Source organism: Neolamprologus brichardi, chromosome 14 (assembly GCF_056152115.1).
Source record: "Neolamprologus brichardi isolate AB-2024 chromosome 14, ASM5615211v1, whole genome shotgun sequence".
In the NCBI taxonomy this organism is placed as follows: domain Eukaryota; kingdom Metazoa; phylum Chordata; class Actinopteri; order Cichliformes; family Cichlidae; genus Neolamprologus; species Neolamprologus brichardi.
This window is the reverse complement of record NC_142117.1, coordinates 16415031-16559209: the sequence shown is the minus strand read 5'-3', so window position 1 is coordinate 16559209 and position 144179 is coordinate 16415031. Positions and strand designations below refer to the sequence as shown.

The following is a 144179-nucleotide window of genomic DNA, read 5'->3' as shown; positions in this document are numbered from 1 at the left end:
TCTCACAAAGCATACCCCTAGGTAGAGCTGGTGGCAGACAAGAGTTAGTAACCGTCTGGACACTCACCCCAAAGAGCACCCACTAAGGGAAATCCACCCAATATGAGGCCGTGCACCTATCATATTATATTTCGTGTAAAACGATGATGGGTGGCACCTTTGTTGACAAGTCTACATTCTGTGTGTCCCAAATCCCCATCCTGACTAAATCCTGAAGATCATGGACACATTGTCTCAAACACTCATTCAGCCATCCCTCAGAGGCTGGCTGTGGGACAGATGGAGAGAGGTGAGGATCCAATGATGGAACTGTTTTCCCACAAAGGACTCTTAGCAGCTCCTTGTCTGTGCATTTTGATACACATGAGACTGGCAAAGAGTGAATAACAGGGAGCTTTGTGAGAAGAGATCAGCTGGAAAAAATCTCGAGGGCCACAGTGCTGAGATAAAATAAAGTTATATCTGGCCTCTGTCAGTCATCCAAGTGAGGGTTAATGGTGTGAACCAGTTCACTTTTGTGCTGCTTTTTCCTTTTGTTGATTACAGAAAAAGTTAGACAACAAATGGACATTTAATAAATGATTATCTGTAATGGTAGTGGTTCACAAGGCCACTTAACCTGTGAGCTATCCTGACATTTCCACACTTATGTGGGTATTAAAAGGCTGGAGTCCCCACTTTCCCTAAATAGTAGTGTAGATAGGTTGCAAAGAAGCAGGGTACCATTGTGTGACCCGTGAGTTAAAGCTGAAGTGAGACTGTAAAGGGAAACCACTGATGTTCTCCTTATCTTCAATGATGCCTCTCACTAAATGTAAAAGGGCAGGAATCCAATCAGAAAAAGGACTCTGGAGTAACAAGGCGTGATCTGTGGGCCTAGGCCTATGTGAGTGTCTAACCCAATTACTATGATGCTGGCGGTAAATTGCTGTCCAGAGTGTTTTGCTGTTTTGCAAGGCTCATGTTTTTGTTTGTTTGGTGCCATGACCTAACTGACCTAATTGCAGCCTTGACTGGAAAAGAGGAGTTCAGATGTAAACACAAATACTTCAGAGAAACAGAGTGGAAAAAACGAACACGCTTAGAATTAAGGTTTGTTAAGCAATATAAAAACACTATAACTAATATAGTAACCCTATAGTAATTGCCAGAAATTCTTTTCTTTTTCCCTTTTTTTATTGAACCTTCTGACTATGACACAGACTAACAGAGTATTTTTTTCCCCACAATTTAGAAAAATAAAGAATACTGTCTGGACCTGGTCAGGTAGCAAAGCTGAACCAGCTGTGTGATGCCCATGCAGCCCCTTCTGTGGACACCTACATTTGCATTAATTTATGCTGGAGCTAAGTCAAACAACGGGCTGCGTGATGTCCTGCCAGCATCAGCAATCTCATCTGCTGCCTCACAACCTCACCAGCCGCGTGCTACTGAACCACATCTGACGTGCAGGAGGTGACGTCGAATTGTCCTAAAATATATTCAGTGGAAGCGGCACAAAGTCACAAAGCTACCTCACATGTGTCAACAAAACAAATGAAGGGCTTCTCATTTTAGTATCACATCAAGGTCATGTTGCTTATTATTATCATCAAGTTAATGAAATAGAATAGCCTCCTCTTATTCATGTAGTTGTTTATATTCATTTCAATACAGATTACAGAAAGGTGCACAACAACCTAGAAGTAAGACCTGGAATGGTTTGACCTATTTTAGTAATAATTACAATATTTTCACATTTTATGAATCCAGTCATCACAACAACCATAGCAGCTGCTTTATATTAACAAATAGAGATGGAAAACTTTTTGCTACAAAAATATTTAAGAAGCCAAATTGCTGAAGTTCAGTGGTCATGTCACAAAGTGGAATATGTCTTGCTCCAAGACCTCCGGTTGCCTTTAAGGAGACGTTAGTGAACCATCAGTCAACTTGGAAGGGAGTGCTGCTGATCTCGACTGCGGATAAAGTTAGACAGTTAAAGGAATAATCAGAGGATCTCCTATGGACACACCTTCCATAGAAAATGCATAGTCTGGAAAAAATCTCGAGGGTCACCATGCTGAAATAAATAAAGTTATATCTGGCCTAACAAAGTTAAATAAAATAATTATTTTGTCATGAGGGTGGATCAGATTTCGCCCAAGTTCCTCATGGATGTGTGGGGATAGACAGCTTATTTCCCACTGACTTCCCAGTTGTTCCACCGGAAGAGAGCCAAACACACACAAACACTTACAATACACTGTTTCACAAGATTCACTGAAATAATTGCATTTTAACAACTAACTACATTATTAAGACAACATACTAATATACACTGTACCATATTTTGACTATATAAATATAGTACACCAATAACTAAAAGCATCTCTCATATCATGTGATTTATCACAATTTCGGAATTTTCAAATTGCACGTCATCCTGTTTATATCTGCTCCCTGTAAATGAAGAGGTTACTCACATTAATGTAGCGTAGAGTATAGCTATACTTATACTAAGTGTAAACAGATGATTTCCTGCCTGGTGATCTGGATTTTAAGTGTTGGTTTCTGTCACAGTACTTACCATGTAAACAAAGTCCAGTGTCACAGTGTGGAAACGAACAACGACAGTGATGTGTACAAAAAGCACAGGTCTCTTGCTTCTCTGTTGTTGCTGTGGTTATTTAATGTGTGTTTGTGTGTGCAAAAAAGAAAAAAGATGGAGAGAAATGACAAAAATGCAACATTTATCTGCCTTTGAAAAAAAATCTCCTTTCTTTAATCCACATTTCTAAACAGAAAGGTTTGGTGTAAAACAGAGTCAAGGCAGTATCCATGTCTGAAAGATCTCCTTGTGCTCTGTAACTGCTTTTGCTGCCATTAGTCCAACCAGCTCCTACTGTTCTGCGCAGGATATTGCCCATCATCATCACAAGCAAGGCAAAGGCCAAAAACACAGACCATACTTTCTTCTCCACAGGCCCATCTCTGCGGATGCCTCACCAACAGATGTCCAGGGATTACCCAGTCCCTTTGGAAAGGCACTGGCTACGGTTTTGTTTGTTAGTTTGCTTTACTCATTTTTCAAGTATTTTTAGACAAGGCTGTGCTGAAATGCAGAATCAGTGGGTGGAACAGAACATCTAAAAACCACAGGTCTTCCGCTTTGACAGCAGGTGATGCGTCACAACCACTGCACGTCTGGAATATGGCACTGTTTTATCTTCCATTAAATCCTGTATACTGTATGACGAACAAAATCATTTATAGTTAATAGGACTGAGTATGACATTACTCAGGGAATAGCAATCAAGCTGTTTGTCCTATAATCATGATCTTAGTGTTTAGTATGTATTTTGTTCAGTGACTAAAGCTATTTATATACCATTTAACATGCAACAGTGAGTCATAACGTTGTGATGACTCATTGAAGTCTCAGTCAGAGCATCTCTATAATGGCAAGACTTGTTGGGTTCTCCCAGTCAGCAGTGGTAAGTACAAAAGGATATTAGTCCAAACTATTAACCAGGCTGAGAAATCCTGAAATAATTCTGGTATAAGGCAACACCAACATGGATGGATTAATCCCTTCGTAGGAGATGCTAAAAAGCATCTTTGTATAAATGTAGCGGTGCTAACAAAGATATTATAATTATTATTATTATTTTCTGTAGTCATTTATATTTGGTGATATGGCTTCATTGTGGGGACTCCCTGCCCTTCACTGTAAAACCATGAAAAGCCTAATGCAGGAAAAGCATGCTTTCCTGCTCTTCCATGTACATACATAGAAAGCCTAAGGCAGGACCAGAGGGAGCACCCCACCTCAACTACCACTTCTCAGCTACAGAGTAGAGCAGACTTTAATACTAACAAATATGAAATTAATTTAGAGACAGCCCTAAATGTGGGAGCTTTGGTAGAGACACGTTACAAAGCAGCTTGCCAAGGAAACAAGTGTAAAAAGCAGCTTATTCTGTGTAGCCAGCTGGATGTGTGTACGATGTGAACGTCTCAGGTGGCTCTATGAGACATAATATGTATAATAACCTGTAGGGTTGTCCCAAATAGATTTTTGTGGGGTACTGTGTGATCAAACCAAAAAACTGGAGGAGATGGTGCTCAAAATTCATCATTGTCTTGAGTTAAAGACCAAAAAATATTGTTACAATTAAAAATGACAGTTTAAGACAGCAGAACAGTTTCATGTTAAATCTAATTTTCTCTCAGGTCTTTCACTGCTGACCTGCAGGGCTTAGTAGCCCTTTGACCTTGTCAAAAGTAGAATGCAGATGCCTAAAATAAACAGCCAACTTCTGGTCAAAATATCATAGCAAGGTGCAATATTCATACTTGTTCCTGAGAAAAAGGCACATTAATACATTTAAATACAAATGTATTACTAAATTTAAAACATTTAGTAATACAAAGAACCCAGAACCAAGTGTCAGGGCCAAATTGCATCGCTCATTTGACTAACAATGGCACCCTTTTGTGTTTCAATATTGTCAGCCCAAATGACTTTGTAATTTTGTTCTTTTTCATATGCAAACTAAAGCCTGACATGATATAAATCACCATTTTTAAATATATAAATCATGTTACACATTGTATATGATACAAAGTGACATAACTATAACACAGTTGGTTATCAGTTGTTGGTTTTTTTTGCTTTATATTTGTCTGCAAAGTATTAATTATATGGCCAAGCATATATATACTCAAAAAACAACAACAAAACAGCTGTTAAAACAAATAAAAATGCTTTAGACCACCTTTTACATCATACACAATGATTTGAATATATAAGGTCTATTATATAAGGTCTATGCCCCGCTAAAGTAGTCAATATGCTAGCTAATTAAACAATTTAGTTACAGCAAGTACAGCTCATATCTGAAAATTAAATTGTTAAATCCGAAAACTGTCAGATGAAATATTGCCAGAATGGACAGGTATGGAAAGTTGGTGCTCAAGTGCTGTCGATGCTGAGGTCACGGTGTCTCGCAGAATTTCATTGTGTGCTGCCTCTTCTTCTGTCCCCCCTCTCTGTCTGTCTTTAAAGCTTTTCTGCCTGTCAATTATCTATTCCCACAATGAGTCTCTGCCATCTGGCTATCTGATGTACTGATGTAGATTAATGCCACAGAGACCCATATTAAGTCATAAGAAAAAATGTAGTTAACCCTTGCTCGCAGGAGAATCCATTTCTGTCACATTCATTTGCATACTGTTTATGTTCTCTGCCTCTTACACATCAATTAGCCTTTCGTTTCACTCAGCTGATTCTTGCAAATTATTCTTTTGCAATGCCAAACACAAAACTAAATTCTCCACTGGACTAAAGTAAATATCGATCAATAAAACTATAGAGCAGTTTGAAGTGAGATTTTAAAAGCAGTGGCAGGAAGGTGTTTATAAATGCTACGCACACTTTCTCACACATATAATCACTCATACTCTAACTGCTGCTTCAGGTAAAAGGAAGACAACCAGGCCAGCAGCAAGGTGGCAGCCTCCAAGCCAAGGTGACCCTTTTAAATCTATCAGCTGCTCATAAGTATGCGCACATCTCAAGAGGCAACAGCATGCTCACTTATTGTAAAGTCTCTCTGGCATAAAGACCAGTAGTGTAGAAAGCATTTGCAGCCTTTACTTACATAAATCTATAAATATATATCTGTGCGGGTATTGTTATGCAATCAAGCCTACTCTTAAAAATGGGAACTTAAATAATAATAAATAAAAAGTAAAATGTAGAGGCAATGCAGAAAAATGTACATATTGTACAGTAATGTCATTAGTTTTCTTAGGTTAGTATTGGTCTTGCATTATTGTAAACTTTGTGCTCATTTTTAATTAGTTTGTATTCAGCTACAAGTTGTGGCTTCAAAAATGTTTGTATGTATGAACAGATTTTTAAAAAAGCAAGTGGATGAATGGATTTTCTATTTCCTTCTTATACTTTGAATTTTCTAAAAGTATTGAGAAGGCTGTTGTAAGTGGTAAAGGATTATCAAGGGCCAATTTTCTGTTTGTTGACTGTACTTGTATAAAGTTTAGTCAAATGTTAAGTGAGTTCTACATAAAAATAAAAACAAATTCTTTGCAGGTTTGTCTCCAAAAATCTTGTTTTCTTTTTTAAATAATGAATAAATAAAGTACCTTGAGTAGATGTACACACTTCCATTACAACATTACAGAGAAGACAAGCATGCACAGCTCAGCTGGATGTAACCTGTATATCGGTGACAGATAAGTGCTTAAGCAAAATGTATCAAAAGAAATATGAATCACCTCAAAGGGCTGCTAAAAGCCACTGACTGTATCTTTTTTGTAGTTAAAGGTGGGAGCAAAGCATATTCAAGTGTTAATGTGCAGTAAGGACTTTCCAGCCAAGGTCCTCTCTCAACACAGCTATAAAAGAAAATATATATATATATATATATATATATATATTACATCATCTTTCGTAGATGTAATTAAAGAGATCATCCACTTGGACTGAGAGGCTAGCCCATGCTCCCTAATATGGCGCTAATTGAGGCAAACCCTCTCGTACTTCAGAGGTCACAAGGTTCTCCTCCCCTCTCGCCATAAATGTGCAGCCACAGCTGGCAAGAATCATCCTTCACGAATTGGTAGAAGCATGTTGACAGAGGGATGAGAATATATTCAATGAACCATAATACCTCTGGGTCAGTTTCACTGACGTGCTTGTCCTTGGTTTCTTGTACTTCTATAAATGGTGGCACTTCTTCATTGTCTTTGCCTCCACTTTTTTCACACTTTGAAGCCAACTCCAATCTATTCTCCTCTCGCTCACTCTTACCTCCCGCTGGCAAGATCGCTGGCTCTTTCCTCCAGTTGCTTTGAGCAAACTAATTACAATAACTACACCTGCGGGAACCATTTTTTGGTTTGACACGTTGGCTAATAAAGAGCGGCGATTAACTGCTGTGATTTATTGTTCACCTTACTGCAGTCATGTGTCATTTAAGGGGTGTCTGCTCACAGATTCTGTAGATACAGGATATATTGTAGTTTTATTTTATTTTGTTGTTATTTTTTGGTTTTAGTAATATGCCATAAATAATCCAATAAATTGCATTTTTCTTTTGCTGTAAAAAATACTGTTTTAATATACATGTGATTTAGTATCATTAATAGACACAGACTTTCCAGTTCTAAGATGTTATATAACACACGACCCTAATGACATTGGCCAGTGGGCACACTAATATGTTCAGTAATTGTATGCACTAAGTAAACAGTGCTCCAGCTGAGAAATTAGCCTGAGGAGCACATAAACAAATTGTGTCCCTAAGCTTGTTAGCCCACCCCCTTTCACAGACTAATTACGACAAAGTTTGACTTTTCCATAAAATGGTCAGTGTTTCCCTGAGAACACGAGCACAAAAGCTCCCCTTTGAGTGACACCTGCCAGCAGACAAGGCATCTATCTGCATTCCCATTAAGGCAGATTCTTCAGGGCAATAGACTCTCCTTCCGTTGTCCTTTAAAATCAAGGTGGAGAAAAAAAATCAATGCTGCTCTACTGTGGTTCTGCATCCGCACATAGGATGCTGAGTGTATGGAGGTGGCAGGCATCACCAGGGGACAGGCTACTGAGGCTATCTGGAGGAAATCAATAAAAAAAAAGCCCATAATAATAGCAGTAACAGTGTCACAATGTTGCTGAGAGTATTTTCTTTTAGTGTATTGATTTATAAAGACGGAAGCCTTATCTTCACGTGTCAATTACAGCTTTGGAATATAAAGAAAGAAAATGTGAGAACTGCAGGCACTGTTTCAGTCATGTTTCCTTTACTGCTCCAGTAATGGCAAAGGGATTTGATTTGGCTGTCCTATAGTCGCTCAGAGGTCCCAATATATCTGCCAAGCCAGAAATGGAAAAAATCTCTTGGAAAGACCTGGAAAGGAAAAGGTTCCTTTGTAGAAAAGGAAAATGATGAAGGCAATCACCTCATGAGTGAAGAAAGATAAGGAGCTCTGAACCAAGGCGCTTTGCTCTTACGGTTTAGCACACTTGACCTCGTGGCCTCGTGAGATCTTGCAGCCACAGTCAAAGCTTATTGTTAACTTTTTGGGTCTCACCAGTGATGACGACTTCCACACATGATAGTTTCATTTGTTACATAACAATGTGTGCTTTTGTTTGTAGAGTCCAAACTCACCGACATATATATGTTCACGTGAAATTAAATGATCATTTTACTATATATAATATTGTGGGGCATTATAATATCACATAAAATTAAATAGCCCTAGTTGTCCTGATCATGATCTGACAATGATCTCGGATGTTGTTCCTGGGATCTGTTGGAGCCACTCGCCTAGCTTGGAAGTCACTGCACCGAGTGCTCCAATTACCACTGTTACCACTGTTACCTTCACCCTCCACATCTTCTCGAGCTCTTCTCTGAGCCCTTGGTACTTCTCCAGATTCTCGTGTTCCTTCTTCCTGATGTTGCTGTCATTCGGTATCGCTACATCGATTACTACGGCCGTCTTCTTCTGCTTGTCCACCATTATTATGTCCAGTTGGTTAGCCACCACCAATTTGCCCGTCTATATCTGGAAGTCCCACAGGATCTTAGCTCGGTCATTCTCAACCACCCCAGGGGGCGTCTCCCATTTTGACCTCAGGACTTCCAGGTTATACCCGGCACAGATGTTTCTGTACACTATGCCGGCCACTTGGTAATGACATTTCATGTATTCCCTGCCAGCTAGCATCTTGCACCCTGCTGTTATGTGCTGGATTGTCTCAGGGGCATCTTTACACAGCCAGCACCTGGGGTCTTGCCTGGTGTGATAGACCCCAGCCTCTATGGATCTTGTGCTGCCATGATTAATGCCTCTGCACTGCCTTTCAGTCCAGGTTTCTGGATTTGAGACACTTATTCTTTCTGCCTTATATATATATACTGTATATATATATATATATATATATATATATATATATAAAATTAGGTTAATTTGAGAGCTTGTGAGTGATTTTTACATTGGTATTATAGATACATGAATTTTACTGCATTATAGGCACTAAATCTTCACATAGAAGAATGCTAATTTGTGCTGCATCAATTCACATCTAAACACTGCATTTATTATTTATTCATTTTATTTATTTAAAAGGAGCTACTCTTCTATATGCCAGTGTTAGCCAGCTGGCTTATTTTCAGCTGCAGTTCTTTGGTGTGATGTTCCAACACCATGCAAAGCTGACCATCTGGCAGCATGCAAAGGACGTGAGGCAAGTTAACAATAATTTACTAAAAAACTGTTTTAATTCTAATAATAATAAAAAACACATATCTGCTTTTCCATAAGGGAACACTTTTTTGTTACATGCATTTTTTTTAAATAAGGCTGTCACATGTGCCTAGCAAGTTGCACTGATGGTGCCAATGGCTTTCAGCTTTAACACTTTCGTTTGAAAATATAGACACTGACTAATCCTTGTGGAATGAAATCATTGGTTGGGTATGTCGCAAGTTTTCATTCGGCTAATGTTGGGCAGTTACCTACAAGATTTAAATTCTTTAGTGCCCAAGGACATTTGCTGCCCTGTTAAAATCTCCATCTGTCCTGTCCCATCTGTGTAGAAACAGAGATTTGCTCTCTGCTTGCTCACAGGTGAACGTGTCCGGTATTCAAGGTGAGCAGCGACTGGCACACAACGACTGCTACTCTTGAAAGAGACTTTCAAATGCATTGTTTTAATAAGGAAATGGCTGCTGTACACTGCTGGTAGTGCTAACCCATGTCATTCTCACCCATTACCTACTGAAAAACAGGCTCGCCACACATTACTGACATAAATCAATAGTCTGTTGATTTTTTCCTCTTTGAGGCTTCCTTTCTGAAGAAACCTTGCCACAGATAGGAAAATCGGCTTCCTGAAGACACATACTAATGCTTATTATTTTTAATATTCATACTCAGATTAATTCTATTGGATCACCTTATAAAACAGGAAAACAACTGGGCATTACATGGGCTATCTGTATAGGGAACATGCTGAAAAAGTGCTGCTGGGCTTTTTTTCTCTAATATCAGCAGCATGTCAACAGCGGGACAGTTACTGAAATATTCCTTCTAAAGTCATAATTCCACTGACTAAGCATTGTGACCTTTTTTCTAAAATTCAACTGACTAACTCAGCTGCTGTATCATTCCTCATTTTGTTCTATTCAGAAAGACACAGCAAAAAGAGAAAGCCATCTGGCCGTCAGCAGTGCATCGATATTATTATTAAAAACATCTCAAACACAGCATTTCTCTCATAAGTTCCTGCCTCATGTCCTATTAAACAATCAACACAGACCCATTCACATTTGTCTTGATTTTTTTTTCATCTTTAATGTTTGAGGCAATCTAGACATCTCTTCTTAAAAAAAATTAGTGGCTAAAGTGCTTCGGATCCTGACATCAAAGAACAAGATGCACTCGTGTCCATGTGAATTACTTTATAAATTCCAAGGAAATATATTCCTATTTGGGCTTTTTACTGTTTTTAGCTTTTAAGCCTTCAAGTGTGGACAGATCCTATGCTCCTTTGTTGTCAGTTCTATTCCACTCAGCACACTTTGAGCTGTAATTGTGCCTGTTAGACAGAGGAAGTCTTAAGAAGTTCTACAAAGTTGCTGCCACAGTGTAAAAATGTGTGACTCATTTACAGTGCGTGCACTTTGGGTTAAAGAGGACGCTGAAGCACGGTCTGCAGAGTTTTCACTCACAGCAACTATCCTATGTATTTTATGAACTAGTTTCCATGAGACCTAAGAGAAACAGTCCCTAAGGGGCAGTTTCTCTTAGGTCTTGAAACACGTTATCCTAGATTTTTACATGAAAGCTTTGGCTAGATCTGCATAGAAAGAGGATACGGGCTGCAGTGGCCCTATTGTCTCTGGACTGAGTCCACTGAACACAAAGTGCAATTTCAGCATGGTTTTTCAGCGCTTTTAAATATGATTTTTTTTCTTTTTACTTTTGTTTTTCAAAACTAATCTCAACATCGTTGAGACAACTGGGTAATTTAATTTTTCTTATTTTTCTAACATGGTATTTTTGTTCATTGGAAATTGGGACGGGACTTCAGCTCAGCATCTTTAACGCTGGATTTGCCTGCTGTTAAGAAACATTTGAGTTGTTTTATGCCAGTCACTTTTATGCTGGCCACATATTAAGGCATAGACTTATGTACAGACTGAAGAAGCCCATGCACTTGATTTGATTTCACTCTTGGTAAATGTGTTGGTTCTCAGAGGCATCAGTAGAAAAATCATTATTTTGATTCAGTGCAAAAATCAGGTTGATGAGTGATTTTTTTCATTTTACAAATTAGCAGAGTATATCTGATACAATATACATACTATTCTTTGATTTTAAGAATTGTTTTTGTTCCTTTGATAAGACACCATCTTGATCTAATTCTCCAGCTATATGCGGCACCCAGGTTTGCCTGTGAGTCTTGAAAGTGGAGTCACTGTGTCAGGAAGTGAAGTTTTAAGCCCTGTGGAGGACCAGACTGGAGCCTCATGGCAGCTTCGCAAAAGGAAGCTTTATTTTTAGCAGTTGAACAACAGGAAGGAGAAAAGGAGGCCAGTTCTACCTGGCAAGATATGTAGGAATGATGACATCGGCTCAGTGGAGTGTAAACTGAGCATGTAGAGGTTGGTACAGTTTGATAGGTTGAACACTGTTGGGGCATGAAATGCGAGTTGAAGAGAGAAAAGAAATAGACAGTGGAGCAGTGACAGAGATCCCAGAGCACAGAACTCAGGTCAGGAAGTTCCTGTGATGAGCAGTCACAGGATTAGCTTATAGGATTTCAAGAACCATCCCATAAAGTACAAAAATAAGAAGTGCAGCATACACCATATTAACACTGGCTCATAACCCCAGACAAAGTCATGACAGTCAAGCTATTTGGACATATTTTAATATCAAAAACTATTGTTTGTATCACTAAAAAACAGTAACACCTACAACAAAAACAGCAAGATTTAGCTTCCTAAATAATTCCTAAATAACCCGAGTAAGATTCCTCTCATACTTATATTTAACTTATAGTCATAATATTATCTTTTGCACTTTTGAAGCTTCTGACACGTTGTTGACTGGTGACCTGGTTATCTTCTCAGATTTCCTGATTACTCTGGGTGTTCAAATAAGCTTACCTACTGTTGGGAAAAGGTAAAGGATGACTAATGGTGCTCAGATCACCACTTGTGAGTGGCCCACAGAACAAACCAGAGTGCTGAAGGTTTGCCTCTCACCTTGACGCTTTAGATGACCACAACTCTTTAGTGGTCAGAGATCACAGACTTTCATGGCTGCTTATTCCTATAGATTTAAAATGCTTGGCTTTAAGTAAAGTATTTAATTGTTGAAATAACCCCTGGTTTTTTGCTGTTGTTGCTGTTTTTAATAACTGGAGTTCTCAAAAGGTTGATTCTGTTCATCTGGACGTAGCGTTCTCAGTGGGACAAACGTTTCGTCACTCATCCAAGTGACTTCTTGAGTCTCAGCTGACTGCAGGTTGTTCATTCAGTGGACTGGTTTCAGTTATTGTGCAAATGTACTGTTTATAAGGTTTATAAAGTTGGGGAAAGCTTTTGGGATTTACTTACATGGATGATTGAGCATGCATCAAGATAAATAACTGGAGTTGTTTAAACTCTGAAACTCTGAAACTCACTCTGGAGTCCTCCTTTGTTTCTCTGTATATGTCCTCCTTTGGCCAAATTCCAACATTTTGACTTTATGCACTCAAATGTCACTTTCACTTGTCATGTATCGGTGCTAAAGCCTGCTGCTTTAGAACCAACATCAGCTTATTTATGCTTTATCTTCCAGGTGGATCACTGTAATCATCTCTTGCTTGGACTTTGTGGGAGGAAAAAAGCTCACATTATGTCTGAGAGGAAATCGAAGATTATCCGAAAGCTTGTTCTAGTTGAATTCAGTGGAATGGCTAAATAGCTAAATGGTGCATTTCTGATTTGGACACTGGCCTCTACTAGCTTCTGCCCTCTACTATGATCCGTTGCTGAACTGTTGCTCTGCATGTTTTAACCATTTTATACTGGTTTTCAGTGAGTTACAAATATATTTTAATGTACAGCTATTATTAAATGAATGAAATTTTGACAAGTCATGATACACCTCAGAAAATTGAAGGTTTTGGATCTTAAATCCATGCATGGACTCAGCTAGTAGAGGCAAGAGTCCAAATCAGAAATGCACCATTTAGCTATTTCGCCATTCCACTGAATTCAACTGGAACAAGCTTTCAAATGATCTTAGATTTCCCCCCAAATGAGTCTATTTTCCTTTCAGATTAAAACTCTCTTTTACAGTATGTGCCAATGAGATACATACATATACATATATACATTTATTGTCAGTGTTTATCTTCACTTATATGTTGTATGTATTTTTGCTGATGTAGATTTGTTTTTATTGCATATGTACCAAGATATATATATATATATATATATATATATATATATATATATATATATATATATGTATATATATATATATAATTCCTTGATAAAATAGATATATTTTGTTAGGTAATAATAATATATATATTTTAATAAGAGTCTCAAATAGTTACCTTTGACCTCTCTGTTTCCCAAAGCTTTTGTACGCACTCAAGTATGCTTTGCTGACAGTGCTCAGAAACCGTGCGTGACTTGTATGCTGAAATCTCAGACTTGGCTCAGTGTGTGACTGGTGGTACTGCACACTGGAGATAGCGCTCATCTCAGTGATAGCCTCTTTTCAGCGATTTGTTCAGGTACCAGAAACCAGTGAATTCATTGCTCGTCTTATGACAGGCTGCAGATATTGTGCCTGCAGAGTTTGGCAAGGCGGGCTTTTCCTTTGCTTTATTGTTAGTTATGTTGTTTTGAGCATTGGTGTAATAGTGTGTGAAAAGACATCCACTCCGAGCCACAATGTAAGCGTTCAGCTACAAAGTGGAAAATACAATATGTGCTCAAACTGTTTGTACGGCATCTATTTGTCATCCAAGATAGCACAGCACTGCTTTTTTCACAAAAAGAATGAGTTGCATCCTGAAAATGTTTAACGTTTATTAAACTGAGAATTTAACAACAACAAAAAACAATTTGATGTTCAGTAGCCTACAATGAGAAGTTTAAACATCCTCTGTGTAGGTTCTCATTTCTAATCATCTAACAATACAAAAAACAAATACAAATGTCAAAGTCTTAACCCACATTTAAGCTTTTTGTTTTGCTTGTGAACCACCTGTATGCTGCACAAACCTTTGTCTGACCCACCTTCAACCACCTGCCTCTTGAAGTACTGCCAGCACTTTAGATGCAAATAACATATCAGACCAAACAATACGGGAGCCTGTTCAGGGGGCAGTTGTGTAGATAGAAAGCAGTGAATAATTTAACAGCAAATCCAATCTGTAAGTCACAGGGGTGGCGTGTGTGTGTGTGAGTGTTAACCTGGCTTACAAGGAGGTGCTTCAGGGGAAGGCCTCCTCTTCTTTTCATTACAGAAGGCAGATTGGGAAATGGATCAAGCCCTGCATTCATTAGTGTGCACAAGGAGGAGTGATTATGGCACATAGACTTCCAATTCCTCACCTGTCAGGATTCTCTTGCAGGGAAGTTTTTATCAAGTGGAAAATTAATGTTCTCTACCATAAACACCTTTGAATTTTGAGCTCTCTCCAAGTATGACAACCATTAGCAGTTTAAGTGGCATTAGAAGCAATTAAAAGAAATGACAGGGAGGTAATCGCTTGGTACCCAGAGCTATCGCCTCCACTGATGTGTCTGAAATATTCATAGGGAGAAAAAGGCTCTGGACCGGGTTCAGGCTCTAATTAAATGAAAATGCTCCAAGTAACTCAGATGTCATGGAAACAGCTTGATGATAAAGCCCGAGGGGAGGAAAGGTCAAGTTCCAAACCTAACACTGGACAACATGTGTACAAGTTATCTAAGACTATCAATCCTAAGGCAAGTTTTCCATTTAGAAATCATTGCAAAAAAAAAAAAAAAATCTTTGATTGTGCTTTAAAAATATAAGAAAGGTTTTCATCTCATCTGATCTCTTTAATAACAGTGTTATAAATTAGAGTGCGCAATGAGCCAATTACCAAACATCTGATATCTCAATTCTTCCCAACTCGTGCATTTTTCTTGTTTCAAAACGTTATCAATAAATAATGCTGGCAGCATCCGGGCGGTGAGTGAAATGCAAATGAGATTTGGTTTCTGTCTCCCATGTTCCACCGTTCACTTCTGGTCTTCCAGGGAGTTATTTTTGAGGCAAATTTGGGTCACGACTCACAAGGTGTTATTTTTAAACATCAGCCCCTTTAGCCAGTGTCTGAGCTACAATAAATTCAGCCAGGCTTGATTTGCATTTTTTAAAAGGACAGCTTGGAGAACTGGTGTACTTTGTTAGTCCTGTTGCTGTCTTTTCTCTTTTCCTCCTCCTTAGATGCAAGCTATTTCAAGAACGTGGACAGAAGCGTGATGTCTTGCTTTTGGTGGGGTCTGTTGTGATGTGGAATGAGACATGTTTGAAGATGCTGCGTCTCGACGCCGTCATTCTCAGAATACTGAAGAGCATTCGGCTGACTTGTATGCTTGCATAGCACTGTGCGTCACACAGACTGGCTTTAATTAGTTCCTTAGTTCTGTGTTACAATCTTCAGTGTCTATATTTGGATGTTGAAAGGCTCGCTTCTCATATTTGTTCCGCAGTTTAACTTTTAGCCATTAGAGTTCGGCTCTGGTGACTGACCGCATTTTGGCATTGGGTTAAATTACTTCAAGGCTGCAATGGGCGTGGGTGTCGCTGATGGCTTTTCCACTTGACCCCTTTTCCATTACAGAATTTGACAGAGCTAGTATTTAATATTCTGGCACTATTCTGGGCCTTTCAAAAATCCAATTAGACTCCCGAATTTACTGGATTATGACATAACCATTTGGGATTTAAAAAGCCTCTATTTAGTCTTTGTAAAGGAATCATCGTAGATGTTTGAGACGGGGAAAATTTAATTGCAGCTCTGTTTATGCGCAAAAGGGTACCAATAAAAAAATCTTTGTTGGGATGACAGATCTTGCACATATTATGTTTTTATGCAAATTTTACATTTATTAAATAAGCAACTTTGGCCTATTACAGTGGGAGAAAATAAGTATTTGACGTCGTGCTGAACTTGTACGTTTGCTCACTTACAAAGAAAAGAACAGTCTCAAATTTTTAAGGTAGTTTCTGGATCAACCAAAGATCCAGAAAAAGAACACGTTACATAAAAGTTATAAATTTATTTGAATGTCATTGAGTGAAATAAGTATTTCATTCCCTAAAGTCCAGCCACAATTCCCTGATGTTGCACACAGATTACAATCAATTGATCGATTACAGTCTGGAGCTCCATGCAAAATCTGATCTCGTAGAATTAGGATGATTACTACAAAGTGGCGGATGAGCCCAAAACTACAAGAGAGCAGCTTGTTAGAAAATCTGAAGGCAGCTGGGACCGCAGTCACCATAAACACCACTGGTATGATTACTAAGCTGTAATGGACTGGCCAAAGGAGGAGACAGAAGCCACTGACATGAAGACGAGGAAGCTCCTGACCATGCATGGAGGGTTTCACCCCAAATCCAGCATCCTGAGAGTGTAGGCTAAGCAAAGGGATGGAGGCCAAGGACTGGTGTGTGTCAGAACCACTATCCAGAGACAACAAATATCCACAAGTACAGGGAAGATGGTTACAACCTTCAATGTGCTTAGAGCAGCAAGGAAAAGAGCAATCATGGAAGGACAAGCCCCTGCATGGTATTTAGCACCGGTAGAAAGAAGAAGTGGCTCAAATCCAGAAATCCTTCCAGTTGGTGGACAAAGCTGGACTAAAAGGCAGTGCAGAGACACTAGTCATGACAGCACAGAAACAAGCCCTAAGTACCAGATCCATGAAAGGAGGGGTCTACCACATCTTTTTGCAGTCTGCAAATAGGCCAAAGCACATAACAGCAGGGTACAAGATGCTAGCTGGCAGGGCATACATGGAACCATAACCAAGTGTTCAGCATAGTGTACAGAAACATCTGTGCCAAGTATGGCCTGAAAGTCCAGATGTCAAAATGGGAGACGCACCCTAGGCTGGTGGAGAATGACCGAGCTAAGATCCTGTGGGACTTCCAGATACAGACGAACAAACTAGTGATGGGTAACCTACCGGACATAGTAGTGGTGGACAAGCAGAGGAAGGCGGCTGTAGTGGTAGATGTAGCTATAGCGAATAAAGGCAACTTCAGGAAGAAAGAACACAAGGAGCTGGAGAAGTACCAAGGGCTCAGAGAAGAGCTCAAGAAGATGTGGAGGGTGAAGGTAACAGTGGTCCCAGTGGTAATCAGAGCGTTAGGTGCAGTGACTCCCAAGCTAGGCAAGTGGTTCTAGCAGATCCCGGGAACAACATCTCTGTCCAAAAGAGCGCAGTCCTAGGAACAGCTAAGATACTGCGGAGGACCCTCAAGCTCCCAGGCCTCTGGTAGAGGACCTGAGCTTAAATGACTGAAGGATAAAGAGGATATCATCAAAAATCACTCTAATAACATAAGTAGCCTGGCTTTTACAATACTCTTAAAACTCCACAATAGATTCCTATTTATTTTTATTAGTCTAGTGATCTGCCCTTAAAACACAAAAGTTCACTGAGAAAATTCTTTACGTGGAACATTTAATTATGTAATTGGGCTCACAGCAGCTCGTTGTAACATAAACACATTGTCAATCTGTTAAATGTACCATCTTGCTTTCAGAGGGAAAAGTGTGACCCACATGTTGTTAACGACAGGATCCATGTTGCACTGCGCATACAATTTGTGCCTGCAAATGTTTCACTCTGAAACAGTATTGCTTTTACATTGCCAAGGCAAAGAGCAAATTAGAAATCATATTGCAGAAGACTGTTTTCAATTTCCTTCTGAATTTCCTCTGAATGATGCCCCCACCCTTTGTGCGGTGAGGAAGCCTGAGCTCCTCCATACTTTATGACACAGGAGGTCTCGTTGGGTTTTTTTTTTCTGTCACATTTTGAGTAATCTGTTTGCTGAATCACACCAAAAGCCTCTCTCACTTCAACGAGCACACGTCAGGATCAGCCAGAGTAAAAACATAATGAGAATAATATATTTTTTAAAAAGAGTTTCTTTAAGTAACGCTCCACGTCCGTGTAATATTCTATTATTTTCCCCACTTGCGTGACTCGTGAGTGGAAAGGACAGATTGTGTACTCACCGATCACAAACAGCAAGCGACAGAGGATATTCCACCACAGTGGCCAAATATGTAAAATGTCTGGAAATGGATTATATTGAGCGCAGTGCAAGAGTGATCTGCAAGTTAATTGGTTCTGGTTTGCATGGGATTATCTAAAGTAAGGGAAGTATTTAATGAATTTCAAAGTCCTATTTAGTATTATGCTATTGTGGAGGGAAGCATCAATCATTTGTTGGACTATTCCCACATGGCCTTGTGTACTTGACCATGATGTTTCTGGAGTGGTGCTTTGAAAAGAATGTAATTAGAATCGCTGTATGACAACTGAATAACCTGGGGATCTGGGACTTTCTTCTAAAGGCTTCACGGTGTTTCCCAGGCCTTCATATTCCAGTCAAGACTGAAAATTATTCCTTTTAGCTTAAAAAAAACCCAGCAACAACAACAAAATACCATCTTTGTCTTTCAATCTCCATCCATGAGCTCATTAAACAAAGCTAAGGGACTGGGTGAAGTAAGCGGTGAGTTCTCAGGATTACTTTAACATAACGCATCACGCCTCCGGGCATGCTGGTCTGCCTCTCCCATCTCTGTCTGCAGTTGCCCAGAGCTATGTGTGTGTATTTGCTATTATTAGGAGCTGAACCGCTGCAAGGTATAGAAAAATGTCATGGAGGGCAGCTATTTTTAACAGCCTGTGCTTAGTGTTGATCCTTCTTTTCTCTCCCTCTTCTTTGTGTGCTGGCTGGACATCAGTGTATTGCTCCCTCCTTCACCTCCATAGCAAATAAATCACAAAGTGTCACACCCTTCCCTAAAAACGAGCAAATTCACTCAGAAGCAAAAAAGAGAGGGAAAGGAAGAGAAAGGGTATCAGAGACTTATGCGTGCTATTTTTAGAAAATGTCTTGGAATTACTACTCTGCCCGAAGCAAATTAATGAACTCCATAAATTTTTGCATGCGTTTTTTGCTCAAGCTTTGCAAAAACCCATTCATACGTTCACTGATAGCCACTAGTCCTCGCTGACATTGCAGTGCTAATGCAGGTAGGAGAACTCCTCCTCTTCTACTATGCAAGCACCACAAGCTGAGAGCAACAACAGAAGCAGCTCTCCTCTCTGTCCTTCTCTCATACATGTGCTTGCTCTCTTTCTCTGACACCCTGCTCAAACACTTGTCTCCCCAGTTTTGTTTGACTATCATTTCCTTCCCTCCACCCTAAAGCTACAAAACGTTTTCTTTTAGCTTCAGCTTTTTCTTTGACCTCTAACTATCCCTTTGTCTCCTGCCAAATGAGAACGCAGATGATGGGGTGAAAAAAGAAAAAAAAAATCATCCCCTTCCGCCTCTCAAATGCTTTTCCTGGGAGACACGGAGCACAATGTTATCAACCACTTTAAATATCATCAGGGAAGATAATCTCCTGATTGCTTTGATCATACTGTTTCGGGGGCACTTTTTAAAAGAGACAAAGAAATGAAAGTGATATGACACTGTGATTATATCATCCTCCAAAAAATATCCAATTTGTGAGCTGTCACTCTAGACTAGGAGATAATCATTCTACCCATTCATCTATGGGGGAAAAAACATGATTTAACTGTTCAGGGAGTTATTTTTGGTGCTGAATGTGACAGGTAGAATTACAGAAGCCATATGGTCTTTTCTTATTTGTATTCCCATGGCATGTCTGAGTTTTATGTTGAATTTAACAGTGTTGTCAAGGCTACCACATGCAGCATATGAGCCCATGCAGAACACGCTATTTTCTTGTTCTGTTTTTGAAACCTTGACCACAAGCTGGACTGTGCACACGGCCCCATTTGCTGTGTTCCGAACTTAATGTGACTCGTTATGAAGAGGAACTTGTAGCTGGTGTCAGATTTAAGAATCAGACAGAAGTCTGAAGTCAAAATACATATCATGATGCCTGTGTCTGCAAACAAAGAGCTGTAAAGCCATCCTCGGGTATTACAATAGCAGTGAAAGCCCTCACCAAGGGAGACGGAGCAGAGAAAGGGAAAATTATGATTATGAAACTCTGTAGATGGAAAATGAGACAGGAAGCAACCGAATGAGAAGACAGAGAGGCTGCGCAGCTGGCATCAGCCCAGCAAACTCATTTTCTGAGGCCACAAATCAGTCAGTGTTATGTGAGTCAAGATTCACAACTTGTGTTTGCAGTGGAAAAACAGCAACTGCTGGCAGTATTGGAGCACGATCAAAGTGGATTGCAGTGCAAGCTAACGCATCCACTGAAGTGGACCTGGAAAGCATTTCGCCTTTAATTTACTTAAGTTCCTTCTTTAGCTTATTTAATGAACACTTTTGTTAGAAGCATTAAATACAGCTGTACTCTCCACCTACAGTGCAGCAGCTGACCCTGCATGGTGCAGACCAGTTCAGTCATGCATAAATGGCAACTATCCCTGCAGGGCATGTTGTGTACAAAAAATACCTAGTTTAACCTTACCTTGTTAGTGTATATGCAGTAACACTGACTTTCCCTATTTTAAAGAGAAATCCTTGACTTGCTCCTGAAATCTTTAATAGTTTGTTAATTGCAAATCAGCATATTTGGGCTGTTAGTACCCACATCAGAGTGCAACCAGAGTGAACATATGCCAGAATGTTTCCTTTTTGTACATTGCAGGGTGTCCTTATTAGAGAAATCTCTATATAGATTGCCTTTTTCAGCAGCTGTAAAGCTTGGTACAGTAATGAGCTAGGTGATATTTAGTGGGTGGCCCTTCTGACTAAAGCAAAGTGACAGCCGCATGCTAGGTTGTAATTTGTTTCTTATAAAACCCCAGTTCAGTGTCTGAGCTCATTACATGTGAGAACATGTTGCAAGGAGTATTTCAGTGGTAAGTAACACAGTTTCAAGCACACTGCATCTTCAGTCTCAAGGGCTGATGCAAGACAACATCATCCCGTATCTTAGCTACACTGTAGTATAGGGTTGTTGTTTTTTAATCTATGATTTGAGTTTCTGTTTCTCTTTATTATTTTTTCCACTATATTCTAGTTGCTTCCGTACGTTTTTTGGCACTTAACTACTTCCTCAGTTTTGGTGCTATTTTCACCGTTCAAATTTTATAATATTCTACTATTTCTGCTCTTTCCTGCTATGACTTTTGGTGCTCATAACTTTTGAGATATTACATTTTTTTATGCAATTTCTTTGTCCCATTGAAATGAATGGACCACATTATCAGTGTGGTCACTGATTTTGCTTGCTGGGGTGAGCTGTGTTTTAGCTCAGTGAGATGAGCAGCCGTCCTCAGAGCAGGAAGTTCGGGTTTGAATCCAGCTTATGGCAACATGTTTTTCAATTAACATTTCAACTTTTTTAACTCGTTTCAACACAAATTTCAGCTTCTTCTTCCTTTTCAGCAGAATTTTCATTTTTTTCACTCCTTTTAAGCAAAAATTCCAGATTCGTCAGTTGTTTTTTTAGCAGAAACTTCAGCTTCGTTACCTCTTTTCAGCAGAAATTCTGCTGATTCACCTTTTTTCAGCGTAACGTTCTGCTTCTTTACCTCTTTTTAGCAGAAAATATACTGATTCAGCAGAAATTTCAGTTTCTTCACCTCCTTTCAGCACATAGTTTTACTTCTTCAGCTGTTTTCAGAAGATTCCGCAACAAGGCATTCACACAGCATTTTTGCGGGAAATGCAACTTCTTCTAGTTTTTTTGTTGTCGTTGTTGCTCACAAAGGGTGGTACATTGTAAGTATATATTTCCATACATTTATATATTTACACACTCACTGATAATTTGTTTAATACATCTTGCTAACACTGAGTTGGACTTCACATCCATCACCAGTGTTGGGGAGTAACGGAACACATGTACCGCCATTACGTATTTAAAATACAAAATATGAGTAACTGTATTCCGTTACAGTTACCGTTTAAAAAGGTGGTATTTAGAATACAGTTACTTTGTTGAAATAAATGGATTACACGGCGGTACTTCCCTGTTTCATATTGTGGCGGGTCAGGCCTGTTTGGGTTTTGTTTGACAGCTACGTTCTGTTGTTCCAGGTGGCAGCGTTACGGTTGCCATGGTTACAGGGTGACGCTCTCTCTCTGCGTGTATCCTGGGTGAGAGAGGCCTTTTTGTTGTTGTTGTGCTAAGCTAATAAGCAGAATGCTACCGGTATAACGGGTGGCATGGGGTGGGCATGTGCCACCCTATGATGCTACATAAGAATGTAGCATCATAGGCAGTGTAGTCCGTGCTGCAGGGAGAATGGACTGCCATACACGTTATGTGTCTGTGAGCGAGGGAGGGAGAAAAAGGAAAAGTACGAGCTGTCATCGAGCAAAAACGGGAGCTGGAAGCATGTAAATATAATAATAACCACTGCAGGCAAGAAGAGTGCCTGACGAGCCCAGTTGTAAGTAAGCTATTAAGACTCGACTGTACGCTGTGTTCGTGTTTTCCTCCGAAACAATAAGTTCTGTTGGAGCAGCCTTTCAACGCCTCTCTCTGTCTCTCGCTAGCAAGGTTGACCCAGACAACAAAGTATAGCTAGTTTTCGGCTATGAGCCTGACACAGAACCCACCGTATTAGCCAGAGGTCCCTTTACTACGGTTCGGAGCCGCGGACCTTCAGTAACAGTAATAAATCACAGCAATAGTACATTCATGTAGTTGTAAACAGCATGATAATATATTAAGTAATCCAAAGTATTCAGAATACATTACTCTCATTGAGTAACGTAACGGAATACGTTACAGGATACATTTTGGGGCATGTATTCTGTATTCTGTAATGGAATACATTTTAAAAGTAACTTTCCCAACACTGTCCATCACCTATGTATGTGTTTCACCACATACCAAAGATGCTCTATTGGATTGAGATCTGGTAATTGTGGAGGCCATCTGAGTTACCTCATTGGCATGTTCAAAAAAACACTTTAAGATGACGTTCTGTTATTTTGCTGGAAGGAACCATCTGAATATGTATTATCTGAATGTGGCAGCAGAAATTAAGACTCATTCAATCAGGCAACGTTACTCCAGTGTTTTACTGGCCACCTTTGGTGAGCCTGTGCAAATTGTAGCCTCAGTTTCCTGACTGACATGGGTGGCACCCAGTGTGCTCCTGTAGCCCATCTGCTTTGAGGTTTAACATGTTGTGCATTCAGAGCTCTTCTGCATAACTTGGTTGTAACGACTGGTTATTAGAGTTACTGCTTCCTGTCTGCTAAAAGCACACAGACCATACTACTTTTTCCTCAGACATCAACAGCATTTTCACTCTGAGAACTGCTGCTCAATGGATATTTGTCTTTTTTGGACAATTCTCTGTAAACCCTAGAGATGGTTATGTGGGAAAATCACAATAGCTCAGCAGTTTCTGAAATACTCAGACCAGCTCATCTTGCACCAACTATATATATATATATATATATATATATATATATATATATAGTGTGTGTTATTTTGATGCATTTGATTATATGAAACGAAAACATACTGTTGTTGCAAGAGGCTGAAGCAATTTCTCTATTTCTATACAGAGTTAGCCACAGGGCCTCCCAGAGGACTCTCATACTTGGAACTGCATTTGATTGTGTTTCTTCTGTCTGCGTCTCTCAAGCATTATAGTTTCCACAGTGTGTCCCACTTTACCTGATTCAAACACGACTGACATATGAGGCCAGGCGAGCCTCTATTACCATATTCATTACTTGTGTTATTGGAACCTGCACATGCAGCTCTGAACTTTCCCCCTCATATGCAAGCAGCCCTTCCCAGGAGAGTGGTGGCTGCACCTGCCTCTTTCTCCAGCTATTGTTAGTCTTATATGGAATGACTCCCATCATGATTTGTCCTATTGAAGCTGCGACTAGGTGTGCGCATGGGAATGAGTCCATCAGGACAAATTAGGAAGGTCACAAATAAACTTCTCAGAGGAAGAAGGTGGAAAATCGAAATGGGCATTAGCGTGGCACCTGTGAAGCCTTAAACTGCTGTTATTTGATTTTTTCCAAATAGTTGCCCAGGATAAAATACGGAATCTAACAGCTATGCTTTCATCACAGAGAAGATGTGCTGATCTATATCTCTTCTTTCTTCAAACTTTGATGGCAAATGAAAACTGTGCCCAGCTGAAAAGGTCAAGACAGAGATGGAGACTTGTGCGCTCAGCCAGAAAATAGATCAGTCATAACAGTGATAACTGGAAATTAACTTTTTTATCCTCATGGTGTCTGCTCCATTTTTGAAAATGCGCTGTTGTGACAAACACGTTTGATGTGAGTTGTCGGATAATGTTAATCATTCAAACTGTTTGCAGACACCATCATAAAAAGTAAGAACTGAAAATTAGGCTTTTCTGTAACATGTATTTTAGCTTCCATTTTCATTCCTTATTTTTTGTGTTGCTATAATTCTCCTCGACAGACAACAGCACATATTTAACATAAGTACACTTGTGTGCTAAAGGGTAAACTTGCTCAAGCGCTGCTTGTGAGAGCTGGAGTCAAAAAATCAACCAGAATCAAACACCAGTTTGGACAGCAAGTGAATGGATAGATCAATTGATTGATTAGTGTGTAAATCCTCTCTTGCAAATGCTCCTAAATCCCCTCTTCATGATTACCGCTTCGTACTGTGAATGCTAAGTAGCCAATACAGCACACACATCCACAGTGGTCGATAAGGATATTATTGCTTTGTGTTGAATTTTTCATTTCTTGTCTTCTTTTCTTAGCGGTACTTGTCAAAGAAATGATCTCGCTTCACTGGTCACTGCATCAGTCACGCCTCAGTCTGTAGTTGCTCTGGAAAATTGCCTGGACTTTAGAATAGTTATCAGCTTGGGGCATGGGATTGTTTGCAACCTTTTTTTTCTTCTTCAGAAAATGATTTTTTTTCTCTGTTAAATTCAGGGGTTATTCAGGCAGCCCCCAAAGCACACACTCACCACATAATCCTACATCATCTTTTTATGTCTAGTTCAAAAAAAGAAAAATCACACACAGCTCATTTTATCCTTCGGCTCTATGTGTCCCTTTTTTATTTATTTGTTTGACTGGCTCTGGAACAACAGTTTCCTTATCTTCATGTTGTAAAAATAAGTCGCTTCAAGCACAAAACACCACAAAAAAGTTATCACGTTGCTCTGGTACAAAAGTCAGAATCCATCCTTGATTACTGGCCAATGTCTGATTTGATTAAAATAAAAGTAAATATAGTAGAATATTTCATGGAATTCAGATTTTTACCTTTACTGACCCAAAACATGCAAACTATTTAATCTCTTGCTTGCAAGTAATTTCAGTTTACACTTGTTGTTTGCATGAACTGCTAATTCCTTCTGCCCTCTTTGGACATCTGAAACAATGAATTTTAATTGTAGTTATATATGTATTTTACTCTCCTTTGCTCTTGAGGAAAAGAATTTGTTGTTTAGCAAATAAATATTTAACTATGTTTATTAGGCACCAAAGTTCAATCAAAGCAAAATATATATGTGATGTAAAACAAACTACAGGGTGGGCCATTTATATGGATACACCGTAATAAAATGGGAATGGTTGGTGATATTAAAGTCCTGTTTGTGGCACATTAGTATATGTGAGGGGGCAAACTCCTCAAGATTGGTGGTGACCATGGTGGCCATTTAGAAGTCGGCCATCTTGGATACAACTGTTTTTTCAATAGGAAGAGGGCCATGTGACACATCAAACTTATTGGTAATGTCACAAGAAAAACAATGGTGTGCTTGGTTTCAACATAACATTATTCTTTCATGAGTTATTTACAAGTTTCTCTTTGTTCACAGCCATTGACATGTCGAAGAGGTTAACATGTGAGGAGCGGATCGAAATCGTGTTGATATCTGGTGAACGCAGTAACCGGGTCATTGCAGCAGATTTCAATGCAAGACACCCTACGAGACCACCCATCTCCCATGCTACAGTGAGCAAACTACTTGCTAAGTTTTGTGAAACTGGTTCAGTGTTGGATTTGCCAAAATGTGGACGCAAGAAAACTGTCACTAATGAAGAAACATCAGTGGCTGTCCTAGCTTCATTCAGCAAGAGCCCACAGTGTAGCACTCGCCGCATGTCACTGGAGAGTGGCATTAGTCGAACATCCCTTCGGCGGATATTAGCTACTCACAAATGGCACCGTTACAAACTCCAGCTACTGCAGCATCTCAACGAGGATGACCCAGATCGGCGCACAGAATTTGCAGAATGGGCAAAACAAAAATTGGAACAGGACCCTCAGTTCACGCAGAAGATTTTGTTCAGTGATGAGGCAAACATTTATGTGAATGGTAAAGTTAACAAACAAAACCACCACTATTGGTTTGACACTAACCCACATTGGATGGCTCCCTCCAAGACTGTTGGAACAACAAAAGTGATGGTTTGGTGTGGTATATGGGGTACAACGATAGTGGTTCCATTCTTCATCAATGGAAACCTCAAGGCCACTGGATATTTGAAATTGCTACATGATGATGTGTTTCCCTCTTTATGCACTGAAGCTGGCACGTTCCCTGAGTTTTTCCAGCAAGATGGTGCACCACCACATTATGGGTGCCAGGTCCGAGCATTCCTAGATGAACAGTTTCCTGGAAAGTGGATTGGTTGTCGTGGGCCAGTTTATTGGCCCCCAAGGTCTCCCGATCTGACCCCCTTAGACTTTTATCTTTGGGGTCATCTGAAGGCAATTGTCTATAGTGCAAAGATACGAGATGTGCAGTACCTGAAATTACGGATACTGGATGCCTGTGCTGGCATTTCTCCTGCGGTGTTGCTATCAGTGTGTGAAGAGTGGGAGAAGAGGGTTGCATTGACAATCCAACACAATGGGCAGCACATTGAACACATTTTAGAAGTGGTCAGAAACTTGTAAATAACTCATGAAAGAATAAAGTTACGTTGAAACCAAGCACACCCCTGAGCTAATACAATACTGTGGTGGAGGTGTGGTCCCTGGCTCAGCTGGGGTGGCGCAGTGAGCTCAAGGGAGTGGTGCCAGGGAGGCTGGTGGGACAGGTGGTGATGATTTTCCTAACAAAGAGTCTCCTTTTTATAGTGAAGCTGGAGACCAGCTGGAAAGTTGGTGAACCGGGTGCCGAACCAAACAAAACTGTATGTGTAAAACGTCAATAAACACTCCTAAAAGTGATCAAGATAACACTGTGTCGGGTTGGTCTTTACAAACACTTTGTCAAATCCCTTGAATCAAAGTCTGCACTTCAGCCACATCTTTTTTCAACCAGTTTTTACGTGTTGTTACGTGTTTTGGAGTTTGTACGTGCTTCAGGGTTTGTACGTGATTTGAAGTTTGTATGTGCTTTGTCTGTAGGGGCCACCGTAAATATACTTTTATTTATTCACTCCACATAAAATGTAATAAATAAATCATATACTACAAAAATCAACTATTCACATTTCAACTTTTAACTATTTAAATTTTCAGCTTTTTCCTTTTACAAATTTAAAGTGAAACAACACAAAACACTGCAAACCACAACACAATTAAATATAAATTATAATATGAAAACAAAAAGAACATGCATATTCTCTGTCATATGGGCCTGCATGAAAAAAACTTTCTGAATCCTTTATCATCCGCAACTGAAAATAGTTGTGGATGATTACTATACCTTTCTAATGTGACATTGTTGTCCCTGGCTCTCTTTCTCTCTTTCTCCCTCCTGCTCTGTTCCTGTGCTACTGAGTGTAACTACCACCCCTCCCCCCTCTTCCCAGCGTAAAGCACAAGGCTCGCATGCAGAGTGAAGCTGAAAAAAAGTGCGAGAGAGAGAGAGGGTGAGAGAAAGAAAAAAAACCCCACAGCTCGCGATAAGGAGCCGGCTCGCGTCGTTCACGTCAAAGAGCCGGCTCTAAGAGCCATTTCGTTCGCGACCGACCCATCACTAGCACTTTGGTACTAGAAGATAAGACAATATCTAGATAAGGTTGTTTTTTTTTTGTCTGTTTGTTTTTTGCAAAGAAAAATGTTTTAATTTCTTTTGATTGTAGATTTGAATCCTAGTGCATAAATAATTAACCTACAGTGGTGTGGACATACTAAGACCAAAGGTAATTCAAAAGTGTACCCTGTGGTGTTACTTTTAAAGTGATTATCTACACTTTGGTCATTTTCTATACTGGTAAATGGAGACATGTTGAAGATGGATTCCTCAGCTCACACCTGACACACAGTATGATGCAAAGCATCTGCTGATTTATGCTGGCTCTTCCCGACCATACGGCTCACATCACTCACTCCCCAGTGACCGGGCTGAAGACTTCTTCATCAAAGAGAGGGCAGAGAGGGTAATAGTTGTGTTGGGTATTTAACAAGGGTGGGAAAGGACAGAGGAACTTCTAAATCAGACAAATCAAACCAACAGCACTTCACTCGCTTCCCTCCGCCTTTGCTTATACCTCAATCAAGCCTTGTTTATTTGCTAAACGAAGATGGGATTGTGAGCACTCTGTCTTGTGTCAATAAAGCTGAAGAGGCAAAGCGATCAATGACAAAGAAGGCATTCAATTTATGCTTAAACCTGAGGCTAATCAGCTAATTTGCTAGCTTGTGACAAGGGCTCCTTGAATGTTCTGGTAATGAGCATTAAGACTGTTGTATCATTTCACAGAAGTAAAACTGTAAATAGAAAAGTTTGACTACACATTTTCATTTGTATGAGATTAGCCACAAAAAAAAGCTAATCTCATGCAAAACACAGAGAAGCCCATTTTAGCGAGCAAGTGAGACACAGAAGAGCTAATATACCCTGTAGAGGAATTTTTGCAGATGAGCAGATCATGGCAATTATGTCGAAATCAGTTTATAAGTGATTGTTTTGCTAAAATTAAGTTTACTTGTCAGCCGTATTTGACTAAAAATATGCATTTTTTTCCAGCATGGACTGTATATTTGAGTGATTAAGGTGCAAGGCTCTCGGGTAGCACATGGCACCTTGGTGGTGGTAGTGTGGTGTTCATTCAAAGCCCTACTTTGTTTAAAATCCATGTCTAAATAGCTTATACAGCCTTCTCTAATTAAACATTTATTTGATTTTCTCCTTTTGGGTGATTTCTAGAGACAAGCAGAAGAAAGCATTTTCCTGTAGCTGCTGGCATGGAAACTGTTAGTGTTGGGGGAAATAAATTCTAAAGCAGCTTCCAATGCTGTGAAAATTATATCCAAATATGATTGATCTGTTTATTCTGGACTGGAGCGGGCAACCATTTTTTAATTTATTTATTTTCTTTATCTCAGTCATGCATTTTCAATAAAACAATCATGGCTCTTTCATTCTTCCAAATGACCCCATCATGTGTGCTCGGTTTATTTAGTCATTTTCTCTCGTTTTGCTTGATGATTTCATCCACATCGTTCATTTGCCCATTCCCATTCAGTTCATTCATTTACCTGCTCACTGCAGACTGAAAGATGTGCCATAGTATAATAAAGCTGGGCACGCTGTTAGCTTCTTTGATGCCATTCTGTTCGGCCTCGCCTTTAATTAGAGCATGATAACATGTTTTTAAACTCCATCCTTCCCTGCCTCGTGTTTCCCGAGAAAGGCTCATAAATAAATTGAGGCGGACCACCACTTCTGAACTCACTGGGCTTTACAGTACACGGAGACAGGCATTGCACTCGCAGGAATGTGGAACGGGAAGTGGTCTAAAACTGGAAATAGCTGCTTCTTCTTTATCACACTGTATAAGCGATCTGCAGTAATGACACCAAAGAGTCCAGCTAACTGAATGATATCCTTTAAAATATCCCCACAAAAACACTGCATAATCAGATAATCATGATCCTGTAAATCGATGAACTTTCTGCCATATATGCTACAAAAGATGCAAAATAAAATAATCTCAGGTTGCTCCATATTTGTGGTTGTTGTGTATACACCATCCACTGCTCCTTAACACATCACCGCTGGATGTCATGCTTATGTGCTTAAGGAGACGACTACAATAACAGATGAAGACTATATTCATTTTATTGGCTAAAGAAGACAATTTGCTTCTGTGGCGTGGTTGCAAAGTGCAGGAGGGAAAGAGCTTTACCGAACCATAAACAAACATCCAATTTGGATCAATAAGCTGCGTGGCCAATGTCGCCTTGAGATGTTCGCTGTGAATCTCAGAGGGCCGCCCTCTCCCTCATTAAATTATAAAGGATCCATGAGCCGTGAAACACTAACGGCAAAGCATCACATTGGTTGCTAAAAATAGGAAGGCCTAGACAAAAGAGTTTCTTTTCTTTTTTTTTTTTATCCTCATTCACATTGTTACTCAAGAATCCTTTTAACCATCCACTTCTATCCTTGCCTTAAGTCAAGCAGAGAGACATGGCCAAAGCCCGACATCCCTGCAGTGCCTCGCGTGTGTTTGCTCGGTATCGTCCTTGCGTCAACAAAACAGTAACACGTCCCTGTGATGTCATGATGAGGGAGATACAGCTGTTCTGGCGGATGGGAACACAGTTGGTGAAGTGCTCCGTCTCTGACAGGAGGTCCGAGGTGCATCTTGTTGCTCCAATTTAAATTTCAAATCCACTTAAAGTACATAAGTCAGGAGTGCTCCCAGCTAAAATGCAAGCCGTGTTGGGCCTGGAAGATATTTAAAAAATCATGGACATTGCACTTGGGAGGATTACATCTTCTTGTGCTGAAAGGAAAAGAACGAGGGAGAGTCCCAACGCAGCATCATCATCACCTGAAAAAGGGGGCACCCCTCACAGCAAATGATGTTTATTTTAAAACAATGCTTATCATGCCCTTAGCTAAAGCCTCGTAATGAATCTCGCAACCAGTCATATGCTTTCCGTGCGGTGAGATATTGTCGTGCTCTTGGTGATGTGAAACTAATCAGGGAGAAAGAGTGGTTTCCACACTGGTGACTTTTCAAGGCCCTGTGGTATAAATATCAACCATCTGTGAGGCCATCTGCATTGGGGTGCTATATCATGCACCAAGGCCAAACTACCAAACACAGACAGGTTGCCTTCCGTGGCGCAATTTACACTGCATGCAAGACAAAGTAACCTATTGCACAATCGCTACAGTCAACAAAGGATATGCCCTCATACCTCATGTTGCGCTGTCATCAGCTTATACATAACAAAGCTCCTCATTTGAAATGATAGTGTCACTGTTGTTTAATGTATTCTACAGCCACATACTCTCCTCTGCTTCCAGATCTCATTTTTGTGCAGAAAGACTCATTTTAAAAGGGGAAAAATGATATATGTTGGCTGTCAGATGCATTTTCATTCAAGTGTGTTTATCTGGACCAGGGATACAGGAGGACTGTTGTCACTGCAGGTGAAACGTGTCTTTTGAACCTGGCGATCCATCATAGTTACACTGCTAATATTGCATCAGTTCCGAGGATTCCTTGCTTTTGTATTTCACTACAGTGCATGCTGCTCACTTTCTGTAAATACTGACCTCTGCAGAAAAGAGCTGTGATGAAACTGGGATGTTTTTTTCTTTTTATGGAAAAGCAGAAGAAAGAGAATGCAAACAGGGAAGAGAAACAAAAGGGACACGTGACACTAAAGACCTCAGTTTTACCACTACCGCTATTTCTCACAACATCTGGAATTATGTTGTTGAGTCTCATCCTCTGCTTTCTGTGCACAAATCTTCTTTTCTGTTCTTCTTTTTAAAAGCGTATATGTGCGTGTGTGTGTGTGTGTGTGTGTGTGTGTGTGTGTGTGTGTGTGTGTGTGTGTGTGTCTACTTGTGCGTGTGAAACATTGTTTCAAGCTATCTAGTTATTGGAACGGAAAGGAATGGCGGAAGGCTGGTGCTGAAGAGCAGGCCTCTTGAGGGGGGAAGAGAGAGAAGAGAGGGGCCACAGGCGAGTGAAAATCCTTTTTTGTTGTTTCGGCTGATTGTTGAGACACAGAAGAGGGGGATTAATTTGTCTCAAAGTCTGACAACAACCTTCAACAGACAGCAGCTTTTCCCCTTTTTTTTCCTTTTTGTTTGTTTATATAACTGGTGCCAGTACGGGGTGTGGGATGACAGTTTTGTAAAGATGCACAGAATAATCAGCTCATGGTCAAAATATAACATGGTAAACGAGAACAAATATGCCCTATGATTCCAGACAAATCTTTAAATTTAATTCCTTTAATCATAACTATACATCATCATAGCCTGAATAATATAGTTACAAAATGCATACCTTTTGGGGGCTTTAACATGTGGACTTCTGGATTTCCCTGTTCCTATTGTAAAGTCACACCAAATCCTCAAAAAACAGTTTAAGACAGCATTATTTGAAATACTGATGTAGTATAGTAGCTGTAGTATCACCAAAAGACAAAGAATGTTCCCACAAATATATGAACATTTGTAAAAAAAGTAAAATATGTATAGCAGATTTAAAAAAACAACAACGTTGTGTGGTTTTTTGAAACACTGTAGTTATGAGGAATACAACGAAAAATAAGCTTTAGGGAAAATGTGACAAATATTATAGCCTGCATATTATAGTCTCTTAAAATATATGTTGGCTTCACTGATTTAAAAAAAATAAAAATAAAAAATAATTACTGTGTTGAGAAGCCCATTCATTTTACACGCGAGCCTTATTATTTCTCATAAAGACACATGCATGACTTTTTCTGCAGCAGCTCATAGCAAGAAGGGACACAAATATAAAGGTGCAGCTTTTCAAGACATTCGGTGTTATCTAAAGTGGAAAAATATTAACATCACAGAGAAATATAATAACAAAGATGAGGGTGGATCAGAGATGGTCTTTTTTTTTTATGCAAAACCTCTAGCTGCTATTTAACTTCTGGTAACTACACAGTAAGACATGTTATACCAGTTCTAAAATATTTTGGTCTCTAATAACTGGTTGTAAACCTTTAAATGTTTGGTCACAGAGTCATGAACCCTAATCACGCCCCTTTTTCCTGTTGGTCCCTTTTTTTGTCTTCAGTGGAATAAACACCAGCGCCAACCAGTCAGTGTTTTATTGGTACAGAGCAGAATGCTGTAATTTTAAGTGTTAATGGCTTATGTTAAAAAAAATAAGAAGGAAAAAATGCAATGATAAAGTTTTGTTATCAAAACTCTGGTTCTCAGCTGGTGAATTCTGCCTTACAAAGAGCATTGTTCATTTACTGTATATTGCATTAATATACAGATCAAAGATACAAAAATATAATTCCAGTGTCTCAACTTCACATGCAGTTTTGTTTAATGGGACTGTGTGTAGCTATTTATCAGCTTGCATGATTTTCATTCAGTGATACGTAAACAGATTCACTCCTGTCTGCTGCACCTAACTATCGACTCCCAGCCACCCAACAAGCAGAGCGTGTGTTGCCGGATGCTCAAGCATGTGTAAGAGAACTTCAGACTCTAGAGGTCTCCATCCTTCAGCATCCCCTCATCATCATCCACCTATTCTCCCTCCTCCTCCTCCTTCTCCTCTCTGGCATTTTGTGCAGCGGAGGAGGATAGGAGGAGTGACTGCTGAGGAGGAGACAGAGGGGACTCTGAGACAACACGTCCCACGCCAGAGCCAGACAGCCAGGGAACTTTGATTTGACGCCAAGTAGCCTGCGATCAAAATTACAATGAGAAGAAAGAGCCTCGTTTCTTCCTCCTCCTCTTCTCCTTTTTCTTCTCGGGAGGCTTAGATATGTCGGGCGTGTGCAACATATGATGTCGTTGGACTCATAAGCTCAATGAAGATTTATTTATCTCTGATTTCGGTCCTTAATTCGCTGATGGTGCCGCTTCGTTGTGCTTGCGCTTAGGTCAGCCGAATGAATTTGAAGGCAGTCTGAGCGCATTGTTTCCAGCTCCGTTACATATGGGATTTCGAGCCGTGATGTCTGCAATCTCTCGCTCTTTGTTTCTGGGTAAGTCACTTTCCATTTCTTTAAAAGACCGGATTTATTTATGTAAAAGCAGCGCAGGCGTGTTGCTCTGAAAAATGAGGATGTGAACACCGAGGTTCATTTTTCGTATATATTTGAATATAATTCTCTTTCGTTGTTTCACGTGTCGTTAACACCACATCTGACAGCTTCGGTTCAGAATGATGTCAGAATATATCTGTTGTCTATTTTCTCTTCCCCCTTATGACACTTTAAGATTTGGGTGAGAAATGACTACATTTACATTTAGATTCATCTTCAAAAACGCAAACGCGCTGTAGCCAACCGTGCGCTTTCTCTCAAGCTGGGAGCTCTCGAAAATGGGACAAATTAAAGCAACGTGAAGGGGATAAAAGTTCACCTGACCCCTCCCTTCAAATCTGCTTTCAAGATTTATTGACCCTGCGCGTTCTTGTATTGGCATTTTCTTCAAAGGCAGGCCCGCAGCAGATGCACAAAAACCTCCTTTGTCATATTTAAACAAAGGGAAATAATTCATTAATTTCAGTAACCACCGAGAAAACACTAGGCTAGAAAAAGATCTCTATTCTAGCTCTTCTGGAAGTCAGTGATTAGATTTGTTAGGATAATTGTTAGGATAGGATATCTTGAAAGGATCTCTAAAAAGTCTTTTTTTTCTAATTGTTACTCTTATTTTATTATATCATAAACCATAGATGGACCTCTTTTTATTTTATAGAAACAGAAGCTTCATTTGTCTCCAAGGCTTGATTTTATCACTACTGCTATTTGCTGTGTTAACAGTAATCCTGCTTCTATTATTACTGTTACTAATATTATGGGATTGTAATGTAGAGGGGGCCTGGAACTGTTTCCAGGTCCGAAGCTCAATGAGGAATGTTTAATTCCACTGTGACCTCTCTGACTGGAAGTTACAGTTAGCACTGCGGGACGGTGTGTTAAAAATGACAGCCAGTACGAGGTGTTATTCACCCCACTGTGGTGTAACTGAGGGGAAAACTAGTTTTGAAAGCCACAGATTTGAAAAGACAAACTAACAAAAGATTTTAAAGTTTGAAAATTGTCTTTGACTGGGTGCTAGAAAAACTTTGAACCCCCACCCTGGTTGAGAGTTAGATTGGTTGAATGTAGCCATATGAGGAGAAATCCACACGGCTCGTGCGCTCTGGTCTGAGTCCCGAGGTCGTGCTCTGGTAGTTTCTGTGTGGTTTGCTGCTTGTTGCGTATTGCAGTCTGGAGACAAATCAAAAGACCTCGGCATTTGTTTTTAATTTTCTATTCCATTAGTTTAGACATACAACTGATGTTATTTGCTTATGCTTGATGTGGTTTGTGCTGCAGGCTTGTAAATGCTTTGAGAGTTTGTTATCTTCGTCTCCCATTATTCAGTCACTGACATATTGTGGTGATATGTCTGTGGAATACCCTGTCCAATGCCTAATGCGTTCAGTGGAGAGATCCTCGTCCCTCTGGACCTGGTATAAAATAAATAGATAGTTGAAGGATGGAGATATGTATGGATAAGCTAACCTGTCATGGCTTACATTGGTAGACCAGCAAGTCCAAAGAGTGTGGTACGCTGTAATGCATACTGATCCTCTGTTAAACTAAAGGAGCTGACTCTGCAGAGAACACTGCATACAAGTAAATCTTAGGTTTAGGTCAAAAAGCACTCTGTAACACTGGGCAATGATGTAGGCTATTTTAAGCTAAGCATGCAGATTATCATAACACCAGCAGTGCTTTTCCGGTAATGACGATCTTAAATAACGCAACGGGCTCATTCAGGAGAAGGTGAAAACATTACACATTATCCCTAAATAATAGCAGTTGTTTGCTTTTCTTAAAATAACCATATGACTGCGCCTTGGGTATTAAATGACTTGTTGCCATGGTGAGGTATTTTTTCCCTCCTTTGTCATGTTTAAGACAACGGAAAGAAAACTATATTAAACAGTTTGTGCAGCGATGTGACTGGATGGCATGTTCAATACAGTTGGAACCGGGGTCACACGTCTCTCGTCCAAGAACAAAACATCCATCAGTCATCCAAAAGAGTGTTCACCCACCCCCCAACCGAGGGGATATGCAGCTTTTCAAGCTTGGCTGCTTGGCTGTACCATACCGAAGGACTTTTTTCCTCTGAATTTATAGCCTGCATTAATTCAAGATCAACTAAAAGGCCAAGCAGAGGGAGGAGGTGGCTGTTTTATTCTAAAAGAGGATCAATAGCCATTAATAGGGGCTCCTTTTCTTTTAATTTGGATTTGGCTTCGCAAGTCCTGAGACATCCTTAAATTAATATCTGTTGGAAATGTAATATCCACTGGTCACATTACAGATAAGTAGCACAATTAATTGCCACAGAGAGTTCAATAGCTCCCTTCGGTAACTCTGCTGATGTGAAGTAAGAATCAGAACAAGGTCATACAAAACTGAACAAATCAAGTAACTCAGTAAGAGCGCAGGGCACGTGGCAATTTGGCCAGGTAATGGAGACCAGTGATTGATTGCGTGTCTGTCCCAGTGCCAGGATTAAATGATTCTGAATGGGGGGAATTTGAAAGTGAAATGACTGTCCAAAAAGTAATAACACAATCTAAGTCACTTGACGGAAATCTAATTTAAAAGTATGATTAGCTTTTATATGAGAGCCAAACCTTAGCACCTTTGCTTCTTTTTCTTTTTCCTGCATGGCCTTTTGGGCCTCAGTGTCTAAGAAAACTGCAATGTGATCACTGCAGTACAGCAGGATCTTAGCATTAAGATGTGTGCTGATGTCCACATTCATACATTCGTACAGTATAATACTGAGAAGATGGCAGTGCATATGCAAGTATGCTAGTGTGTGATGTAGATAAAGAGAGCAGTAGCTCCAAACAGAAATTCTGTCCCCATTCTATATTTAGCATGTCTGCCGGGTTAGGCAGAGGATCTCTGAAATGTGAAGATGACAGGAGCCTCCTGAGCCAGAGGTTATGAAGTGACATCTTGATGTGTTTGTGCCTGAATCACACTCCCACACACACACACACACCCTGCCAAAGACTTCTGACATTCCTGCACACCCAAAGACGTTCCGATATTTGACGTCTAGTTACCATACATTAAGGCTTAGTTTTGATCTTCTTTTGACTCATGTCGTGCGTCAGTGTTATCATTTGGCATCCCCGTTCTATATTCTCAGCTTTGAAGGTATTTTGTTTTGGGGGGGGGAAATATGTGGTGACTCTGGAAGCTCTGCTTTGCAGGACTTGAACTTGTGTGATGTTTGACTTCTTACTTGCATGAAGAGTAATCTTGTGTTTTTAAAGCATAAACCATTTAGTTATTTTCAATTTTACTTGAATTACCAAGTTCAGTTAATTTTGTTAGTCATTTCACACATTGGGACTAGTGTGTGTAAAAATCCCTATCATTTAGCGCAAATGCAGGACTTACAGTAAAGTGTAGCTGCAGCTGTTGAAGGAAATTTTGTACCAATGCTTTTTGTTGAATGACTTCCCTTGCACCTACAATGTCAGTTATTTTACATGCAGAACGAAGTGTAAAAACACTTCCATCCAGAGAGGATTGTATTACTCAAAACAAAAATGCAGAATCTGACTGGCTCATCAAGGGCAGAGCCCTCTGGAATACAAAACCTGCAACAATGGTGACTGAAGAGGCCTACAGATGAGTGCAGAGGTCCTGCTGTCCTCAAAACAATTGAACCATATCATTAGCAAACACTGATTTGCCTTCCAAGCACTTTCCTTCTGATGTGTATGGCCTTTAAATGACAGCATGGTTCCCTGAATAACAAGCCATCCTCTTTTTGTACCTGGGGGGATTCTTCATGTTTCATTGATTGTGGTGCTTTTAGTTGGAAGGTCTTTCTATTCTGTCGCAGCAAACCGAATGCCACGCTTTGAATGAGAGCGTTTGTAGGTGAAAGTCTAACTGCTTTGTACAGTAAGTGCTTTTATTCCTGGAGGATCGAGGCAGGTTTGTGTTTTCACTGAAACCGAAGACATCCGAAGGAAAAATATACAAAGATTGTACCACTGGAATCGTCTGCAGTTTTCCACAATATTTCTTTGTTTGGCAGTTCCTTCATCTTCGTTTCACCGCACCCGCAATTTCCGAGCCACCCGGTCGTTATTCTGCACGAGCCGTTTGTCGCTCGCGTCCTGAGAAATGAAATACATATGCGTAGACAGAGGGGGGTTTGTGTAGTGTTTCTGACCTACACAAACCCGGCCCCTTTCAACCGTCACTGGGAAAATTACTCCCAGATTATTTTGGAACGTATGAACAGGAACTGCCTATTTCACTTTACTGCTAATCTTTGACAGATGTTCTGGAGAAGCTCACGTTCACGTTAACCAGAGACACATGTGCAATCTATGCTGGGCTGAACAGCAGTATTAATGAACGTCAAGACTCCACTGATAGTCAGGATGATCAGATTGAGCTTGAGATTGACACATTTTAAAGGAAAGTGAATCTGGTTACTGAGTGGAGGAAATATTTTCTTCTATTAAGTCGCTAATATTTTGCAAATGGGCTTTTAGTGCTTAAACATTTTTTTGATCAGTTGATTAACAAATTGGAAGAAAATGAACCATCGCAATTAGGGGGGGAAAAAAGGAGACTAACTGTAAAATAAAACAGCAAAAGCACATACACTTTACGGGAAACATAACCGTTCCACCTGCATGTGCTTTTATTTTTAATGTTTGCATCTGGCAAGAAAATGTGCTCTAGCCATGTTCTTTACTTGTTTACTGCAACCATTTGATCTTCTTTTACAATATCCATTCATGACAACTAAACCAGCTTAAATCTTATTTATGGTTATGTTAAAGGAACTCCCACCACATAGGGATAGGGGAAGATTGTGGTCTTTGTTATTTACTGAAAAAGTCAACAGTGGCTATAAGAATGAGACACAACTTGATTGCAGTATTTAGCACAGCATTGTTTAGAGTAGAGTTTAAACTAAAACTTCGGGATTCAGAACTTGCCCTGTGAATAGCTAATATTCACCCCGACCATTTACCAGTGAACTCCATGAGGCAAACAAATCTCAAGAACATGTTGGAATCAAGCACGCAGCAAGAATATGTTTGCCTAAAGTGTGTTGTGCAATCCAGATTAGTTCTGTATACTCATCATTTGTTGAAAGTAGTACTGAAACCAGGAACGCCTCCACTGATTTTTTGTTTTGGCTGTTTCACAACAGGCTGGACCAGATGTCACCTTGGGGAAGGGGTGCATCTGAATTGATAAATCAAAAAATCAATAGCTCATTTTGTCATTTTGATCAAGTGTCTTATTAGATGAGCTCAAGGCAGCGTTCGCCTTACAAAATAACCCTTCACCTCATCACTTGACCCCACTTCACATAGCTCTCTCACCAGCTGACCTAAGTATATAGATTTAGTTAACCATGCTTTTTACTTAACCTGCAGCCATCGTGAACAATGCAATATTTCAGTGCTAAGCATGCATATTTCATAATATCATGTTAGCAGTGAATTAAAGTAGCTACAGCCTAGCTTGCTCTCACAACCGATTAGCATGACCCTTTTTTGTTTCCTCTGCACCACACCATATTCTGCTGACTTATCTGCTGATAAACTGATTTGCTCTTTTGAACATCCTTTTAGAATACTGTGCAAAAGTCTTGAGCCACCCCTCATTTCTTTATATTTGGCTTCCACGGAGCCAGATGTTTCTCCAGGCTTTCTAAAGGTTTGCTTTTTCACTCCATTCCTTGTTCTTGACCATTTTTAGACTCAGTTTTTATTTGTCTGTTTGCTTGTTAAACTGCTTAACACTGACTCATGAATCAGCATACAGTAAATACTGTGTCCTCACATAACAGACAAGTTAGAGCAAAAACATTTCAAATAATGAATTGTTTCTTTAGGTGTATGGTTACTAGCAGACTTGTGCAAAAACATTAGCTGAATTAGCTGAATCTATGAAAACACAGCAAAAATAATGCTTGTCACAGTGTGTTGAGGTTTGTTGAGGTATGTCAAATGATACAAGAACTGGACTGCTAATCAGCTGCAACAGTTCTGAATCACAATTTAAAATTTCTGGTTCAAACTGTCATCAGTACAAAGGTAGTCAGGAGAGAGTAGCTACAGTCATCTGTAAAACACAGTGGAGGCTCTTTCATCATCTGGAACTGCATGATATTATAGATATTTGTTAAAATCCATGGAATTATGACCACAGAAAAATACAGTCCGATTTTAATTCACCATGCAATTCTATCTGGAAAGCATCTGATTGGCAAAGGCTTCATTTTTCAGCACGACAGTGATCCCAAACACTCTGCCAGTGCAGTAAATGCATACCTGGACAGAAAAACACACATTGGATCACTATCAGTCATGGATTTGCTTCCACAGAGCCCAGATCTCAATATCACCGAAGCAGTGTGGGATCATCTTGACAGAGAACAGAAAGGCAGCCAACATCCAAAGGAGAGCTTTGAATGTCCTTCAAGAAGCCTGGAGAGCTATTCCTGCTTAAAGGTGTTCATACCAAAGGCTCCTTAGAATTCTAAATATATTGTTTTGCCTCATATACTGTATTTGCATTTATGTTTGCACGTCTCAGTAAATTATTACACCTACTTCCCAATTATTTACCAAAAAATAACAGCACTTTTAGTAAATACTGCCACTTTGTTAGAAAACATGTTCTCATCCTTTTAATCTGCTTAACAAGCAATAGTGATGGATGGCCTCCATCCATGATCTCGAGCACATCCTTGGTTACCAAAGTTACACACCCAATGGCAGTGACCATTTCTGTCAAACTAACTTGTAGAAAATTATGGTGAAGATTTATCAAAAGCATTACAGGTTCTGACCAAGTGTCAGTATGAAATGTCTTTAAAGTGAGAACAGGTTGTAAAAACAGGTTGCAGATTTGCCACATTAGGATCAGATTGTACAAAAATAAAGCAAGCTGTTTAAAATTTGAATAAACTATAATTCTGATAGGGAGAAAATGTGTAGGAACGTGAATGAGTGGTTGGAAACATTGTGTTGTTCTCAGCAATCTGTGATCTATTCTACCGTGGCCATTTGCTCCAAAGGGAGGATTCTTGCCTCATTTGCAGAAGTGATACACTGTGAAAGTAAATGAAGCTAACTCGGTTACTAGCTTTATAATTTCTTGGAAAATCTGAAGTGATTTGCTTCTTGTGAGCATAAATGTTTTAATCAAGGTCTATGATTGTGTTATGTAAGCAGCGGGCAGATCAAAGAGTGAACAAAGCTGAGATAAACACTGATGCGATTGGTGAGGTGGAGCAAAGAAGTGTCTCCCATTGATTCACCACACTGAAGGTCTGTCTTGATATTAATTTCTTTGCGGCTATTGACAGTACTAGAAGCGGGATGCGGCCTATCGCCAATCAAGCGTTCTTCAGCTGCAATCAAAATCCACACACCTTGCAAAAACACCATTTAAAATGATTTGTTTATCAGTGGTGGGGGTTGAGATGCTATCATCTCTGAGCTCCCAGCACTGTTGTGGTGCTTTCAAGTGCTTTCTGCCTTAGTGAAAACTGGCAGCGCGGAATAAAGCTGGCATACTTGTCTTCTCTAAGCAGAACATGCTTTTGATCTATGTTCTCTGTCTCTGAAACCAGGTATATCTCTTGTTTTCTATGCAGCTGTGCAATCCAACTGTGCAGAAAAATAAACTGCTAAAAAAGCCTATTGCTCAGCTGCCTTTCATTTTCAAGCAGGTTGGGACAGGGCTTACACCCATTACTCAAAGAAAATAAAGTTACACTACTGATGAAACATTTATAAGCAATTATTAGCACACAGTCAAGCATCCATGCCTCACCAAAGTCACCTGGAAGCTTGTTAGGATGATTGAAAATAACAACATGTGAATTTACTGGTTTCATATAACTTGTTTACTCAAAAGACTGGACCTCGACCGAACGCTCCGAAGTTTTCATTTTTGGACAAGTCTCTCGCGTGGTTCCATTTCCAGTGTACTGTCTGCCAATAATTGATCATTTCCTACCAGTCGTACTTTAATTGGTCATGGGGTGCACCTGTCAGAACCCAGTGTGTGTGGTGCCTCATGTCACACTGTGATTATTGATTATTGTGTCCAGATTCCAACTTGTAAGTTTAAATGGCATCATGCTGCTTAGATGGGAATCAGCAAGAGAGCACAGCCGGACTATGACCACAGGGAATCATCTCCATAAATCAGAGAGGTTTTTTTTTCAATTCTGAAATGTATATGAATTAATTCCAGCATGTCACCAATGCACAAAATATTGATTTGCCTTTCTGTCTGCGTGGAGTTCGGCTGTAATTCAATTCCACAAATTGACTGCAAATGAATGAAAGCAACTTGCACTAAGCCAAACAATGAGATCCTAAGTGAGTTTTTCTTTCCACCCTCTTCTCACACTTTTCTGACTGACTGAACAGGAGGAAATGTTCCACGTCGCTCTAGTTAGACGCCTGCCGTTCCTTTCAATTTGAAGCAGTCGAGTAGCCCAGCAAGCAGGACACTCCATTAGGTGTTTTGAATGCGCACGCTCCTTTGTCTCACTCCATTTCCTCTTTTGCCTGCCAGTCTTCCCTAAAGCCTTCATTGCTTTAATCAGCAGAGGCCCTTCTGCCCTTCAGACATTTATCTTCACCTGCGCTTGGTCATCACAGCGCAACCAGGAAAGACCCAAAGATGGATGCTGTTGGAGACAGCGAGAATTCGATGGTCATTGATTAGAGAGGCATAAGAAAAAAGTGGTTACCTGCACGAGACCTGAGCACCATCTGGAGGATCCCTTTCTCCCTTAGTGGATGATAGCATGAAGTCAGATCTCTGCCCACTGTCCAGCTGAGAACTAGGACAGTTTTATATCAGCAGGGAGGCAAGAAAGTTGTAACTTTAATAAGTTTAAACAGTGGCCTTAATCTCTTTATGGACTGTAACAAAAGTTTGGAAATGACCTTTTAAAGCTCTTTATAATATGCAATTCTGCTGATTAATTCTTCATAGGAATAAAATCCCTTGTCATCAGAACCTCAACTTGTGTAAATGTGCTTTAGTAGAAACTGTAAAATTCCATAATTTAGGTACAGGCTTGGGTTGGCAGTCCTGTTCTTCTGCAGTGGATGTTGCGTGATGGATGATTTCATTATCCAACCACAATGCCGGCCACTTGGTCTTTCATACCACAGCGAAAACATTGTAAACCGAATATCATTGATCAGTTGCTCCATTGTCCACAAATTAAGTATATAATACCGCTGATTGCATTGCAGTCAGTATTTTCCGATTTAAGCACCCAGAGCGTTTTACCGGGTGAAAAGGTTGAGAAGTTTTGTTGTTTTCACTTTTGATAAAGTAACTTATGCAGGCACTCAGGCTGTGGTCAGGGTACAGCATGATGTCAGTGCTGAAAAAGCTTTTTTCCCCTCTTGCCCTCCCGTCTCTTTTCCCCCCTTCCCGGCAAAGTGGTTCAGAACAGATGGCACCACCACCTTTTTTTCCAACTCGTTAGACTTGACTTGTTGATGAAATGGAGCCTTTACGCTATACTGCCCATGCAGATGTTTAGCTGTACATATTTCTGTGTGTGCATGTATGTGTGTGTGTGTGTGTGTATACTCTCCTATAAACTGCCCTGCAGCAAAGGAGGGAGAGTCCACAGCCTAAAGGTATCTAAAGTATAAATGTTACATTTACATCTTAACAGCCTCTATATTTTTTCCAGGACCAGGAAAGCAACTATATGGCTTTGTATAGATATAAAGAGAACAGTGTGGAATGTTTTTATGTTTGCTACTGCTGCATAGCCACATATATACCCAAGTGCTCTGCAGCACAACAACCCTCCAATTAGCCAATGCAGAGCTCATTCAACAAAAATTACGTTTTTGCCATTCTGTTTGTGACATTTTCTACAGTTTCCCCGAGTGCGGCCCTCTTTAGCCTGGTCTGTCATGGAGTTTGTCAGGCTCAACTTACAGAGTACCACATCTCTTGCTAAGAAACAGACAGGGGCTTAGGACTGCATTCAAGATGCCTGTTATGGTTTGGCAATGTTGTCCAAACTGTCACATTTTGTATGAAACTTGTCTTATTGTAGTTGCTGGATGAGTAAGAGGAAGTGTTTAAGTGTCTAAAACTGTTGTAGTAGCAAGCGAAAACTGCACTTTACTTCGAGTTTGATGTCTCTCTTAAAATTCTTAAGCATGTAGCTTTTTTCTATTTTGGACTTTCCGTTTTTCTCCCAGCATCAACCCTATTTTTTTTTAATGCTATGTCTTTCTTCAATAGGGAAATCAAGAGTGCTATAGCATTTGGCTTGATTTGCTGTCTGGGATCCAAAGAAGCTGAGGAGGAGGAAATAGCAGAGTTTGCAAATTCAAGCTCTTAAAATAATTAAAGTTGGCGTGATGACTCTGCTTTCTAGACGGGACCAAGCTTTAAAAAAAGGCAGCACTGGGAGTTACCACACAGCTACAGTGAGCTGTGTTGTACTCAGAAATTAGGAATAATGAAGGTTGCTATATGCAATATGCAGATAAGATTACATTAAAAATCTGTCAGTGTGGAATGAAATAAAGCTTTTGGCCACTGACCCATCATAGTAGAAAAATAAACATTTTTTTCTATTTAGAAGAGGGAGATGTTGTTTACTCTATTAACCTTTCCTCTCGGTTGCACTCTTGACATTGAACAATGTGGAAGCGGCCGACTCGTCGCTGGCCCTTTTGCTAATGAGGCAATTAAGTCTATCCTGTGTTGGTTGAGCAAGGGGCCGAGAGAGCAAGCCAAGTCATCTGCTGTCTCAGCAAACACCAAGCATCTTAGCCATGCCGCAGTCAGAATATATAACAAGCTCTCCTTTGTTGTAATGGTCTTCCATTCCTTGTGGTTCTCCCTTGTCAGTGTGACCCACAGCACAGCTGGAGATCACAAGCACCATCAGGCTCTGTTTATCTAAATGCACTGAATGGTGGCAAATGGAAATTGAAGAAAAACACTAGGTTAAAATAATGTTTGAGCTATACTCGGAAGCTGTTGTGAAGCTGTGGTGGAAATTGGGTAGGATAAATTTGGTCATTTGTTAAAATAATGTAGAAAACACAGTGGGCACTATTTAGGAATCAAGTTCCAACCGTCCATCTATCCTCTTCCGCTTATCTTTATCAGGGTCGCGGGGGGGGGGGCTGGAGCCTATCCCAGCTATCATAGAGCGAGAGGTAGGGTACACCCTGGACAGGTCGCTGGTCTGTCTCAGGGCTAACACATAGAGAGACACAAACATTCGCACTCACATTTACACCTATGGGCAATTTAGAGTTTTCAGTTAACCTAACCGCACTAGTTGCTTATCTTTGGACTGTGGGAGGACACCAGAGTACCCGGAGAGAACCCATGCAAACATATGAAGTGAATAGAAAGACTCTGACCTGATGGTGGAATTGAACTCAGGACCCTCTTGCTGTGGGGCAAGTTGCCTGTTTTGGAAACACAGTGATCAAACCCTGATACAAGGTTGGTCAACATATTAAAATGTTCTAACCTGCCAAATTAATAAAATAATTTACATATCTATACAATTATTCTAATAATACTCTCCGTAGGCGCCTTTGCACTACTCTCAAACCTAAGCAAACAAAGCGAAATGGAAGGACTACCTTGTAGTTGGTATGCTACTACATTAGCAAAACTAAGCTAACGTACAACTTACTTGCCTAGGAAAAGACCGATAAAAATCCAATGACTCAACAAATGATATGTAGCTGGTATATTTGTTCAAATACCTAACTCTATTTGCCATGTTTCTTTTATAGTATGGCTTATTTGTGGAGAAAAAAGAAAGACTGAATGACTCTAACACCTCTAATAGACTGCATCCTGTTGTCAGGGGTGGTGTATGTCGTTTTCGGAGTTTTATTTTAGTACATAATGGAGTAGAGTGAGGAACTGATCATAGACTCAAAGGTTCTCTCTGTCTTTTGAACCTGTATGCTGATAATCAGAGCAATCCAGATGCATGTATGACACAAAGACATATTATACAACCACGTGCATACATCATTGATAGAGAAGCTGTCAGTGTGTGAGGCTCATACCTGATTCCCGTTCTTGACACATTTGAGTGGCAGTGTGGAATTGTGGCTTCTTTGAGCACTGTCTAGGATAATGTTGATTGCTGTGAAATGTGCTGCATGCATTAAAAACATCCTTGCTACCCATTTAAATGTGTTTGACAGCAATTAGCATGTTTCCGCCCTCTTAGCCTACTGACTGTCTGCTATGAGCAGCTGCTGTGTCATACAAAAGGGGCCAGCGTTAGGGCCTAAGTTAATGTGTTTAAGGGATGCACAATTCTAACGAGCGATAACCGAAGGCTTACGGCTGCTCAGAGGGGATTAAGGGACGTCGTTGTCTGTCTTAAAGCTCAGGCTTAACCATCATATTCCTTTTTTTCCCTCCTCCATCTCTCCTCCCTGGTAATGAATCGCCAGTATTCCCTGACACAAGGCATGAAAAAAAGAACATCTTACTCGGTAGGGAATAAAGATGGCTGCTCATTAGCAGCGGAAAGGTGTACCGAACCAGAAAGAGGAGATGTCTGAGTAGATTTGTTTGAAATCAATGCTTGTCTTCTGAAGCTTCATCTACAGTATGGGGCTGCCACAAGATATCAGGCAAGATTTCCAAAGAACTTATGTCGGCATGCAAAAGTGTGTGCATAAGCCACACAGGCATTTGTACATTTTTCCATGTTATAGCAGAAGGACCACTAAGGCTCTTTTTAGCATCAGATTTCAGCCTTCTTGTGCAGGTTTTGCTCTTGGCTATAACATACTGCCTGTCATCACGTGACCCGATCAATACGGAGAAATTAGCCATGCATGGCGTGAGACACGGGTGCCCCCGAAGTTGCAGGACCGTCACAGAGGTGACGGTTTTCAATTACAGGACACTAAAGATGCATAGTGGCAAGGGCACCACAAAAAGAGCACAGTAAGCAACAATCTGCATTGGCAGCTGGCCACATGTGTTCGCTGCATGCTGAAAGCACCAAGCATGACAGGTTACATGCCTTTTCAGCAAAATATACTAATTTACCCCGAAAGCACATGAAGCTTTCTTTTTTGTCTCGCTGGAGAAATACATGCTTGTGTTGTAGGCTTACTGCAGATGAGGTTACAGCACAAGCCATTGAAAGTTTACTTTATGCTTTGGTGGTATTTAGTATGTAGAGCAACGGGTTAGAGGGACAATGCGGGCGGTCCTGTGCTAAGATAGATAGACCAGGGCACAGTTTTTCTGAGGTAACATCAATAGCTCTGTCACTCGCCCCTGTGGCGCCCGATCGGGAGACCTTTTCCATTGACATGCAAGTTAGCGCTTGATTGTCATCTGGTAACTGTACTACACCGAGTCTTTGGGGAAATCCCAATGCAACTGCATCGGCTTATTTTTGATTATTACCAAAATTTATTGCATTGAACATTCCTCGCGACATGGTTAGAGCACCACCCACTCTAACATCGCCTTCATTTCCATATTTCACTCCTGTTTCAGCACATATAATCGAAATTCAGATTCAGTGGAAGGGAGAATAGAGGCTATTCTGTAGGGGTTAGAGAAGGGTATTTAATCCGCCCTGTCTTGTGGGTGGACATTTCGATGTATTACTGCACACATTATTATCTGAATTAATTAGCATGAGCAGCAAAATGTAGGTTTTGCAAGCCTTCATTATTTTATGTATTGATTTTTGTTCAACACACCTGTAGTTGAGCTCAAGTAATCCTACTTATTGTTTATTTATCACTCCTGCCACAGCTAAAGCATATTTGAGTGAAGAGCAGAAAAACAAATAGATGCCTTTCTTTCTTTCTTTTTTTGGTAGACTCCAAATGTTCTCCTACATTGCCAGTGTTTGCCTGCATGGCATTGGAACGCAATAGAAGCATGACTGATATTTCACTAGACTTACCAGCATGGTCATTAATCCTAATATTTGGACTGTAGCCACCATCCACTCCCAGCCGTGGCTTGACTACGTGTAATCATAGGCGTACACCCTTGTGTATTGGGCTGCAGGAAAAACACTACACGCTCAGAAGCTTAGTCCATCAATCTAAGAGGCCAGACATTTTTCCTCCAACCCCGATGTCAGAGGATTTCACATGGCACCCTCCCCCTTCCAGGCGGAATATGTTTATGAGCCCTTTCTCTTACTGTCCTGTCTCTTCCTAGTCCCCACTTCCTCTTATGAGACGAGGGGGTCTGAGCAAACAGCGCCTGCATAGCTCCCCGCTGCAGGGCCGTGATGGATGGCCACTCAGCTATACCTGCCTTACTCACCAGAGGCCGACCATATTTCTCCTTCACTGCCCGCGTAGGCCTGCATCTGCATGAAGACTGTCAAAGATGCTGTTTTCTGTGAGCTCAGCAGGGCTGAGGCAGAGTATTTGATTAGATGTAATGGAATTAAAGTAATCTGATTCCAAAAAGATGACATCTGTAATCTGTTGCAGTTACTGTAAATATGCAGTAATAAGATCACAGAGTTATTGCATTGCTCAGTACAACTGTGGCATCTAAATTGTTGTATTTCCTTGTGTATTGTGAAATAGTAGATTTAAATTATCCTTATTTAACTTTAAACTCAGGAGTCTGACATAAATTAACTACCCTTGCCATATTAGCGGCTACAATTTTCTGCAGGTAATCAGCTCTTTTGGTAATTGCCTTTAAATGTAATACTCCTAGCCCTCATAAGTGGTAATCCATTGAATAGTGGGCTGTGTGTGTTTGGTGCGATGTGTCGGAGAGGTAATAGCTATGGGATGACCTGAGGGCCTTATTGGAGGCCACTGCTCGGTCACAGAAGGAACACATGCTGCAGGATTCTCTGCATGGCAGCGCACTGCTGCTTTTGGGTCAGAGACATAAAAGAGGTGGGAGGAAAGAGAAGAAAGGGAGAGAGAATATCTATCATTGATCCTATGGTATTAGCCGAGGCTGCAGTCCTAATGAAGCTAGTGCTGTGGGCTCTAGGAAAGCATGTGTGTGTTTGTGTTACTGATAACTCCTGTAAATATCCACATCTGGAGTGTTTACATCCTGGTGATTAATTATTAGTCATGTGGACACAAATAAATCACTCAGAGTGTGTGCTTGTGTGTGTGTCTGTATGTGTGTGTGAGTGTGTGTATCACCAGATGGCCTGGCGTGAGCATATTGGTGTGTGTGTGTGTGTGTGTATTGTACCTGTGCAGGTGTGCATGAAACCGTGTATATCTGCAGAAGCCTTTTTGTGAACATCTTGCACGGTACGCATTGTCTTCGTGTGAGTATACTGTCAGTGCATTTCCCTGACTTTGAATGCATGTTTGAGTTTATGTGCGAGGGTGTGTGTGTGTGTGTACACAGTGGTGAGGCAGGAGAGGCTGCTTGGCGACTCATCCATCATTTTCCCCCCTGGCCTGCGATGCCCTCGGAGGAGCGCTGCACTGTTACGGTGACACTGGGCTCATTTTGGAATAGAAAAATGGTGCATCCGCCCCCAGCGTCATTGCCGCACGTCGTTACCCCCCTCCAGCCAAACAGCCAGCTTAAGATGGTGCAGTAACAATCCCTCTAACGGTCTCAGACACGCTCCCTCGCTGTCAGGTTTACACGCCATATCCACAGGGACAGATTACTAATCAGAGGAAGTGCTCTGTTGAAGGGCCTTGCGATGTCCACGGCTGCTTAGTGAAGCTGCTTTAGGTGGCCTGTCATCTTTTCTTCCTCTCCCTACCCCGACCACTGCTACCTTTTCCACTCTCACCTCCCGCTGGATAACCTTGGCAAGGGTGGAGGAGGGGTAGCAAATGGGGTAGAGAAAGGGAAAGATGAGACCACTTTATGAGTGTCCTGGGTTCCCTGTGCCCAGCGTTTCTCTCTTGCTGGTAATGCACAGGGTGAGTCAGCATGAGCAACTGCAGTATAGCGGCCCAATCAATTTGTTTACGCTTGCCTCTAAAGAGACAATGCCATTGCCAGTGCTGCTGTGTGCGAGTGGTCTCACCACTTCACTTCACAGATTTCCTCATGTCGGACAGCAGTAGCACACACTAGCCAAACTTTCTGGCATTGCTCAGAGTGACACCTGCCACTCTGAGCAATGCTGGGAAATAAACGCAGAGTCAAGCAAGAGGTTGGAAAATGGGGAACAGAAAGAAAGCATGGTAGATAAAGAGAAAATTATGTGCTGGCAATCTTTCTCAGCCCTAAATTGGTGCATGTTGCTGCAATAGATGGACGATGGAGTCCTGCTTTTTCATCTAGATTTAGGAAGGCAGAGTGTGTGTTTATGTCTTCAGTTTACAGTGCATGCTTTCTATTTCAGGATAGAGTCTTTCCAAGGGCATTAGGATAACCTGTGAACAAATTGCACACGGGTGATAAAAACAAATAGCAACAATTCCCACTCAGACACACACTCTCACACAGAGAGATGTCACTACTCGACAAATAGCACAGTCTGTTAGCGCAGACAGTGATAAGCAGATAAATGCATGCAGACGTAGCTCACCTACCAGCTCCCATTATGTAACCGTGTTCGCCACATTTTAATGTCATTCCTTGTTGCTGGAGGAGGAGGGGGATGTGAGACGCACAGAGATAAAATTAATAAATAAAGCGAGAGAGGCGAGAAGGGAAAGAACAGAGGAAGACTGGAAGAAGAGAGGAAAAAAAGTGTTTGCGCCCCACCTCCCCCGCCATCCTCCTTCGTCCTGACACTTCACACGCACAAGCGCATTCACCGTAGTTTCGCAGATTTACTGATACATCAAAAGAGATGCACACAAACACTCACACACACGCAGCTTTTCCTCAATAAGCCTCCTTTCATAGATAACCCCTCTCCGGCTGACAATAGCAACAATAGCATAAATCCTGATCCCAACAACAACAACAGCAGCGGAGGACAGCCTCGTCCTTCACTGAACTCACGTCAGCACATTGTCCCCTCTCTGTCTGTCCTCCAAACCTGTTTTTTTTTTTAAACTTTTAAAAGGATCAGTTTCCAGAGCTGAAGTATTCTGGTAGGACATGCTGTGATGGTGATGATTGATCACCCTGTTCTGTTGCTGGAGATCAATTGCCATCCGTCCTCCTCCACTGAAGATCTTGTTTCCTCTAGTTGCCTGTAGCAGCTTTCCTGGGGACTTTTTATTCCCGAATGACCCCACCTTTCCTAAAAGTCAGGCCACAGGTCAACACCTATTATGAAGTTGTATGACCTCGTCGACTATAATGCCCTGTGCCTGTATTGTCTTTCATACAGTCCTGAGAATAACTTCCTTCCTGGGCGGGAATCAATAATGTAGCTTGGTTTATGAGAAATATTATGCCATTTCCCGCCCAATAATGTCCGGAGTCATGGAGAATGTATGCTAGCCTGCATGAAATCAATAGCCTAAATGTAAACGTAAACCTTTCTATTGTCTTGCGTCAATGTGTTTATGTACATTTCAATACACTAAAAGCTGATTTCTGTGTGAGAAAGCCACACCGAACGCATTTCACAGTGCTGGGTTGCAAATATCACTCGCAGTTTTCTTTTGAATATCACATATCCCAGTCTTATGATGCACGGCTCCATGGCCTCTTATCACGGTCTCTCACCATGAAGGAATAGCACGTTTCAATCATCCTGTCATGGGAGAACTATAATCTTTTTCTTTTGCATGGCATATGTCCTTCCACTTCTAACTAATCCTTATTATGCCAGAGAAGCGAAGGTCATTGTCAAAGCCGAGGGGTGATTAAGTTAATCCACTTGTTTTCTGAATCCGATTTACCTCATTTTCCAAACTAGGGAACAATGTTCCAGCACAAAGACATCAAGATGATAGTGTGGCACGCATTAAGGAGGAGGGCCCCTACACTGGAGAGGATTCTTTTATCTGTCTTCATCATCTGCATCCCATTCTGATTCCCAGTTCTATCAGCCGATTTCTAATCACAGCATTCAAAGCTATCTCTGCCATATGGAGAGCCAGAGCAAAGGCGAGAGGAGAGCAGACAAGTTAAAAGCAGCATGATCGCTCATATTCCTGAATCAATCTATGTCGCTGCGGTATGAGACACTAGTGAAGCAAAGCACAGTGCCCTGGTGTGTGGGAGTCCCGCCATGCAGCCAGCAAGCCTCTGAGTTACGCAGTGCAGTGGCATACAGTTGACTTCATTAGCAGGTCCCTCCCTTCAAGGGGATGGGTTATTTACTACTGCACCGTGCAGGGCCAGATGCTCCACAGATATTATACTATAGAGATTTGCGCAAGAACAAATAGGTTTGCATTATTGAGTAAAAGTGTGTGTGTTTTAGGGCCAAAGCTCTTTGTATCCCTTGCAGTCAGCAGTGAACCTGTAATAAATCCTCAGCAAAAGTATATTTGACTTCAGAGAATGCAAATAAGGTGATTAAAATGCATCCCCGTGTCAGTGAGGGAATACGTGTGGATTATTGTTTTAAACGGCAACTCTGCCTTTGAGCTCACATACAGTACAGACCAGCAAACGTCCCTGATTTTAGCATCTGCACCTCACTGTGAACGTGTTATGTATTATGTGCTTTTCTCTGTATATCATGCAAGTCTGCATCTATGAATATTTAATATAGATTCAGTTCAATTCAATTTTATCTATATTATTGTTATGCCAAATCATAACAATAGCCACCTCAGAGAACTTTGACACTATGACAATACAGAGAAAACATATGACCCCCTGAGACAGTGGGAAGGAAAAACACCCGTTTAACAGGAAGAAAACTCAAACAGAACTGGGCTTAGGGAGGGGAAGCCATCTGGTGTGACCAGTTGGAGGGGAGGGCAGATTTCTTACTAGCGTGTGTGGCTTTTAGTACGTTAATATCACCATTAGTTTCTTTCTATCCAGTTTTATCAATGTCACTTCTCTTTATTTTGTAAAGACCATACTGTATCAGAGAAAATACCATAATAGTCAAGTGCTTGACCTTCAAGGTCATGTGCTTGTGTAGTAAAGCACCACTTTTACCATTCCTAGAAATATAATTGTAATTGCGCCTATATGTCAAAACACCAGCCCATCATTTTGGAGAAGAGGATGAAATTTAAGGGTCTAAATATAGTGAACTGGGGGGGGGGGGGGGGGGGGGGGGGGGGGGAGAAGACTCCTGCCTTTTGCTTCTTCAGGCTTTGACATCATGGGTTTTTCTACTGAACATTGTCTGGCCTCTGGAGATCAGTCCTAGTCACCAGTAATGGCTTTGGCATAGAGGTTGGGTCAGTTTGACACAGGAACCAGAACATGAAGAGAGCAGTGTCTGGCCCCCCAGGAGATGACATTAAATGAGATACAATTTACAATACTGTGTAAAAGTCAGGCATTTCTTTATATTTTGCTAGGTGTATTTTTTTTAATGTGGAAATAGTATATAAAATATAGTAAATAAGGCAAATGTATAGTTTCTAGAAGTGTAATGAGCTTGAAAGTCAGTATTAGGTATAACTAACAAAATTTTTCAACACAGCCTGAAATCTTTTGGGCGAGCTTTCTTTAAATTTATTGTAGTTTTCAGGAATAGTTCTCCAGTCTTCTTGAAACTCTTCTTTAGAACACACACACACACACACACACACACACACAAACCCTTTTCTGCACAATATTTTTCTAGATGGTATTGCATTGTGGTTTAAAATCTGGTGGCACTTTCTGGATTCATAATTTTCTTCCACACCACTGGCTAAAATACCTCAAACCATGACATAGTCTCCATCGACTTTTACACGAGGCTGTAGATACTCGCTTTTATCTCTCCCTCGGTACATCCTGGCCATGATTTGAACCAAAGATAATTATATATTCATACTTAACCCTAGAACAATATCGCTATAAATAGTAGCACAATCACTAATGCCGGGTGATTTTTACCCGATATAATATGATCAACAAAAAGTACTTGTCATCAAAATATATCAAAATATGACAACACATGACATATCAGAGTGGTCTGCTTTTACTTTCAACTGTGCCACATCTAACAAAATGAAAAAAGTGTCATGCGGGGACCCTAAAATAATGCTCCAAAATTACAGAAAAATCTGGAATTCAAGAACAAAAAAATTCCTAAAAAAATAAAATAATAATGACACGGGAAAGCTGGTCTTTGATCCACCCATTCCTGGGACATTTGAGACTTCCCTGGTGAAGGCACAGTCTCCTCAACATGCTAACAGCTGCAGCAGAGAGAAATCATGTAAATATATTGGCTTGGGTGAAAATCACTCAGCGATTCTAGGGTTAATATAATTATGAAACTGGTGCAAAGACTGGAATGAAAATGAGTGAAAAAGCATCCAGTATCCAAAGCAAAAGCTTGAATAACTCTTGTTCAAGACCGCTTTAAAAAGAAATATATGTTTGGTTCCATGGAAGGCAAATGTAGATTTGAGGGATGGCTCAGGCATTTTGCAATTCTGTGTGCAAAAAAAACCATCAAACTTGCAGTAAATCTGATTCCTTCTGCAATAAAATGGGTAACTTGTGTGTGATGAGTTGAATGACGCAGTTTTAAAGACGCATTGCTAACAGTGACTCTAACATTTAATGTCCAAACCCAACCTGAACTGCAGTATTCACAATAAAATAAGCTGAAAGTCTGACTGTTAAGCCTGCTGGGAGTTTGAGATGGGTTTCAGATTTCTGTTGCACAGTCTGCACAAGCATGAGGGGCGAGAAAAAGACAAGGAAAGGAGAAAGAAAAACAGACGGAAAGGAAGAATGAAAGGAAAAAAAGAGACTGAATGTGAAGAAGAACAATAGACAGCAAGTTAAAAAAAACAAGGTGTTTAAGAGTATTTAGCTCATCCTATTGTGAAGCTCTCAGTCAGTCCTAATAAGCAGACCTAATGCACAATTAAAACCACCTGGAGCCCGCCCGTCACTTCCAGAGTCAACCTTACAATCATTTCTTTGTGTGCGTGTGTTCTTCGTCAACCCTTCAGTCTATCACCCCCACAGCTTTGCAAATTAAGGTGTGACCGAGCCAAAATGAGATCTCTCCGTAGCCAGAACAAACACCATAATAGACATTTCAAACACAGACCCTATTATTTTTGTGTGACGGGTGTGCTGCATTTGAAGTAACACTGGTGCTTTGATAGGCTGTGGATCCTAAGAACCTTCCATTCAAAAACACCCACATTTCCCCCTCCAAAGATCTGAATCACAACGTCCTAGTCCTTTCACATAAATGTCTCACTTCTACACTGAACAATTATGTTTACATAACAAAAACGCTTTATTGCTTTTACGTGAAGAACTGGGTAAGACAGATTTCCTTGAGGATAAATTGGTGCATATCAGGGTCACCCAAGTAGTAGTAGTCTTTTTGCTGCTTTGATTGTTGATTTGATCGCACAAATAGTGTTACTCTCTTTTAAATTCATAAAACAATGAAAAAAAACCTAGCTTTTAATAGAAGGACTTTGGTGGAACAAGCAGATACTGTAGTTGTTCCCATATATTTAAATTTCTCTCCTTTGGCGTCAGACTGTGAGTGTGAGCAGCAGGATGCATGAGGTGTGTTTAACTTGGACTCATTGTGGGGGAAGGCCAGAAGCTCAGAGTGAAATCTGTAAAAGCTCACATACGAAAGACACTTTTATCTTCTTTGTTTTTCTCCAGTTCATATAATGTGGATGTTTGTTCTTGCTATGCGGCCCCTGATTGTTAATGTAGTGTAGCTTTTCTCTAGAGGTAGACCAAAATAAAAACAGCTCCAACATATTCCACTTCTATTTTCCCTTCTCTGCAGCTCGCCACCCAGGGTTGTTGTGTATCTGCTACATTTCGCAAAGCAATCTTGCTTAAACAAACCCTTTGAACTCTGTCTGATTTGGTCTCATTTAGACCGGGGAGCAGAGGGAATAATCAACTCTAAAACGTCAAAGTTGCACCAATCTAAATATTTAATCACCTTTGACTCTGGATGATAGCTGAGCGTGAGGCAGGAAAGATGGAAGATTACCTCAGTGACTTCACAAAAATAAAATCTCATGACTGTATTGACTATGATTAACACTTAAATTAATAATTACAGAGCATTTCATTAGAGATAAAAAACATACTGGAGGCAGTTGGATCTCAGCCCACTTACCTACTTTATTGTTTGTAACGATGGAGCAGTGTCGGTAGTGGCCAGTGTGGGAGCCGATTCTTATCACTCTTGTTCTCATAGCTCTTGCCAGATGCAGCTCTTGGTGTCGATTTTGAAGTCCGACACACTAATGATAGAAGGCCTTAATGGTTAAAGCGTTAAACCTTGTCTTACCACACATCCTTATGAGCTGTTAAGAGTTTATGTTAATTAGCTTGTTTAACAGCCCGGCTGACATCTCTTGGTCTAATATGTACTTTCTTGAATCCTGCTGCCTGTTAATGATCGCAGGTACTTTAATCAGTGATGAGTAAGAGTTTGGCTTTTTAAGGAGTGCCATTAGCTGATACAGTAGACCCTTCAAATTTCTTTCCATTTGGTGAGGTTATGACCGATTTTATTAACTCTTTCCCATCGCGCGAGTTAAAGTGCATCTGTCCAGGTCAGTGACTAAACAACTATATCACTGTCTACTTTGAAGCTCTGCCTGTCCCTGTAAATTCTCCCTTGCCTCACCCTGTGAGGTGGAGTGCAATGATCCATTTGAGCAAGAGAGACACCTCCCCCATTACTCTGAAATTCAGCTTGGGACCCCTAACACTGCCACGCTGGTCATTGACACAGCTGACTAGAATTTGTTTGTGTTTGAGGTAAAGGTGTTTATGTCTATTAAGTGTCCTTGAATGGATGAATCTGGTGCATTCGAGTGGTTGCACGTGCAGCCTTGTCAGAGAAGATTCCATTTAAAAAAAGCACAGATTCCAAAAGCCATTGCATAACTGGCATGTCTCGCATCTTATCAAGTGGAAGAAAATCCCCAGAAAAGACTCAGACGTGACTTATTTACACTGATCCCCCACAACTTTAAACCAGCGTCACAATTTGTAGGTTCAAAACAGTAGCAAATCTTTTGGTTCCTGATGGTTGTGGACTAGGACGCTGTCTTCTGGGTTCTGTGCAGTTTTGAGGATAGATCAACACGTTGGCTATTCGTCATGTTTCAGGAGAAGTAGGGTTTTTTTTATGCTGCACAAAATGGAGTTTTTTCCAATTCATGGAGGCTGCTGGCGGTGCAGAGGAAACCTTGCAGCAGAGTGCTTGGTGCGTGGTCTGCAACACTGTATGCTGAACAATGTAAGGTAAGTGTCAATGGTTTTATTGTTGTGGTTGGTCAATGTATGAAGATTTATTGAGAGAAAGGTTGTTTTGTCTTGCAGAGAGCTACTAATCGGAAACATTAGAGGTTGAAGGTTAGTGTGGTCTTTTTGGATCTGTATGTTCATCAAAAACTAAACTTTTTTATTTTTGAGTTATGACCAGTGTCTTTCGCCTCAGCTTGGAGCAGAAACGGCGCTACAAGGTTCTGGAGATGAACCAGTTCAGGCTTTGCATTCTTGGCTCGGCTTCTTCTGCATAGTTGCTAACTTGCAAATCACAATAAAGCTGCTAATAGTCAAATATGAAATGGGAATCTTTTCACGATAGTGTAAATCCACAGGCATGCAACCAGCCAGCATGTCTTCTTGAGTATCATTTTCCCAGAGCTATTAATTACTCATTCTTGCTTTGATTTATTCTGCTTTACAAAGGTAATCTGTTCAGTCAAAAGTTGAAATGGTAAGCCCCAACATAGTACTTGAAAGTTCAGGCTAAAACAATTCTGGAATAGGTTATGATACTTTAGGCAGTTCATTTCGTGAGAAAATATATTTCAAGTTATGTGACGCTACAAGGTTTACTCACTCAGCTGGTATGTTAAAATGGACCAAAGAGGAAAAAGCCAGTCAGTGTGTAACCACAGAGAAACAAGCAAAAGCTTCTTAGATTTATCAAATGAGAGGCTAGTGGTCTGGAAAAATTCAGCGAGTCAGTCGCTGATGGGCCAGGATCGATTGGTTGGGTTGAGTTCCAGATGTTTGTGGACATACAAATAATATGGCGCAGCTGGTCCTTGCAGCATCCAGAAAAATATGAAAAAACTTGGCACAGTAAAAGACCTTTCTCCTTGGCACAGTATGTTTATGTGCAAACTGCTTAGTCCCAACCCTTTTTCTGCCCTGCGTCATCGCCACTCTCAATCAAAAGACTCGAGGCTTTCACATGATGTCATGTGCTAAACTGTTCCGCTTCTTTTTCCTTTTCCATTTCTTAGCACTCTAAACTTTGTTGTGTTTTTTCTGATTCAAAATGATGTGAAGTATTTGTTGTAACAGCTTTGGCGCCATAAAGAAACAATACAGAAACATACTGATGATATTGCCTTTATAAAATAATAAAGCCTATTTATATTCAAGGTGTGTAAAGAGAAGCTAATCAAGGCAATCAGCAGCCGGTGTCTTGACAGCAGCTCTTCTCGTTCTGACATCCGGCAATCACCTCAGCTGAGGTTCCTACCTAATAATGATTGTTTCTTTCATCTTTGTGTGCAGAATCAACTGCTTAACAGGTGTAAGATTTAGCCAAAAGTGCTTTGACTGTCTTTATAACATCTCAAGGCTCTTAGTCTTCCTGGCCCAGGATTCAGTCTGAGTTTATGGTGCAGCATTTTACTAACTTGTCACCATGTCTAAGGGGTCAACCAGAGTGCTTGCTCACTGACCTTACAGGTCAGCAGACATGCTTCACCTCACCACTACATTGATGGAGCACCCATGCGTCCCTGAAGCTGATTAAAACACAGGGTGATTGGGATTATTTACAGCATGGCCCATGTGTGTGTGTTGTGTTTTCTTTTTACGTGTGCATATGTCTCAAGGACTCTAGTCCCAGGAGGATCCTAGCCTCATAACCTCCCCCATTCCCAGCCATGCCATGGATCATGTAAGGAAATAAGAAATGGGAGGAGCTGCCATTTCCTTCTGCTGGATGTGTCACCTCTTTAGCCTTGGTGAACAGCTAGCTGAAGGCTGAAGCCTGCTGAGAGACACTCAGACCATGACACACCAGAATGTGCTCGATGAGTGTACTTTATCTGGGTACTCAAGATTTGTGTGTTTTGTGCAGCCTGTTAGGACATAGCACATGTGTTGGTACGTGCATGCACGTGCATGTGAGTGTACACCTTAGAAGGCATTGCAGCTGATGGGTTGTCACTGATAGTGGCCCCAATGTGAAACAAAGGTCACAGTACTCTCAGGGTTTCATCTAGCCCTCTCACTGGAGTACCGCTGTAGCTGTCAGCTAATGAGACAGTAGAAGAGTGCAGGGGAAATAGGAGATAGATCAAAAAAAAAGTTGAAAGAGAGAAAAAGAGAGCAGGAGATAGGGATTTAATAATGAAACTGAAAGAGAAGGAAAAAAGAGATTTTCTGTTTTGTTTCAGTGGCCAAAACGTAAGAAAACATGAGAATAAGCACAGAAGGTGGGGGGGGGGAGACAAAAGAGCAAACAGTGCACTACAACAGCAAAAAAGGAGACATCACAGCAAGTCGTGAGTTTAGCTCTTTTAGAAAAAAAAGCACAAAATGGGGACAAGGAGGGACTAAAGAAAGGAAAAGCTTGAAGAAAATTAAAGGAAAAGTCTGCTTCAGTTCCATCTCAGGGAAACCATAAAATGCAGTTTCACAGCAGCTGCTGCAAAGAGAAGCAGTTAGGGAACGGCCTCCTGCAGTCTGCCATACACCACACCCTTAGTGAAACTATCTGGCTCTGTCTCTTTTTAATTTCTATCTGTGCTCTTGTCTTTCTGTCTGTAACTCACTGTCTTTCTATATTGCTCCCTTTCTGACTTTTCCCCGTTTGTTTCCCCCCGTTCCTTTAGAGAGGCATCCTAGACAGTGCCTTGAGGCCACCTAAGTCAGGAATGATGGATTGGGTCGAGGGTGCATGGAAACGCAGGGGGTTGTGGTGCACTGCAGTGTAGCATGACTGATGGGAACATGCATTATTTTCCTTGAAGGCTGGTTCAGCATGCACCAAAATACCAGCACGTGTTAAAATGGCCCGAAGCATAAAGAAAAGAGTGCCTTTTAAATGGTCATCCTGTTGCTCTGAATCATGACCTGTTATGCCAACCCGAATGTATTAGCTAATGGCACTGACAGAAGAGGATATTGGCAGATGTTCAGGTTACACTGCAGAACTTACGTATGATTAACTGTCTTTAAAAGCCTGTTTGTGTGAGACTTGGTTGCTGACTCACCGCCACCATGGGATGTCATCCCAAAACCAGTTGCCACCCTGTAGTACACTGTATACGTGCATCACTTTGGCCACCATCTTCCCTGTTTTGCTTTTCCTCCCTCAGGGTGAGCACATAAAGTGGAGTCTTTCCAAAGCGGCATAAATATCCACCCAGCTGTTCGTGTAGTGCTTTTAATCACATCCCTGTGGTTTAACCCAAAATCAATATTCTTGACTGTGAAGTTCCTGTAACTTCACAAAAAAATGCTTCCATGTACTGTTGCCTTGGCCTGTCTCATTCATTTATAAGGAGTCAGTTATGACTCCCAAGAGTTGTGCTGGAGACGAAAGTCTTATGGTTCAGTCAGCCCAAACCTGCTGTTGGAGCAGGAAGGTAGGGACGTGGAACCATACAGTGTTTGTAACAGAACAGCAAAGAAGTGCTGCTGCGATATTTGCATCTAGTGCATAAATGGAAACAGAATTATAGTTCTTTTTAAGACTATAATTGTAGATGTATCATTACAGAGCAGAAAAGCAGGAAAGGCAAAGCTCTAGCTTTCTTTTTTTTTTTACAGAAACCTCATAAAAACCATTAACATACCATTTGCATGAACATATATGACAGAACTCAATATATGAAACCATTTTCTTAACCTATTCAATTATAAAAAACTTACTATTGCGTATTTGTGTGAAATAACTCCTTTTTCATGAATAGGCCTGTTAAGGATAGAATAAAGGGAAATTAGCAACTGTGCTTCCACAGGAAATGAAAAGAGTAAGGTTGTCAAAAAAATTGATACTCGGATCCAAATCCAAGTACTATTATCTACAATGCTGGATACTCATTTACAACAGTATCTATACTGGTAGGCAGGTACACAACCCCTCCCATTACTAGCAGCCCTAATATAAAACTGTTACATCACCCACTGTTTTCTGAAGTCCTGTTTTGAAGCCTTGAGATGAGCCTTTCCACTGGTGAGGCAGGATGGATCTGACTCTAAAACTGGACGGTCACTGGCTAATGACTTGATTAGCCAATGAGCAGAGATGGGCAGTAACGCGTTGTAATCCGATTACTTTTTGTAGTAACGAGTAAAGTAAGGGATTACTATTGCAAAAACGGTAGTTAGATTACCGTTACTTTCCCGTAAGCACGCTGCGTTACTGCATTACTAAAACCGTGATTTTTATGCGAGAGTGTCTCATGACAGTGACGTAAGCGAGTGCGACATTCGTGACAACAGCTGTGTGCAGATCAACAATGGATCATATATCGAGTGCGGGAGAGAGTATGAGCGTGCAGCGTTTAAAGCGTGGAAGTACTGACCTTACTTTGAGTGTGATTCCATAAAAAGTGACAAAAATATTAGTGTCCATTGTGCGTGGGAAGAAAACTTCTTTTTACAGTGAAAAAAACCCCTAAACTTCCAAGCAAGCACCGAGTGCGCTACCACGTAATGGGAAATTCACTGAGAAACTCACGGATTCTTCCACTGAACACTGCGGCACACCTGCACCAGGGCAAACCTCTGCCTGCCCTGCTCCTGCTTTACAGGTGAAAATAGAGCAGGGGTAAGCAACGCCAGGCCTCGAGTGCCGGTGTCCTGCAGGTTTTAGATGTGTCCTTGATCCAACACAGCTGATTCAAATGGCTAAATTACCTCCTCAACATGTCTTGAAGTTCTCCAGGGGGCTGGTAATGAACTAATCATTTGATTCAGGTGTGTTGACCCAGGGTGAGATCTAAAACCTGCAGGACACCGGCACTCGAGGCCTGGCGTTGCCTACCCCTGAAATAGAGCAACAAGACCGCTCACTCTTTGATGTTATTTATTTTCTGCTGTGTTTTACTTGCATCTATTTGAAAGACTGAGTGTAAACACAAAAAAAGATTTCATTTTATGTGCTGGAATGTGCAGAAAATAGGTTTAAATATTAAACAAATTTCTTCCAGTCAGAGAATGTTGCATATAATTACATTTTTGCTTACATTTTTAAAAAGAGACTTTTCCATTTGATTACATTTTGTATGATAGATTATGCAGAAAAAGTAAAATTAGGCTGAAAGATCTATCACTTTATTACCTATTCAGATTGTAAATCATGTTTTTAAAAAGTAACTAAGTAACTAAGTAACTAAGTAACTAATTACTTTTGAAAATAAGTAATCAGTAAAGTAGCGGGATTACTTTTTGGGGGAAGTAATCAGTAATTAGTTACTAATTACTTTTTTCAAGTAACTTGACCAACACTGCCAATGAGCGTCCAGTTTCATACGACAAATAATCTTCTATTTAGTTTTTTGTTCAGTCTGACCCTACTCCTTCTATAGCAGTGGAAGTCTTTTTTCAACTGCAACTATCACCATCAGTAGTCTTAAGATAGAATGTAGGTTTACTTCTTTTTCTGTATCTGAAGGTCTGTGCTTTATACCATCTATGCTAGCAGCTTAACATATCAGCTGGGGTTAATGCTTACAATACTGAACAACACTTTATGAGCTAATTCTAGCGTTCAATAAGGCTCCTGTTTCAACAACAGTTACATTTTCAGTAATAAACAGTTGTCATGAATTCTTCCCTGACTGATACGTACGTTTATGTTAGCTGACTATTAGCAATTAAAAAATAGCCAAAATTATTGTTTTTATTAATGTTTTTAGTGACCACGGTGGCTGTGGGTAGTTCTGCCTGTTTGTAATGTGTTAACATGATCATCATTTATGTTGAAAGAAGTGTTTTTTTAACAGATTGAAGCTTGATTAAAGTCTACCAGTAACAAAATCAAAACAGTAGCAGCTTACCTTACCAATTTTATTTTATCAGCAAAAACAACACATCACCAGAAGCACAGTAGTACCTCTGACAAGCAAATTTATTTTTTTTTTTTTAGCTACCCAAGAGAATCTTTAAAGCCCTTACCATTATGCATTTTTTGTTTGTTTTTTGTTTTTGTTGTAGTAAATCAAAAAGCTTAAAAATAGTGTTGCCATTGAAATTATTGTTTGTATTATTGTAATCCTTTTTTGTTATGCTTCTTTTTTGATATCTTTTGTAACAAAACTGGTATTATGTATTTTCCTGGGTATTGGTCCTGAGTTTGAATTTCTATTGTTGTGTCAACCCCAGAGGAAAGTTATTGTCATGATATATCTGAAAATCTACTGTCAAGTTGTGCAGGAAATCATGGAAAAACAAAAATTACCAAGAAAGTAGCCATTGATTGACAAAAATGTGCTTTTGGACTATAGGATCTACATTTGGAGGAAAGTTAAAAATGAGTCATTATTGGGAAAATTTTGTTTAAAAGTCAATAAATTTGAAAGCTTCTGTCACCTTCTTTTAATTGAAACTTCCAAGAAAAAAACAATACAAACAAAAACAGGTCATTGTAATTTTAAGATCTGTGGTATCAGGCGACAGGATTTAAGCAGTAAATCCTTTAAGTTCTTAAGTAGCAAAATGGAGATTAGATTTGTTTCAACATCTTAACACTGGTTCATGGTTCGTCCCTACTTTACCTACAACAGTGGGTAGGTTCCTACAAATGCCAGCACAGTGATCAACATTGCTTGTTTGATCTGTGAGTTGCCATCATATTTTGGCCTCATACTGATATGAGAAAGGAAAAAAACAATGGTACACCTAGGCAGGCCAAAGACACTGCTAACACGTGAAGGGAAACTATAATATAATAGCCATAATGATGTCAGCGATAAAGCTAGGTATGGTCTGTCAGTGTTGAAACAAAGTCCTCTGCATGGTCCAGACACTGAAAAGGTCATCAGTCCTGAACCATTAGTATCAGGTTAAACAACATTTGAGGCCAGTTCCTACAAAAAGATTTCATTGCTTCTTTGATTTATACATAATTGTTTTCAATTAATTCTTTATCTATTTTTAGCTATTTAGCCTAGCATGCATTAGCCTTACCGCATATGAGTTGCATAAACTGGTGCCCCATTACACATTATTTGGTTGCAGCTTTATTATTTTCCAGCAGACTTATCAGGAAGAATAGTCATAATCTTCCTCATAGGCTTCTTATAATTTAATGTTTTGGCCACGCTGACCTTGTGATTCATACACTGCATAGGTGAGAAAGTAGTTTTTTTCTGGTTTATTAATAGTTCAAACGTTTTAATAACCAGCAACAGCATTATTCGCCATCTGTTTAAATACCATTATCATTCGTTACAATTAGTTTAAGCCAGCATATTTTTGCCATTTTCCTCCTCAGGTAAGCTCCGTCATGTTCTGTGTCACCACTACTCTAAGCAGTCTTGACATTTTGCTCCATTGCATCACTACTTTTCATCCTTTCCCCGCAACGAACATGTGTAAAATTCAATTTTCTTACATTGCATTAGCTTGGTATGCAAAAAGTGCCAAGATATCTTATGTTATATGTCAGCCGGTGGTACTCTTCTGTGCAAGGATGACTCCATTTATAATGAAGACAGGACTTAGTGTGAAATTAACTTTAGCTGCTGAGAAGCTGATGACACAAAGAGAACTCTTCTACTGACTGCGCTGACAGACCAACCGCCTCGACTCAGCTTGGATCTCGCTGGAGTCTCTCAGGTGTTTTGGAGTCTGGGAACAGAGGCTTTGCGAGGAGAATAGACTGCTGCCAAACGCCTATAACCTAAACACTGTGAGAGCACACTTCACCCTCTGTCTCCTGTTGTGTGTTCTTTGTTTAAAATGTGTTTTCCCCTGCTTCTGTCTATGACACATTCCTACTCTCACTGCTTTCCATGTACCTTTCTTTCTTTTGCCTCCATCTCATCCATTTTCAGCCTACCCTGCTACTCATCTGCATTTTTCTTCCTCCATCTTTCTCTCTGTTTTCTCTCATCCCTCCATCACACCCCTCCTCTCCTGCTGCGAACTAGTCGGGCTGCAGAGAACACAGAGCCTGAGGACAGGATGTCAGGAAGTCAGTTCCCATGAAAGGCAATGGGTCGCCACGATGCCTGTATAAGGCCAGATGACTGGCCATTGTCGTGTGCATCAGTGTGAGCGTGTGCAAGTGTGTGTCTATATCTGCGTGTTTTTTAGTTAAATTTGCTTATCGCTGTCAGCTAATGCGCATGCGGAGGTGTTTCTAGATTTGAAGATACATGTGAACATGTGCATGCAGCTACTTGAGTACATGGTTGTCATGTGTATGTGTGTATTTTGGTGTGAGTGCAAACCCAGCAGCAGGCTGACGTGTGCCGTGCAGCCACAGAGACCAGAAGGGTTCTGCTCCCTCTCAGCTAATCCAAACAAAGCGTAGGCTGAGCCAGAATGAGGAATGTCTGCACTGTTGGTCGTAGACGCAAAGGGTCAACCAGCATGAGTGTGCGTTTGCATGTGAGAGAAGAAGGGAAACAGATTTGTATTTTTTCCTAGGTTTTTGCTATATTGGTTCATCTGTGCACACTATGTGAGTGTGTGTCTGTGGCTCAGTAATTCTTAATGTGCACTGTGTTATGGAGGGGCAGCTATTCTTATCCCCAGACTTACCTGATTACCATGTAAAGTCACAGAAAAAGGATACAGTAAAATAACCTCTGCTGGCAGGAATTCAGTGTCTGCTAGAATTAAAGGCAGCACTTCCACAGAAACGCACACCGAGTTACAAAAACAGGCACCATAGCAACAGCTTTTATTTCTTTCAGTATTTTGTAGTTTTCTTTATATGTTTATCAATCTTCTTCACGTGTTTATCTGATCCTAAGTGCTTCCTGTGAGGCACTTTGTTCTGTATACAGAAACGACTCATTTTGTTTCCTGAAAGCGGAAACCTCAAGGTTTTGGGTTCTTTTTTCTTTTCTTTTTTTCCACTTTTGCACGAGTCATTCGCATTTGGCTCTTTCCTTAGATTCCTGTTGCATTTCAAAACTCTAACCACTGACAGTGGAACTGTGTTTTCCTTGGGGTGACTGGTGAAATACAGATGGGATTTGGAAACTTGACTGTTTGCCTGAGCCAGAAGGATCATTAGGTACTTGTCAGTGACGGGCCTTATTGCATGTCATGGGTTTTCCAGACAGCTAAGGGGGGGCACAGCGAGTTCACAGAGGTTTACATTCACAGCCAGCCTTTTGCAGAGATAAAAGAAACGGAAAGAGCACACTGTGCCCCAGTCTCAAACACATTAAAATCGTGTCGGTGCAATCATAAAAATTGACTTTTTGTTTAGAAAAGCCTGACCCGTTCCCTCAAAACACACAAGACAGATCTCTTCCTGCTGCTTACCTTGAATAATGATACTCTGGGAGCTCATTTACGTGCTGTGTGCTTCAAGTTTTACTGTGCTCAAGGGGCTATTGTGAAGCCATCAGCGTGGCACAAGTGACACCTATCACATACGACTGTCACAATTGTCAAATAGAAGAAAAGACATGGCAGAGCTTTTAAGCCCCTTTTCCGTTAGTATGTACTTGGATCGACTTGCCACGGTTTGCCACAACTTGACTCAGATCGACCGTTTTTTCATTACAATTTAGTACCTCTTAATGTGTGTGGTCGTTGTCATAGCAGTGTAATTAATATGCGGCACGGGCGCAACAACAAATGTGGACATCAAGGCAAGAAAATGCATGCTGCTTGGTCTGAGGCTTTTAGTCAGACTCAGGTATGACGGCGTTGTTTTTTGTAGCCATTACTCTCGTTGCAGGGTTTCAAAAATGGCAGTTTTGATTTCCGTGAATGTGATGCTCTCATGAAGTCTGACAACATCACATTTTAGTACCTGCTCGGATCGCTTGAAATCCAGGTTCTATGACCTAATGGAAAAAACTAAAACCGTGGCGGACCGTGCCAAGTCGATCCGAGTATGTACTAATGGAAAAGTGGCTTTAGGTTGTGTTGTGATACTCAATACTGTTTGTTTCATGAAATAATTCTGCAGTGTAAAGTCACTGATGCCTGTGTGTGTGTGTGTGTGTGTGTGTAGGTGTGTGTGTGTGTGTGTGTGTGCGTGTGTGTGTGTGTATTTGTGCAAGAGAGCAGTAGACAGCCAGAGAGTGAATATGTGTAACTGATTAGTCTCCATGTGTCCCAGGAGCCCATCGGCATAGGACTTTAGAGCAGCTGTGACTGGTTTGACCTCTGACCTTTGAATATTTTACTCTCGGGGTAAATCCCAGGGTACTGCATTTGCTCCTACAGACTGATATTTTTTTCTGCATTAAAATGAAGTGCATTATGTCTACTGCTTAATTTATAATCTATTTTCCCCAGTATATTGTCATTTGTATTGCACCACTTAAGTTGAGTAGGAATGTTAGGAAACAACTTCAGCGTTCATTGAAAATGGTCCTCAGCTTTTTTTGCAATGGTACATGTTCAGGCAACCATGTGGCACAGGGTATGCTGAATTTGTCAGAATGCAATGAAACCATAGTCACTTATGATCCATCAGTGGCTTCTGGACATAAATAACACTACCATTTCACAAGCAGGCCAATTAAAAATCGGTGACATTCAGGTGTGGGAAACAGAGTGGCATTAAAGTTAATTCCTGCTAAAACCCAGTGACATTAGGAAACAGACAACTAGAGAGCAGGCATTCACTCTCATTTTTAATCTATTGCGTTCTTTAGCAAAAAATGTAGCAGTATGCAGGGAAATTGCCAGTGGGAACTCAATAGCAATGGGCAGCCTTTCAAATGTCATTGGGCATCTTTTTCTCTGCATTTAGCAGTTAAAATGGCCAATGTACACTGTACAGGGTAGCTTGAGGATTGGAAGGAAGGGACATGGCCTCCTTCTAGTCATGATCAGCATTTAAACTGCCTTTTCAATGAGCGCTTTATCATTTTATGTGCATTTGTGCAGCATGTGTTTCTACACGTTAGTGTATTTACATGTATTTACATGTATTTACATGTACGAGCAGCGTACTGTTACTGTATTGACAAGAATACATTAGCTATTTAGATTGGACCGACTAAAGAAAGGGAGTTCCTGGCCATGTTCCTCTGATGGCTTATGCAGATGTTATTCCCACTCCTCCTTACTTGCATTAGTGAGGAGGAAAGCATCCAGGGATGAAGGACACTACGGCTTGAAGGTCAAACCATAGAATCAGTAGCAGATTGCTGTGGGCAGCATTGCTCTCTCACATTAGAGTGCTAGCTACTAATGTGACTATGAACTGCCAGGTCTGAACAATCTGAGTAGTATGTACATGAGTGTCATAACATGCTTTTGTGTTTGCTTTCTCAAATGCATAATCAAATTTGCATTGTCCAGAAGAGGACATTGTGTTTGTACCTGAACACCTAACCCCAGGCTACACTGTTGTGTTCATTAAACCTTCCAGGAGTCTTCTTGTCATCCCATCACTCACAGTGAGGCTAAATCGGTATACTGCTCTGCGCGGATCTTAAATGAACACCAAATGAATGTCTGCACTAATAATTTCAGCATATCTCATTCAAATGCACTCATAGTACATGCACCTTACAAATGCTTTTAAGGAAGACATTATGCATAGATGTACAGCGTGCACGCAAACTAACAGTGGTGCCACATCTCAGGTGGAATAAAATCATCTCTTTCTCTTGCTGTCTCTGTCCCCCATTAGCCTTGCTTCTCATGCAGAGCCACAAGTGTCACATCACATCATTGCGAGGCACCCCTAATAGAAATATTAATAGAGGGAAGGATGATAGAGAAAAGCCATTTTCACTGCCTCTCGTTCTTTTTTTTTTCCCTTCAGCAAACAGATTAGTACGTAATCCACCAAGGATAAGGCGAGATAAAATGTCCCTGATTGGCTACATTGCGATAAATAAACACATGCCTGCTCCAAATGGATCTTCGCTGCAGAAGGCATTTTTTTTCCCTGATATTTATCCTTAAAATTGCACTTTCTTTTGGATAATTGAATTCACAATTGCTTTCCAATGCAGTACAGGAGCTTTCCTGAAACAAATGTTTTAGTTCAGGTTGCTAATTAAGTTTCCTTTTCTCATAATACAACAAATTCTACTCATTGCGTCTCTTTCTTTAAGCTAGAGTCTGTTAGGAGCTCGGTGTTGGAGCTCGGGCTCTTATTTGGTTCTTCATCTGTTACTTAGTGATTTATTTTGGAAACAGGCATTATGTTGGTCTAAGCTGTGGTGAGTTTACACAGGCCCTGCTAACTCCTCTGATGGAATTAGTAGTTAGGGATGTACCTTGCCAGCATGTGGCATAAGAGAAAAGCTAAGATGTCTGGACAGTTTCTTGTTGTGGACTCAGGGAAGAACATTTTCATCATCCTGGCATTGGCATCCATGCATGGCTCAGGCATTATGTACTCTCCACTGAGCAGGCGTCACGCAGGGCAAAAAGTGTGCTTCTTTGGCAATAACTGACTGTGTGCATGTGTTCATCATGAGATCTGATATATATGCTGAGAGATAGGACGGATGATGGGGATGGGGCGGTGGTGTTGGTGCTATCCATAACCATTTCCCATGTGAAGGCAGATGCACAGAGATGGTTTTTTGAGATGTCTCTGCAATGTAACCTATAGCAAGTTAAACATTTCATCTGGTGAAGTGAAAATCACATACTGTACAGTGATTTATTTTTATTTTTTTAACCTGGCTATCCTCTTCCTTTTTTAAAATTGAATCATGCATAAAGTTTCTATGCTAATCGCAACAATAAAAGTATACTTTGATCGTTTAATCATAAATTCCAATTTAAACTCAGGAATATGACGTTGGAGCAGTTCCACCACAATAATAAGGATACGATTTTATCTCAACAGTTCCTCCAACAATTTTGATGTCATGGAGCCATCCAGACTCTTCCGGGATGGTCAAAAGTTAAAACCTGTGGCTTTAAGTTTCAGGGAGGAGAGGATGCACCGCAAGTCACCTGACCAGACAGACAGACGGGCGCTGTAATTTCCACCAGAGTGTGAATAGATAATAATAGTTCTCCCAGCTCACCCACACAAAACTGAGGTGCCGTTAGTGGACGTACTGTAGGTTAAACAGTTTGTTCTCAGCTTACTGTAATATGCAACACAGGGACACATACTTGCACGCACTTGGTAGATAAAATGCATAATTTGTCAGTACAAGAGAGATGCGGGCGTAATGTAGTTTGTTTGAAATACAGCTGAGCTTCACTTTATTTTCTTTTTTTTTGTGTTGGTGAAAATGGGAGAAAAAATATAGAATGAAAAAAAATTGCTTCCCTGAGTGAGGAGAGCATCCTCGGTGGCGCATAAACCTTTCGCTGGTCAGAGGCTGTTTTTAACCTTTGTGTGGGATCCAAAATGTCAAAGAGCCAAACGTCTTTCATTAATCACGAGACAAAAGCCCCTTACATCAGCAAAACCCGCAGAGTGCCAGCAAAGTGAGAATCATATCCCAAACTTTAAGAGAAGAAAAATACGCGAGCAGACCGGGGCTGCTCCCTCCCAATTCTGTTCAAGCACGCTGCCTACATCGTTTTCCTCCTGCACCTTGTTCTTTTTTTAATTAGGCAGGAAATACTGCCCAAGGGCTGATGCATGAGGGACAAAGCACTTAGCATGTCTGGCCCGATCTAAGATTCTACATTCTGGCTCCTAAAATAAATCCATTTATTGCTTCCTCCTGGGTATGCTTTCTCATGCCTAAAAGGAGCATGATGTTGATTATAGCTTTAGCTGCCACACTCTGTAGACTACCCAAGCTTAAGCTGTGTGGCCAGATGAGAGACTGTGGGACATGAATTTGCATAATACAAACATACAAAAAAAAAGGGAGAGGGGATCGAAGGTAAAGCCTGAGATGACTTCTATAGCTTCTATAAAGCACAAATTAAAGAGTGTCCTTTCCCCCTCACCACCACTTACATCACCTCCAGATCCTGATTCTATCATCTGTTAAACTACCACCTCGATTCGATGACATATCCTCAGATACACCTCATACACATTCATCCTAATGTTTAATTCACTCGAAATTTGTGCACGCGGCGTGTTTTCCTTTCCCTACGCTCCCTATTTTTCCATTTCCCTGTGGCGATGTCACAGGGGATTAAGTCACGGAGGCCAAGGGACTTGTTTATGATTCATCTGGAGGAAGGCTGGAGCCGGTAGTAGTACCCGCAGGGCAGGCAAGTAGCAGGCTATATCCCAAGCTCCCTAAGTTATGCTAACAGGACAGGAGCACTGAAAAGCGTCTAATGGAAATCACAGAGATGATGCGGAAGGAACATTATTAAAGTAAGATTAGACATTTCGTATGATGTAAATGTCCATGATGTAAATCCTGTGTCGTGGTCGGTGTTGTATTTATAGACTTATGTAAATTAATTGTTTATGATCCCATTAGATGGGATTAATAATGTCACACCACAATATGATAAACAAGACAGAAGAAAAAGTGAAAGTTTATTTATATGACTTTAGGGGAAAATATACCCTATTTTTACTTTTTTTTGTCTCATGATCTAATGATCATCTCAACTTTTCTTTACCTGCTCTTATTTTTGTTTTTATCTTTTATTTTGAAAGCACCTCAAGCAGATTGCAGTAGGGTGCTCCTGGAGTGCATTATCCCAATAAATTACAGGCATTTAAACCTTCTGCAATTCAGCCCAACTAATTGCATGTCAAGTTTTTAGGAACCTGTTGGAGTTGATTAACATTTTTAATAGGTGTGTGGGTGCTGCGGTGAGGCTTACATTTAATAAACCCACTCACCGTGAGTAAACCACAGCCAGCACTAAAAGTTAGTTTGAAGCACATGTTCAACCTTTCCTTTTTTATATATATTTTTGCAGTATTACTAGTCTCATTTGTTAGTAACAAAGTGATTTGTTATTGGTGACAGACAACATTAGAATAGTCTCTTTTTTTTTAATGTCAGTGCACCGGTGTCACAGAAACTAACATATTGGGACTCACTGTCTTCTTTTAATTACTCTTTTAATTAACTTGTGTCTAACCTTCGTTTTGTCTGAGGATGCCCGAGCATGCCATTTAGCACAAGGTAATGAGATTAACCTCTCATTGACCAAGCAAATGTAGATTAAACGTTATGGCTAAATGAAATGAGCTGGGCTTTATTTACTCATGTGTGCAGGCAGGCGGCAGGCAGGCGAGCCACAACTCTCTCAGCGGTAACATAGCTGAAATGTCAGGGGGATAGAGGGGAGTGTGTTTGGCATTGAGTCGTGAGTGTGGCCGACCAGCTGCATGGGAAGGAAAGAGAACGCAGCCTGCGCTGAAAAGAGTACAAAAGTCTCCCGCCTCTAATTCACTGCCTAAGGAGAGATGACTACAGACGGCCGACAAAAACGGGTCGGTAATCGGTCGGTTCTGTGCGTGGAACTTACATGTGAGTGCATCTACAGAACCCAGGCTTCTTTGCTGTCACATTCTCCCGCTGTCTCGCTCTTCACATTCACCCAGAAAGAATGCAAAGGACACCCTCTTTCTCCAGCCACACACATGTGTGCAAAAACATGACCTCCACGACTGTCAAGGCGCGCTCACTGGGTGTGCAGGCTAACTGGTAAAGGCAGTAGGAAACAACATGTGGCATGTTTGGCTGTTTTTCCTCTTTCCAAGTGAATTCTCGTCCAGAGAATGCAACATTGCACAACACTGACTCTAATGTCTGTGGACACAAACATGAACATTATGCCTCAGAGATCTTGGAAATGCAGTCATATCTTGTAAGTGTTCAGGAGTTTTTGTTAACAGGCACACTGCACTCTTTAAGGTTTATTGTTCCTTTATGCTTCAAATGATACTTCAGAGGAACAAAGTTAAATTCTCAGGGGAGAATCTTTAAATCTAGGCCCTACTATTAGTACATTAATACGAGGTATGTTGTTGTTGTTGTTTCTAAAATTCTAATAAGAATTCATATTTTGGAATCATATCACAAAACCCTAGTTTATTAAGTCTGATGGCTTTATTTGCTTTTCCCCGTATCAGATTCTTCATCTACAGCAACGTTTGTATGTTAATGACCCTTGCTCTACAATACAGGCTCTCATTTCCTTTGGCACATCTGTTATTACACATAAGTGGCCTAGTTTGAATATCAAATTTAAAAGCCAACAATGCATGCATACCTTTAAGGCATGTCAAATGCATCTTTAGAGAAAGACTCTGGAATTTGGGGGATTTATTTATTTTTTTTTTTTTTTGAAATTTAGGAACTGTCTGTGCTTTTTCAACGGTCTACTGAGAGATTATGTGCAAATTTTCAAAACCTTAGGTGTGACCTTCGCCCCGTTTCCTTCTAGCCCAGAGTTTCTGCAACCAAATGTGCTTCTCCTAGCAAGAGAAAAGCTGCACTGGCCCAGCTAGAGCTGCACCTCGTTTTAATCAGGCTTTGGGGAGTGAAATATGACTCTGTTGAGCAGGCTGTACCCAAGCTCAATTCATCTGGTTTCAATCTTCTCTCCGCCCTCGTATGTGGCCGCGTGGGCATTCCTTTTCGAGACATGGTGGGGAGTAGTGCTGAGCAGCACAAAGGGCAAGCATATTTATTTGGAGGAGAGTTTGTGTGCGTGTGTGTGCGTTTGTGTTTCTGTATCACAGAACCAGACTGAGACTTACACAAACTTTCTTTTCTCAAAAATGCCACTGAGGACTATTGCTCTTGCACACAGATGCATTCCACACCCCTTTAAATATAATCAAATAACAGATTGGATATGTGTGCCATGTGTTAGTTCAGCTGCACACACATATACAGTGTAAGTGTGTTTTGTGTGTGTCTGTGTAGCAGGTGAATAAGTTTAGTGTCCTGCACGAATGGCCTTAGCTAATCATAAGGACAGATGGTAGGTTGGTCCATTAGTTCTCCTAAATGAGCCTAAGTGAGGCCTTTCCTGGAAACCTCACAGCCCCTGTTGACCTCCCTGGCCATCATACAGCCACCACTCTGGCTCTGTCAGCTACCCCACCAGTCAACACCTTTCAGCATACAGCTGCCAAAACAGACGTAGCATCTGCTCACCTCTGGGGAAATTGCAGCCATTGACGTGTCCTTCCACGTCAGTGGCTTGAACAGATAACTTACCTCTTTGTCCTCTACAGGAGCAGCTACGGCACGAGCGGCAGTAACAGTATCATCCTCTCATTTGTGTATGAGCTGTCCCCTGCTTTATTATTTTCCGCGTAACCAATCAAGTAAGAATGGCGTGTCAGATGCATACCATAAGACCGGCGACAGCCCTAATATGTCAGTGACGCAGCCAGCGCTGGGCGGATGAAGAGGGGGAGTTAGCGCCCCGTCTGTTTTCAATTAGCCGATGAAATGTACAACAGGGGAGCTGCTCTGCTGTGCTCAGTTCCTATTCTCTCGTGGATCCGGCGAAGTAAATTAGCTGAGAGAAGCTTTGCCGTCGAACCCCAGGTGAACTTGGACTTTAGACATTGACAAATAAACACAATGACCTAAATAATGGAAGCAAATCTTCATGTGCAAGAATGGAAGCAGAGGTGGAGAAGAAGAAGGGAAGCATCCAGAATCCCCACACACTCATGACTATGAGCTCCCCAAATGCAGTGTTTACATGTCCAGATCGGATCTTATATTGCCTCTAAAGCTAAACTTTAGTGCTGCTACAAATATAGCACTAGCTGCAGACTTGTTTTCTTCCTATTCCCCTTGTTCGTCACGTGCCTGCAAACCTAACCATATAGCCCACTGTGGCTTTTATTATCTTCCCACAGGTTGTTAAACGTGTCTTTGAAACACAGCTGGGGCATTGAATTGCGTTTAATAAAAGCCAGGGGTGCTGTAGTTTATAGCGCACGAGGCAGATAGTATTTGAAGTTTTCATCGGTCGCAGACTATCGTGAAGCATCCATCATTTGGGCGACCACGATGCACCCCGCTTCTTGTGGCCATGCACCTAGTCAGCTCTATTTTCAACCTAATGGACATAAAAAAAAATTGCAGATTGCAGCAAAATGGACTTGGCAGCACAAAAGCTTATTAAGTATTGATCCACTGAGGTCAGTCCCCATGTCCAGCCACTCCAACAATGTGAGAGCAGTTCATTCACATGCTTGCCAGCCACAAATTGAGATTAGACCACATAAATAACTGAGGAAATTGAGGAACATTTTGTGAACAGAGAACAGCTCCTGCAGTCACCTGATGTGCCAGCAAAAGCTGTAGGAGCTGTTTATATGTGCGCTGTGGGCTTTATGGCTGTAGCATAACTAGTCCATCTGTCCTAACTCCAGCAGTGCTTAGCTGATGATATCATACCATTTGAAAGCTCAACAGGAAAGCTTTAAGTTGATCAGCAGCAGGAGAACCTGTCTTCTACAGTCTTTTAATGAATACAGCTCATCTTGTTTCTGACTGCACCATCTGTCAGGCATACGGGGTCGAACAGAGCTTGAAGTCAGCAAAGAACAGCCTCCGACTGAGTTATCTATTCGGCTGTGATTGTAAATACGCTAGGGATCTCTGCGATGTATATTTTTCACTCTTATTCTCAAACTCCCACCAACAAAACTCCTTAATGCTGCTGAGATCAAGGGATGGTTGAGCCCTGGGATCAAAGTTTGTTGAATAGAGAAAAATAAGAAAAATGGTCTGCACAGGAATGGAAAGATAGTTTTGTTTGCGTGGGGGAAAGGCAAATCTGATTTCTGCCAAAGCAAATATAATTTCTGTAACTGGATTTGCAGTTGTTTTCGTTTGATATCCCAAATTGCTGACTTACCACTTTGAAAATGAGCAATTGTTTTCTGTTCAGTCGAAGACCCACACGAGAGAGAATGAGTCCCAGCAAAAATATCCTCGGCAACAGCAGAGAGTTTAATTTCAGAGTGCTTTTTTGTGACTTCTTATATATAATGACTGACTGTCCTCTACTCCTCCATTAAAACGTGTTTCCTCAGCGGGGGGTACAGCAGGTTTATTCAAGGCTGCGTGCATGTGCTGCAGGGAAGATGTGCCCTTTACACACATTCACACGTACCCACACACAGCTTCAGTCACCTTGGTGATATGTTTCTGTAAGACGTTAACTTCCTCTCTCTCTTCTTTGCTGCAATGCTTTCCTCAGATATGCAGACTCTCACGCAGAATAAAGTGACTATCCACACATGCTGGTTTGTTTAGTCACTGCCAGATGTTGGGAGGGTCTGATGTTGCACAGAGAGGTCACTGTCCAAGCCCCATTTGACTGAAGCGTGTTATCTGGCACAAAAAACAGACCATTTGACATTTGGACCTTGTTCAGTGTAAAGACTTTGATGGGGGAAGGGGGGGGGGGGGGGGGGGGGGTGGTTGTCTTAAATGTTGTTTTTTGTGTGTGTTTGCTTGTTAGTTTAGTTCCTTTAACCTGAATATAACCCTGTAAACGGTTTTACTCCACGCAGGCTTTTGGAGATTATTCTACAAGTCAGTCTCCAAGATGCATTGCTGTAATTAACATTTTAAATGTGGAGAGTCCTTTATAAAATGATGAATTGGTTTTCCAAAAAAAAAAAAGAAGATGAAGAAGAAAGAAGAACTTTTTGCCAAAGACAGAGTTTTGTTGTTCAAGAGACTGGAGTTTGTCCGTCTTTCCACTTGGTCTTTTTTTTTTTCATACAAAAGCCACAGAAAGGTGGAAAGAATTACTCAGACTTCTTGCAGTAGTGTGTCGTGTTTCAGTGTTCCCTTTAACTTAGATTATACAGTATATGTAAAATATGTGTTTATCTTCTCTTGGAAAAAAGACAAAACCAAAATTGACTGAATGGTAAAAGCAGCCTCCAGGCTGAAGAAAATGCTACAAAGGCTTTGAGAAGCCTTTACTTTTTGGATTGTTTTAAAAGAAAAGTAGAAGACTTTGCAGTTGAGCAGCTACACCCAAGAGTGTAGGTTGTGCCACCAGATGCAGCAGTGTGTATAGCAGTGTAAGCAGGTTTCACTGACTCGCTCAGACCCCTGGGGAATGATGTAATTATCTTTTTCCCATTTTCGTTTCTTCATTCTTATTTTGCTAAGGGAAAATGCAGAATACTTTGGGGGAATTAAAAGTGCCTGTTGTGAAACTAATTTCGGATCTATTTTGGGGATCTATCAGCGGGATGCTGATGCCATCTCTTGACATGACAGCAATGACAAGGCCATGAAAGGTATGCTAATGAAAGTAATAACAGCATCACAAGGTGAGCATTTGCCACATCATTCAGACGTCGGTGGTATTTTATCTCCTTTTTCTTTTCCAATTGGTCTTCCTTCTCTTTTCCCATCTGCCCTCCCTCTGCAGCTTCGAGGGATTATTGTGGAAATTATTCTGTTCATTTCCTCCTAAACCCACCCATTACTGCTCGAGCCACATTTCTTAGAAACTCCTCATCGAAGATGAACAGGAACCGGATGACCTTCACTTTTACAACTTTTCGTGTAAAGCTTCAGTTTTCTCATTGATCTAGTGGCCCTCATATTTAATGGTGCTAGAAATGAAAGAGGTTTAAATATTCAGGTTGGCTGTACGAGCTCGTGATGTTGTGATTATTAATGGCCAGGCTTGTTGGGATTAAACTCTGTTTCACCAAAGACATCTGAGAACATGACACAAACATAACAGCACAGGATGCAAATGGTAACAGCAGTGCAAGAAGCCATCAGTTTGAAGTACTTCACATTTAATCAATGCACAATACCTGATAAGTGGTACACAATATTAAATATATATATATATATATATATATATATATATATATATATATATATATATATATATATATATAGTATTTAATATTGAGTGCTAGATACTTACTGGATCCTGATTTAAAGTTACAAGATTTAAATCAGAGGAGAGCTTTGAGATGACACGTTATTCTGGTTTCTTCCAGTTAATTATTACATTTTCCATTTGTAATAGTACATAATGCACCTTTTTTAAGAGGTTTTAGCTGGTGTAGTATTGTTTGAGCAGCAGGACGGTACAGAATACCTCCATATTGAAGAACAGACATAAATATTGTATAATAATTTAAAGGGTGGAAAAAAAGGCATCACCTGCATTCTTCAACTCTAAAAAAAAAAAGCCTTGTTGCAGCACTGAACATCTGGTTCATAAGTCATTGAATTTGAATCAGATGTTCAATATGAGTCTTAAATCAGTGTTACCATAAACCCAAATACCAAATTACAATACCAAGGACTAAGCCAAGGTTGGTACTGCATTTGTAGTGACTGCTTGTCAGTGGTTAGGGTTAGGGATGTGATGTTTTCCTTATATGGACACAAAATGATAATAGTGTAATAATCATAAATTACTGACATATTTCTAGTAGTAATATTTAAGTAAAGAGTTATTCTGGTTAGCAGTTACTAATTAGCGCTGTGGTCTTATTTGCTCCTTACACATTACTCAATAACGACTCTATGTACCTTATTGTAAAATGCTACTGACAAAAAATTCAATGTCAGCAGAGGGTTGCAATGGTCGCTGGGTGTGAGGCAAAAAGGATTATGGGATTTAATCCCTTCAAAGAGCAGCTTCCAGTCAGGGAAAACCAAACAGCCCGTTTGATTTCCACAGGCACAGTATATATTCATGAGTTGGACCTTGAAACTACAAGGAGACCACTATAGTGCGCCATATGCAAAACATGTGTTTTAATGTGATGTGATAACTTGGAACATTTAAAGAGACTTACCACTTAAAAAGATATGACTAAAAGAGGGGGCTGTGTTTGGATGAGTAAAGGACTCTCTCACAGAGCATGCATGGTGGCTCTTTTTGTAAGCGTTGCATTTGTTCTAACAACTGTAGGCAGCCTCTCGTCTGCTGAAACATGTTTTGCACATTCCTCATTTTTTCTGAAATATCAGGAAAGAAAATAAAAAGGGACAAGATGTGACCTATATTTAGAGATGTACCACACTCATACACCATGCTGTATATGTTTGGCATTTGAATGGCCCGTTCAGTCACATAGGAGAGCTGTGAGTGGAGGGAAGCTACAGCCTATAAAACACGCTGACCTGTGAGTATGTTGCCGTTGTCTCATGCCCTGTGCTCTTCTCCAAGTCAGCTAAAAAACACTAGCTCTATGTCAGCAGCATGGATGGATAAATGAGATTTGTATTTCCTGTGTGAGATTTTGCTAGTTAAATGGATACACGTTTGATGAAGTTCCTAATCCAGATTCTCCTCCTCCTCGCCCTGTATTTAACAGAGTCTCTATTTGACAGAAGATAAACAGTTGTGGGAAAGACTGGCAGGACTGGGAGATGATTGTTGCTTTTCCCTGCTGCTGTAAGGCTGTAAATGTAACTCAAATGCGACTTGTGTCTGTATGTGCAAAGTAGCCATATTCCAAATCATAGGTCCTGATGTTGAGGCGCTGATTTGCTGTCAGCACGAGATAGTCCCTTGCATCTGGAGTGGAGGTGTCTTTGTGACAGAGTATCTACCCACATACAGCATAAATCATATACACTGGCAGCTGGGAATTTACATGAAATATAGATGTTTGCACATGACGAAAATCAGCATGAATGCACACAGCAGAAAATTGTCAGAAATTGTCAAAAAAGATAAACCAGCCGTCCCTCCAGTCTTTCGGGGCGGGGTGTGTGTGCATATGCTAACCTGTGTCTAAAACCACCTTTGTGACGGTATAATCCTTCATCCACACCAGTGATTGAGCCAGCATAAGTGGTCAAATCAAGGCATTGCACCATTCCTCCACCCCTCCCTCAACCTATTTCTCCCCGCCCTGTCACTGTCCCACACCCCTCCACCCCGCCTCCCCCCACTTTCTGATGTGCTATGTTTGAGTACCAGAGGTCATAAGCGTCGGACGTGGCAAAGGCCCCAGCCAGGCTGATGTGCTGACTGAGGGGATATGGGGCTTGACTTTGGGCAGTGCGAAAGATCTGGGCCTGTCTTGTTTGTCTGTCTGTCCGTCTCACTGGCTACACTATAATGAGATTGCAGGGCTCTGTAAGGCGGATTTACTGGAGCACAACTCCCCCTAGGGTCTTTTCATAGAAATTGGTTCCTCCATATTTCACCCAAGCCTCTCACTCTCGCTCTCTTTGTCAAATGTGTCCCGCACTCACACTCTCTCTCCCTAAACCTCCCTCTCTTTTAGCTCCCACTTTTGTTAATTATGATCGTCTTCTTTCCTTCCTTTCTTTCTGTGGGTGAAGACCAAACGCAGTCACAAATGGAGGCACGAAACTGAACCAAGCAGAGCTGTAACAAGAAGGCATCATGAGAGAGAGAGAGAGAGAGAGAGAGAGAGAGAAAGCGGGATAGAGGATATGCTTTGGGATATGGCACAAGCCAACATATCGCAAGCCTGTACCACATTTATCTCCCCCTCAAGAAGACAGTGTTTATTTAGATGGTCTTTTCCATGCCCCTATGGAATCTTATAAGGTCATGTGAAAGCATGCACGCTGCTGTGATCAGGGATGTTACTGAAGCTGAAGGTTATATGGCTCACTTTTCTTTTATTATTCTTTCTGGGTCACCTTAGCTGCAAATTGAAGCCCAAGGTCACGAGCCCATACCAAAGCAAAACAGAATTTCCATAGTGTTTGCAAATCTGCCACAGAGATTAATTCTGATGTGTCTCATAGCTGATGTGTTGATGTTGACACAAATGATGGGGTCTTGCAGTCCAGCCACCCCAGCTGTGCACACGGTGAATGAGGCCAAACCAAATGCAAGCTCAAACTCACATCAAGGCAAGCTTATTTTGGGAGCACTGTGTCATCCATTCCACAGCACAAAAGCCCCTCTGCAAGACCATAAATAAATGGGAAAGTGGGTAGCACGGACTACATATCGACCAAAAAACCCCCGTCTGATTTGTCTGACAATTCTTTCTGTTAAAAATGAAAAATATTTTCTGTCACAGATGGAAAAAAAATATTAGGCGTTTGCTTTTTTTTTATTTCTAAGGAATAAATTAAATACCTGGAACTGAAAAGTTTACTGTTTGATGATAAAGAGAATATTTAACACCCACAAGTCAAAGTTAGTGAGCTGACACAGGTCGCTTTTTTGAAGGTCAGTTTAGAGACAGTTAATGAAAAGTAAAGTACTTTGTGTGGGAAAAGATGGCAATTCCCCTCATTCTTCAGACACATTGGCCCTATCTATCTTTCAGGGGAACTCTTCCATTTACAAAGCCTACAGCTGAAGCGGTGGGCAGTTAAGGATGAGGTGGGAGGCGAGGAGGGAAGCACAAAGCTCTTATCAGGCCAGCAACACAGTGCCGGGTTCAGCCCCAAGCTGCTGATGACTGTAGGAGCACCGATTACAGAGGCTAGCCTGAGGAGCGGAGTGGGCACAGGTCTCCCAGCAGACCCTGTACCACCATCAAGCATTAACTTGAACCATTAAGCTCAACCAGCTGTGCATTCACACATGGCCTGAACTTTCTTCCTCTTGAATATTTTCTAATGCTGCAAAGCCCTCACTCTCTTTTCTGACATTCAACGCAATATCAGCAGGGAGGCTAACAAGATGAATAACCCCTGCAAATGCTGCATTAAAAAGTCATGAAAGGGGATACCCTTAGGGTGCAGAAGCTTCTCTGTGAGGAGGGGTGGCCCATCCTTTTCTGCTGACTAATGATTTGAACTGGGCAGGTGGGCAAGCAGAGCAGAAGGACCTCAGCAATTTGTCCTGTTGCTCCTCAGGTGCCAAAGGGACACAGAAGCTCTCAGCCAGCCACACAGTACTTTCAATTCCCTCTCTTTGTTCCTCCAAATGGCAAATTCCAATTGGAAACTTTACATTTAACTGGCAACAAGTAGCTCAAATCTCAAGTTTAGAATGTGGGACTCGGAAAATCAAGACATAATGTTGAGGAGTCACACTATGCACAAGCTTTTATTGCCACTGGATGGCACACTAGAGCATCTGCTTCTCAGAGCAAAACAAACCTAACCAAAAACCCCAGTGAAGCCCTTTAGCAACAGGCATGAATCTATCTTAGGAAAAAGTTGTGTCATATGTAGGGATGGGTATTGATAAGATTTTCACGATTTCGATTCCATTTTCGATTCTGTTTAACGATTCGATTCTTTATCGATTCTCTTATCGATTATTTTTTTTTAAAAAAAGGAGAACACTAAGGTCAATTAGCTTAGATCTTTGTTTTATATCTTCTCTTTGAACAAGATAGAAATTTAGGAGTAACATGGCCTTACAAACCCAACAGTGAGATCTTAACAGATCCAACCTACGGCTCTTCAATGGGGTGTCACAGGGTCCCCAGGAAAAAAAATTGTGAATGTAAAATAATAAAATAAATATTCTTCTGTAGCAATTACACAAGAATATCCAATAATGTCCCTGCCTACAATTAAACACATTCACTTACCGAAAATCGGGGGCATCTGCTGTGGCAAATGGGTCCAAGCCTTTTACCACAAACTTAGTCACTGCTCGGTGACATTCGTCTATCCTGGCCTGAAAGGAGAAGCTACCGGTAGACTGTAGCAATAACTGCCAGCATCTGAGGCAGCCAGAGTCTGTCTGTCTCTCTCATCATGGTCACCTAAATGCACAGTAATGGCAGGTTTTGTAATAAGGCAGATCGCGCTAACATAATATGCACTGTTAGTTGATTATTTACCTGCCGTATTAACGGGAGAGGACGTGCAAACGTTACCGCTGCTGCTGGGTTGAGATTCACGAGTCCAGAGCGGAATTAAAAACACGACATTCATTTAAGGTCATCGCGTGTTTTGTGAGCAAATGCTTTTTCATATTCGTAGTGTTTCCTCCCTTAAATGAAATATCCACTTTGCAAGTATTGCAAGTTGCCCTGTTGTCATCCGTTCTCGTAAAGTATAACCAAACTTTTTAGCGTTTGAGCCGCCGTGTTTCCTGCCAGGTAAATGACGCTCCGCAACGTGGTGACGTCATTCGGGGCGACTGGAATCGATAAGGGAATCGTTTGCAAAAATGGCAAACAATTCCAAGGAATTGAAACAGTGGGAACCGGTTCTCAACAAGAACCGGTTTTCGATACCCATCCCTAGTCATATGTGGTCTTGTACCTCTCTTTGTGGTTTTTCACTGGCGAAAAAGTGGAAAGACTAACTTCTGCTAAACGCTTAGGTTTGCATATAAAGTGGCTTTGGAGGTTACTTTATATCCAGCCTCTCATCCATCATCTTCTTTCCCTACTTAGGGTGGTCAGGAGTGAAGCATAACCTGGCTGACGTCAGCTAAAGGGGTGAAAAAGTGACGGGCTACCAAACTGAGACTACCAAAATGTAAAATCACCAGTTAACCAAATAAGCATGTCTTTGGTTTATTGGAGGAAAGAGGAGCAAGTACTTTCTAGTCTTTTTATAAACACAGAAAGGTCCTAGATCCGTTAATATACATGTCTCTCTGGCCATTAAAACATGGAACAGAGAAGCTACAATACACACCTAGGAATTGTGGCACAAGTCTCAAAAAAAATCATTTTAATTATCAAAATAATTAGGAATAATCTGTACACAAACCACAGCATAAAAGCCTGTAGATTAAAACTGTGTTGTCTCTCTTTGTGCTGCCTCTGTGAATGCCTGAACCCATGGTTTCGTTAGGAAAGCACTGCATCCTCCCAAGATGCTCAGTGTTAATCACTTCCCCATCGGCGGGGGGGGGGGTTTAACACCGCCGCCGATGCGCACAACCTTTAATCAAAACTTGAAGAGCAACTGAACTCAAGCAGATGACGTCATCTCAGTAAGGATGAAGCTCTTTAAGGAGAATTAGTTTCTGCGAGGTTACTCTTCATCTCTTTGTGTGCTGTATCAGCACTGAGTCACCCATTTCACAGCACTGAGCTGACATTTTCATTGGCCCTGAGATCACTTATGGGATAGGGCGTTAGCTCCTATGAGGGTGAACCGGTTCACAAGTGGAGAGGCGCCCAGTAAGCGCTGATGCATTCACATGGCTTCCCGTGGAACGTATATGAGGTTATATTCTAAACACAAAACTATTCTGTCAGTCAGTATCAGTATAACAGACAAAACAAAGTGCACAGCTTTCATTCAGATGTGTGTCCCACACTACGTTTATTTATTCTGTTCAAACAGCAGGCCATGTTGAGTGTCTAGTAAGGTGGCATGATAATGAATAGGAGCAACAATATTTACACAGTCTGAACATGTCACTTCAAATGAGCATCTGTTAGGCGGGATAACTTTAATTCCAAGCAGTCAAATTCCCCTGGAGCTATCGGATTATTCAGCACAGCAGACTTAAATTAAAGGCAGGTAGTTAAGATGAATATAGCAGGGCCAAAACTGTACGTCACACGTGAGTGCGTAAGCACAGTCAAGCTCTGCAGTCTTTCTAAACATATCTCACCACTGCACCACTGCTTCTTGACACACACAGTCCAGCACATGCACGAACGCGAGCACGCACAAACACTATCCACAGTTTTCACTTTCCCAGCATCCCCTGGCTAATTCCATTCAAGCCCTCTAGGCTGTCCAGCAACCTCCAATAAATTAGCCCTGCTGCTCCTCCACTGATACGCAGGCCACACTAGTCTGGCCAGTGCCCAGAGTCACTCACTTGTGCACACGCTCGCAATTACTGCTACCTTTTACTGCGACTGTCGGTCTTAACTGAGTCGACAGTGGGAGTTTTTGGTATGTGCGTTTTCTGTGCGGTTGGGACTTAAAATAGTTTCCATACTGACATTCACTGTTAATGGGAAGGTGGCCTGGGATAGCTTTTGGACTTTTTTGCAATGGAAGTGACTCATTAATTGTATCTTTTCGGGGTTTTCTGGCAGAATTGTCCATGTGTCAGATGTGTCGGCACAGTACCCGTCCATAATTCCCCCAAACTGCAGCTGTGAATAGCTTTTCTTAGTACTTTTCCTTCAACTCCTCAATCAAACTTTATTCCCTCTGAACAGAATCCATCTGTTCTGTCTCCCTTCAATATTTGGATGTATCCTCGCACCCGGTTTCCTCTATCATTGTGGTTTTGCTTCCTGTCCACAGCATCTGTCTCTTGCCTCAAGCTTAGATCGAGCTAGTGACCCCGTCTGACATGTCTCTACCTCTGTCTCAAGTTTTTTTCTCTCTCTCTCTCTTTCTCTTGTTCTCCCTCAGTTCTAGTTAGCCTTCTGTCAGTGGGGGCCCAGACAGAGATGAAAAAGGTCGTTGGGGACAATGCCACCTTGCCATGCCACCACCAGTTCTCATCATCCGTCCCTCTTGACATTGAGTGGCTACTGCAGAAACCAAACTCCCCACAGAAAGTGGTAAGATTGTATTCCTTTTTTCCCCTGCATTTAATACAGTTTAGAAGCATCTGAATTGTTAAAGGTTCCCTGCCGTCTTACTCTGCCATGACTTGCTGCAAAGTTATTGCAACACCAAGACTGACCTTTACTGGGATGAAATGGCAATGACAGTGACATTTAGGCTAAAAACCAGAAGAACAACATGTGAGGTATATGTATAGACTGTATATACCTTGGATAGTTTTTCTTTTCTCCCTCTCTTTCCACTTCCCTTTTTCACACACAAAAAAAAAACATTTTAGCTTTTCTCCATTTGGGTTACGCTCGCTGATTTCCAGCAGGACCTATAATAGTTGCACATTAACACAATCCCAAAATTACTAAGGCACTTCAACTTTCAGTGGCATTCACAAAGGAGCAATTGTGTTCACCAACACATTATATATTTCTAACCTTGGCACTTTTACTTTTAACTGTTTTAACTGATGGGAGATAAACACTGTAACAAGTGGAAATGAAAAACAGACCTAATGACCTTTTCATTACTATCAAGCTGACAAATTCATCTTAGTTTTGTAAAAATATGTAACTATAGAGGCAATTGAAGATTACAACTGCAGCAACCTTCCACCCCAAAAGGAATTGAAATCAGAAATTAGACCAAACAACAGAATCAGGTCCAAAATCTACTATTTAATAAACATACAAGGGCTCACGTGCAATCGGGCATTCAGTGACACAAGCAGAATTAGCAAGGTTGACAGGAAACGGTCTCAAAACAGATCATACATGAGAACTCTCTGAAAAGTAGTCAAAATCAGCAGTCAGGTAAAGGCAATAATCGTACGCTGTGGGTATAAAGACATTCTGGCAAATATGTCCAAATGTTTTGGGGCAAGGACATAAAGTACTTTGTTAGTTTTTTGCTTCTTTTCTTGTTTTATTTTGTTTTTGCAGAAGTGTATAGGCTTTTTCTGGAAATAGTAAAATTCAATGCTTTAAAAATGGAAAACATCTGTTAAATGAAATAAAGAAAATTTCTTCATTTTAAAGTTTTTAAAGGTTTAAGTTTTTTTCCCCCTTTGTGTGCAGTCACACTGAATTTTAAATCAAGCAGTCAAGGTGTGCTTTAAGTGCAGTTTCAGCTTTACAAAAAGTATTGCATTAACTGTAAAGGAATTACAGCATTTATAAAAAAAAATGTCCCCCTTGTTTGTCTTTTAAAGTTTTAGTTGGCACAATAATATATTCTGATTCTGGCTTCATAAAGTCTATCAGCCTGAACCAGGAGGATAACTGAAATCTTTAAACGGCTAATTTGGTTTTGTTTTTTAAAGCCTTTGATAACATTCTGGTATAATTTCGCTGGTGTTTGAAAAACTGCCATGTTTTTCACCCAAATTGAGCTTAGAATCTGATAAGAGAGCGCGAGAGAGCAAAACATCTCAACAGCGTTCTGTTGGAAGGAACTGACTTCCATTTTCTTCTGAACCCATTTCTTCATGCGCTCTTGCGTTGGCACAGAGAAAGGAATGAATAGCAAAGTGTGGAAGGGAAGCGGCGGGGCTAGGAATGAAAGAAAGGGGAAAACTGGTGCCTTACACTTTGATTATTCAGACTGGGGCTGCCACATTGCGATGAATATTTAACGGGAGGATAACATTGAAGGCACCATTAATTAAAATCAAACGTTTGAAAATTTGATTAGGAAAGAGACTACGCCTGTAGCCGAATGAATAAATCATTCTTTTGTTCTGCTTGAAGGCCGTGTTGAGATGGAAAGAGCATCTTGTCAACATTTAGCCTCTGTTAGCAAATGTACAGGCTACATGTGTTTAAGACACAGAGGGGCACAAAATTCAACTCCATTTAGTCAGATGAAGAGTAAAAAAAAAAAACTTAGATCTTAGATGATGAGAGTTACTCAAAGACAGCATTTTATAGCCTATCATAGTGTAGTTTCAGCAAAGACCAGCGATGGTTAATAAAGATGAAGTTATTAATTTCATTTCCATCCTTTCTTGGGAAATTGCTCCTGCCACAGTGCCACATTAGTTAGCGTGTATTGTGTGTTGTTGCTATTTGCTATGCATAATTGCTGCCCTTCAGCATATAAAACTGAAGATATTGAACTGGCATTATTGTGAGGACAATTATTGTCCACAGAGGTGATAAATATATTAGCAGTAGAGTAAAATGACAGAGTCATTGTTGTATACTTGTTTCCTCTGTGTGTTCTTCATTGACTATAAAATTATTTATGGAAAACATTTTAAAAACCGAACAGCTTAAATATTTGAATGTTAGCCACACTGTTCATATAATCTGCTTCCAGTAATCTTTAACAAGCTGCTTTGATCAGAGCAGCAATTCTACTGTGTTAATGTTTTTGATAAAATGATGTGATATAAAAATTATATATTGTGCTGTGCAAAAGTTTTGAGCCACCCCTCATGTCTTTGTAGTTTGCTTCCAAGGAGCCAGACTTTCTCCAGGCCTTCTGAAGGTCAAAGTTTTTCTTTGGACATGTTTCCGTCATTTTCAGTCCAGTCCTTGTACCTTTTTCAGAATTATGCTTTTTGTTTGTTAAGCATAAAACAGGCACCTGACTCAAGAATGTTGCATCTGCACATAACAGACAACTTAGCAAAGAAACTAAAAACACATCATTTGTTTCCATTTATATACTTAAACCTATGAAAAGTGTGCGACATTCACATGCAGAAATTCTGCCAAACTGTATTTTTGCACCAACAGGGTGATTCCCAAAGCTTTATTAGCTGAAAGCTTTCCAAATCTCTTCATCGTGTACAGAATTGCCTTAAAAACATTTGAGGAAACTGGAGGAGTGGCTGTCATTAAGTCAATTGAAGGGAAACAAGGAGAAAAGACTGAAGCATGTCAATGTTTGCTTCAAACTTTCCACAGTAAGCATGGGGAAAGTCAGGAGAACAGTACAAGAGTGAGTGTCTACAGCCATCTGTAAAACAGAAGAAGCTTGTACATGGTTTGGGGTTGCATTTTGTCATCATTATCATCATTTCATGACCTGTGTGAAAAAGCAGAGACGCTTAATTATCTGTGTGCAGTATTTTACTGAATCAACAAAACACCTTCCCTTAATAGAACAATTCACTAACAGACATTACCAGAAGCAAAAACACATATACACATGTGGTTTGGTTTGTGAGTAATTAATGTTCTGATTTCATGAAGGCAACAGATGCATGCCCACAGGACAGGTACAGGTATGCCCTTTTTTGTTTTGGTGTTAGAGCCTCGTTACTTTCTGTGTGTAGCTGTGGCACAGTGATATGTTTCTGTTTGCATTCATGGTGTGTCACATGTTTGGTAAACGGCAAGTTTGTGAGTAGGTTTGGGTATATACGTGTGTGTGTAAATGGCCAGTCATCACCTGTGATCACAGCAGGTGCCCCTGCTTCTTAGGCACTGATGCGCTGTGGCACCAGCATTTAGCGGTCCCCATCTGCAGGCTCTCACTTGCCCTGAGTAATAGGCCACTGTGACAGCTGTGTTTGTTTCTGTTTGTGTGTGTGGATAAAGCAAGAGCGTGAGAAAGCAAAAGACACACAAGGAAAGGCTAGAAATAAACAAAGACAAACTGTAAACAGCCAGGGAAGAGAAAATGAAAGCTTTCTGGTGCAGGTTTACAGATGCTACAAACTTCAAATTAGCTCATTTTTTTTCCTTTGAACACCCGGTGTCTGCAAACATCAATGAACCTTGGTGGTAAATATAAGGAGAAAAAGGGAGAATCAAACAGATTATGTCAATCGCAGGCTCTAACAACAACATCTTTTTGTGTACCTACAAGGAATTTCCAATTAAGGTTATCAGTGTGTTGAGTCCAGCACTCCACTGTGTAAGTGTGGGGTGCCGGTTCATACTCTTTCTTGTAGTCAGAACAGCAGGTGCTCAGGTTGATGTGCCTGGTCTTGGAGTCCTGGTGTTCTGTTGATTCCAATGACTCTATGAGATTTGCTTATGTGACGACTAGTAACTACATCTTATGGTCTTTCATGTAACACATGTTTTATTTATGAAAAAGTTTTTCTGTTAAAAAAAAAACTGCTATTGCAGGAGCTAATGGGGATCTTAATAAACTAATTAACTAACTAATCTTGGTTGCTATGACACCTGAGCTTTCATGTTGCAGAGAAGCAGGTAATCAGCTAGGAGCTCAACAGCTTTGTGCCCTTATGGGGCACAAAACCTTTGTGATCAAGATTGTCCTGCCCTTTGTTAGCACCTGTTGTTAGCACCTGTTGTTAGCACCCCAGTTATTTATGCTGCCACGTGTTCTGGAGTGCTGTAAGCTTCTTAAACTAACAGGCATGAGTCGTGTGAGGTACTGGTACTACCCAGCTATTTTGTTGGCCTTTGTCATTGATTTTGTTCTGAGAGGTTGCTGTGGTCTGCTCTTAGGTCCACCAGCCACTTGGAGTTGGAGGCTTTATGACACCACATCCTTGCTCTTACTCAGTCTCAGCTGTGGTGAGATCTGTCCTTGTCCCTTTGTTGCCTATCCAAGGTGTTATGGTTGCAGCTGGGAAAACACCTTGGATAGGTCTTTGGAGAACAAGCCATTTATTCTCTCTGGTTGTGTATCCCTTTAGCCTAATAGCCAGTGTTATGAGCCTTTGTTTGGTACTTTGTAGAAGCTCTGTTATGAACACATTGTTATCCTGTTATGGATATCTGATCTCTGTGATGATGCCTATCTCCAGCTCTGATAGCCAACTGTAATAGCCAATATCCTTCTGGGCTTCCTCCACGGGCACACTCTGCACATATTCTTGAGCTTATAACCAAATGTTTCTATGATTACAGTGGCAGTGGCATATACAGACTCACTGGTTTATTTGATACTGGTAGTGGGGGTAGTGAGTAAAGCTGTGTGACCTGCAAGCACTTTTTCTGAGGGGATTTACCTTTCTACCTTAGCTCAGGAAGTAGATCAGGTCATCTACTAATCAGAAGGTTGGCCATTTGAGAACTGGCAGCTCCAGTGTGCATGCCAAAGATCTTTGGGAAAGATACTAACTCCATGTTGCTCTCCAATGCACCCATTGGAGTGTGAATGTGTGTGAATGAAAGTACTAAAGCATAAAAGAAAGTGCTGGTGTGAGTGGCTGAATGAGGTATGTTGTATAAAGTGCTTTGTGTGCTCAAGTAGAGTAGAAAAGCACTATATAAGAACCAGTCCATTTAAAAGGGACTAATCATTAAGAATTATGTTGTTTGAAGCTTTAAGCCAAGCCTGATCATAATCTGACTAAAATGGCCTAAAAGCTGATTTTTACCTTTTTTTTTTTTTACATTTTTCTTTTCAGTTTTATTTGTATATCCTTTGAAAAGGGGAGTTACAAAAATGTCATTTTATAGCCATTTTGTATCATCTGTATGATATTATGTACTTTGCTGTTTTGGAAGTTGTTTTCTGGTGACATCACTTTTAGTACCACTGTGTGCACTTTAATCTTTTATCTTAGGACCAGAATAATAAAATAGAATTGTTTGGGAGGGTGTTGTGGGGGTTTTTTTCTTTTTCATTTGACAGCTTTATTTGTGGAAACACCATAAAGAGATAACAACACTCACAGATAATCAGCTAAATGAACACTGGCAGGATACTGGCATTCCAGCAAATGCATTCATTTGTAAAATATTATTTCCCAAGTGTTAATTAAAAAGTGATTGTTAACAATGTTACCCATGAGTGCTGGTATTCTGTTTTTCTCAAGACTGTGCCTCCAGAGAGGAACTACGTGGAACTGTCTTAACTGAGCATACACAGCCATTAGAGCCATGTTATTTAAAATGTAAATGGCAGCCTACCAGTGAAATATATCAAGGGTAATACTGTTGGGACATAGGAATTAAGTGAACCAAATGTGCTGTTAAGAGATGAAAATCTTATTTGGGGAATTACTTGCATAAATCAGTTAAGAAATGACATCACCAGCTGCTAAAATGTTAGTACCAGGTCCAGGAAGAAATTGGAGAATTCCTTCAAAAGAAAGATAGAATCAAGATGAGTAGAACCAGAGCAATTATGAATCAGTCAATCCCTCGCTGTAACACATCAGGAGTTTTTTCACTTGTGCAAGAATTTCATTTCAGACAACAGTCTCTGGTCTGAACCAAATCCTTGATTATCTTTTCTTTCTCCACATCTAGATTATTACCTTCTTTGGGGGAAACGTGTACATCAGTGACCCCATGGATACTGAGCCCAACCATCTGTCCTTTGCTGGGGAGTACCTGGGTGGAGACGCCTCCCTACTCATCAGTGACCTGCTGCTGAGCGACACGGGGGAGTACTACTGTAAAGTCAAGAGTGGGGGAAAGTACCACTGGAGCCAAGTCAACCTCATTGTATTGGGTATGTGTGGATACATCAATGCACGTGCACGTAGCATCGGGTTATGAAGAAATTCATTTGTACATGGAAAATCCTCATACACAAACACACATACACACACTTCTTACACACACAGACCTAATCACTGGATCATTAGCCTGGCACATTTCCTCTGTCATGCTGACTGATCTAATGATTCAATTTGATTCAGACAGTGTGATTTGATTTTGTTCGTGATGTTTGGGTCCGTTTGGATTGGTTTGTTGATGAGGTGAGACCAGAAACATGCAAGTAGGTTTGGCAGGCCACAGAAATGATTGATTGAGTTAGAGACTGCATTACATGGGCAAATTTCAAGCTAGATTCTAATGTACTTGTGTCCTCTATGACATATACAGCACAAGACAACAGACCAGTTTGATGTTAATCATGTTAAAAAGTTAACTTACATCAGTTTAAGTACAGATAAGCTACTTGGAAATATTAATTACCCAAATACAGAAAATCCCGTTTTGGTACGAGAAGCGTGTTGTTCTTCTAATTTGCACATTATGCAGATGGCTATAAATGACTCAACAATACAACTACCTCAGTGGTAATGCGCTTCTCTGTCTGCATATCACAAATAGCTGAACAACTATGAAGGACAGACAGCTGCAATAGCTGGCCACAAAGTCCGGCGGGAGGAGTGAGATCGTTCTCAATGTCAAAAAAGCATGCGATTTATTAAAACATCATGGGAGATTAGTTCAACCCGTGGTTATTGGTTTTCTAATGGAACAGTCTGTTAATCCTTTCGCTCTCACTCCCCTCTCTCTTCCATAAAGACATTTCAGTGAGTTAGTGCCTCGAATTTTACAAATTGCCCTCAGCTTCCCAGTGACACTTTCGATTTTGAGAGAGACGAACATTTGCATTTTTTTCTCGCGCTCCCTACGCTAAGATAATGGCTTGGCAGCTGAGCTGGTAGCTGGCTTGGCATGAGACAGCGTGTGTGTGTGCCATAGTTTGTGCGCTTCTCCAGTGGTCGGGTATGTTTCCGTGCAAGCTTGCAAAATCACGCCTGAATGAGCGTGTGGATTTGCATGTGAAGATTTTAAATGTGTATATGTTGCGTTTATTAGTATTGGGGTTATGAGCTGAGGTTACGCAGTCCAACTGCTCCTTCTGCAGTTTGGCTTAACCGACCCCGACAGAGCTCAGAGACGCACAGACGAATGCATCAATGCTCCCTGATCTGCTTCTCTCATTATATTCTTTACAAAGTCTGTGAGCAGAATACAGCCTGCAGGGTGTCGAGAAAAGAAAGACAAACAAAGGGAGAAATGCACATAAGCTATCTGATTTTTTTTTTTTCTCCACTGGCTACTGTTAATTCAATGCATGTTAGCATTTCGCAGTTACTACTGCTGCAACTTCGCTGACAAGCATCCTAAGCCAAACACAAAAGTTAGCATTGGAAATATGTCAGCGTGACGAAAATAAAAAATAGATATTTAAATTTAGCTCACCACTGATTTAAAAATATTTCACTCGGAGGGGGAAACAGTATGCTATTTTCATGCTTTTAAAGTGTAGCAGTGCCTTTCAGCATGTATCCAACAGAGCAGGGCTCAGCAGATTCTAGCTATACTGTATTATGCCTTTAGCTAATAGACTATGACCAAAACCTTTGACATGAGGACATATTACCATAAGTATTCACAGCCAGCCTTGGGGTTGAATTGATCCATTCTCTACGGGAGGATGTTGCTTTTTTCTTCAATTTGTGTTACCAGAAATGACTGTGATGGCAAGGTAATTGAACATCCCTCATAAACAGTTGCACCAATAAAAAATACTGATAGAACAAATCAAATAAAGTTTACAATGTACGTCAAATATTTCAGCTTTATGCAACCTAACAAGCTATGTTATTATCTACATTTTATTTCTTTGCTTTTCATTTTAATGTAGTGCTTTATTCTGGGGTGATAAACACAGGTGGTGGACAGTTTCACATTATAAAATAACTCCCGCTTCAGTAGATGTTATGTTCAAAGAAGTCTATTTCAAACATAACTCAATATTCAATATTCAGCATTCAAAATAAAAAATGTCAGCCCTTCCCTTTCAAAAAAAAGATTCATTTTATGAAATGCAGAGTTCCTATAATTGGCATTGGAAATATTGTGGCAAGTCCACATGATACACGTAGGCCACGATTTTCTGCAGAGTAGTAATGGAAACCATATTTTAATGCATGCGTCACTGGCAAATCGATGACTACATTATATGCACATATTAAAAATTAATCATTTCGGTGAACGCATTTATTTTTGCTTAATTATTGTATTAATATATATGCTGTTTAACAAATTCACTAGACCACCATGCAGTGTAAGGTTTATGTCACAACTGCCCTAAATTAGCAGCATTGTAATTATAAAATAATTATTGATGTTCCTGTAATGGTTATATGCATGTGCAAGCTGTTTAATTGACATTTTTATTGCTAAATATAATTTATGTTGTTATCCATGATTTTTAAGATTCACTGTTTCACTTATAAAAAAGCAGAATAAAATAAAGCACATTATTTCCTTTGGTTGAGATGCTAATTTACAGGCATTTACTTACCTTCATGAACAGAAACATTAATTGTAGTGATTGATTTATTTCTGAACTTCTTGGAGAAGTCCAGTGTGCTGGCTGAGATTTGAATTTAAAAACATTTCAGTTTGTTATATGCGTCTTAGCTTTAAACAAGTTTTTGAAAGATGACAATTTTAGTGTGTTCCTATTTTTATGGCATGTGGTCTAGTAAATTTGTTAAACACTGTGAGTCTTTTATACACTTTATGTTTAACTGTGATAAGAAGCTTTGTTGCAAATATTGATTCAAGCATTTTTTTGATTCTTTTGTTTTCTTGCAGTCAAGCCTTCCAAGCCGAGATGCCGGCTGGATGGCAAGCTCCAAGAGGGCAGTGATGTCAAGCTGAGCTGCAAATCCAGCGATGGTTCAGACCCCATTAGCTACAAGTGGGAGCGAGTGCTGGACAAAGGCAAGAGCCTGGGAAAACTGCCAAACCTGGCGCTGATAGGTAAGAAAAATAATCGGCACTACGCTTACATGCTGATTCACTATTCGACCCCTCTGCAGAGGAATGCCACGAAGATTCATTTTCATATTAGTGATTTTCATAGGCTGCTTGTGGAAGGCAAGTTTTGCTGAGCGCGTCATCTTCCCTTCACCTCTTCCCATTTTCACATTCATACATTTGCAAACACTGACACCTAAATTTGCCAGTGCCAGCTATATTGTCTACTGCTGCTCCTTGAGCTGCTTCACTGGAATAATTAACACTTGCAGCACTTTGCTCAAGGGCACTTTGATGGGCTCAGGCTGTCCCAGTTAATCCGCTGATTCTTCATGCCTCTATTATCTTTAGTTCGCCCCTCTCTCCAAATTTGAACAGTAAACCCAGGACCACATAATGTGTACTACTTTTTTTTTTCCAGAAAATCAAACAGAACACAGCCTTGTGATTTCTAGTTGTATTCTATTGGGATGACTTATATAAACACAAGAGCTGATGCTGTGATCTGATGAATATTTCTGTGACATTGAAATGTCAGCCTGGCTCAAGTGAATACCTACATGCACGAAGTCAGTGTGACTGTTTGTGTGTAAAGTGGAGAAAATCAAACGTAATAGGCAGAACTGGATTGGCAGCTCAGACTATATTCTGTACCAAAGAGGCACTGGCTCCGCAGTAGCCTTGAGGCATACTTCACTCACATGGTGTGGATTCTGGCATTCCTCTTGAATCATAACCAGGCATATCTGCCTCTAAATAAGAACAGGGATGGTTTGTAACAGAAAAGCTAATAGCAGGGCACCTCCCCCCTATTGTGTGTTCTCTAAACCAGGAGAAACAACGTCAGGGTGCCAATCTCTGTTTTCTCTCCTCTGTTACCATCAATATTGGTCTTTTGGTTCATTTTTAATGGCTTGCAATGTGACACAGGCATCCAAAAAGTTTGTGATTCAGTTGGAGTAAGTAAATTTTAGTAGTGTAGGTAAAATCTGTGCAGCTCACTGATGTTGTGGAGCCAACAAGAGGTCAACATTCAGCAACAGTCTTCATGCCTTCATGCATAAGCCATCAAGAACATTTAATCTAATCGCATTCAGCTTCAGACTCACACCCCTATACTGCCCACACAGATCTATGCCTCTGATAACTTTTCCCAGAAACTGTCTTTGTGCTCTGCTAAATGAGTGTTGGGACTAAAATATGAGACTCTAGGGGCTTTCAAGGCTTGCCTTGATTTACCAAGGTGACAAGTGTGGAGAGAAGTATTTATCATGCTGCTACTTCAAAATTTTCAAGTCTGAATGAATGAACTTTGTTTGTGGAAATTAGAAATTGGTCTACATGGTTTTCACAGTTATGCTGTTGTTACCTAAATGTGTTGCTAGTTTTACTTCTTCGCCCAAATTCTTTTAATCATATGTGACTGTAATTCCCTTTTTGAATCATGAAACCAAGATAAATTCCTTATATGTGTCTTCAGCATTACTGGGTTTCTGCAGCTCCTGGTTTTCGTGTTTAATATATTCCAACACACAAGCAATTAAACACTATGAACTGGTTCCACAATATTTGTGGTCACTTTATGATGGGTAAGTTGTACAAAGGCAGTCACTGATCAGCACCAGAACACTTTGACAATAAACTGTATTTGAATAAAACTGTTTCCTGTAGTCTAGATTATGGCTCTGTACCTCAGTAGAATTAAAGATTTCCTCATAGGGTTAATAACATGTCTAATAACTATTTCATGTACAAATTACTGCTGAGAGTTACTCCAAAAACTTCCTTTAGTGGCTCTTCATCAGAATGTTTATTTATTTGATTAAATGAAAAGCAGTCACTTTGTATTTTTAACACCTAAAATTCAATGTTATGCCATGATCCTGCCTAACATCCTGCCTAACAACATAAAAGTCTCCAAAAAGCTATGGAACATAATATAAATGGAAAATCTTATATTGCACTCCAAACACAGTTAATGTGAAATGACAGGAAAGATCAGTGCTCTGTTGCATTATGCAGAGTACACGGGTAAATTTATCATAGTACAAAAAAACACACTGCTGATGGTATACTTGCACATAAACCACTACATTGGACACTTATGTGTCACTCCATACCGTGCCACCCACTCAAAATGTATGCTGTCCACCTAAGTGGACATGTAAAAAACTCTTTGAAAAGTGCATGTTTTAAAAAAATGAAGTTCAAAAATCTTTTTTTCATGCCTAAAGATGAATAAAAATACTTAAGAAAAAAATCCAGATTGAGGTTGTCATAATTCATGCATAAAAGGGTTAATACAGTTGACACAAATTATGCAGGTTAAGGCATAAAAAGGTAAGTGAGGTTACCAGGCTGAAAATCTCTATTTTATCTATGTGCACACAGTCCAGTAAAGACTCTCTTAGATGGTTTTTTTCAGGCTTGCTACTTCTTCTATTGTCCTTCACCTCCAGAGATGGTTGTGTGGGAAAATCCCACCCAGTAGATCAGCAGTTTCTGAAATACTCAGATCAAACCATTTCGCACCTGCAGCCATGCCACGTTCAAAGTCACTTCAATCACCTTTTCTTCGCCCCATTCTGATGCTAAGTTTGACCTTCGGAGGGTCATAATGACTATGTCTGCATGCCTACTGTAAATACACCGATTTTCAGCCATGTGACTGGCTGATTAGATATTTGTCTTTATGAGCAGTTGAGCAGGTGTAACTAAGTTACCTGGTTTTAGTCATTAGGCCTTTTAAAAAGTATTACTGCCATTTGTGTCTTAATATTTTTAGTAACACTACTTTAACTGCAGTGAGCACATGAGACATCCCTGCAGATATCTAACTGTAGTCGTCACACAATATGAATTGTGTTAATTATGGAAATATTTGTTATTTCTGGTGATAAAATTAATTAATTTGCCACAGAAAGTAACTAAATCTAATTTTCTCCTGACCCCATAGTCCCCAACGTGAACCTTGGAGCGTATACTTTTATACTTCAGTTAATCATTGTCGTGTCCAAATTGCCCAAATAGATTTTGAAGTTTTAGAAGATGTTTTAGAGTATTTTTTCAGAAATTAGAAGTACAGTTATTACAGGGTACAGTGTGTAAGACTTTTTTAAAGCCCACAGCTCCATGGTGCCAAAGGTCAAAAACCCTACTGGGAACTTTTTATGGAAAGAGAGGAAAAGTCATATTTATTATTATTCACATATTACACTGTGTGTGCTGACTGAACAGGGTCAGACCAAGGAGTGCAGTTCCTGGCCTATTTTCAAGTATCATTAAAGTTACAGTGTGTAAAATCTCACCATTAGATGTCAGTAGATTGCAGATTGCAGTCAATAGAGTCACTTTTCTTATCCCTCCTAATTCAAGTGCATAAACCATTGTTCAATAAATCCTTGTTTAATCTCTTTATTTGCTTTTTGGGGAAGTGAAGTTACAAAAATCTCTTCAATCACATTTGATTTGGTGGACAGAAAACAACTTTGTAGACTGTTGTAGCTGTGTATATACCAGCTGCTGTCAGGCTTTAAATGTATGCATTAGTCCACTGCACAGTCCACTGTGTTGTAAGCCATTGCTTTACTGCATAAGTTCCCATCTATTGTTAGAAAATGGAGATAAGCAAGCATATAATATGAAAAGGCATACTGTAAGTTGACGTTCTATCTTTTGTGATTCATCAGTTTGTATGCATCTTTTCACAGGAGTGACCTAACCTACACTTTATTTACTTATACGATAAATAGTTTAGTGTAATGTAGTGCAAAATGCATAATGTGATTTCTTTTCATTTAATAACATGAAACTCACATCAAGAGTTTCCATACTGACTGTTCTAGAATTTTGCATTCTTAAATCAGACTATCTGGTCTTTAAGTGATTTAGGGCCCAAACTGCTCTGCTTTTTTTAAGGCTTTTGTGTTTTTAGCATGTTTTAATGCGTTGTATCTTGTTCTATTTAATCTCAACAAGCCTCTAAAAACAATCAGTGATCACTGTCGGTCTCTCTCGGTTTTTATTACCGCTATTCATTTTAAAGCTCCGTTTTTTAACCTTACGATGTAACTACAGCCCAGGCAGTGCAGCAGTATATTAACGACTAACCTTGTATTGTGGATGGATTATCTCAGTTGTTCTCCTGACTGATGTTTGGTCCGTTTACAGCATCCTGCCATGCAACTGCAATTGTCCCTAACCATCGGGAACCCTCACGTTAACTTTTGTCGAGTGGAAAAAAGTTTGCATTTATCCTTCTGTGTCGCTAGCCACCACGTAGCACATCATTATATGCCAGCTAGCCAAACAGTAACTCTAAAAAACGTCACTGCTGTTTACTTCACTGTCCAACGTCTTAATTGGTTTCAGAAATCCCTCAGTCAGAACAACATATATTATATTTAGATGGAAGCTAGCGAGCTAATTCCCTGCTAACTTCTAACTCTGTTAAATTTAATAAATTCTGTTTTCATGGATGCTGCATGGATGTTACACCTGGTAGAGCAGCCACACTGATTATTTTATTACAGATGAAAGAGTTTGGACAGTTTTTCAACTCTCAGTGATGCCGCAGTGATCGTTTGACTTAGGGGCCTGCAGCGGAGTGCCTGCTAGCTTCTGCCCGGTGGCTACTGGGTGACCCCTCGTCTGGGGATCCTCAGCCCTTCCCAGGAGGGTGGCACGGATGCCCCTCCGGTGGTCTTCCTTGGGCTCTTGCACTCTGGGGCCTCTGGATGTCTGGGGCCTGGATCTCCCCCATGCCTGCTTCATGCCCTGGGGGACAGGGCTATGGCTCTCTACGTCCTCTTGCAGACCATTACATGGGGAAACCATTTGAATACAAGCGCGCTGATCCACACAGGTGTGCACACGGGTGTTCACTGTTCGTAGACTTAAATCACACCTTTCTTGGCTGCTACTTCAAAGCACATTGTGCGCTGTCTGTCCTGCGTGCTGCACAACAACATTCAATATTTACTATTTACTGCTGTTTACACTTAGCTAGATTAATGCGATGGTGTTGTGTTTAGTATGTTGCTTTGGGTTTTTTTGCTTGTTTTCTATTCTTTTTCTCTCAACAGGTGATCCGGAGATATTTTTTTTTCCCTTTCTCACTGTCCCTCTCCCCTTCTGTTTTTCTTTTCCTTCCTCTTTCTTTCTCCCTTTCCTATCCCTCACTCATGTCTGTCCCGTCTGTAACAACTGAAAATAAAATAAAATAAATAATAAAAACAAAGGTCGATCAAATGGACCAATACGGCAATGCCATGATGATCCATTTGGCAAAATCAATCCATTGGGTATCCTTGTTGGTCTTCAGACAACAATTCTGATGGCTAAAGAACCAAATGGGACAGGCAAAAAAGAAAAAAAAAAAAAAACGCAGCTTTATCTATGGTTTGGGCCTTTTGTCCATTCGTAAAGATATACATATACGCACATTTACATATACATACGCAGTTACTGTCGCTCCATTTAGAAAGACAGAGGCATCAGAGTGAAGTTCGGACATCGGACATTTGAATACATTTTTTTAAATTAAATTTTTATATGCTGTATGCATTTTGTTCATTCCTAGTTGTGAGTCTACACCAACCAAAATACTGTCTTTAGTTATTAATATTTGAAATTTTGAAGGCACTTGAAAAGTAACACAGAATTATCTGCCTTTCCAGGAAAACACAAACTTTTTTATTTCAGTTTACTTTCATTTGTTTAATTGTTTACTAAGTGTTTGAGGTGTGAAATAAACTGCAGTGGCGTTTGAAAACAAAATATGGGTGTGTGTGGGTGGAAGATGTACTTTGTGCCGGGTGAGGGGGCAAAATTTTCTTGTAAAACAAAGGGGGGCTTCGGAAAATAAGTTTGACAACCACTGACTTATAGTATGATTTCTGGCCCTTTTACAGCCAAAATTACCAAGTAAGTCCAGGCGGTCTGTACGATACTTGTTCAGTATATTAAGTAAGCTTTACTCCATTTTTTTAGGAACTAGTTTGCATAGTTTTTGTGTTCTGGGAACTAATGAGGTTGTACAGTACACTCAAAATGAATAAGTTGCCCTAACTTAGTCATCTTAAGTAAGCTGTACTCAGTTTTTTTTGAGGCAACGAGTCTGCATAGTTTTGTTTTGTTTTTTTAGATCTGGGAACTAATTAGATCTTTGATGAAAAACATGTTTAATGGTCTGAAATACACCGAATCATTCACCTGACAGCCAAAGTGCAGAACTGAAATTCACACAGAAGAACTTGGAAACAGCCTGAAAATGTACATAAGAAAAACATGTCTAATGGCAAAAGAAAATTTTGAGCTAGAACACATCTAAATGAATATTGAAAACTCATATTCCTTAAATCACTGGAAGAGTGGAATTCTGTATTTTAAATGTCTAAACTCAAGAATCTCAAATTTAAAAAAAATTAAATTAAATCAAAAAAAAGAAGGCAGCACGGTGGTTAGCACTGTTGCCGCACAGCAAGAAGGTCCTGAGTTCAATTCCAACATGAGGCCGGGGTCTTTCTGTGTGGAGTTTGCATGTTCTCCCCGTGTTTGCGTGGGTTCCCTCCAGGTACTCTGGCTTCCTCCCACCATCCAAAGACATGCAGCTTGTGGGGATAGATTAATTGGATAATCCAAATTGTCACTAGGTGTGAATGCGCGAATGAATGTGAGTGCGAATGGTTGTCTGTCCCTGTGTGTTGGCCCTGCGACAGACTGGCGGCCTGTCCAGGGTGTACCCTGCCTCTCGCCCTATGACAGCTGGGATAGGCTCCAGCGCCCCCCGCGACCCTGAAAAGGATAAGCGGAAGCGAATGGATGGAATGGATGGATAAAAAAAAAGAATATTTTCAGAATATCTGCTCTGTGTGTGTGTGTGTGTGTGTGTGTGTGTGTGTGTATCAGCGAGTGAGTGACATGCAGAGAACGATCTGAACTGGCATCAAGTGAACAGGAAAATTAGTTTTAAAACTTTAAATGTTTTGGGGGTTTTATTTTATTTGATTAGTTAATGTGTTTTAGTGGGGAGATAAACTATACAGACTAAACACAGAGACATTAACTTGCATCCATAATTGCATGTGTCCAACTAAAAAGCTTCAAAATTAATTACATCCACCAAACAACACCTGTTCAAAACTAATTAGATTTCACTGGACAGTAATACACAGCCATTATTTATTGGTCTGGGATGGCTGTCATTGGAGAATGACTAAATATCCCATGGGACTTTGGGGCTACATCGGTCTGTCAAACACGCTCCCATGATGGGCTTCTCTCTAAGATAAACACTCCAATGTCTGTCTGTCTCTCTGCCTCTAAGTTCTTCCTTCCGTCATTACAGACATTTCAGTTGTCTCTCCTATATAATTAATATTACATTGTTTTTCTTGTTCTCCCCAGATCTGAAGAACCCAGAGATTGTGACCCTGAGGAATCTCACCATGGACAGCACAGGTGTCTACAGGTGCACTGCAAGCAATGACGTGGGAGAGGAAAATTGCACCATTGAGGTCACAATAAAACGTGAGTTTGGGGAGAAAAGGGCGATGGAGTTGACCTAACAGCATTCACCTCGCACCAAACTGCCACTCTGATTGATGGTTATTGTTTCAAACAGCAGCTAGAAATACATTTATTCCCCTCCCTGCCTTTCCATCTAGCTCCTTTCACCCTCTTTATTCTCCTTCAGTGCTTCAACTGGACTAAACCAAAATTGCTGCCTATGGTCACCAGGATGATCTGATATCGTCGTGTTGGTGTTGTTCCTGGAACAACATAGTAAATGTTGTTCCAGGATCAACATTGCAAGTGACCAATCACATTCTTGTGACGTTATTCTTTGGTGCGCCAAGCCATTCGTGCATTTATGAAGTTCCAATGTTGCAAGGACAATATCAATTCTGATTAGCGTTTATTAAAGGGTTAGGATCAGGGTCAGGGTCCGTTGATCGGCGGACAGAGGCGGTTTCTCGCAGCTTAAGTACAGTTTTTGGTTTTACGGCGGTTTTTCCCGAAGTCACAAAAGTATGACGTCACAACATTCTGATTGGTCACTTGCAATGTTGATCCTGGAACAACATTTACTATGTTGATCTGGGAACAACACCAACACGACGATATCAGATCGTGCATGGTCACCACCCCTGCCCCATGTCATGTTTCACTCTAAAACTAGTACATTGCATCAAAGGCCCAGCACGATTATGGTCATGTGTAGACAAAAGGCAAATCAAGTGGTTCAGCATAAACAGTTTTCAATTCTTAACTAGAACTCAGGTGCTGTAGCAAAAAAATAAAGAGTGTGTTTCCAGCAAATGGGCATGAAGGATAGGTATTTGTGAATTTAAGAGTTCATGGGAAAACTATGAATAATATGAGACCAGAGACCGTAAGTGACTCAATCTTTCATCAACTACCTCCTTTCTTGTTCACAGACGTGAGGGATGTGGGGATGGTTGCGGGCGCAGTGGTGGGAATATCCCTCGGTGTCCTCATTGTGATATTAATCATCTGGCTCGTCTTCCGGAAGAAAGAGAAGAAGAAGTACGAGGAAGAGGAGACCCCAAATGAGATCAGGTTTATTAATCATCATTTGTCCAGTGATTGTTTCATTTTTTCACCATTTTGCAGGTTTTATGTGTGTTAGCATGTCAGTCTTTGTTACTTGTGGGGCTCTGTGGGGCTGTTCCGTTCTGCTTAGCTGCAGTTTAAATTTTTTGTTGAACTCAAACATTTGTTTCCTGGCTGTAATCACTTGTAATCAATGGTGATGACTTTTTTGAGTATTTCTGCATTTTACCCTTAATCTAGTTGCTGCGTTGCACAAATCAGCTGACGACCAGCACATTGATTTTGCAGATACACTTGTATTCTGCATACTCTGTATGCAATATATTCTAACCCCTTCAATTTGTACTAGAATGTAAGGGGCATTCCTTTTGTATCATTTTCAAAAATTTTCGCAAGGCTAAAAGTATTTGCTTTTAGCGCTGCTGTCCAAAATGAGAAAGATGCAAACTTCTGTGATTTGCAGCAAGCTTGTGCAAATTTCCTTGGTTGCCACGATTATGCACCCTGCAACGGTTATGATACCGGCAGAGCACTTTTGTTCACTACATCAGTGATGTAGTAGTTCACCTGGCTCACAGTCCTTCGCAGTTCACAAGTTACTGAAAAGTGTGAAGTACAGAAAGAAGGTGAGAAGTTTTCTTGTTTAAAATCCACTGAGAATGAAAAACGTGTACGTGACCTTGAGCACAGTTTGGGTGAAGAGCTGTTAAGTGACCACTGTGTGCAAGTTTCACTAAAATCTCACCAGTAGCCCAATAAAGACTACCTGTTACAATGCTTCTGAAATAAGATAAGTGTAAGACAGCTTAGCTGCAGCGCTGTGTAACACGGGGTTGGTTGGATGAACTGACGTTGATTGGTGCATGTTAACCTGCTGTGTGTGAGCACTGATTCCACTGGAACGGTTTTAAACTACAGCTAAGCAAGTCACATGCTGATTGAAACAGCAACAGCCCCTTTATGCCTGCATGTGCTCGATGTCATCCCGTCGTGCTGCCTGTGCTTTTTTTGTGTTTCTGTGTGTCTAAAAGGGGAAACAACTACAAGGTAGTTTTCATTGATTATCTTTTAAGAGCTTTCTTTTCAAACCACCCTTGTATTTCAGTGTGTGCCTGTGTGCTCATGGAGCTGAGATCTCACAATAGTTTTTATTTATCCCTTTAAGACCTGAATGCACAGGTGGACTCTGTGGACCTTGTAAGAGCAACGTTTTTGTGACAGAGTGGACTTGGTGTAGGTGCATATTTACCGATGTAACAATGAATAATGCAGCATAGCTTAGGAGTAAATAAAGTAGGTGTAATGAAGTGCTTTCCGTTTTCATAACATTCTATGGCAAGGCCATGATGATCCACTTGGTAAAATAAATCCGCTTGGCATCTTTCTTGGCCTTAAGACAACAATTCTGATGGCTAAAGAGCCAAACGGGACACAAAAAAAAAAAAAAAAAAAAAAAAAAACATTCAAAGTCTGAGCTTTTCCACTGTTGTTGCTGTACCAGACCACCAGAGCGATGCAGATCTCATGGGTACGGCTTTTGAACCACCCAACACTGTTTAAAAACTGTTCACTTTATGCAAGGGCTATAGGACCCCCTGTGGTGTGCCTGGTGAGACGTTGCAGTGTTGCCAGTAGTGCACAGCTGAGAAGTTTCTATTTCTAACTTTCTGAACAGATCCTCACTAATTCAAGTACCATCCAAACACCAATGACAGCAAAAATGTCTTCAGAGCTCCTGTTTAATGGTAGGGTCAGGGACAAACTCTTTCAGGCTACTTTTACCCAGCAGTTTATTGGAATATTTCTTGGAAGATTTTAACCCTGTTATTAAAAGCTGAGGAAAAAGTAGAATTATAAAGTTTTCACTGTGTTCTCAGCAAAAACTTTTTATCCCCCCCTTGTAACAATTGTATCTGGGGAACAAGTGATTTCAGCAGATTTCATGCAAATGTGTTTCACAAAAGTTAGACGCTGCAGGAATCTCATGAATTACATGAGTCCCCCTACATAATGCTACTCCCATGTGTCCTAGACCTTAGAATAATATATTGGAATGGCACTTCGGTGTACTCTTTTGCAGTTTATTGTATGCTTGTACGGTTCTAATTTCAAGTACAGGTACAGTTAATTCAGCTAAATTAAAAATGATATGGACTTTTGTCACGATTGTCTTTTCTGTGTGTTTTTAACCACAGGGAGGATGCCGAAGCTCCCAAGGCCAAGCTAGTAAAGCCCAACTCCTTGTCCTCATCCCGCTCCGGCAGTTCACGCTCCGGTGCCTCCTCCACCCAGTCCATGGTGCACAACACTGCCCAGCGTGGTCACCGCCCTCGCCCACCTGCTGTAGCAGCTCTCAAGGAAAATGGACACCCTCCTGGCTTCCCCCAGTCCCCTCCATCCTACACTACAGTGGTGCCCCCTAAAACCACTGAGCCCCCTGCCACTCCCAAATTCAACTCCAGGAACATGTCCGCGCCTACACCCCCAACCCTCATGGTGCCCGCCCAGACCAAGGCCTTTCAGACTGTGTAGGACTGAAAGCCAGCCCCTTCTTACAGCCATGCGAGACTCCCATCCCTTTCCAAGCCCACCAGCCCCGTCCCAAAGACTAAGACTCTTCCATAAACAAAGAAATGCGACTAGTTAAAAGGATGTAATTAAAAGAATCAATACTATAAGTCCAAAAGTACTTTTAATGAATGCCTATTTAAAAAGGGAAAAATAAGACATGCTTGCCCCCTATTGAATTACATAAAACAACAAAACAAAAGAAAAAGCAGCGACCTAAGTTTGTCTCATGGCTAAAGGCAGAACTTATTTTCTTGAGTTCCTTCACTTGACTTCGGAAGGCACAGGGAAGCACCATGTGCAGTGAGGTGGAAGAAGCCCCCTAGTAAAGCTTTTATTTATTCATGAAATCCAAGGGTTAGGCATACAGTAGGGGGGGAAAAAGGGGAAACAGTCTGGATAATAGCGTAAATCTAAAGTCTGAACCAATGGAGTCTCATTGCTTTTGAGCATCAGTTGTAAGATATGAGTGCAAGCACGATGGAGAAAAATAAGGACGAAAGCAGAAAAACGTATGACAGCAACTTTTTTTTCCCTCTCTCGAAGGACGGGGTTTGTGGTGATTCTCAGATTCATGTCACCCTGCAGCCCTGACTTGCTGCTTCCAGCACCTGCTCCGAAACCACAAAAGCCCCCCTTTGCTTCCCATGGGCTGGGCCAATCGTGCCCATCCATGTGGACAGGCACGGCGCGTGGCATGTGCATCATCTGCCTCGGTGCTCTTGGTCTTTTCGTGCTCTCATGAGGAACCCATGAGAAACCACGACAGTTGTGAGACTGATTCAGTCGCCTCACAAACAGCTCATCTGCTTTACCAATCAGCAGGGGATACTTCAGGTACAAGGATGTAGCACTGATGTTAAGTCAAATCAGTCTTACCCCCAGTCGTTAGCCTCCCCTCTTCCCCCTCGCGGATCCTGTGTGCATCTATGGACATCTTTTTCTGGTACCAAATATCCTCCCTGAATAATTAAATAGTATTTATTAGGCTTGTAGTGATACTTTAAATATAGGGATAAGCATTCTATTAGAACCAGCTGGACTTGTTTTTCTTTTCTGTGTATCTTCTCTATGAACAGGTTGTAAAGAGTGACAGACAGCCATGTGTCCATTCATTCATATTAAGAAGTGCCACCAATCCCTAGGATGGGTTATTATTATTACAATTATTATTGTTATTATGGCTTTTTTAACTCTTTTGTTTACCTACTACATTTCTGAACTGAAACCAAAATTTGTCACCATGAATGTGTGCTGTACAAAGATGGTGGATCCCATTGTTTTCAGCCTCCTGTAAACATACTGAATCAATACTCAAGCCAAGGCACAAAGAATTGACCACGAGGTTCAATTTGAATGAAGGGAGCAAGGAGTATGATTCTAGAGATTTCTATTGTACAGCGTGTGTGTGGTATCATTGTCAGTACTCTCATTGGATCCATTAAAGTGGTGTGGCACTTGATTGCTGTCTTGCTCAATCACCAGGTCCTGCTTGGTCATTGGTTAAACTGTGCTTATCAGCCAGTCCCGCTTTTGTCATGTCCTCAGACATACCCAGTGCAATTTGATTGAAAGTAGCTGAAAAAAGGGCAAGTAGCCTATCTAGTGTGCCTTCGCAATCCCTCTTTCCTTTGATGTTTTTTTTTCTTTGTCCTTATCTTCAGCACACCAGTGGTTAAGTCTCACATCCAGCTTTGAAGGTCAACAGCAGCAAATACTGAGAGGTACACCTAAACAAACTTGCCCCTAGTAATAAGCGAGGCAGCCTAGGGACCGCCAAGCAGAGTGAATTATCCCTGGTGAGCAAAGCAATCCCATGCCACGGGACTATGTGCTGTACATTCTGTAATCAGTCTTGTTTTATATTGTACATACAGATAGATATACGCACATGATGTCATTTAATTTAAAACACAAGGGTATGTAAGGGGAGATCCCCCCCACAAAAGAGTCAAAAGGGAAACCCAACGTGAATTTAGACCGTGTGTTTTTATACACATGCTGTGTGAACATGTGAAGCCCCTGTGTCACCAGGTTTACATCAAAACAAATTCGGTGCAACACAAGGTATAAACAATTAAAATCAATTTGTTTTGTCTGAGACAAGATCCCATCATACGTACTGGACAGATTCCCATAAGAGGTATAGATTTTATTAATCAGTGTGACAGTAATTGTTTTCTTTCTGTTTTAGTGACCCTTTGACCTTCCTCATTTTATCCTACCATTGGGATAAAATTGCCCTTTTACCTAATATCAACACATTTGATATGTAAAAAAGTTCCCAAATCCATTCCAACAACTGACAAAAAATGAATTATTAATTTAGGATTAGTTGGGTTTAAAATCATGCTAAACTGTAACTAAAACCACTGCCAGCACTATCTTAACATGGTCAACAAAGGAAAACAAACTAACCCGAACTAAAAATCTATAAGAAGTTGCCTTCAGATAGGAATTTCAAGGTGAATGTATGAAATAGATATTTACTGATATTTAACTTAATATGTAAAGATATGTAATAGTTTTAAAGCAATCAGGTGGAGTTTTCATTTATGTTAGAAATATTAATCATGTTAACCAATTAGTGGCCATCCAGTATGTTGACCTATGCTTACTTTATTTAAGTCAGCATGGCCTTCTGGAGAGTTATGTTGCACACACCTGTTCTAAATGAACAAACAGGTGGGGACAACAGAGAGCATTACATGATGAAGGTGCTCAACCAGTAACCGCGGCAATCCCAGCTTACCTAGCATATACTCTGAGATAGCATTTTAACTATCTAGCTATCATTGTGTATCCTTGACCAGGTCTCCACAGCGATACATTTGCTAGTTATGATGAAAATCTTCATCAGAGCAGGTTTTATACTACTCTGAACTCTAGCTCGCCAAAAGAAAAATTCACTATTCTGCATTTTCAGTCCTTATGTTTTTAAATTGCTGAGCTCAGCTATGAAAGTGGAAGACCACAAAATGAGCAAAATTGATAGTATAATCAAACCATGCACAGTCTGTATAGTTAATTGATTATGAATGTTTGGCAAATAAATTAATTATCTTGGTTTGGACATATAAAAAAATGTTTTTTTGTTAGTTTTATGACCCCATTGCCTCTCAGGACAAATGCTAACTGAAGGTCCCTTTACTTGTTTAAAGTAAGTTGCTCTTTCCTCCATCAATACTTATATACCTGTAACTTCTAAATCTGAATTCCACATTATAGTGAAATTTTTCTTGCGCAATGAAGTTTTTTAACCTAAAATGTTCAGAAAACCAGCATCTGTCTGAAAAGCACACTTGGTTTGATTTCACACACGGGATTTCACACATGACTTAGTGTGAGGTAAATTTAGAAAAACACGAAACAAAACAATGCCTTTTATATTTACTACAGACAGCAATTCATATTTGAGCAGGGAAGCTACTGTGTATGTGTGCGTCTGAGTGTGCGAGGGTGCATGCGTGCATGCATGCATGTGAATGTGCGTGAGTGTGTGGGTGTATGCATGTAAATTCGGTACAAGCCCTCGGGCCACACCCACACATTCCCATGTTAGCCATTCACTGAATGAGAAGGATCCAGCCAGGCAAAGCAACTTCTATCCAAATTGATATGACTGCAGACTGGCAGTGTTTATTTTAGTTTTCACTGACTTGTATGCCTATTGAACTTGGCTTCGCGGGCGGTAGTCTTGTTTTTGCTCGTGGGGGTGGCGTCCTGAGATAAAGCACGTCCATAATTCATAACTATCATGAGCTCTGGAGGCCACTTGTGCACTCCCTCCTTGCTCTTGCTGTCTTTTAACACAGAATGCACTTGGCCCTGGGTGTACTGATGGCATCTCAAGGTGCACGCATACGCACATTTAACACAAACAGGTAAAAGTTGTATATACACACACATACAGACATGTATACGCTGTATTCAGGTGCACACAAAAACACAGGTGTGTGCCTCATGTACATTCACAGTTGGCACGCACATCCTCACAAACACGTACACGGTGTACGCAAACAAAAGCCAAACCACATTTCTTGTTTTTTCTGCTCCTTCAGAATCAATTTGATGGATCGAATGTCTGAAGGTATTACAGCTGACTGATGGAACCAGGATACTAAATACAGCACAGAAAGGGACACACAATAGTGCATCCACCCAGAGGACATCTGCTGTCTTACACACACACACACACACATGCACATATACAAAAGCAGCTAGTGTAACAAAACACACACACACTTGCACTTAGAAAGACAGACACTGCTATGCATCTTAACAATCTGGATGGCATATGCCTTTTTTTTAGGAATCTGCAAGTGTAGTCCTGGGAATTAGGAGTGGTGTAACAGGATTGATACTGAGCCAGGAATGTAGGCTCTTGTCATTGAAATTCCCTCCACCACTGATGAAAGTAGCAGTGGAGGTGGAGGATGGGATGCGAGTCTTCCAGCTGTTAAATTCCTCCAAGCTTTTTGATTTGCTTTCCAGCATCTGCAAGTCTCAGGTGGCAGATTCCCCAGTTTATGAGCCCTCGCGTTGCATCTCTCCTCTCATGTGTGCAGCTTAGTGGCCCGGCAAACTTGTGCTCTTTCCAACAAATGAATTTTAAGGCGCTTCAATGTCAGTTCAGCAGAGAGGAGGAGGAAAGTCTTAAAACAAGTCAGTGTCAGCAGCACATCCACTATCATCCCTTAGTACAGTATCCATCAGTACTATATACTGTCTTATTATCATCACTCAAAGGTGCAGTAAAATCAGTAATGGTTATCTTGCATTATATGATAGGAGTATGACTCTCATGTAGCCACATTGTTTTATGTTTGAATTAAATGTCAGTTGTGTTCTGATTCAAGTTGTTGAGCAGGGCAAAGTGATGCTCGGACTTTGTGGTTTGGCCTTGTATGTCAGCATAAGGGAATGTGATGTATTAATACTTTTTTCCAAAAGGAGACTGATGGGGCTTAATTCAACTTCAAGAGGGAAAGAAAGCAAAGATACCTGCATGTTATATAGGAAATGAGCAGATGATTGGGAATGCTTTGCTTTGATGTAACATAACTGTAATCGGTTTAAAAAAAATACAAATCAAAACTTGTAAATATATCCACATAAAAATTTTATGAAGCTTTATTTTGTTATCTTCCTTAGTTTGTTTTTTTATTTGATTTTTTTTTCTTCCAAATCCTTGTATTTCACACTATTTTGTGCGCCAAGCTCATCATCGGCCTGTGTGGGATCTGAGTGGTTGGCTGTTTCTCTTGGCTCCATTGTTTCAGTGTCAAGGGGAGACACGCTCATCACGGCGTTACTAAAGGGAAATGTAAGACACCTTTGTTTTCTTTACTCTCATTTGTTTTTCTAATGTGGCGTCTTCTTGGTTTTGTAAAACAGTATACGATTTTTTGGTTTCTTCGTTCGATGAAAACAATCCATGTAAATATCACGAGTCAAAAAAATGTATATTTTTACGATCTCTGAGTTATTACTCTTTCATTTGCAAATAAAATATTCAATGACAACTTATATTGTCGTCTGGCATCTTGATTTGGATCGTAAATAAGGTTTTGTGTTTTTCCTGTATTTTTTTTTTTTAATTTGTTTGTTGCGTACAAAATTACATGTTTATAGCTTCTTCTTGTTCATATGTGTGCCAGGGTGTTGTGGAATAAGCTTTTGCCCCCTTCTTAATTTCTTACTTTTTTGTGCATTTGTTCAGTTTAAATGTTTCAGATCATTAACAAATGATCATTAACTTAATATTAGACAAAGATAAACTGGATAAATACAAAATGCAGTTTTCAAATTATGTTTTTATTTGTTAAGAAAACAAAAACTATCTAGACTTGCCCTATGTGAAAAAGTAATTTCCCCCCTAAACCTAATAACTGGGTGTGCCACCATTGATGGCAAGAACTGCAATCAAGGATTTGCAGTAATTTGCAATGATTTTTAATTTGCCAAAGCCCTAGAAATGGCTTTATAACCCTTTCAAATGTCAAATATTATTTTTATATAGAACCCAGTAGGTTTGGATAGCTTTTTTTTCTCTTAACAAATAAAACAATTTTCAAACTGCATTTTGTTTTTCCCTAGGTTATCTTTGTCTAATATTCAAATTTGCTAATGATCTGAAAAATGTAAGTGTGGGGAAAAAAGAAAGGAAAAAGGTAAATACTTTCACAGCCCTTTCACTGCTCTTTAGACGATTTTTTTCACTCCCTGTTCTCATATTTTTCACATTTTGTTTTTTCAGACATGTCAAGAATTAATGTGGAATATAAACTTGCTTGATGTTCTTTACTGAGTAAGGTACTGTAAATATGTATTCACACAATCGTCATTTTGTATGATTTGGCTGATGGTACTGGAATTTGACAGCTGACTGCAACATTTCATTCATGACCTACTTGCAGGAAATAATAAAACGCTGAAGGGGAAAACAAAAGCAAACATGAATGTTAACAGTGCATGGTTTTTGAAAAAAAAAAAAAAAGGTAAATGCTGAAGAGTGTGAACCATTTTGTAAAGCTTCATATAGTGTAGCTTTGTAAAATAGTTATTGTGTTAAAACTTTACTCTTAGGTCCTGTGTACTGTACAGCAGTGGTCCCCAATCCCTGGGCCACGGACCAGTACTGGTCTGTGAGTCGTTTGATACCGGGCCACGAGAGTTGAGGCTCGGGTGTGAAATTTATGGTTTTCAGGGTTTTTATCAGTTTTTATCGTTAATTCAGTTTTCCTGGGTATTTTCCCGTGTGTTATGAATAAATCTTCTTTTTTTTTGGTAGTGGTACTGGTTTTATTTTGTTGTATTTATCTGCAACACCTTAAAGGCCGGTCCGTGAAAATATTGTCGAACATAAACCGGTTCTAGGCGCAAAAAAGGTTGGGGACCGTTGCTGTACAGTATATGGACTGGCAGAACAACTTGCCCTGGAATTATTGGTTCACTACAGTTCAGAACACCATAGTCAGTTTTTTAAACATAAATTTACTGTTATAGTTCTGTATATTAAAAACAGCCATTACATTCTGTATTAACTAAGCCCATCCAAATGTGAACCTCTCGTCTGCTTAGGAGGCAGCGTTTGTTAGAGGGCTCCTTCTTCTGCTTCCTCCTCAACCGTCTGCTGTTCTTCTGCCTCTCAACGTGACACTGAAGCCACTGACAACAAGGTCAGCGATATATCTATCGACCTGTCAGCCACTTATTGACTGACATTCATCTCTTCCCTCTGAAAAGTTCTTCTTATGTTGACAATCTGTCCAGCTGCCAAGATGGAGTGCATGCGTCTTCTCTGGTTAAGGAGATTGGGGTGACTTTGCCTCTGCTTCAAAAATGCATAGTCCCATATGTGGAGGAAAACACTGATAAAGGCACAGGAGCAAACTGTGAGGGATAATACAATTACCAATGTGTTCCCTGACATCTGCTTGTTAAGTAGTTGGCTGCAGAGTGCTTGCTAAATTTACATCTTTTCAAAACACAGCATCCATATTAAACAGGATCACATTTTCGAGGCCAGATCACATTTCTCCACCCCCTGTTCCATGCCTCCGTGCCCATTGTTCCACATGATTAGCCATGTGTGACGACACCAACATAAACCCATCGCACTGCCATGCCCACCCACACACATGCACAAACTTATCAATGTATGCGTACGCAACATCAGTGACATTTAGGCACACACTGGGAAATTTCTGATTTGCGTATTACAAATGTGTTCACATATCACGCATGCATGTCTCTGCTATTTTTGTTAAATAACGGCAGTAGCTGTACGGTGGGCTAATATTGTGAAAATATTAATATTCAGTAAAAACAAATTGTGCGCATTAATCAAGCAAGCATTAAATAGTTAGGCGCTGATGTGAAGCACTGAAATTAATTTACTTTTCAGACATGGTATTGGTAAGCACTTTGGTATGCAAGCAAATGTAAATGAATAGACAATTAGGTAGCTGAAAGAATAAGTGATATGATAAGTGGCATTATTTTACAACAACAACAAAAGCAAACCTGGAGTTAAATTAATGAACTGCCTGAAAGAGTGGATTAGACTCACAGTGACTTATAAAAAACATTAATCACATTATGAGGCATGTGTTTGCATAAACCATGCCTCATAAAAAAAGAGATTTCAGTGGGCTATAGATAGATCGATAGATGCACACTACTGGTTTCTTCAGATCATCTATTAACATGATGTGTCACAATAATGAAATAGCACAGATACACTAATTAACCCAAATAAATACTAAAATGATCTAATGTGTCATCACACAGATAAGAAATCTTTTGGCTCCGAGCAGGCATTATAGTTTAATTAATAAAGATTCATATTTTGCCCTCAGTGGCCCTCTGTAATCTGCAAAGTAAGCCACAGACTGCTGCACGAGGCATCCTGAACTGAAGACACTAATATAATTGCACCCCCTGGTGTTGACTGGTGATAGCTCTCACTATCTGTGAAGCAGAGAGGCTCTTAATGAGATGACTGAAATCCTAAGTGGCACACTATTAGGCATCAGTCGATAATCAGAAATCTCCAATTAAAATTAAAAAACTAAATGCAGAGCGGCAGGTAACTTCTAGAATACACACCACACATCATTAAGCCTGTTTGTCAAAAAGAAAGCAGACTTAGCAGATTATATAGCTGCTTGTGCTGTTGTTCAATATGCCCCAGGAGAAAGCATCCAAGTAATAATGTCACTGGGTCTCATGCAGGTATTGTATACATGAGGCTCTTCTTAAAGCCTCTGGTGGCACTTGACATGTGTACAAAGACAAACACACAGGCATATAGACATTAATAAGAAGGGGTGTAGACTCTTGTTTTGAAAAGGTGGGATATGCTCAAGTCTTCCCTTTTAAGACGCGTCCATGTATTTGCTAATCCTGAAATATTATTATTATAAGTATTTTACCACAACACTGATAGCAATACAGTGTATGGACTTATCACATAGCAGGAGTCTTTACACAGATCATTTCTGGATAATGAATATTGCACTGTGCCCCACATCTCAACTATATTTAACTCTTTGACAACTGTACTAATTATAGTGCTGCCATCAGTTCAGATAGTGAGGTTAATAGTGTTACTATATCTGGCCATCATTCTACATTAAAAAACACTCAGAATTATGGAAAAATTATGCATTTGTGAGGGTAAACTGCGCAATAGCAAACTAACACTGACAGCCCAAATAAGATATGAAATACCTGATAGTTATTTAATAATGAAAACATGAGACTTAAAACACAAAACAATATGGATCGATATGAATTTAGTAAACTAGAATTTTATTGTTACAGCTATTAGCACATCTAACTGTTCCCGTCCTCTTGCCAAAAACAACCACACAGCTGTGGACTTGACCATCAAGTTCAGTCTGTGATCGTAAACACATTTTTCTTATACTCTTGTACTATTTTTTTTCAGAATCCATTTTTTTTAAAAAAACCAACAACAAATACATGTTTTGCTAAATCTGATGTAACCTAGCATTTGGTTGCAGACTGCACTGGAAACATTTATTTATATATACAAAATTCACAATGAGCACAATGACTCAAACATAGCTATTATAGAAGATTCATCCAAATCCTCTACAACTGTAGGAAATGATGCAGGTGGTTATTTAGAAGTGAAAAATAAATGACACAAAAAGTGCACTGTGTGCTCTAGGACTAGCTTACAGGTGTAGGCCTTTGTTTTATTTAGCTAATATGCTAAATGCTTTATGGAGTTCTGTTAAAAAAATAGAAAAACAATAGTGTTTAAATTATGAATTCCACTGTCCTTCTGGATATCGTCTTTACACATCCCATTTTTAATATACATAGAGAGAGAAACAGTAAGGAATGATTATTTTATAGAGAAAATAACAGCTCACTATTGAAGCTGTGTGTGAAATAATGTCCACATAAACAGAGACCTCTAGGGGATTTTTGCCTGACTCTGCAGGCTTCTCCTACTTCAAGTTAATGTGGGATACTGTGGCTGGTCTACAGTTCAGATAGTACACACTATTTATCACTATCAGTGAACTGCGGTCTAGCTGCTCCTTGAGCAACAATAACAGCGCACACATTTTCTGTGGATATTGGGCATCTTACTACACTTCTCTCCTACAGCTAAGACTAGGAGAGGCAGCAGAGAACAAGCTTTTTGAAAAGCCCTATCTTGCATGGATACCATTAAGTTATTCAAGATTTTTCAGTCAGAAGAAACAGTTGTGAGTGCAAATCACTGTTTTGGTTTCTGAATGTCACAGATTACGGGTGACACACTGTTGAGCGAGGATAAATTAGCTGTTACCTGAGGAGTAGAAAATAGCACAGCTAGCCTGTCAGCTAGCTAGTTAGCATAAGCATCTCGGAAGCTCAGGATATTTTCAGTAAGTAAATGCAATTGAGGAATATTCATAAACAAATTGATATTACTTTAATGTTGAGCAACCTCAGAGTTCTGTGCCTGAATTTGCTAACATTTAAAGTACGCTGTTTTATTGAATAAAGGTAATACCTTTTCCTCTTTAACCTTTAGCTGTATAGATGTACATTTAAATGCACACGTGCACATCCAAATGTGAAATGTACAATTAGCAAATATACAAATTGTTGTATCTTGTCAGATGTACTGTTTCTCATTTTGCATGAGAAACAATGAGCATGTGCATGTACGGCAATCAAAAGGCTAAAACCTAAATAAATGCTGAAATATCCACTCCTCTGTAGCTACGTTCAGGACTCCTTTATTGACGAGTTGCTTCTCCTGTCTCTGGTGAGTTATTCTTGTTAGTGAAGTAAAGCTGGAGGTTTTTTGCAGTGTTTTACCAGGCAGAATTTTAAAATCTTATATTGGGTTCTTCATTCCTTGTGTGCACATTTTATTCATGCCAACATGAGTTGAAAAAGTCAGTTACATTTGGGAGCTGAGACACAATTTTTTTTTATTCACAGTGAGTTTCGTATTCATAGTGTGATTCTACATCCAGATGATGGAAAGTTTAATGAATCTTGAGCTTTAAAGTTTAATAAACCTGACTGTTTCAAGATGTTACAACAGAGTCAGGCGTGTGAGATATTACTGCAGAACTGTAGACATCTCTGTCTGTCACTTTGGGAGCAGTCACCTGGGACAATTAGGAACTAATTTGGGCTTTGTTTAATATGAAAACTGGCTGTTGGCAGCCACAGTGGTAGGGTGATTAGGCATCCACCTCTTCCTCTCTTGAACAGTAATCAGCCCCACCAATGTTGTAAATCTATCTAGTGAATCTCTGGGTAGAAGTGATGTGTGCCAACTATGTCAGAGCCACATTACACAGCTCAGTGATGGTGTTGAAGCACTAAGGGCATCTGTCTAATGATGTGGCATCTAACGCTAGCTTCTGGTCTGAAAGAGCTGCTCTGCACAGGGATGAGATTAAACCAAAAGTGTGAAATATGCCAAATTTCTTATGACATACCCTCACTGTGGGTTGAAATTTACAAAAGTACTTTCTGGCCTAAGGGGCCGCTTTAATGATGTCGCTTTTATCAAATAGGGACCTTGATACCATGGGGATATATATATCTATATATATATAGATATTAGGGGTGCAACGATACACAAAATTCACGGTTCGGTTCGGTTCGATACTTTGGTGTCACGGTTCGATATTTTTTCGATACAAAAAAAATGTTCATGCCTTTTTATTAATTTGTCATTTATTAAATTTTCACGCCACATTCTGCACCACATCTCTGTGCGTTCATCATTTGTTTGAAGCCAGCTCACCTCCTGCAACCACTTTTCCGAGAATACGTGCTTCTTTTGTGGTTCGGACTCCTTCTGACATTTCTTTGGAGGTGGAGGAACATCACAGTAATTGCTTAAAGGAGCTTCTTCGACATCTTTAAGAGTTCTAAACAAATGTCTTTCCTCCTCCTGAAAATCTTATGTACGCAAACACGCGTTGCAACTTCTTATCTTGTGCGGGTTTTTATTTTGACAGCGAATGCGCACCTGCGGACCACTTATGTGCAGCCCTGGTTATTTAGCTCGTCATATTGCAGCCACAGAAATTCTTTTGTCCATGAAAGCATAAAGCTGCACTTTCTTTTTTCCTTATAGTCTGATTTGTCATAACCTTTCCGTTTTGTGGTAAGCTTTTCTTTGGCTGTCACTTCTTCACCCTGACCTGTCTTATTTGGCTCAGCAGAACTAAAATATACATCCTGCTGCTTTTACACACGCACTAACATAACGCTCAGCGATTCTCTGCGCGATCAACCTCTCACATGTTTAAGCTGCGGGAGATTTCACTTGTCATGTTTGCATAGTAAGCTAACGATTGATAAGACGATGTCAGAGGAATTGGTGCGCAAATTATCATCACTCACCAATCAGTACTGTCGCTCTCTATACACAGTTCACGCGATTGCAAAGTGAAAGCAAAAAACAAGCGCAAATTCAAACGCAATTTCAATATGTCACATATTGACAGTGGCCGATGCCAATGACATAATTACCCAGCTACATTTCCGAAAGAATGCAAAAGCATTGACATATATTTTTCCTTCCTACGATAGCCCGACGGGCAGGGCAGAGATAGATTTTGGTAGCCCGACTGGAAAAAAGCCCCAGGACGTCGGGCTAGCGATTTTGCGAGCCCTGTATCTGATTGAGGAATCACTCATCTTTGGAAAAGAGAGTTTATTACAGAGAAATGTCTCTTTCCAAAATAAAAGCTATACTATACGCTTCTTCTGGGCTATATTCTCAGCAGCATATTAAACATATCAGGTCCCCATAAGGAGAATCATGTGCTAACGGCTGTCTAAATGACTCGGGTAAAGTTTGTAGCATGCCTGCTTGTTTTTGTCTGCTTCCACTTGTCTTTGCACTAGGATGATGTCGGAGTAAATGTGCAGTCATATTGGTTGTGTTCCCACTAGTGCTGTCAGCGTTAATCTGAAATGACATTAACGTCACAACACGGCAAATCTCCGTTAACGAGCTACCGCGGATCACCTCATGAGTGGGGCTGGAAGACGTCAACACATTAACGAGCTAACTGCGCTAACACACTAGTTCCCACCAATTGAGCATTGCTGGCACATCCAACATACTGTTTTACTTTTGTCCATGACGCGCTTACCTTCAGGGTCATACATCACATGAAAACCAAAATAGTTCCAAACGCCAGATCTGAATGAGGGTGGGGGAGTTTCAATTTGCCATGTTGCAACTAGCCTAGCTTCTGTCTCGCTAGCTTGCCCTGCGCTCAGTGAATCTGTGTTCGATTACTCCGCCTAGGCTGCACTGTCGAGCGCAGATCCACTGAGCGCTCAACACAGACAGCATCGTCAGAAGGAAAGTTGATAAAATAAATTAAAAATGTTGTATCGTTCGATACATATGCATACCGAACCGAAAGCACTGTATCGAACGGTTCGATATCGATACGAGTATCGTTGCACCCCTAATAGATATATATATATCTTTTATTATGTCTCACTTTGACCATTGCTGGAAGCATTACAGCACTGTCTTTTCTGCTCAAAACAATTACTGATCATCATCCTTACTGCCCCATTAACTGTGACACTGCTGATCACACTTAAAAGACTTTTTATTAGCTGGAAATTGTTTATTTCACTGCTACAAATTTCACACAAATATGTCGGTTGTCTGCACCATAATGGTTAACCTTCCTTTCAGAAGAAGAATGGGTAAAAATAGTTTACTGTGAAATTATGAGCTGAAGGACACTGTGAGCTCTGCTGAATGGTGCACACTTGTCACTTGCCAGGTGCCCGAGCTTGTCTCAGGAGGATGTAATTTGAGGTTTTATATAATCGTGGTGCCAGCCCCTCTGGCTGTCTCTGTGGCAGCATAACGCTATAAAAATGTCACTGCTGTCCAGACAATTACAGCTACACTGCTGCTGTTTTTTGCTATGAGCAAGTTATAAATCTGTGACATTCATCACTGAATTATTTCTTGCAGTGCTTGCAAATGAGTTTGTGGCATTCACATATCATCTGATAATGTGGCAATGTGACAAAACTCATGTTATATAAGTTTCTGTGAATGCAACTTTTTTTGTGTGTGATTGAAAAAAAATCCCTTTAGCCCCCTGTTACCCTTTTAGGGCATACTGTACAGATTCAATCTGCAGAAACTTTACTGCTAGCCCCTTAAATTGCTCCTAAAGAAGGACTGTCTCATAACACTTCTCCTAGGCTGGTGCAACTGCTAAATGATACTAAGCTAAATGATGATGCTTCTTTTACTTCTCCAAATTGGTGCTATTGAGTAAAATTAAAAGCCACTGGTGCCAACCCTGATGTCATCATACACATATTTGAGATAATAAGGGCAGAGAGGGAAAGCTCAGGAAGTCTAAGGAGCTTGGAAAGAAAATTGTCTGGGCTTCTTTAAGTTGCTTGAAGACGTTTCACCTCTCATCCGAGAAGCTTCTTCAGTTCCTGGGTCAAATGGTGGAGAGTCCCAGATTTAAACTCCATGGGAGTATCCCCCCAAAGAGGGACAAAAAGACCCCTTGATGATCCTCGACCTAATCACATAAACCAAGGCGTGAAAACGGGTGTGGGTCACAATCAGCCAGGTTTTCGGGTGAGCTCAATGTGAAATCTAGCCCCACCCTATCATGTGATTTCCTGAGGTCAGATGGCCCAGGGTGTGAGTGGGTGTTAAGGTATCTGGGAAGGGATCTCAAAACTGGATTATAGATGGTAGACAGTTGCTGTTGTAAGCCACCACCTCTGTTCAAAGATGGTCGCTCACAGTGGAAATAAATGGCCTCTTTTACTCCTCTTTCAAACCACCTCTCTTCTCTGTCCAAGATGTGAACACTGGCATCCTCGAAAGAGTGAACTTTGTCCTTTAGATGCAGATGGACTGCAGAGTCTTGTCCCATGGAGGTGGCTCTTCTATGTTGTGCAATGCGCTTGTGAAGTGGCTGTTTGGTCTCTCCAACGGGGCTAGGGGGATACGGTGGGGCTAGATTTCACATTGAGCTCACCCGAAACCCTGGCTGATTGTGACCCACACCCGTTTTCGCGCCTTGGCTCATGTGATTAGGTAGAGGATCATCAGGGGGTCCTTTTGTCCCTCTTTGGGGGGGGGATACTCCCACTAGGTTTAAATCTGGGACTCTCCACCATTTGACCTTAGAACTGAAGAAGCTTCTCGGATGAGAGGTGAAACGTCTTCAACCAACTTAAAGAAGTCCAGACGCTTTTCTTTCCAAGCTCCTTAGACTACGATGACCTGGATGACTGAGAACCTTCACAGACAAAGCTCAGGAAATATACTATTAAATTCTGTCCGAGATCCACATATTTGTCTGGAATATTTGTCGAGCTGACTTGTGTTTTCATTAATGTTAGCACCTCTTTGATTAAGCACGTTGCACCTCATTCAGAGTTTTTATTGCTTTCATTTTTGTGCTTCTGGCAGTGGATTAGGATGAGCTGAAGTGATGAACAGGTTGCATCAGACAAGATCAATGTAGGTTATTTATGCTTATTATAATGAGTGTGTTCTGTCTGGTGTGCTGAAGTATTAAGTACATATGGAAAAGTAAATACTGTGAGCTCTATTCTTAAATGCATGCATGTTCTCTACGTCTACAAATGTCTTTGTGTGTTGCAGGGGACTGAGGGGTTTAAAGTCTTGTGTTTGAGCTCTGTGACTGATCCCATTGCACTCTCTGCAACACTGGCCTACATGGATGCTGGTGTATGTGTAATGTTAATAATGTGGATTTAGTCACAGCTGTGTCTGGTAAATGAGGCAGAACCCAGCTTTGGTCAAGCAATTGATCTTTTCTTTTATCCCAGCAAAGTTTTATGAAGTATCTCCCTCCAATAATCCGCAAACACATCTAACATCAAAGTCACAAAACTGTGCATTTTAAATCTGGGGTTAAGAAACTGGGTTTCGGATTTTGGTCTATTTTAGCAAGCAACACCATTAAATGACTGATTCTTTACAATGGAGAGAGAGTAACGCTGCTGGATTACTACATTTTCATTAAAAATGTTTTTTGGACAAAAATATGGTTACAAGCAGCACTATCCCACGGTCCATAGATAGATAGATAGATGTTCATTTGCTGTAAGAACATAAACTTAAAAACTGGCAGACAGTCCATCTGGTAAGTCTCACTCCTGCAACATATTAGGTCCTTCATATGCTGTATTTCATACTGCTAATCTATGACGTTGGATTCTCAGGAGCATGAAATGAAATGCAAGAAATAAAATGTGGCTGTTGGATGTAGGTTTCTCTCTAAACCCTGTGTTAAAGCTTATGAGTGTGAATTAACAGTGAAAGAGTATTGTAAGAGTCATTATGGATGAAGGAGCTAAGGGGGAGTGCAGAAAATTCCAATTCCAGAGTAAAATGTGTGTAATGCAGTATTAATATATGTTCAACATGTCTTCTGCAAAAAGTAATATTATTAAACCAGTCTGCTATAAGCCTCTTTTTCCTTTGTTTCAATCATTTAATGATCAGATGTGTCATTCCTAGCGATAGTGTTAGACCATGTTTTAGCGCCTTTCTGTCTAACCTTTATCCTTTGTGTGTTAGCTGCAGATCTTTGTATCTGCTCGCATAGTGTTTATCGCCTAAAGGTTGCCATCTGCTTACCCAGGCAGGTACCTCGTAAAATGTTTAATTGTCCTGAACATGTGCTTTTAGACTCTAAGTCTTTAGTGTCCTACACAAACACAAGCACAGAATAGATGAGATGCAGTCTGAGTGTGCTGACTTACCCCTCTGGAGGCAAAAGCCAATATTTGGGGGGTTTATTGTAAATAGACTATCCAAGACCTCCAAGATGAGTGGGGGGTTTTTTCCCCGCAAGATATTCTTTGCCTTTGTACATTCAGTACTGTGCAAAATTCTTGAGCCACTTTCTTTATATTTTGCTAAGAAAAAACTAGATGCAGCAATTTATTGAAACATGCAAATATACATGGAAATACAGCGTATATGGTAAAAACAGAGGTTGTACAATTCAGTGTTTGATATACCTGCCTTCATTCTTCAATACAGCCTGAATTCTCTTAGGAAAGCTTTCTTGTAGGTTCTTACGGTGTGTTCACACCGAACGCGATGGACGCGAATAGAGCGTCAGGTTTACATGTAAAGTCAATGGAAAAGCGCGATGACGCGCGATTGTGGGTCCCGCGAAAATTCGGAAGCAGATTTGCGTCGCGAAAACGCCAAAACGCGTGAAACGCGCGTCAGTGTAGCGCGTCTGGCGCGTTTGACTCGCGAATAAAACCACGCGCGTGAGTTTTTGTGTTGCATTTTGTGCATACGCGCGTTTCGCGTCTACCGCTCGAGTTGGAAAAAGCTGAACTCCAGCGTCAAATCGCGCCGCGACAACCAATCAGGAGCCTGGTGACGTGGCTCTGACCTAGGTCAAAGGGGCAGATCCAGCCAAAGCCCTTCATTCTTCATTCAGTATGGAGGAAAAGCTAATCAGAGCCGTGGCTAATCACCTGGAGTTATATGATGCTAGCTACTACTTCTACCGAGACAGGAATAAAAAGGACCTAGCTTGGAGACACATAAGTGAGGAGATCGGGCAACCTGGTAAGTTCATTCCTTCTTCTTTTTAATTTTCAGACTGACCCGATGAACCCGCGCAAAAGCTAGCAAGCCCGCCTACTGTCCCGCTATTTTCCCACTGATGTACAAATACCTTTCCGCTAACAAGATAATGCGTTTATTCAGAGGACATCTGCAGGAGAAAGTGGAAGAGCCTCAGGGACACTTATAATAAGGAGAAGAAGACAGAGAAGGAGAAGGGGAGTGGGTCTGCAGCAGGATCGGGGAGAAAATGGAAGTTCTTCACGGTCATGGGGTTTCTGGACCCCTTCCTCACCCCGCGGGAGACTAGCGGTAATATGGTGCGGACCGTGGAGAACTTCTCCCCCGAGGACCAGGGACAGCCCGAAGAGGCAGCAGGGGAGTGTCAGTCAGAAGGTATGTTTACAATGAGTTAATGTAGGCAGTTAATTTATGCGTGTTGTCATACAGGAACATATTTTGTTTATTAATAAACAGTATACAGTAGTCCCGCTGTTCATCCGTCACTGCCTCGCCTTTTCGCTGATTTTATTTATTGCACCGTACAGCTTTCAACGATGCGCATTGCATTCTGCAGCCCAAATGACAAATCTCCTCCGTGTCGTGTCTCCTGCGCTTGCCAAACTTATCATGTTTGGTTTTGATAACCATCACGTCCAATAGAAAAAAACAGCACAAAAACACTCATAACTATGACCCTCATTCGGAAATAGACACCTGCACCGGGAGCAAAAAAGGCGCACAAAAGTGGCGCCGCAGACGGAGAATAAGCGCGGCATAATACTTTTACGTTTTAAAATCGACAAAGGTTTTCACTTTGAGAATCAACTTGTGAGAACTGTGACTACTGTTCATGTGCTGCAATAAATGAGAGACCACTGTATATAATAATAAGTATATAAGTATATAATAATATAATATTCTCTATGACTGTTGTTTTCAACCTGTTAACATCTAATATTGTCTTGATAGAGTCAAGTAATCATGCAGCAGAGTCCTCAACTGTCTCTTCTCCTGGCTCTCCAGTCCCTGGTCCCTCAGCTCCTGCTGCTGCACCCACAGGTATGAACATCAAGCACTGACAGCTTTTTACTTGCTTGGATTCCCTTGTGATCACCTTTACTAAATATCTACAACCAATCTGTTTATATCCTGTTTTTTTCAATTTTGAAAATGAAAATCTAGTAGCAGCCTTCTCATTACTTTGTGTTGTTTTGTGCTGTGTTTTACAGGCCCACAGAGGAGGACAGTTCGAAGGCGGGCGAGGGACGGGTCCCAGGACGGTCCATCGGCGGTGGAGCTGGCCATCCTGGAGTCCCTAAAGAGGCCACGCCCGTCTCCAACAGAACATTTCCTCCTCGGCCTTGTTCCTGCTCTGGAGAGCATGCCGCCTCAGACACGAGAATTCGTGAAATTTCAAATTTATAAATTAGTTTTTGAAAACAGCACAGCTGTGTTAAATTTGGAAACATTGGACCCTAATGATCAGTAGTTTTCTGATGAGGCAGCAGCTCTCCAGGGCAGAAACAATGTTCTTATTTTTCTCCTCCTTCTCCCTGAGGCTCTTCCACTCCAAGCTGGGTCCTTTTTATTCCTGTCTCTCTGTAAATAGTTAAATTTCATATATTTATGATAAATGTTTTTGTTAATGAATTTATATTTTTTCAAATAAACATTTATAATGACAAATGTCTCTGTTCTACTACACAGCAAATATTGGCACCCGACTTGACACAAGTAGAATTTATTTCATATTATACTAATGACAAAACATACTAATACAGTGGGATGCAAAAGTTTGGGCAACATTGTGAAAAGTAATTATTTTCCTGTACAAATTATTGGTTGTCACAATAAAAATTGTCAGTTAAATATATCATATAGGAGACACACACAGTGATATTTGAGAAGTGAAATGCAGTTTACAGAAAGTGTGGAATAACTGTTTAAATCAAGCAGGTGCATAAATTTGCGACACAAAAAAAGAGAAATGAAATAAATATTTAGTGTATATCAATGTGTGTGTCTCCTATATGATATATGTAAGTGACATTTTTCATTGTAACAGTGATTCATACAGGAAAATAATGACTTTTAATAAGGTTGCCCAAACTTTTCCACCACACTGTATATAGGAACATAGTGAAGACAAGTTATTTAAGAGAGTAAAAAGAGGTTAGTTTATTTTGGAGTAGAGCTCCATTTATTAAGAAAAATTTAAAAAGACAGGAACACTCTTTAGAGGTTTGTGGGTGGCTCTTAAAAGAGCCGTTGTGGGGAAGTCACTCGGACTTCAAACAGGCTACTCCTTTGGTTGCCAAGACACAGCTCCCTCCGCCGAGAAGTGAGCCATGAACTTCTCCCTCACCAGGACAGCCTCTCTGGAGGAGTTGTTTGCTGGCAAGGAACCTGGACAAAATTGTTTAAAATGAGTATTATGTGTACTGCAGTTACAAAATACATTATTGAAATTCCAAAATTACAAATTGCAAAACATAAATCTTACATAAAACCTTTTGTAATTATAAGGATAATTACATGATATATATTAGATATAATCTAAAACAGTCTGCGGGGATTATATACAAATATTCAACTATCCCAGAATTAAACCAGGTCTAAATAAAAAGGAGTGAGTATCACTACAAAGGTTAACTCAGTGGTCCTAATGCTACAGTTTGATATCAGCAAACACCGAGCGCATACATTGATATGACACCACAGCCATGCTATCATTCAAACACTGATAACAGCATAAATCGAATTAAATCGGGACTTGATGAGACCTTCTGAGTATCACTAGAAATATTATAAACAGTCGTCTCCGTACCACATTCACTGTTAGCATAGCACATCCATGTTAGCAGTGTATAAATGGATGGTTTAGCATGTATTAGCACAGGTATCAATAAAGGACTACCGTATTAAATACTTTTACTAACCTCAGGCAGATGGACAGGCGCTCTGCAGGTGGGATTGAGCGCCTGTAGTTGGTGTCTAGGCGGGCGATTCTGGGACCGACCCGGGGAAGCAGGTCCTCAAACTGGCCGAGTGAAAGACGGTGATGTCGCTGGAATCGGCCGTCATCCAGGCGCAGCTCCTGGAGCAAATGGTGAAACTCACCAAACTGCTCATGCCTCTGGAGGACCTGATGGACCCAGGTACGGCGAGGGCGTCTTTTACGCCGCTGCTCTGCTCTCCACAGTACATAGAGAAGGGAGACTCTCTCTTCAAGCGCTAACTCGACAGCTGCCATCTTGCAAAGATACCGGTCTGGCACAACTTCCTCCCACATCCCTCCCACATTTCCGGTTCACGCGCGTCAAAAGATCATATTTTGACGCGCGATGGATTTTTCTTGGACACGCGTTGAGGCGCGAATGTGCACGCGTCAAATTAGGGGCGTTTGGGGCGTTTTTGTTCGCGTCCATCGCGTTCGGTGTGAACACACCGTTATAGTTCTCTGACTTATTGAAGGACATTGACATTCAAAGCTCTTCTTTGGATGTTGTCTCCCTTTTGTTCTGTTGTCTGTCAAGAATCCTACACCCAATCCCATGACTTATACTGTTCCACTGAAGCAGATGCATCTCTCCTGTGTCAGCTCTTTGCTGGATTTTTTTCTTAAGGACATGACATTCAGATACTTTTCATTGACTGCAGATAATTTTTTTAGGCACGGTACTTCTTTTGTCCTCTACTTGTCTAGTTTTCTCAGATGTTTTTAAGCACAGCATGAAGCATGCACACATTTGCACAAGTTTTTAGCACTTTGTAAATCTTTTTTTTTTTTTTGGTGTAAAAAATATACTATTTTATGCCTGTCAAACTGTATCATCTTTGAGATTTTTCATAGATTCAACTAAAAAATGGGAACAAATTATGTGTTTTTGTGACAGGCTGCTTAGTCCTACACAAGTTTGGAGCCTGGTCAGTGGAGACAGGTCAGTGTTAAGTTGTTTAAGCAGCAAAAAGAAATGTCTGAAGGTGGTCAGGTACAAGGATTGGTGTGAAAATGAGCGAAAAAGCAGCCACTTGCCAAAGAAAAACTTTGAAAGCCTCGAGAACTATTGCTGATGACCATAAAGATTAAATGAGAATATAAAGAATCGATGTATGTGTCGAGGCTGCACAGTAAATGTTGAAAATACATACACATTTTCAACTGTCAGCAGACAGCAGCTGATTCTTTCAAAATTATCTGTGGGCAAATAAAGCATGTCCAGTTGTGATTGATCTACAGAAATAAAACAGATGAATACAAAACGGAAACTTATGGAACCAAAACTCTTCCCTACAGATTCTTCATATTTATATACAGACATGTGTTTATAGAGAATAGAGCTCCACATATCAGCCAATATTAGCTATTGGCCAACATATCAGTATAATTTTTATAGCCACCAATAAATAAAACATTTTCAAATGTAAAGAAGAGAACCAAGAAACACTGTTATGAGTTATGAGTGTTGATGTTGTTGTCTACCAGAGGGCAATCAATATCAGATCAATATCAGTCTTATATCAGCTGGACTCTAATGGAGTTTAGGTGAGATGTAAGTCTTCAGATATTGCTGTAAGACTGTAAAGTGCTTTCAGCTGGAAAGTCTAAAAATAAAAGTGTTGTAAGCTTATAATCAGTAAGAGTGTCTCTGTGTTGCACGCAGAAAGTGTGAAAAGGCTTTGTTGAACTTTCTGTCTCTTATGTTATGTTTTTGCACAAACTGTTTATTGTTGTTTCACAATAATGTGGACCCAAATGTAGATTTACTTTTTTATATTATATAATTATATAATATAGATTTTAGCTAGATCTGCTCATAATTTATCTGTTCATAAATGATCAATTTCCACAGCATTCGGTTGCAGCAAAGCAATCAGGCCAGGAGGATGCAGAGTCAGTTAAGCTCCTCTGCAAGGTAATTAGATTCAGATAATCCAAACAACAAAAGCTATAATCCTGCTCACATTCAGTGCATTCTTTTGGTGTTGAATTGGCAGACCTGTTAACAAACTGCAGCCAGAGAGATTATAAAACTGAGCTGTTTATTGGCTCACAAGGCTCAAGTTTAGCCACATTAATGTTTTGCCATATGTCATAGTGACGACTAGATAAATGCCTTGCTGTCACAGGGATATATTCCTGTGCACTTGGGTGTGTGTTATATATGTCTCAGTAGTCCAACAAATTCAGCAAGTGACCGACAGTTAAAAGCTTTATGTTAGCTTTTTTTCATTAGTTCAGTGGAACCAGGAATATCAGTGTTGGAACAGTTTACAATGGGGGTTATTTAGTTAAATGTAGAAAACTAAGGATATATAAAAAATTCCCCTCTCACCCCTGCGGGCGGGCTTACTTGCATAGTATCATTCCAACAGCCCCTTGTTCTCATCTCTTGCCCACTTGTGCCTTCTTGTTTCAGTAGCCCACTTCTCATCCATGTGTCCTGGTTCCTTAACAGCTGGCTAAATTACCCTCATTGGAAAACTGTTAATGTGAGAATCAAACAATCGACAATAATCAACCGGCAGAAACTGTTACTTGCAATAAGTCAAACTTAGACTCAGTTTTCCAGTACAAAAGTTAGAGTATAAACCTTGAAAGCTTTTAACAGCCAGCTGCACTTTGTCCTGGGATCCTTATTTGATGTAAGCTTAAACTAGTGGTTTTGAAATGTATTTTTGAGAAATATTTCATATAAATACATAAATGAAAAAGATGTAGATGAGCAATGTCATGTTTTTACTTTGTATTGCAGTACAGGATATATTTTTGTGCCTATTTTACTTCAAGAGCATCACCAGAGAGAGTAGTTTACCCAAGGGCCCAAGCTAATGAGACAATGCAGCAAAAATGATTTAGTCTCCACCTTCCTATCTCTATTCTGTGCAGGCCTTTCATAAAGCGTGCTGAGTCCCCAGGGTAATGGCTCAGTGAGGACCTCCAAACGAATTTCTTTTCCTCTGACTTAAGAGCCTGAATCATTATGGACCAGCAAAATCTTTGATCAGGTGTAATTAGGGAGCGTATTGAAAGGATGTAAATCTGCACTGTTAGCAAGTATCTAAATGGTTGTAGAGATATGTAAACTGTAATTATTTTACACATAATTAATCTCCAGGTGTCTTATTACAAGTGTCTTATTTCTTGAAGAAGCACTGAGGTGTCAACACAATCTTCTCTATAACAAAATATTTCAGGGGTCAAAATTTTATAAGTAAAATAAAATGACCTAAAAAACACCTCTTTTCAACCTATATACATGGTTTCTTAAATACATGCTTGTAAGTGCATTTAAATTCCCAAACCTTACATTTTGACAAAGCTCCAACATGTTGTAGTTGATTTGTAACATATGCATCTCTTATAAACTTGTTATATGGTACACTCGATGTCTCCAACCAGAGCTACTACTTTAGCCAGAATGCTTTAAAAATAATTGTGGTCAAACTGAGTGGGTCAGTGGGTCAGTGAAACATATGATGCTTAAAATAGTGGTTTACTCTAGTTTCCATGATATGCTGCTAGATCAGCTCTAAATGAAATGACTTCAATACATTTTGACGCCTGACATTAGGCAAAAATAGCCCAAACAGGGGTAGGTGCTGAAATTCATACCCCATACTAAACTATTCATCCAGGTTTGATGAAATTGGAATTTGATATGATTTTCCAAGAAGCAGGAAATCTGTGAGGCTGCAAAGTAAAGTTACAGGTGTTTTAAAGCATATTGTGTATATATATCATAATATTCTGAATAAAACTGAATTGATATTTCTCCATATCACAACGTCCCACCTAGACATAACATCCTGACCTGGCAGTCTGATGAGTATTAAATCCTTTTGATTGATTGATTGATTGATTGATTTTAAACAGCAGTGGAATAACACTCATTGCCGTCTCTTTTAGAGGGAGGAATCATTTCTATATCTTTGAATTTAAGGGAACTTATATAATGTCCAGTCCTGCTTTTACAAATTTGGTTCTACAAGAAATCCCATTTTTAAATTTAAACATCCTCCCAGTGAAAACAAACATACCAAGAACCTCAGAGATATATTAGTGAGGGCTGATTGCCTTTAATAATCACAACATTTTTTATCTTTATCTGTTTTCTCAGATGAGAATTCCCCATGTCGGAATTATGTCCATGGTACTCCCACACTTATAGGCTATTGTCATTAGTCTTAAATTACATATTGATGGCTTACTGATGAAATTGAGCAATTTTTTTGGTCTTTAACAAACAACTTTACATATTTTTTTTTCCTTTTTGAGATTGAGCACCCTGTATGTCATCTAAAGACTTCAGGTAAGCATACTATTACTTTGTATTCTAGACACATATTTCAAAGTTTAGCCTGAAAAATAAAATACAGAAAAAATGCCTGCACTTCGGTGGGAATGTTGCACATTAATGTAAATGAATGAATTTAAAGAGTAGAATAATTCCTGAAGAATTGTTTGGAATATCAGTTTACCCTCATACATGAAGTGAAGCAAACATACATTTTCCATTCTTACATGAATGTGGTGTAGATTACTGTCCACATGGTGGCACAATAGCATTTCTCTTCCTCGCTGATACTAAGGAATTATTTATGGCGGGCACCCCCGGAGAGTTAAAATCTGTCAAATTTTCATCATAAATGGAAAAGGCTTGACTTATTTACCAACCAGCCTTGAGATTTTTCCTCAAAATATATTATGTCAGAACTGCCAGAGAAGTCAAATGATGCTGCAGCCACGGGCCAAAGAGTAATGTTGCACTCCCTGTGTGGATCCAAACAAATCTCTGACATGTCTGCTGGTGCATCAGGAGCACAACCATAGCGATACACACACACAGACTACTTCACAGAGCAGCAAAGGTTAAATAGAGTGTGTGAATTAAGCATGGAAGTTACTTTTCACCAGCACTCACAGGGGACAGACGTGGACAGGCCATCTTTTTTTATGGATTATTAATGAGCATGAAAAATCATGATTTAAAAAAAAAAAAAAAAAAAACATATTTGAAGAGAGAGCATCATATTTAACTGTATGTCCAGAGTGGTATTTGCAAGCTTCAGACCATTTATCAATGCTATGTGTGAAGCAGACAGTGCTAAAGAAAGCGTGCATTTAATGAGCCCATGCTTTCAGCAACGGCTTATGAGAATAGAACGCTCATGCAGTTTGAAGTCCTATTCGCATTGCAATCCTCTGAATCAAGATAACAACGCAGCCCAGAAGCTTATAAAATATTGACGTATGTCTCGCTCTCCTTGCAGCAGTGTGGCTGTTATACCACAAAACTAAAAATGAAAATACTGCTATGGATATAATCTAATCATGTGGTTCAGAATATGTGTGCACGCACACTACTGTTGAGAAAAAAAATTCCATACTGGGCGATATTACAGCCAAGTCTTTTAATCAGGCAGGAGCTGTATTTTACAGGATTTGATGACTAAACAACGTTCACTTCCTGGCTCAGACTAGCTGATGGCTTTGTCCTAATGTTTAAAGGACGAATAATAGTGTTGTACTATTGATTTCCTTTTCAGGTCTTTGTATTTCTCAGTCTAATCAAAAAACCCGGCCCTCGAGCTAATGCTCTGCAATTCCAAGGCATTTAAGATGAACATGCTGTTTTCTTAAATGATGGAGAGATTGACAAATAACTGAAGGACCAATGTTATGGTCGATATGGCGATCCCAGGCTGCCTCCTGGCTGCATGCCAAATATCCTTGGGCAAGATACTAACCCCATGTTTGCCTACTGGTGGTGGTCAGAGGGCCCGGTGGCGCCAGTGTCCGGCAGCCTCGCCTCTTTCAGTGCACCCCAGGGCAGCTGTGGCTACAATGTAGCTTGCCTTCGCCAGTGTGTGAATGTGTGTGTGAATGGGTGAATGACTGAATGTAGTGTGAAGCGCTTTGGGGTCCTTAGGGACTAGAAAAGCGCTATACAAATGCAGGCCATTTAGCATTTACCATGGTACCACGGAATAATAACAACCTTACATTAGCATGTAAAGGCTATTAGCTTCTATACAGTTTGCATTTCATAAACCACCTAATTTAATTTACTATATATATATATAAACTGACTCCCACATACAAGCGCATCTTCTCTTTAAAGGCATCCTGCTTCCCCTTTCCTTTTTCTCCAACAATATCTAGCATTTCGCTCACATACTTAAGCCTGATATTATCTCCTTTGTAATCAAGCACTATTCATCTGCCCAAGAAGAACCGGCACCATTTTTTCTGCTGATTATACCTGTATTGACACCAAGTACCATATAACACTGTGCAGCACCTTCGTGCAGGTGCCTTGTCAAAACTAAACATATAATTTTATCCTCAGTGCACGTACAGTGTGCAGTAAAACCAATTTTACTAATCCTCCCCAAATGTACGGTACAGTGCTGTTTTTTAACTGATGGAGAACAGCAAAGACAGTTGCAAACCATATAATAACTATTCCCCTGCGCTATGAGTTTAATCTTCCTGTAATTATACTCTGAATATTGCTTGCCTCTTTCATTGCTCTGGAGAGAGAGAAAGGTTATGTTGAGCACTCTCCAGTGCTTGAACCTTTCAATTACCGTGTTGTTGAACTGAGGAAAATGAAACTAGAGAGAGAGGTCAGTCAGATCTGAATTAGCCCAGAGAAACACTGGCACATTTACATGAACAGAAAGTCTGCATTTTATCAAGACTTTTAATTTTGTGCCAAGCATTTGAAGAAAAAAATCAATGACCTAAAAGAAGCTGAGAAAATTGTTAACTAAGCCTTTAATAAGCCTTGGGTAACAATTTCAACCAATCAAGTACTTGTAACTAGCTTCACACTACAAGCTATAATTTGATTTCAAAATACAGTGTGACAAAGTGGAGGAGCAGTTGCAATGCTCTCCATTTGTCCCATATGTGTTTACCTTTTTTTGCACATTGTACACATTATTCTGTTTCTATGTATTTGCTATGATTTGCTATTTGTTAAGTAACATTGCTTCACTCACTATCCCGGGTTTGTTTGTGTAAGCGTTCTGTTGCCGGCAAATCAAACATTCTGCATATTAAGCTAAATACTCAGTTACATGTTTCTTTATATTTTATTATGTTACAGATTAAGTCATTTGTTCATACTTACTTTGTTTGTATTTTCAGTCTTCATGAAGGTCAGGTGTGGGGAAACGCCCACCTAGCATTTCCTCATTTTAAAATCCTGATGATGTCACACATGACATCAGCAGGTCAAACCAAGTAGAGGGTTTCTTTTTCCATAGAGATGCTTCCTTTTGTTTGTGTTAAGGTTTAAAGGGATTTTTTGAATGTGTTTCCTTTCGTTAATACTACCATTTAGTTGTGTAAATGTGCATATTAGAAGTGTGTAGAGGTTATGTGTTTTTCGATCATGTGGGTAGAGTTTTAGATCCCTCAGTTTGAGTGAGTAGTACTGGCTGGGCAATTGGAGGGAAATTGATGGCCCTATTTAATGCCAGTCTCTACCATATGCAGGAGAGAGGAGAGGTGAGCTGTGTTACCAGAGCCATGTTATGTTGCGTTTTTGTGAATTGAATTGAATTGAATTGAATTGAATTGAATTGATTTGGGGGGAAGTTTTGTTAAGTTATACATTAAATTAAGTTCACTGTAAATAAATTGCTCACCTCTGGAAATCTGAAATGTCTGCGTAGTCTGCTTCTGTACCACCTTCCTTGACGTTCGTGTCTGACTACTTCACACACTTCTCAATTATAAACAGCAGGCAACAATTACTGAAGACCAATGCACAAATCAGCCTTCAGTAGGGTATCTGTCGTTGCATCTCATTTTGGATCATCATGAGGCTTGGAATAATAGATTGCTTCTGACTTGTACAATCATGCTGATTACAATTTTATACCTATTATTCATAATTAGAGCATGAAGTGAGCTACTGCAATTTGGTTTATTCACGGAAACTGATCAAAAAGGCTTTTTACAGTATCTTATTATTATTATAGGTGCTTTTAAGGATGACACTCCACCATGATTCTTTTCCTTTTTTTTTTTGGTTATGACAAGAATTTTCTTTTAAGTTTAAAAAAAATTTGTCTGACAGAAAAATAATGCACTGCACCTGGCACAGAAAAAAAACTTGACGAGGTCATTGATTGTAAAAAAGTCATCTTACTTTCTAATGACTACAAAAATCATTAAGTATCAATCAGTTTTCCTGTTGACTCCTGGGGGAGCATAGGTCCGCAACAACACCACGCCAACGGACTCTGTTCTGGGCTGCTCTCTTCAGCTGGGTCCACGTCATTCCGGCGGCCTTCACTTCGCTCTCGACACATCTTCTCCATGTCTGTTTGGGTCTCCCCACTTTCCTTTTCCCTTGTGGGTTCCAGTCCAGTGCTTGCCTTGCGACGTTGTCGAGTGGTTTTCGAAGTGTGTGGCCTATCCAGCCCCATTTTCGCTTCTTGATGTCTTGACCGACCGGGTTCTGGCTGGTTCTCTTCCACAGGCCTGTGTTTGAGATCTTCTCGGGCCATCTGATGTTGAGGATGTGTCGCAAGCACTTGTTGATGAAAATCTGTATCTTGCTGGTAGTGGTCTTGGTCACCCGCCACGTCTCGGACACATACAGAAGGACTGCTTTTACATTGCTGTTGAAGATGCAGATCTTGCTGTGCTGAGATAAGGCTTTGGAGTTCCAGATGGGTCGCAGGGTGTTGAATGCAAGCCTTGCTTTGTTGACAACAACAACAATCATTATGTATGGCAAGTTACAAATATAAACTAAAAAAAAAAAAAGCACAATCATAATTGACAGGGTATCTGCATAGTTCAAGCACACAAGGCAACATGGCCGTTGGTGTGCATGTACTTTTAACCAGATGTTGGTGGAACAGAGGATGAAGCCCATGTTCATGGTAATAACACAGTGACAAACAACAAATAACACAGTAGCAAATTTCCCACGCGTGGGATTAATAAAGTTTATCTTATCTTAAAAACTTTCCCAGTGAAAAGTTTACCTTACTACCCAATTTAGAATGAGCTCTGAGTTTGCTGATGTTGGTGGTGGTCATCATCTTGAGCCACAGTCCAGCAGTTCACTACATGTTTACAGTCTTTCCACATTTTTAGAATGTAGAATGATTTTTTGTTTGTTTGTTTTCTGTAAATTTCCTTTACAGAGATTAAACTGTGGAAAGTTTAATGGAAAGTCACAATAACAGTTTATGGGTTCAGTTTATGTGGACCTTTTAATGGCACTATATCCTGTATTGAGAAATATACAAAAAGATAAACACACAGTATCATTGGATTGGATCTAATTTATGTTGCAAAATGAAAAGATCTTTTATGCATTTTCTAAAAATAAAAAAATTGAATATGGTAATTGCTGAGATTATACATTAAAATGCATGGAGAACAAACAGCTTTTACAGTGTTATGCAGAGAACAAACTTTAAAAAAAAGTTTGTATTTGCAAATGAACAACACCGGGCTCCAAGAAATTAACAGACATCTTAAAGCAGCTACATTACAACAGTAACTGAGGATGTTGATGATACTAACAAAAATAAAATGTCGTGTAGAAACCAATCTTTAAAATATTAGAAAACAAGTTTTAATGTGCTCTATTATTCCAATCACACAGTGGAGAAAAATGTTTGTTTTTTTAATGAACTGACAGAAATGAAAAATTTCAGTCAAGATGTAGGTGTCCTTTGCTATCACAGAGCATGTCTATCATCACATCACATAAATGTTCTAGGTCAAAATGACATTTGTTTCATAGTCACAATGGCACAGTGCTGTCAGATGTAGTTACTTCTAAACCAATGTGAGATCTCTAGAGAAGGGTTTTAGGCAACCCCTGATTATTGGTACATAATCAGGGTAAAGCAGCAGATTGTTGTTCCTGTGTAAGGAAAAGATTAACAGGTATTGTGCCTGTCAGTGTGACCTTCATGCAACATAAGTTTGCATTGATCTAACATTGCAGGGGAAGCAATTTGTAGCAATTTAATGTTAATGTTAGAGTTGTCAGTGTAAGAAAAGTTACTGATCTTATACTGACATCTGATACTGATTCTAGGTTTTTGAGCACACTCAGTGATTGCACTCATCAAAGCAAGGACATTTTACTGCTTTTCATTTCACTGGTATGCCAAAAAGTAGAATGAAAAATTGGGAAAAATGTTTTTTTTGTTTCTTTACTATGGACATATCACTGTATTTGTTTCACATTTATGAGTACAGTGCTTTGAACTGAATTTAACTGAAACATCTAAAATTATTATTGTCATTTTTATCCATGGTTTAAATTACATTGCACACCAAAACAAAGGGCATCAAGTATTTAAGTAATGATCAGTGTAGCACACATTTAAAAAATTAATCCACTGATTATTAGGATACTATGGCAAACATTTACCAGCAAAATTAGCTTACAGAGTCAAAGAATTCATATAATCCCCAGTAAGTTGTTCAGATAATGCACCGTACTGCGGTACGATCTGAAACCTGCTTTTCTGTGTGGTTTCTGATCAAATAACAGTGTTTTTCCAACTTAGCAGTGACTCATCAATCCCCAATTATTCAAGACCTCCCACAACATTTTTGTTCTGTGAATATATTTACATATATCTATTAAAGTTAGATTTTTAACACTATTGCATGAAATGAAAACACAAATTACTGGAAAGAAAATGTACCTTTTTCAGGGATAGTGTTAAACGCAGTTAAAATCTCCTCCAAACTTAAGAACGTTAAGTTTGGCTTTTGATCCTTACATGGCTCCAACTCAATTTTGGCAGAAAGACCGCAGGCTGGCGATTTCCATCACTGTGCATACTTTTTAAACCTTGAGTTAATCTACAGATTAGAGCTGTCATGCTTACTTTTTAATGATGTTGAATTCCTTTTGCTTTTTCATCTATTGGAACAAACACACAGGGCTTTTTTGATTAGCTTTATTAGGCTGTTTTTAATATATTTCAAAATTTTTCTATTTATTTTGAGTTTCATCTGCATATAAAGTAGGTTTATTGGGTTTTGGGGTTTGTTTGTTTTCTCTTTTTTTGTTAAAATAGCTGAATTCTCTCAATCTACATTTTATTTTCAAGATAGCCTTGGTATATTCTCGAGTCACCTGGTCAAGGGCAGATATTTGTGTATTCGTTTGCAGACAGTGTATGCGAGCAAACGTGGACACGAATGCAAATGTTGTGTGTTTCTTTGTAGATAAAACACATGCCCTTCACAGAGGGAACATTTGCTTCATTACATTCATAAAATCAAACAGGTAACGGAATATCTGTCGGCCACCTTTAACATACTGGTTGACACAGTTGCTCTTTTCTTATCTGCCAACACAAACACTGGGTTCAAGCCTCAGTAAGAAAAGGTGAAACAGAGAAACATTTAAAGACTCTGTTTGTGTGCTAAGGAAGGTTCGAATTCAATACTTACTAGAATAATCTGTAAATGTTCTTGGACTTGACTGACACCCCATCAAAATATGTGCTCATCAAGCCTTCGCTCACTCTTATGTCTCATCTGTGTATTCACTCACAATAAATCAGTTTACTCAGAGACATTTTTTACAGCATGTGTTAAAATATCCTTCTAAATTGATCTGATCAGTTTCCAAGCCCGCTTGTTATTACAAGCTGCCACTGTGTTTAACCGCCTGGACCTTTCTCCACCAAAGCGCTAATGGATCAGGTCACTCCAGCACTATTTATATCTCTCCGAAAACTATGTTCCTCCTTCCCTCCTGCTGCTATCCCCTTAAACCATGGAGATTTTCAGCATAGAGGGAGGGAGATGGGGAGGTGGTGGCAGAAGTGGTGGTGGTGGTGTTGGGGGAAGGGTAGTTTTAGGGGAGATTCTCATAATAGCGCTTTGCTGTCCTCTTTCTTCTGTTGTGCGTTACGACTGAACGCTCAAAATAGAACATCTCTAGAGAGCATCGGATCAGGCTTACGATAGGTTTATGTGAACAGGGACACGCATACAGTTTAGCTCTTTTTTCTGTGATGGTGGGAAAACAGCTTTTCCAAGTTCATTCGTCCACATTCACTTCATATTAGTTTTTTAAATTAGGAAAAAACATGCTCGGTTCAGTCTAGATCCCTTCACACACGTTGCCCGTAGTTGAACATGTGAGCTTTTCTCACCCACAAATCAAAGCCTGAGTATAATCCCATTTAATTCAGCAAACACGCCAACCTTGTATTTTTCATAGTCCAAGGAGCCCCTGTTTATCGTCATATTGTGCTATGCTTCAAAACATGTCGATAGCACGAATAAAACACAGGAGCACGCGTTCGATTGCATAACAGCAGGAAGTAACCAGTTACATTGAAGACAAATACTCTAAAGAAGCTGACAGGAGTTTTTCTTTTTTTTTTTTCTTTTCTTGGTGTGTTTGTTTATCTCTGTTATTTGCATATGTTTGTGTAGAGAGTGCAGTGTGTGTGTGCGTGCCTGTGGGGGCTTGAGCCACAGTGGATAAAAATGCATGCCAGAGTGAGAGAGAGCGAGCGAACGTACAAGTGGAGCAGGATCAGGAAGGGGAGAGAAAGAGAGCGGAGAAGGAGACCGAAGAAACCGAGAGAGGGGGTTTTGAGCTGTGCAGTAGCAAGTCGTGTTTCCTGAAGAAGAGGGAGGTGCATCGCTCCATCTTCTCATCTGGGATTTAAACTGCTTTAAATTGGCTTTAGTCTGACAGAGGATTCCCCGGCTCGTGGAGTGCTGCTCTCTTCTCCAACGCAACACGGGACTTTGTTGTGAAGCAAGAGAGACGCACAGGAAGGAGGGAGAGAGACACTTGCTCCTACTTCCTTTGTACCCAGCCTGCTTGACAGATGGCTCTGGCAGACTGATCTCTGACTCTCATCCAGGAATGAGTCCTCACATCACTCACTGAGGCAACGTATGTCAGCTCTTTTTTTTTCTTTCTTTCTTTTTTTTTGCTAAAGCTGCATGCTCGTACTTGTGTTCAGCTGCACTGTTTGCTTTGAATGTGTTTGAATGAATGTGCAAAATGAAAATGACAGCTCAATGTGCATGCAAGTGTGCCTGAAATGTTAGTTCACGGGCAGTGCCAAAGGGAATGAGAGGACAGGAAGTACTGTGGCTCAATCACCACCACATCAGCACCTTATCAGAGTAAAGTTATTTCACAAGGTTCAAATAGTGGAGCTTTTAATTAGTTTTTTTTCTCCTTTCTCTCTAGCTGACTTGTATATATTAGATTAAGATTAAGCTGAGGTCCAGAGCGAGTTTGTTGACGGCAGACGGGCTGTGACCTGGTGCCAGCACCTTTTCTCCTGACTCTGCAACCACCTGGACTTTTTCAACCATTCAACCAGCTACCCTTTATAGATTAAACTGATGCTGCTGTTCTTCTGTGCAGACTTATAAATCATGATGGCACACACTGCAACAGAAGCAGGTGTTGTGTTTCAGATTATAGACACTATTATTTGCAAGGTTTAGCACTAACTGTGATACGAACCTGAGAGAGTTTCGTTATCTGTGTGCTTTTGATTGCAGGGACAACAAAACACACCTGATAAATGTGTCGTAGAGTACAACAAAAGCTATACAAACACAGAGTGTATTAATTTATTCACTGCAAAAAAAAGATATTCAGCCATGCAATAAATGTTCATATGCATTCTGTGCCACGCAGCAAAGAGCAGTTTCTATAGTACATTTGAAGATTGTACAATTTGATCTTATTCACATTTTTCTCCTGTAATTAGAAATCCCTGCGACTCAGGATTAACACCAAACTCACTTACTTAGTTGCTGGCCAGTTGCCAGCCTTTCTTATAAACCAATACTCTCTACACAATGTGCTAGCTTCTCTCAAGCAGCTAACACCGTTGGGAATGTATTGTTTAATTTCCTTAGAAAAATAGATGACAGTCTTGTAATATCTATTGAAAATCTGCGATTTTTCAATGTGGGGAAGTTTGCATCAGAAACAATGGCTGAATACGCGAGCTTGGTCTGTGTAATAACTCACTCAGGTTCACTTTCAGCTGTCCTTGCTGTCACAAATGCACAAACACAACCAGACACACTGTACATGCACACACACACTGTCTCCTGTCTTGTACCTGATGTCATCACAGTGTTAGTGTTCAGAGCAGATGCTGATAAATTGCTAATAGTAATTAATAGCAGGATAAACTTGCACACCGCATAAGTATTTGCTGGAATGTGAAGACAGTCAACAAAAATATATGAAGAGCTAGAAATGAGAAAGAAACTCACATTATATGTATTTGTAATCACAGCTGATTCGACAAAAATTAAATCTCGACCATAGAAACAAAAGCAGATTCTGTATTCTGAAAACAAATTAAAGTATCAACTTAATCAATTTTCATCCATTTTTATTGAGCAGAATTTTACCACCAATATAGACTGTTCACAAGTACAAACAGCCCCAAGACCATCTGCATGCTTACCCACTTGAAATACTATACTTTCAGCTAATTAAATATTTAGCAGACATGGCAAACCAGATGTTAGATTCCATTTAATTACCTCACCTGTAAGACTGTACAAAGCTGTAACTTGGAACTTCTGTGATTTTGCTTATCCTCCCCTCTCATCTCTATTAGTTGCCACAGCATATTATCGCTCTGTCACCCAAACAGTTGACCATCAGATTTCTGTGCTTGGTCTCAACATTATGTGCTTTCCTCTTTGTATAGGAGGCACCTCCAGGTTCATAGTTCAAACTGTGGCATTTTGTCAATGTCAGCTTAATGTGTTTATTTTTAGCATTCACTGACTGACTCAGAATGAAGATTGATGTTGGATTGCTTCCCATTGGATTCCCAGAGTCACTCTCGTGCTCTCTAGTGCCCATACTGAAACTCACACTATTAGCTCTAGATTAAAAACACATCGGCTTCCCGTCTGTCCGACAAACATCACAAAGCAGGGGAACTGCAGTCACTGCAATGAAAACCAGTTACTTTATGAAAGCACAGTATGTGGTCAGATGAAAAGCAGAGGTTCACGGTTACGCTTTGAATTTGACCTTTTGCTCTGGATTGAGTGTTTTTTGTCATGCAGACTACTGTCCTGCTGAGCCCATAATGCTAAAATAATACATGTGCCAATGCAGGTGTTATATTTTAATTATATTTAGTCATTTGTTTTCTAAAACACTGGAAAAGTGTGTCCAGGGCTGACAAGGTATTATTACCTGGGCTTCTTTTTCCACTGGCAGGAGAAAAACCTGCAGACGCTACTCAAACGGACCAAACCTGGGTTTGAACCCAAGACCCCTCTTGCTTTGAGGCAGCAGTGCTAACTATAAGCAACTGCAGTTATTACTATAACTACTATATTGCACTTTACTTTGTCATAATACAGCAGCACTACGAGCTGTAGTCAGGTCTTGTTTTGAGTCTGAGTGGTTTTTATGTTTTCTGTGGAAGAAATAACCACATCTTTACCCTTGTTTCTGCTTGTTATCTCTTTTAGTCCTTACTCCCTGCCACCGTTCTGTGAGCAGCAGCATTTCAATGTTTTGACTCCCTGTGCCATCTGGACAGCATCCACGTTCTTAATTTTGCATGATGCTTTCCAGCATGATTGTTTATAAGTCTAAATTGAATTCTGTGGTTTGGCTCTTTGTGGTTACATATTACATACGTACTGGTGTTTAACTTTAAAGTCTTTCCTTTAAAGGCACCTGGCACATAAAAATGATCAAATCCAGCATTCTTTGTTGGTCTTGTTTCAAACTGTAACGTCTGAGCTCTTGGTTTGCATTCTTCATCTAATCACCTGCTCTGACTCAGAGCGCTTGCATAGTTGGCATGTTTTACTGGTATTAGCAGGTGTTATTGTAAGCCTGACGGACTTAACATCTTGGGAGACACACTGAGTTTATATCGTCCGGTGTTTAATTAGTACCTACTCCTTCAACATATTAAATTACTTATTGACTTCCTTTAATGAAGATTAATTTCACACATGCTGCTTCTGTTTCACAATTCATCAAGACGTGTTTTTTCCTAGTTACTTTCACATAGTGAATCAATTCTGATTTGCATAAATCGTTCAGTTCACATTTTTGATTCATTACAGGTGTAGCATCAGTTATATGTATAAGTGGTTCCTGTTTATTGACAGAATGTCACCTGCTTTTTTCTGTGCAGGTGACATTCGTTTTTTTTCTTGTGGCAACATAATAGAGTGAAATGGGTTCAGTGGAAATCAAACTATAGATTTTGTTCCTTTGAGCTAGATCAGAGCAACGACAGAACTTTCCTTTTTCCTAGTGAGAGAGGACAGATCAGATCAGTTGATACTGAAGAATCTTTACTGCAATATTAAGCTGTACTTATGCGTCACATTTAAACATTAATATGTGAAATGAATGCTAAATGATTGTCTTGTTCCTGTTTTCATTTTCCCACAATTACAGTTCACTTTTGGTTATGAGCGTCCCGGATATTATTACGCTCCATATTAGTGCAGTTCTCACTGTCTAATCTCATTGTTTTTTATCCACCAAAGCTGAAATGATAAAACTGAATAAGTGTTTAGCTAATGCAAGGAAGCAACTTGCTTTACCTCAGGGAAATTAGCAGGCAACTTGCAAGCAAAACTAACTGCTTGTATGTCACACCAGAGGGAAGATGAGACAAACAAACAAAAACCAGGGGGTGGGCACAGCACATGCAATAATTAGCAACTGTCATCATGACGCTTACATGAGGAAAACATTTATATTTTTGTATGCTGCAAGCAGCAGTTATTTCCTGTCCTGTCCAGATTTAACTACAGAAATGTGCAGGTTTCTTTAAACATTTAGATTGCACATCAGCGTCACAATCACCTTTCACAAATGACCTTGTCTGTCTGTGTTTTCTGTGCATTGAACTATTTGCTGTAATACTAAATGACATCCTTTCCTGCTTAGTAGATAATCTGTAGACATTTATTGCACACACAATAGAGCGGTCTAAACCATAGCATGTCAGCTATAATTAAGTGGATATTTATCGTGCTAAAAGCTACCCAGACAGATTTAGCTTTACAGCCCCAAAAGCAGAATTAGCATAATTAATGGCAGGCCTGTTGTTACACAAAATCTGTGGGATGTGCCAAATTTCAACAC

At 40.2% G+C, this 144179-nt stretch overlaps 2 protein-coding genes and 1 long non-coding RNA gene across 3 annotated transcripts; 2 read left to right on the top strand and 1 right to left on the bottom strand.

The window, feature by feature from the left end:
* Positions 1-33801: 33801 nt before the first annotated feature.
* Positions 33802-111914, top strand: clmpb (CXADR like membrane protein b). The gene is made up of 7 exons (XM_006804628.3): positions 33802-34216; positions 85642-85793; positions 91977-92181; positions 95076-95243; positions 102648-102770; positions 103682-103823; positions 106013-111914. The coding sequence occupies exons 1-7, from the start codon at positions 34168-34170 to the stop codon at positions 106347-106349; spliced, it is 1176 nt and encodes a 391-aa protein (XP_006804691.2). The 5' UTR covers positions 33802-34167; the 3' UTR covers positions 106350-111914.
* Positions 111915-123540: 11626 nt separating this feature from the next.
* On the top strand, positions 123541-125854 carry LOC148098849 (uncharacterized). The gene is made up of 4 exons (XM_087850909.1): positions 123541-124026; positions 124168-124419; positions 124996-125085; positions 125256-125854. The coding sequence occupies exons 1-4, from the start codon at positions 123897-123899 to the stop codon at positions 125513-125515; spliced, it is 732 nt and encodes a 243-aa protein (XP_087707035.1). The 5' UTR covers positions 123541-123896; the 3' UTR covers positions 125516-125854.
* A 322-nt stretch (positions 125855-126176) lies between these two features.
* On the bottom strand, positions 126177-127329 carry LOC148098848 (uncharacterized). The gene is made up of 2 exons (XR_015720034.1): positions 126966-127329; positions 126177-126432 (listed from the first exon to the last, which is right to left on the bottom strand). It is a non-coding gene; the product is annotated as an uncharacterized LOC148098848 (long non-coding RNA).
* Between the last annotated feature and the right edge of the window lie 16850 nt (positions 127330-144179).

What these genes read in the sequence shown, in the direction of transcription:
- clmpb (XM_006804628.3), top strand. Translation starts at nt 34,168, where the DNA reads ATGGGATTTCGAGCCGTGATGTCTGCAATCTCTCGCTCTTTGTTTCTG. An exon ending in GCCAAACCTGGCGCTGATAG is followed by an intron (nt 95,244 to 102,647) that starts GTAAGAAAAATA and finishes TGTTCTCCCCAG; the next exon opens with ATCTGAAGAACCCAGAGATT. An exon ending in CATTGAGGTCACAATAAAAC is followed by an intron (nt 102,771 to 103,681) that starts GTGAGTTTGGGG and finishes TCTTGTTCACAG; the next exon opens with ACGTGAGGGATGTGGGGATG.
- LOC148098849 (XM_087850909.1), top strand. Translation starts at nt 123,897, where the DNA reads ATGGAGGAAAAGCTAATCAGAGCCGTGGCTAATCACCTGGAGTTATAT. An exon ending in TGAGGAGATCGGGCAACCTG is followed by an intron (nt 124,027 to 124,167) that starts GTAAGTTCATTC and finishes GCGTTTATTCAG; the next exon opens with AGGACATCTGCAGGAGAAAG. An exon ending in AGGGGAGTGTCAGTCAGAAG is followed by an intron (nt 124,420 to 124,995) that starts GTATGTTTACAA and finishes TTGTCTTGATAG; the next exon opens with AGTCAAGTAATCATGCAGCA.